At 43.3% G+C, this 144,179-nt stretch overlaps 1 protein-coding gene across 2 annotated transcripts; it reads right to left on the bottom strand.

The window, feature by feature from the left end:
• Nucleotides 1-85,623: 85,623 nt before the first annotated feature.
• On the bottom strand, nt 85,624-138,890 carry LOC147626886 (uncharacterized). Of its 2 annotated transcripts, XM_086815429.1 has the most exons (3): nt 138,670-138,890; nt 138,538-138,597; nt 85,624-87,536 (listed from the first exon to the last, which is right to left on the bottom strand). In XM_086815429.1, exons 1-3 carry the CDS (start codon nt 138,764-138,766, stop codon nt 86,743-86,745), a joined length of 951 nt encoding a protein of 316 aa, XP_086671555.1. In that variant the 5' UTR covers nt 138,767-138,890; the 3' UTR covers nt 85,624-86,742. The 2 variants fall into 2 exon arrangements, with proteins under 2 accessions (XP_086671555.1, XP_086671554.1); XM_086815428.1 differs by having other exon boundaries at nt 138,538-138,888.
• Between the last annotated feature and the right edge of the window lie 5,289 nt (nt 138,891-144,179).

The raw sequence follows: 144,179 nt of genomic DNA, 5'->3' as shown, positions 1-144,179 counted from the left end.
ATGGATGTACGAATGTGGATGTGTATGTGGAATAATGAATGCGAATGTGTATGTGAAATGATGTGATGTGATGATATGAATGAATCTGATGTGATTGGATGAGAATGGGTACATATATGAATTGAATGTGGAATAAGTAATGTGAACTGATGAGGGATCATGTGAAAGACGAGAGTTCATTATAGAAACTGTATTGTGACCTGTTTGTAAATGACTATTTTATGTCAAGAATGCTGGGGAAACATTTTGACCGTCTTGTGAATAAGGTCATGGAGACCTAACTGATAAAGTTGCAAAAGCTGACAGAGAGTCAACGGAGGACGTCTCGCATAGCAAGGTCGGTCGAGGTCTTGACTAGCCTCGGTTTGATTTAAATGGTGAGCTTCCGGTATGGTGAATGAGGGACCAAGGAAGCGGCCTATGAGTGAAGCACCAAGTGACCTGCGAAGGACCCTAGAGGGTGCTAACCATATGGTGCGCGGGCTCTGGGTCACCGAAGATACCCACACGTGCATCGTGGAAGATATTGGAACAAGGAGTAAGAGATGTTTTCTAAAATCGGGCATGGATTTGGTTGATTGACCTTGCTGGTCCTCAACGGATGAGTCCATGGCTCTTTTATATGGATCTGTTGGTTGATCTTGCTGATCTTTAACGGAGATTCCATCTTGATTTTTATAAGTGAATATATTGTCGGGTACTATGACCTAGGGACTATCAAAAAGGCCTCTGAGTAAGCAGGTGGTGAACGTTCTGGTTGCCAATGATGCCATAGATACTCCGATGAAGGAATGATTGGAAATTAAGATTCAACCAGATACTTTGAAAGATTATGATCGGTGACACTATGGTTTCACTAAATGATTGCTTTAAAGATAGCTGAATCTGGGAAAAAGGCAATTTCATATTGGGTGTGTAAGTGGTGTGACTGGCGTTAAATTTGCCTGAAAGTCTGGCAAAAATTACTTGATAAATTAAGTTAAGCTCTATGTTACGTGAATTTGTGATATGCAAAGTGGAAACATCATACGAGTAATAATGTAAAAGTTATAGGCAATTTACTCACATTTTTAGTGTACTTGTCCAAACTTGCGAGATAGGCCTATATACAATTTTTATGTCTAATCAAAAAGGGGCTTGCAATTATTGGATATTTGATTGGATTATAGTTTTAGTTACCCAACTTTACATGTGATGTTTCATTAAAAGACCTTGAAGTGAAACTCCTTGGCTAACTAGGAGAGAGTAGCTATTCAGGCTAAACCTAAGGACACCTACTAAACAAAACTAGATAACCTCATCTTGAAGCCACCCATATATATGTGTATTATAAATATAAATATTTTTTTATTTATACACATAAATACACATATAAATTTATAAATACACACACATACATACATATACATATATATATATATATATATATATGTATGTATTTATAAGTACAAATAAATTTTTATATACACACATACACATATAAATTTCTTTATGCATGTGCCTCTTACTTGGGGGGTTCACCTAAAAATATGTAAGTATAGTACATGAGTTTATCAAGAGGGGTATGTTAATTCAAAAAAGTTATAGAATTGCATTTATAGGAGGGGTTTTTTGAACCAATTTTAAAAAACAACCATAAGTTTATGAAGAAAAAGGGGGTCATCTTATTCATAAAAGTATGTAAGGGTACGGGGTTTTTTAAATACTACTTCAATGCACATGATACATAAAATTTCTTAGAGGTGGACCCTCCAAGGCCTCTTATTCATTATGTGAGAGTGAGAGAGAGAAGTGGAATATCTCTATGTTGGTGGTGACAACAAGGAAGAAGGCATTGGATCTTGGAGCTAGCAACCACTAGTGTAGCTTAGTAGATGTGATGAATCTCGAGCCGAGAGCAAGGTAAGACACCTATGATAGGTGCTATTCATTTCACTTCGCTTAGAACGGGAGATTTTTGGAGAATCTCTAAATGAGACATAACACACACACACACACACACACACACACACACACACACACACACACACACACACACACACACACACACACACACACACATGTACACATCTGCACATGCACTACTCTAAATGCACACTCTCTGTCACACACACACATCTGCACATGCACTACTCGCACACACTCTCTCACACACACACATACAACCATGCAAATATATATTATATATAATATTAAATTTTATTATATTTAGACACATGTACCTATACATACATATATGTGTATTTATAAATATAGAGAAATTTATATATACATATACATACACATATATGTATGTATAGAGAAATTTACATATACATAATAATACATACAAATATATATCATTTTAATTTATTAATTTTTAATTTAGATTAAATTTTAATGGATGGGGATACTTGATGAGCTGTGCTCACTCTTAAATAAAGCTCCTCCCCTTTCTCATCACATCCCCTTCTCTCTTTTATGTAGCCCAACACTTGGCCCTCTTCCCACTGTTCCCTCCCAAAACCTTACGCATATGACAAAAGTCTAGATAGATATACGATACACATATACATATAAATATATATGCAGACGTGTGTGTGTGTGTGTACATATATGCAGACATGTGTGTGTGTGTGTGTGTGTATACATATATATATGTATATATATATGTGTGTACACACACACACATATATATTTATATTTATATTTTATTAAATTCTCTCTCTCGAACATGTGGCTCCTCCCCTTTCCTGTGAGATCCCCCTCCGAGGGCGTCGGCGGTGGGGCAGAAGCAGCGTTGGCCTCCCGTGCGGGGCGGGGATCCACACTCGGGACCTCGCCCGCCCGCCGCGAATGTCTGGACGAGAGACTAGCCTGGGTGGTTCCTCCAAAACCGAGCCCGGAAAAACTCCCCTCGCTTGGAAGGCACACGGCGATTCTGCCATGGGAAAATCTTCTAACGGGGGAATTAATCTAACGAGTCAAAGTCTTAACTAGTTAATTTGATTTGAGCAAACTTGAAGTCACATGGTCAGATCGAGAAGAGACTTGCGCTTGGTCCATGGAATCACCACTTTTTTTCTCCTTTAATGACACTGAACAAGGTCTTCTCAGGACTTAATCTAACTAACGTAATTAATCGCATCTTCATTGTTTCGTAGGAATCCTCCGCCGATCCAGCCTAACTCGCCCATGGGTTAGCCAACCACTGTAGCCAACCACCCGACCACTGTATTGGAGGGATTCCTTTATAAAGATTTGATTATGTTTTGCCCGGGTACCGAGGAAAAGAGTTCCCAGGTCCCCCAGCCGGTGATTCATGCAAAAATTAAGGTAGGCATACCACGTGCAAAAATTAAGGTAGGTATACCAGATTCAGATCGAGACATGGACAAGTAGGTTTACTGTCCGTCCCTCTCGTAGTCTAACCAAATTCATTCGGTGCAGTTCTATCAAGGATTCCCTTCAAATAAACATCTATTTTTGGGTAAATACCAATTTAGTGATTTAACCAAATAAAATATCTAAAGATATTCTTTCTATCATAAACTTTCTCGACGTTAATTCCCTAGGTAGAATTATGGTGGAAATTCATCTTTTGACATTAAAAATTAATTCAAATCCGTATTTTTCTCATTTAATGAGTGCAATCCAAATATCATGGAAATTTCTCTTTTATCATAAATTAAATCTATCTAAAACTCCTCTTTAAATTAAATAAAAATATTCAATATTACAATATACCAAGAATTCTTCTTTTTCCATTTAAATGATTGAATTCCAAATATGATGGGAATTCCTTTTTGATCATTTAAATCATGGATAAAATAATTTTAACTAAAATTTCTCTTAAAAATTACATAAAATTATCCATAAATCCTAATATGCCAAGAATTCCACTTTTTCCATTTAAATGATTGAATTCCAAATATGATGGGAACTCCTCTTTTATCATTTAAATTTTTCCTATGCATAAAAATAAATTTAACTAAAATTTCTCTTTAAATTGAATAAAAATGTCCATTAATCCAAATATGACAAAAATTTCACTTTTTCCATTTAAATGATTGAATTCTACTTATGATGGAAATTCCTCTTTTATCATTTAAATATTTCATGCATAAATTTAACTAAATTTTCTCTTAAAAAATAAATAAAAATATCCATTAATTCTATTATACTAAGAATTCCACTTTTTTTATTTAAATGATTGAATTCCAATTATGTTGGAAATTCCTCTTTCATCATTTAAATTTTTCATACATAAAAATAATTTATCTATAATTCTTCTTTAATTTTAAATAAATATCCATTATTTCAATATTCCAATTTTTCTCTTTCTCCATTGGAGTACATGGATCTCCATTATCATGGGAATTTCTCTTTTATCATAAAAATGAAATTACTAGAAATTTCTCTTTTTTTCTAATTAACTATTTATGCATAAACATTAAAAATCAATTTTCCATGGATATGATGAGAATTATTCATTTAATATAGGATGACCAATCCTAGAATATGGTAGGAAGTCCTCTTTTCACATTATGCATAAAAATGATTTATGTGTTAATTTTTAAAACTTTTGCCATAGCTCTGCTATTACTGATAATTTTTAAAAATTTTGAAAGCATAAGGTTTAGTAATACAATATGATAGAATAACTATCATTTGGACCAATATCCAATTTATGGACTTGATTCCTAATTTTATCATAATCTAAGTAACATAAAAGCATTAAAAAGCCACTTCTTTGGCCTCTAGCTTGACTAGCATAGAGTTTGCTTTTAGATTTGAGAATTGCTTCATGAGAAGCATCATTTAAGCTCTTCTCTTTGCATTCTTGAGAGAGTCGGAGTTTCTAAGAAAGTACTTTGAGGGAAAGATCTTCCTTCATTTCCGAAAGCTTCCCGTCTCCAAATTCTGGTTGGCACCTTGGTGTCTCTTTGGAGGCGGAAGGTTGGAAGAACTTCCCGGTGTCTAGAAGCTCTTGAAGGATGAGGGAGCTGGCTTTGGCGGGACTTTTACGACAAAAGATTTGGCGAAGTCCTTCACCATTCTGACAGCCTCTACCATGGACATTGGCTTGGCATTCTTGACCAGTGTGTCTAAGGGTTCGTTCATTCCCCGAATGAACCTGGCCATAAGTTGCTCTTTGTCTACAGGTGATGAATACTTGAGTAGAAGAGCAAATGCCTGGTGATATTCTTCGATGGTTTTTCTCCCTTGATTTAGCTCTAAGAATTCATTCATTTTGGTTTCTAAAAACTCGGGGGGGGGGGGGGGACAAAATCTCTTCCTCAAATAGGTTTTAAGATCATTCCAGGATTGGGTATTCCTGTCCAAATGGTTAGTGTCACAATGGTTCCTCCATGCCACCCTGGCTGTTTCCACAATTTTCAGCTTGGCAAGAGCCATTTTGCTCCGCTCATTGTAGCATGTGACATCAAAATACTCTTCCATAGCTTCCACCCATTTCTCCACAGCCTCGCCCAGGTTCTCCCCTTCTCCTTTGATGAAGGGTCCTGGCTGAGTTTTGTGAAGAACCTTGCGAACGTCGGGGTCAAAGCTCTTCTTCTTCAAAGAGAGGGTCTCACTAATGGCCACGGTTTCCTCGCCTCATGATTCTGCCAAAAATGATATATTATTAAATTTTTATTTTGATATCATCCACGAGATCCTAAGACTTAAGAGGTTTGAAAATAATTTCTTAAACAAGATAAATGATCTTATTGGAGATCTATGAGATATGTCCGGTAACAGATTTTGCTTTATCAGTTCGTCCATAAACAATCACTTATACAACAGGAAATTTTTCTCCACAAAATATTTCTTTATTTATATAAAAGTTGCAATAAGTACATAGAGAAGCTCAGCTCTAGAAGTCAAAATCTCCTCGGGAGACGCATAAGATGACGGTACTAGGCTATAGACATGCCCTAATACAAATGTTTCCTTACTGCCAAGGGAGTTACTATCATCTCCTTAGGAATAAAGTGACTAAGGAGTCTGTAGATTTAGCAAGAAAGTCTAAAATTTTGAGGCCTTGAGTGATATAAAATAACACCATGTATATCTTTTAGCTTCATCAGAATCATGGTCAGTGAGAGATTCTGCCTCAGCATCACACGCTGGTCGCAAGAGGCATGGACATACTGCCCTCGTGCAAACCACTTGTGCTGCTGTCTCTCCACTTGGGTTAGGGAAATATAGATCCTCAAAATGGCCTGCGAGTTTGGCTTGGCTCGTATAGCGGAAGAGATGAGATGCTCGAAGGCGAACGCAGTCATGTCTTGTGACTGGGTGAGGTCGAGAACACTAGATAACTGTGGAACTTCCATCTATAAAAATAATTTCTTTGATTAAAAATTCTTCATTAATGAAGCTTTAAGGAATGAAAATACAGTATGTAAATGCTCTTTCTGAGTTTTTATTACAATTTTTTGATAAGAATTCATTTCTCCATATTAACTTTCAACAGGGCTCTGATACCAGCTGCTGCTGCTGTGAGATCCCCCACCAGCAGCGTTGGCCTCTCACGCAGGGCGGGGATCCACACTCCAGGCCTTGCCCGCGGATGTCTAGACGAGAGACTAGCCCGGGCGGTTCCTTCAAAACCGAGCCCAAAAAAAGTCCCCTCACCTGGAAGGCACGGGCGATTTCGCCATGGGAAAATCTTCTAACGGGGGAATTAATCTAATGGGTCAAAGTCTTAACTAGTTAAACTGATCTGATTGAACCACTTGAAGTCACATGGTCAGAGTCTTAACTAGTTAAACTGATCTGATTGAACCACTTGAAGTCACATGGTCAGATCAAGAAGAGACTTGTGCTTGGTCTATAGAATCACCGCTTTTTCCCTCCTTTAACAAGGCACAACTGCCGCTGGTCCCCTCCCACAGAACAAGGTCTTCTTAGGACTTAATCTAACTAACATAACTAATCGTATCTTAATTGTTTCACATGAATCCTCTGATCCAGCCTAACCGGCCCATGGGTTTGCCAACCAGCATAGGTAGGCCAACCACCCAACCACTGTATTGGAGGGATTCCTTTATAAATATTTGATTGTGTTTTGTCCCGGTATCAAGGAAAAGAGTTCCCAGGCCCCCTTTCATGTAAAATTTAAGGTAGGCATACCACATGCAAAAATTAAGGTAGGCATATCACATTCAGATCGAGAGATGGACAAGTAGGTTTACTGTCCGTCCCTCTTATAGTCTAACCAAATTCATTCAGTTTAGTTCTATCAAGGATTCCCTTCAGATAAACGTCTATTTTTGGGTAAATACTAATTTAGTGATTTAACCAAATAAAATATCTAAAGATATTCTTTCTATCACTTAATTTCTCGCCCTTAATTCCCTAGCTAGAATTATGGTGGAAATTTTGACATTAAAAATTAATTCAAATCCTTCTTTTTCTCATTTAATGAGTGCAATCCAAATATCAAGGGTCTTTTATCATAAATTAAATCTATCTAAAACTCCTCTTTAAATCAAATAAAAATATTTAATATTTCAATATACCAAGAATTCTTCTTTTTCCATTTAAATGATTGAATTCCAAATATGATGGGAATTCCTCTTTCATCATTTAAATCTATTCATGGATAAAATACTTTTAACTAAAATTTCTCTTAAAAATTACATAAAATTATCCATTAATCCTAATATGACAAGAATTCCACTTTTTCCATTTAAATGATTGAATTCCAAATATGATGGGAATTCCTCTTTTATCATTTAAATTTTTCCTATGCATAAAAATAAATTTAACTAAAATTTCTCTTAAAATTGAATAAAAATGTTCATTAATCCAAATATGACAAAAATTCCACTTTTTCCATTTAAATGATTGAATTCCAATTATGATGGAAATTCCTCTTTTATCATTTAAATATTTCATGCATAAATTTAACTAAATTTTCTCTTAAACAATAAATAAAAATATCCATTAATTTCATTATACTAAGAATTCCACTTTTTTCATTAAATGATTGAATTCCAATTATGTTGGAAATTCCTCTTTCATCATTTAAATTTTTCATACATAAAAATAATTTATCTATAATTCTTCTTTAATTTTAAATAAATATCCATTATTTCAATATTCTAATTTTTCTCTTTCTCCATTGGAATACATGGATCTCCATTATCATGGAAATTTTGAGGAAATCTCCAAAGAAGGTTGAAGAGAGAGAGAAGCTCCAATCTCTCCAATTTGTAGAGGATTTTTAGAGGATAGTAGAAAATATGCTTATTCTAATGTAATACTGGCATAGTCTAGTTCACAGATGAGAATACAAAAGAATGAGGGTCTATTTATAGGAGAAGTAGGCCACTAACTGAGTCCAACTAAGTTCTAGAATTTTCCAGCTTTAGTTTGGCTAGATTTGGACAAGATTTGGACCAGTTTGGCTCCCTTTTTTATTTGGTTTGATCCAAGAGAGAGGAGAGATAAAAATATCTTAATATTTTTTAGTTTAAAACTCCTTCACATGTGTGAAATAGGCGCCTCCTTGAAGGCTCCCCCTTTCCTTACCAAGGTGTCAAAATGGTATGATTACTCCAAAATATCTCATTGTTTTAGTAATATTTCATAATTTTTAACTAATAAATCTTGTACTCAGCCAACTCTTCATCTTATGTGGGCATTTACTCATTTTTGGGTATTTTCTTTTATTCATTGGATTTATCTCATCCCAACACTTGGATCAATCTTATTGGTCCATAGGAACCTTAATTGGACCATAATCCAAAATTTTTAAAAAATCTTGACCCTTAGGCCAAGGTCTTTTAAATCATTTTAAATTGATTCCTAATGCACCTTGGAAAATTTATTTTGATTTTTTATTTAAGAAAAATATATTTTTAATATTTTTAGAATTTATATATCTAAAAATATCTTAATATTTAATTACCACTCTCTAGAAATTTTTATCTCACTAGGAAAAACAAGAAAAAATAATATTTTCTTGTATTCAAAAACAGGGAGGAATGATTACACGGGATTGAAGTAAAGGCTTATTCATTATTCAGGCTGAGGAGGAATCTTACATTTCCCATCACACCCCCTTCTCTCTTTTACACCCTCTTTCAACTGGCACTCCCCTCCAAAAAACTTCCGCATATAGATAGATAGTGTAGATAGATATATTATACACCTATGCATATATAGGCACACACATATGTATACACACACACACACACACACACACACACACACACATATATATATATATATATATATGTATATATGTATGTATGTATGTATGTATGTATACATACATACATACATACATACATACATATATATATATGTGTGTGTGTGTGTGTGTGTATACATACATACACACACACACACACATATATATATACGTAAAGAAACACATACATATACATATATATATGTACACATACATATATACATACATACACATACATACATACATACATACACATTTATATATGTATGGATGTATGTATGTGTGTATGTATGTATACATATATATACATACATGCATACAAACATACATACGCACACATGCACTAATGTGAACACACACTCTCTCCCTCCAAATTCTCTCTCTCTCTCCTCTCTCTCTCTCTCTCTCTCTCCTCTCTCTCTCTCTCTCACACACACACACACACACATGCACGCACGCACGCACACACGCACATGCACGGGCGCGTTCATGTGCACACATCCTCTCTCTTCTCACACATAATCTTCCCCCCCCACACACACACCCTCTCTCTTCTCTCAGACATATTCTTCCCCACATATAAACTCTCTCTCTCTCTCTCTCTCTCTCTCTCACACACACACACACACACACATACACATGTAGATAAATTTATTTATATACACACATATAAAATTTTAATTTATTAAATTTTAAGGGGTGGGGATGCATGATGAGGTGTGCTCACTTTCAAATAAATGCATATTATATGTAATGTATCTCAATCCTAGATGTCTTTTTACTAGTGCATAGGTCTTCTATATCTCGAGATGACCAGAACTTGGATTATCGTGAATTTCTATAAGAATTTGGACATGAAAATTACCAATAGTTGGTACACGAAGTCTTCCTTTTTGTAGAGCAGCTACTCATTGTCAATGAAATAGTATCTATACTTCCCCCCCCCCATGAACTTTATCACCCCCAAGTGTACTAGTGTCAAATGTTTGTGAAGGGTCCACCCCTAAGCTCTCCATCTCGACACATAACCCGAGACTTGTCTAGTCGCTCTTGACTAGCACTCACTCCCCTTCCTGTAGAAACCTTGGTTGAATATAACCTTGGTTGAATATGAACCTTAAATGTAGCACCATACATATATTGTCACCACTTTTTTAGAGCATGAATAATAGCAAGTAACTCTCGCTCGTAATCTGAGTAGTTATGTTGCTTCTTGCTTTTTAAATGCAACAAGGAATCCCCTTTGCAATGCAACAAGGAATCCCCTTTGCAATAAACCATCCCAATGGCCTCCCCCACTAGCGTGTCTCCAAAACAAATGGTTCGTAAGGATCCATAATGCTCAATACTGGTGCCATCACGATGGCCATCTTAAGTTTCTCAAAACTTCTTCGTTGAGGATCTCCCCAAATAGTTTTATCCTTTGTCCTCAACTCATCAGTTAAGGGGACTACAATCTTTGCGTAGTCCTTTACATACTTTCGGTAGAACCCCAACATGCCTAGAAAAATCTGTAGTTTCTCAAGATTTCTAGGTTCAGGGCATCTAACAATGGCATCCATCTTGCCAGGATCCATCCACGCTGTTAAGATTCTAGAAATGGGATTGGTCATGGTGAAGGACATAGATTAAGCATAAGAATTAAGGTGGATTAAACCACACTAAGAACTCCATGACTAGAGAGAGAGGGAGATTGCACACTCAACACTATTCCCTTGTATTGCATATCACAATGAACCATACAATGATATAGGCTCTCTAGCCTTATCCCACTTTACACATCATCATCTATGTGGCAACTCCTTTTCCACTTCTTTTGGTCAACACTCACACACCATACAATATTACATGTGGCATTCCATCTCACCACAATATCTTGCAGTTCTAAGGTGCTTTCCCACATACACACATACACACAATATCTTGCACCTCTAGGGTGCTTTCCCACATACACAACACCGCAATTATATCTCTCAACACCCCCTCTTAATCAAGGTGTTCCACAACTCACCCATCATCCATCACCCATATCAACGTAGCATTGCACAAACGCGGTGTTGTGTGTATGTGGGAAAGCACCCTAGAGGTGCAAGATATTGTGTGTATGTGTGTATGTGGGAAAGCACCTTAGAAGTGCAAGATATTGTGGTGAGATGGAATGCCACATGTAATATTGTATGGTGTGTGAGTGTTGACCAAAAGAAGTGGAAAAGGAGTTGCCACATAGATGATGATGTGTAAAGTGGGATAAGGCTAGAGAGCCTATATCATTGTATGGTTCATTGTGATATGCAATACAAGGGAATAGTGTTGAGTGTGCAATCTCCCTCTCTCTCTAGTCATGGAGTTCTTAGTGTGGTTTAATCCACCTTAATTCTTATGCTTAATCTATGTCCTTCACCATGACCAATCCCATTTCTAGAATCTTAACATGGTATCAGAGCCAAATGGGCTCTTGGTCATGGGTGATTATTATGTATATTAGTTTGGTTGTGTGTTTCTTTGATTAAGCATTATTTTCAGCTTATTATGAAAAAAAAAATTATGCACACTCATATTATCATTTGGATTTGCATTTGTGATGAGGATTTGAGAGGAGATTTGCATTTGTGAGGATTTAAGAGGAGATTTGCAACAAGGAGGTTGCATAGAAGCTGCCCAAGAGAGTTGCAAATGGAGTTTTGCAACATGGAGAGCTTGCTCATCATCAAGGAAGCTGAAAATGGAGATTTCAGCATTATGAAGGCTATGGAGTCTTCATAAACAACAAAGAAGCTGCCAAAGAGACAATGGTCTCATGAAAGGTTGGTTTTGTGAAGTTTTGCCTCATTAATTTTTTGATTTGAGCATGGAAGAATGCTCAATGTAAAGAAGGGTTGCTGATTTTTGGGATGAGTGAATCCCATGGCTCTTGCAAGTTGGCAAAGAGCATTTGTAGAGGTGCATGCTTGTCTATGTGAGAGGGAAGCAATAACGGGATGATTTGCAGCTCATATTGGAGCATGTCATATGGCATGGCTCATGGAGTTGCTCACAAATAATGGGCAACATTGGTGGAAGCATTCAAATCTTTCACATAGTTGGCACCTGGTGGTTTCTCAATGGGGGAAACCCATGTTTGGAGAAGCACCCTTTGTGGCATACAACAATGCTTATGAGGAGCTTGATGGTGAGCTTGTGAATTGCCATACTAATGGCTAGGGAACCTTGGAAGAAGGTTCATTGTGTGGAGGCAAGTAGCTGCAAGAAGTAGCAACACAAAAAGGAGGAGGCTTTGGAGGCAAAATGTTGCAGGTATAAGAGGTTGCATATTCAGATGACTTGAAGAGGAGAATCAAGCAAGAAGGCTCTGTAAGAGCTGGTGCTGTTGCATGGAAAGAGACAGTGACAAATACGAGTGCTGCAAAATGAGGACGTTGATGATGGACATAGCCGAAGGAGACTGTACAGTAAGAAGAGTATCTAGAGGCAACAAGCAAGGAGCCCGAGAGAGTTCTGAAAGCACGAACGCCTTAAGTGCTAGCAACAACAAGAAAAGAGAGTCGCAGGAAGCATCACAAGCAGGAGAGAGAGAAGGACAACGATTCTGATGTAGATGCACCACAGGAATGGGAGAGACGAGAACGAAGCAATAGAGATGAACGGGATCAAAATGGTGAGAGAGCCAGAGATTGGGTCAAGGACAGAGATGAGCCCAAAGAGAAAAGAGAAAGATAGAGACGGTGATGACAACAGAAAACGAAGGAAATGGGATGATGAGCAGCCGGAGAGAGAAGCAGCCGACGTGAGGACCTAGAGGAAGAAGCACAGAGACAAAAAGCCTGGCGCAAAGAAAAGCAGAAAACTGACACGGGTCCCAAAGCTACAATGCAAGATGTTCAGCATAACATACGCAGCCTACAAGTCCAGACGTTTGGTCGCTCGGTAGTGGAGTGTGGTGTGAGAAAAGATAAGGTTTATTTTTTTAAAAAAAGCGATAATATGAAAAATTTATGGTGTAAAGAGGCCAATTTCAAGCCTTTGTTCACATGCAGTGTCTTGGGATAGTTTTGAAATATTTTTTTTTGGAATATTTCTCAGTGGCCTTGAAAAATTGGGCAAATGTCGACTTGTAAAACAAAGCCATGGATTTTTTACATTGGGTCCATTATCTAGCTTCGGCCAAAATGATTGTATTTTTTCACCCATGAATGAGAAGGGTAATCGTACCCGAGCTTGAAGCTCAAAACGAGGATTTTTTTTGTAATCACCCAATGGTATGAGGGTCGCCCTACCCGAGCTCACCTAGAAGCTTAAAATGGTTGTTGTGATGTGTGCATGAGCGATGCACGTGTGAGGTGCATACGCATGGGTTGGTTCCCACTTGAACTTCTATGTTCAAATCGGACTCAGTGGTTCCGCTGTGAGCGAGTTGGCTCAAAATGGACTAGGTGTCTAAGATGGTAGACACGCGCACACATGTTTGGATGATGGACACTCCAATGTATCATTGAGGGGGAGTGTTGAGAGGTAGCGGTTGCGTTTGTGCAATGCTACATTGATATGGGTGATGGATGATGGGTGAGTTGTGGAACACCTCGATTAAGAGGGGGTGTTGAGAGATATAATCGCGGTGTTGTGTGTATGTGGGAAAGCACCCTAGAGGTGCAAGATATTGTGTGTATGTGTGTATGCGGGAAAGCACCTTAGAAGTGCAAGATATTGTGGTGAGATGGAATGCCACATGTAATATTGTATGGTGTGTGAGTGTTGACCAAAAGAAGTGGAAAAGGAGTTGCCACATAGATGATGATGTGTAAAGTGGGATAAGGCTAGAGAGCCTATATCATTGTATGGTTCATTGTGATATGCAATACAAGGGAATAGTGTTGAGTGTGCAATCTCCCTCTCTCTCTAGTCATGGAGTTCTTAGTGTGGTTTAATCCACCTTAATTCTTATGCTTAATCTATGTCCTTCACCATGACCAATCCCATTTCTAGAATCTTAACACACGTACTATCGGTAGAACCCCGACATGCCTAGAAAAATCTATAGTTTCTCAAGATTTCTAAGTTTAGGGAATCTAACAATGGCATCCATCTTGCCACGATCCATCCACGTACTATATGCAGACAATATGGCCTAAATAGTGGATCTCCTTAGCAAAAACTTCACAATTGGATTCCTTCCCAAATAGCTTATTTTGATTGAACATTGAGTGCAAACGCTGAAAGTGTTATTCTTTTGACTTACTATATATTAGTATGTTGTCATGGAAAACTACTATAAATTTTTCAAAATATGGACGTAAAACCTTGTCCATCAACGTCATAAATGTTAGTGGAGCATTTGTCAAGCCGAATGACATGAACTCATAATGTCCAAAACGAGTCCTAAATGCGGTCTTGAGAATATCTTGTTCCCTTATTTTAACTTGGTGATACCACAATCTAAGATCAATCTTAGAAAAGTATGTTGCACCATTAAGTTGGTCAAACAACTCTTGTTAATGCGCAGCATTGGGTATTTATTTTTAATCATAATTTGATTAAGAGTATGGTATCCTATGCACATCTCATAGACCCATCTTTATTTTTTACCAAAATAATTGGTGATGCCTATGGTGAAGAACTCGGGCATAAACCCTTTCTTCGTATACTCGGCTCACTCTGCCATTCTTTTTTACCAAAATAATGGGTGATGTCCATGGTGAAGAACTCGGGCTAACTGCTATTCCACTTCCTTTACCTCAGAGTGACTTAACCCCTGTAAATAGGTTTGCTTATAGATTTTGACCCTGGTAGCACATCAATGCAATGGTTAAGCTCCCTAGACGGTGGAAACCCATCTTGGAGGTCATCAAGAAACACATCCCTAAACTCTTGCAATAAATCGCTCAAAGCAACTGCCTACTTTTGTTTTATTATCTTGGTTTGCTTATAGGTTTTGACCCTAGTAGCACATCAATGCCATGGTCAAGCTCCTTAGATGGTGGAACCCCATCTAGGAGGTCATCGAGAAACACATCCCTAAACTCTTGCAATAAATCACTCAAAGCAACCGCCTACTTTTGTTTTATTATCTCATTTTTAGCTTTGGTATTTACATTTTGTTCACAAGAAGACAAACTAGGTTTTGGAAAATAGTGGCCTCAACCACGGCCATTTATCACACAACTTGAATTAGTTTCAACTATGGAAATTTTATCAATCACATTTATTTCATGTATGGAAATAAATTGATGCAAGAGAGTACAAATATATACCTTATGTATATCATCGACGTTGATGGCACGACACAACTTTAGGGATGAAATCATGGATGTAGCTAGAACATCCTGCTCACCCTATAGCCTCACTGCTCTCCCCTCGTGTACAAACTCTAGGATATTGTCCTGGTAGCTATGATTCAAGGTAGGGCTGAGGATATAAAAGCACTCCCTACCTAGATAAGTATCAGCTTTGGCCAAGTGCATGACTTGAAAATCCAAACAAGCCTCATAGCCCTACATAGCTAAAGGTAACTCCAAGACCGTTGTGTCCCAAACAATTTTATCGTGACCATTAGCCAATGATACAGTGTACTTATGGTCTCTCTTAGTCTTTGCCCAATCACAACTTCTTAACTAATGCATAGTTAACAAAGTTTTGAGTGGCTCCATCATCAATCATGATGGTGACTTTACGACACCTAACTTGCCATACAAGCATACCAAATCATGTGGTCCCACTGATGGATACCACACCACCTAGGTAGCGTAGCAAGTGTGGGTACTATCCATATGCCTGGAGAGTTATCTCTTTGAACTCTATTGCTCTCCGGAACTAAGAGGTAACCATTGGTAGATAGGTTATAACCGAGAGGATTTACCATCCTTCTTGGCATCACTGGAACTACCTCTAACTCCCCAACTTTGGACATGCTACCTTGCTATGTCCAGCCTCAAAAAAGTTAAAGCATATATTTTCCTTTCTAGCTTTCTCATATTATTCCTTTTTAGTGGATTTAGATTGTTTTTTCACTAAAACATAGCACGGTTTCTTTGCCCAGTGATTGACTACTCTTTCCTCCTTTGCTGCTCACTCTGGCCCCCTGCCCTCTGTTGCCCCAAAAGAATTCTCTTAAAAATTGGGGCCCTCTTTACCCTCAATTGTCTTGCTGAGCCTGGATTTAGAGCGACGTGAAATATCGTCATAAATCTGTGCATACTTTATGGCCTCACCAAAATCTGTCAACTTCTTAGGCTCTATAAAATCCTCATAGTTTGGGTGTAAGCCTCTTATGAATCCGTGTAAAGTCTGGAATTCATCGATTTCTTTTAGTTTCATCACAATCTCATGGTAGTTGGAGATGTACTGTGTGAGGGAGATGCCAAGACCTTTGCAACTCGTTCACAAGAAAAACTCTTTCTGAAACATTGTTTCAAACTCTACCCAGGTCCTTGGAAGTCTTGCACTCTCAGCCAAACTCATTCACCATTTGTAATCCTTGTCAGTCAATGCGACAGGCTGGCCTCTATGGGCCTCACCTCCTTTGGTGTGCTCGCTTGAGGTTGTGGATATCCAACCACTTCTATAGATAGATGTTCACCTAGTCCTTGTTGCATTTTTCTCCTCTCCCCCAAAGCTCGGTGGCTTGAGGTCTTTGAGAATATTAGAAGTCATTGTAGATTGCTTCGTAGGCACTCCGGGCCGTGATCCTACTCGAGGCACTACATTCTTAGTAGGAGGAAAATGCACCCTCTTGTGTGGAGATCTCGGCACAACAACACTCCCAACAAGAGAAGCAGGACTAGCATCCAAATGGTCATAAATACTCCTAAGCATTGAAAAAATCTCGGTTTGGTTTCTCTCCAATGCGTTGGTCCTTGTAAACAATTAGGCTATGAACCTCCTCAAGATATCCATCTCGGCCTCTAACTCCACATCTGTGGGTCGCGTATCATCTGCATAGGTGTCCTTCATCATCAAGAAGATCGTCCTTGGAGTAATTCTTATTAGTTTCATCAGCCTGAAGGAGGGCTGATCGTCCACTAACTCCATGTTGTCCGTCGCGCTATGGATGGACCTATGGGGTCATCTACATACATGGAAACATTAGGAGCTATGTCAATGGAAAAATTCTTGGTTTCTTGCAAAGCCTGAAGGAGATTGTGTTATCTCAGACTGGTGGAGCGGTCATTGCCTGCTGATGAATACCATCAAGCTCAACCTAGGAGGCAGGTCCGACATGGAGGACAACATATGAGAAAACCCCCTAAGAGGAGGAGAGCTCTGGATAACCACCTAGCCATAGAGAGAATGAGGATAGGGATCCTCACCGCTAGACATATATAGTGGCATGCCTACTCACACATGTTTGACCGCTCATGGGGCTATGCCCGAGTGTCCTCTCCCCCCTAAACCCCAGCTCGCTCACCACCCACGCTCCAGTGGGTCTTGGAGGCCGGTCAAGCTCTACAAGCTATGTAACATTACACCCCCCTTAAGAAGAGTTTTCTTCCCTTCAGCCAAAACAAACTCCAAAAAGTTCTTAGTTAGTATACTTAAGCACTCCCATGAGGATGCCTCATCCTCATGATCTTTCCATTTCACAAGTGCCTCTTGGTACACAGTGTGCCTCATGTTTAATCTCTAAATCTAAGAATCCTCTCGGTTTCATGTGGAATAGATGGTGGTTCTATCAACTCCACCAAAACAATTGGAGAAACTACGTCCTCCTTAGGTCAACGGTTTTTCAGAGTCTACCTACATGAAAAACAAGACGAACTCGAGATCTCTCCGCCGGCAACTCAAGTTTTTATGCTAATCCACCAACCTTCTTAAGGATCTTAAAGTGAACGCAATATCTAGGTGAAAGTTTTTCACACTTTCCCATCTTTAAAGTCTCTGAGTTTGTAGGGACTTTCAAATATATCAAATCACCTTCTTCAAAGGCTACTTCTTTGTGACCCTTGTCTATATACGTCTTCACACAATCTTGTGCACTATCTATGCTATCTTTAAAGTCTCCAATAAAATCACCTTATTCGAAGGCTACTTCTCTATTGTGAGACCCCTATGCCCCCTCCACGCACCAGATTCCCGATTGCTAGCAGAAGTAGCTTCCTCTTGCACGGGGCAGGGTTTCCCACTCGGGGCCTCACCCTCGAATGTCCGGACACGAGACTAATCTGGTGGTCATTCTGAAACTGAAACCGGGAAAATTTCCCTTGCCCGAAAAACGGGGACGATTCCACCTTTTTGATTTTCTTAACGAATTTTCTAATGGGGTCAAGAGACTAAACTATCCTTCACCTTGATTAAACCAGATAGAAGGAAAACTATCACACTAACTTAATTTGAAAAAATCAACGCTTTTTTCCTAACCAAAATCAGGCACAGCCGTTGATCTACTCATTTGAGAAATTCTTCAGGTTTTTATTTAACTACTCGAATTCTAAGCGTATTCCTATTATTTCAATTTAATTATTAAAACTCCACTGATTCTAGCCTAACCCCATCCGGCCCATGGGTCAGCCAACCACCACCACCCAACCACTGGAATCGATAGAACCAGGCAATTACTCACCCACCCATAATTGAAAGCCTTTCTTAACTTTTGCTTTCGAATATAGATACGCGCACACTCCTCTTTAAAACTTTAACATATAAAATAATCCATTAACAAATGGTTACAGATGTCATAACTCAAAAATTCCATACAATCCCTTGTTTCTCAAAAAATAGTATCACTCTGGACTCTCCGTTTGAGACCAACTAGTCAGCAACAACGAGATCCAGTAATAACAGATTACAATAATCATTTCGTCCATCATACATATCTTCCATGACATACGCATAGGTGTCATAGGCACCGCAAGCCTATGCATCTCCTGGTCAGAACCCTCCAGGATCCTCCTTAGGTGTCCTCGCACTTCACTCAGGGACCGCTTCATCGGCCCTTGTCCATCGTACCAAAGGTGCACCATTTTTCAACCATACCGAGGCTAGTCAGGCTTTGCCGCGTGAGCCGTCCTTTGACCACTCCCCGTCACACAGTTGTTGCAAAACCAAACTTTCCTTAAAAAAACATATACCAAATGCTCCCTCCAGCATTCTGGCGTAAGACAGTCCTTTAAGAAAGTAGGGTTTCTATGCAAGTTTTCAGTTTGATTTTCTTTTGAATACAAGGAGTATTTCTTGAATCACTATCTCCAAAACTTCTTGATCGGAATTCTGAATTTCATACCAGAATTCCTTGAATTCTATAACCTTGATCCACATATCAATTCAAAGGGTCTCAAACTTAGTTTCAAATTTGGCGGGAATTTTGAGTGTATTTTTCTAAACTGGTCACACCTTCTTTCTTCGAAACTGACAAAAGAGTTTGGTCTTGGTCATAGTCTAATTCAAGGTTCGAGTCGGATAAGATTTTTTCGGAACTATCTTTCTCAAAAAGGTTTGATAATTCAGTTACTATTTTAGTGAATTTCTTTCTTTGAATATTCACTTAACTGATTTCTAAATTAGTTAGGAATTCCAATGAGGAATAAATTAATCATTTATCTGAGTATTTTGATCTCGATAGATTTTTTGAATTTTCTTTTTATAATCCGTGTGAATATAAAATGATAGAAATTTCTCTCTTAGAGTATTTAATTATTCATTTATCAATTACTCATAGAATTGAAAATAAGAATTTAAGAGAATTCTAATTTTGATATAAAAATTCTTTATGCATCTTTCTATGCATAAAAATTAATTTTAATAACAATAACACTTTTGTAATTAAAAAATTCCTTTATGCATCTTTCTATGCATAGAAATCAATTTTAATAAGAATAACACTTTTGTGATTAAAAAAATTCGTTTATGCATCTTTCTATGCATAGAAATCAATTTTAATAAGAATAACACTTTTGTAATAAAAAAATTCCTTTATGCATCTTTCTATGCATAGAAATCAATTTTAATAAGAATAACACTTTTGTAATAAAAAAATTCCTTTATGCATCTTTCTATGCATAGAAATCAATTTTAATAAGAATAACACTTTTGTAATAAAAAAATTCCTTTAAGCATCTTTCTATGCATCGAAATCAATTTTAATAATTAATATCAGTGATATCCATGCATATTCATAGATGAACATGTACATGGAGTAATTAAAATATTTCTTTTAGATGCAAAGATGGTGGGAATTACTCTCTTGGAATAACATAAAAATAAACTTTCTTTTTCACAAAATTGTGGAAAATTTTACCATAACCTCCTTTGTATGGCTGGCCATTTCTCATTTTTATCTTTCTTCACTTAACTTAATTAACCCAATTTAGAATTATAGAACTCTAATCTACGCAATTTTCTAAATTCAAGAGAGTAAACAATAAGAAGAGTTTAATTAATCACTTAGTTAATCTTTCTAGGATTAAGAAAGGTTGGAATGTAAAAAGAAGAGAAGGGGGTGGCCTTTTCATCAAAGGCATAGCATCTGAATTTAATTCAATCATTTGCAAAACATAAAAATCAAGAAAACCATAGATTTTTCATTAAAATTTGTAAACAAAATTAGAAAATTAGCTTACATGGAGCTTGTAAGCTCTCCTTTGGCTTGAGGGTTCTACTCTTGTTTGAAGCAATAGTGGCCACCAATTCACTTTGGAGAGGATTAGGCCAAAAACAATTGAATTATTAAAAAAAATTCAATGTAAATGGCTCAGGAGACGACAAGAGTAAAGTAACAGTGCATAAACACCATTGAGCTTTTACAAAGGGGAAGGCTTCTATTTATAGGAAAAAGTGAGCCTCTAACCAAGCAAATTGATTTTGGAATTCTCCAGATCAGTTTGGTCAATTTTTGACCATTTTGTGGTGAGTTCAGCTTACTTTTTGGATCTAGACTTGAACCAGGAGAGAGGAGAGATGAAAATATGTAATTTTATTGATGAAAAGTTGGGAGTAATGATGAGAAAAAGCTGCCTACTTCATGAGGGGAGATCCCCACACTGAGGTGTCAAAATTCAGTTTTTTTTAATTCTTTTCTTTGGTCCTTAGTCCACTCTTCATCTTATGTGAGCATTTACTCATTTTTGAGGGGGTTTTCTTTTATTCTTCAATTTATCTCCTCCCTACATTTGGATTAATCTCATTGGCCTGTCAAACCTTTGTTTGGACCTTAATCCAAAATTTTCTGAAAACAGGGGCTCTTAGGCTAAGGTCTTTTGTGCACATTATAATTTATTTCTAATGCACCTTAGGAATTTCTTTTTAAACTTCTGTTTCAAAGGAATTTATTTTAATAAGAAGAGACATTTTTCCATCCAAAGATATCTAAAAACTGAATTACCTTTCTCTAGAATATTTTCTCTCTCTAGGCCAAAACAGGTATAGAAATAATATCTTTTATTATTCTAAAAAGGGGATTGATTACAGGGGAAGAAACTAGACATCTTGAGGGGTTGGGGGGGAATCTTACATCCTCTCCCACTTGAAAAACGTGATATGTCCTCATGTCGCAAACTGGGGGTGATCCTGCATTAGTTTGGCTTCTTCTTTTGGGACGTACTCGAATGAAGACCATATCTGCTTCTTTGAATTTTGTGCCTGACCTCTTCTTATCTGCATACTGCTTCTATCTATCTTGGGCAACTTTTATATCCTTGCGTGCTGCTCCATGTCATCAAGCATCTGTCTGGACACCTTGACCCTAATCAATGGGTCAGACCAAGTTAATGGTGTTAGGCAGTCTTGTCCATACAAAGCTTTGAAAGGGCTCATCCCGATACTTTGACGTGATAAGAAGCATTGTAGGCGAATTTGACTAGGTACAGATAGCTTAGCCACTTCTTGGGTTCCCTGCCACACAGCATGACCAAAGTATATCTTTGATTACTTGGTTCACCCTTTCTGTTTGACCATCGGTCTCGAGGTGGTAAGCTGTGCTGAGATCCAAGAAAGTTCCTACTACTTTGAAGAATGCAGTCCAAAATCTTGACGTGAATTTGGGATCTCGATCACTTACTATTCTCTTAGGTAGGCCATGTAATCTGATGATTTCCTTGAGGAACATTCTAGCCACATCCACTGCAGTGTAGGTTTCTTTTACTGGAATTAGACATGCAACTTTGGTTAGTCTGTCAACTACCATGAAGATGGAGTTGTAACCTGATTGCACTGAAGGTAGTCCAGTAATAAAATCCATACTGATACATTCCCACTTCATCTGGGGGATGTCTACTTCCCAGGCATTTTTACTCTCTTGGCTTTGACTTTCTGACATATCAGGCATTGATGTACATGAGTAAGTACATCCTTTTTTAGTCTAGGCCAAAAGAAGCTTTTCTTTACAGACATGTAGGTCTTGATAAAACCTAGATGTCCTACTATAAGGCTATCATGGGCTTCATTCAAAATTTGACCCTTAGTTCCCTCATCATTGGGAATGCATAGCCTGCTATTATAATACATAATTCCTTCATCCAGGCTGTACCCTTGAACTCGTTTCAACTCCTGAGGAGTTTTGCTTTCCTGCATAAGTAGGGTAGTAGCAATAGGGCCAAAGAATCTATCCTGCATGATCTTCTCTCTTGCTTCATTAATCAATGGATTTGAGACCATTGTGATTGCAAGCAAGGAGGCTTTTCTGCTAAGGGCATCTTCTACCACATTTTTTTTGCCTAGGCGGTACTTGATTTCAAAATCAAATTTTTGCAGGGTCTGCATCCACCTTCTTTGGCACATGTTGAGATCCTTCTGAGTGAAGATCCACTTTAAGCTCTGATGATCTATCATCAAAGTGAATCTTTGACCCAATAGGTAATGTCTCCATAACTTCAGGGCATAGACTACTGAAAGTAGCTCCAGGTCATGGACAGCATAATTTCTCTCATGCGTTCTGAGTTTTCGGGATTCATAGGCCACTGCATGACCTTCCTACATGAGCGCACCTCCCAGGACAAAACCACTGGCATCAGTTATTACTACCTCAAAGGGTAGAGAGAAATTTGGCAACTTCAGAACGGGATTGGTTACCAAGGCGGTCTTCAGCTTATCATCAAAAGCACTCTGACACCTGGTAGACCATTGAAACGGGGTATTCTTCTTGAGAAGATTAGTTAGGGGGGAAGCTATGAGAGCATACTTAGGTATAAAGTTCTATACCAACCAGTTAATCCTCCCAAGAATCCCCTGACTTCTTTCACTGTCTTTGGTTTAGGCCAATCTATGACTGCTTGGACTTTTGCGAAATCTAGAGAAATTCCATCTTTGGATACCAAAAAGCCCAAGTATTCAACATGGTCGACAGAGAAAGTGCATTTGCTCTTTTTTGCAAAGAGTTGGTGCTTCCTTAGAATCTCAAGAACTTTACGGACATGAGCTTCATGGTCAGCTGCATTCTTTGAGTAAATCAAAATATCATAAAAGAAAACAAGAACAAAATCATCCAAGTATTCTCTGAGAATGTCCTGCATTAGGCGATTGAATTTAGCTGGGGCATTTGTCAATCCAAACGGCATGATCGTAAATTCATAGTGCCCATAGCGAGTATTGATGGCTATCTTCGGGATATCTTGATCATTAATCCTGATCTGGTAATACCCTAATTTGAGATCTATCTTTGTGAAGATCTAGGCTCCATTTAGCCTATCCAAAAGCTCATCAATTCTGGGGATAGGATACTTATTCTTAACTGTCAGCTGATTGAGACCTCTCTAATCCACACAAAGTCTTAACGTTCCATCCTTCTTTTTTTGAAAGAGAACTGGCGCTCCCTAAGGTGAAACACTGGGTACAGCTGCCTAAGCTGTTCCTTGAGTTTAATGGCTTCAGGGGCTGTCATTTTATACGTACGCTGGGCTACTGGTGGCTGAACTCCGGGGGTCAATTCTATCTCATGATCTACTTCCCGAATCGGAGGCTCTGCTGGGAATAAATCATCATACTCACTTAACCATTCTGGTTCTTTAGCCTTTAACTTTATGCATTAGGGGAAGGTTGAGGTCTATAGGGGCCCTTTAAGATGCCATGTGATTAAAAGGTTATTAAGGAAAAGGGCCAATCATGTGATGCCATGTATACAAAAATGTTGGGTGATTAAAGGTGGTCAAAAGATTCTCTAGAAGATGCCTTTTGTACTTTTCATTCCCAAAAAGTGCGGGGGGGGGGGGGGGGAGTTTTTAAAATTTCGGACATCCATAACTTCTACATATGAGCTCAAAATTTGTCGGAGATTAGAGATCCAGAATCTACTCGCTGAGCTCTTTCCATAGATATGTCACATGATATGGTTTTGCCCACTCAATTTTAAATTCAATTTTGGCGGGAAACTTTGAAATTCAAACTTCTAGCCATTTGAAGAATAAGAGGGTATCTAAAGTCAAAGAAACTTAACATTTTGACAAAAAGTCATTAAAATCATAATATGGTAGCTTAAAGGGCCCCTATAGACCTCAACCTTCCCCTAATGTCTATCGGATTCATTTTAATAACATAAATGAGCTGCTTCTTTCTAAATCCTTTCAGTAACCTAGAAGCTTTTACTAATTTCAGATCTGGGGATCTGGAAATTCCAGTTCCTTGAACTCTGTTCCCGTGAAGGTCACGGAAGGAAATGGTTCCATTGTGACAGTGAATTTCAGCTTGATTTTTGTGGAGCCAATCCATTCCAAGGATTCCGTCTCGAAAACTCCCAAAGGTAAGATTTTGAACTGGCAGTCAGTTACATTTTCATCTAGATTAAATTGAATACGATTTGTCTCATGGTGGTGAGTGAAAAGAATCTTCCCACTGGTCAATTCAACTTGCATAGGTTTTCGTGATTTCTATTCTTCTAAGAGACTAGCTTATGCAAGCATCTTGGGGAAATAAATAAATGAGTGCTTCCTGAATCAATCAAAAGCTTAAATGGCTTACCCTTATACTCAGCTAGAGTGTGGATGACAGAGAATTGATGATTTGGTCCTTGGTTTTCAATCGCGGCATAAATCTGACCTCTTTCCTCTTCCACTACTTCTGCTATCGTAACTGCTCTCTGGCTGTAGATTGGGGCAGAACTCTTTCTCTTTGGTTACCCCAGTTCTAGGAGGGATTTCTGAGATTACTCTGAACAGAGGCAAATGGTGAGCTAGAGTCCTCCTGGGATTGCCCTGATTTTGGCGAGAACAGTGATTTGACTGATACGAAGGGGCTGGTCTCTGCACTTTGGGTCCTTGACTTTCCTGTCTTCTTGACATGGCAGGATTTGGGCAGTCTTTAAGCTGGTGACCGAAACCCTGACACCCAAAACACCTGTTCTCACTACTAAGCTCATCCCTCTGAATCCTTGAAAGAGGTGGGGCTCCTGAGAAAGTGTTCTGAGGAGGGAAGGGTCTTTCTTCACTTCTGAATTTCCCAGCATCTTGATTTTGATTAGGGCCTTGCTGCCTCTTGGGGGTGGAAAGTTTGAAGCACTTCCCGAGGTTTGGAACCTTTTAAAGTTTGAGGTTGCAGGCTTCGGTGCGGGACCTTAACAACAAATGCTTTGGCAAAGCCCTTTGCCATTTTGACAGCTTCTGCCATTGAGACTGGTTTGGCATTTTTCACTAAAGTGTCCAATGGCTTGTTCATCCCTCAAATGAATCTGGCCAGTTGCTCTTCATCCAAAAGTGGAGAATATTTGAGGAGAAGGGCAAATGCCTGATGGTATTCTTCAATCGTCCAGCTATCCTGGTTCATTTTGGTTTCAAGGAAGCCCGGAGGACCGAACCTCTTCCTGAGGCAAGGCTCTTTAAGATCTGACAAGGTCTGGGTATTTCGATCGAGACGGTTTGTCTCGCAATGGTTCCTCCATGCGACCCTGGCCGTTTCCACAATTTTCAATCTAGCGAGGGCCATCTTGCTCTTCTCGTTATATACCAGTTACATCAAAATACTCTTCCATTGCCTCGATCCATTTTTCCACTACTTCTCCTAACTGTTCCCCTTCACCCTTGAAGGGACCAGGTTGGGATCGGTGCAGGGCTTTACGAACATCCGGATCTAACTCTTCATCATCGGTAAGAGGATTCGGCTGCCTACCACGGGGCCATGCACCTCATGATTCTGACAAAACGATATTTTTGTCAACTTAACTTTGTCATCAGATTTATGACTATTTAATTTTTTATATTTATTTCTTAAACAAATAAATATTCCATCATAATTCTTAATAACAAAATTCACTCTGATAATTTTATTAACCAATATTCACAACCACGAAAATAATTTGGAATCTTTTGCAAAACATCATTTATTATCAAAAGTTTTTGATATATACATAGAGCGTCTTGGCTCTAAAAGTCATCGCCTCAATCGCATACGCAAAAAAAGGTGATACTATGATGGAGACATGCTAGATATACACGATTCATCACTGATAATGGTGCTGTATTTCTTCTCCTAGGAATAAAGCGGCTAAGAAGTCTAAAAATATGGCAAGAAATTCTAAAATTTTGAGGTGAGTGATTACAGAGTTATACATAATGAACAACTCCTAGCCTTATCAAGATCATGGCTAGCGAGATATTCTGTCTGAGTTACTGTCATTGATTGGTATTGACGCGAATACTTCACCCTCCAGAGAACCACATATGTTGACGTTGCTCTACTAGATCAAGAAAGTATAGATCCTCAAAGTGACGAGTGAGTCTCACTCTTCTTCCTCGGGTTGTAGCGGAGTTGATGAGATTTTCGAAGGCAAAGGCAAAGGCAAAGGCAAAGGCAATCATATTCTGACTCAGGGAGAGTCCAGGAATGCTAGACAGATTTGGGGTATCCATCTAAAAATCCAGTTCAATTTATGAGTTTTCAATTTATGAAGTTCATTTCAAACATAATCTAAACAAGTGAAAACATTATTTCCCAGATTTACTTTAAAATTTTGGGCAATTTTTGCTGCTGTTTCGTAAGTTTACAACAACGCTCTAATACCAACTACTGTGAGACCCCTCTGCCCCCTCTGTGCATTGGATTCCCAGTTGCTAGTAGCAAATGAAAGTAGCTTCCTCTTGTGCGGGGCAGGGTTTCACTCGGGGCCTCGCCCTCAAGTTTCCGAACATGAGACTAATCTGGTGGTCATTCCGAAACCAAAATTGGGAAAATTTTCCTTGCCCAGAAAATGGGGACGATTCCACCTTTTTGATTTTCTTAACGAATTTTCTAACGGGATCAAGAGACTAAACTATCCTTCACCTGATTAGACCAGATAGAAGGAAAACTATCACTGACTTAATTTGAAGAAATCAACGCTTTTTTCCTAACCAAAATCAGGCCAGCCGTTGATCTACTCATTTGAGAAATTCTTCAAGTTTTTATTTAACTACTCGAATTCTAAGCGTATTCCTATTATTTCAATTTAATTATTAAAACTCCACTGATTCCAGCCTAACCCCATCCGGCCCCACCACCCAACCAGTGGAATCGGTAGAACCAAACAATTACTCACCCACCCATAATTGAAAGCCTTTCTAAACTTTTTCTTTTGAATATAGATATGCACACACTCCTCTTTAAAACTTTAACATATAAAATAATGCATTGACAAATAGTTATTGGTTACAGATGTCATAACTCAAAAATTCCATCCAGTCTCTTGTTTCTCAAAAAACAGTATCACTCTACTCTCCGTTGAGACCAAGTGGTCAGCAAAACGAGATCTAGTAACAGATTACAATAATCATTTCGTCCATCATACATATCTTCCACGACATACGCATGGGTGTCATAGGCATCGCGAGCCCGTGCATCTCCTGGTTAGAACCAGGATACTCCTTAGGTGTCCTGGCACTTCACTCAGGGACCACTTCGGCCCTTGCCCATCGTACCGTGCACCATTTTTCAACCATACCGAGGCTGGTTAAGACCTGGGCAGCAGGCTTTACCGCGTGAGCCGTCCTTTGAACACTCCCCGCCAGCTATTGCCACCAAACTTCCTGCCAGCTGTTGCAACCAAACTTCCCTTAGAAAAACATATACAAAATGCTCCCTCGAGCATTCTGGCATAAGACAGTCCTTTAAGAAAACAAGGTTTCTATGCAAGTTTTTAGTTTGATTTTCTTTTGAATACAAGGAGTATTTCTTGAATCAGTATCCCCCCCAAAACTTCTTGATCGAAATTTTAAATTTCATACTTGAATTTCTCAAATTCTATAACCTTGATCCACAAATCAATTCAAAGGGTCTCAAACTTAGTTTCAGATTTGGTGAGAATTTTGAGTGTATTTTTCTAAACTAGTCACACCTTTTCTCAAAACTGACGAAAGAGTTTGGTCTTGGTCATAGTCTGATTCAAGGTTCAAGTCAGATAAGATTTTTCGTGAACTATCTTTCTCGAAAAGGTTTGATAATTCAGTTACTATTTTACTGAATTTCTTTCTTTGAATATTCACTTAACTGATTTCTAAATTAGTTACGAATTCCAATGAGGAATAAATTAATCATTTATATGAATATTTCAATATCTCGATAGATTTATTGAATTTTCTTTTTATAATCCGTGTGAATATAAAACGATAGAAATTTCTCTCTTAGAGTATTTAATTATTCGTTTATCAATTACTCATAGAATTTAAGAGAATTCTAATTTTGATATAAAAATTCTTTATGCATATTTCTATACATAAAAATCAATTTTAATAATTATTAATATCAGTGATATCCATGCATATTCATAGGTGAATATGTACATGGAGTAATTAGAATATTTCTTTTAGATGCAAAAATGGTGGGAATTACTCTTTTGAAATAACATAAAAACAAACTTTCTTTTTCACAAAATCCTGAAACATTCTGCCATAACCTCCTTTATATGGCTGACCATTTCTCATTTTTATCTTTCTTCACTTAACTTAATTAACCCAATTTAGAATTTTAGAACTCTAATCTATACAATTTTTTTAATTCAAGAGAGTAAATAATTAGAAGAGTTTATTTAATCACTTAGCTAATCTTTCTAGGATTAAGAAAGGTTGGAATGTAAAAAAGAGAAGAAGGTGGCCTTTTCATCAAAGGCATAGCATTTGAATTTAATTCAATCATTTGCAAAACATAAAAATCAAGAAAACCATAGATTTTTCATTAAAATTCATAAACAAAGTTAGAAAATTAGCTTACATGGAGCTTGTAAGCTCTCCTTTGGCTTGAGGGATTGAGGGTTCTACTCTTGTTTGAAGCAATAGTGGCCACCAATTCCCTTTGGAGAGGATTAGGCCAAAAATAATTGAATTATTAAAAAATTTAATGTAGATGGCTTAGGACAGGAGTAGAGTAACAGTGCATAAACACCATTAAGCTTTTACAAAGGGGGAGGCTTCTATTTATAAGAAAAAGTGAGCCTCTAACCAAGTAAACTGATTCTAGAATTTTCTAGATCAGTTTGGTCAATTTTCCAGATCAGTTTGGTTAATTTTTGACCATTTTTGGGTTAGTTCAGCGTACTTTTTGGATCTAGATTTGAAACAGGAGAGATGAAAATATCTCATTTTATTGATCAGTTTGGTTAATTTTTGACCATTTTTGGGTTAGTTCAGCGTACTTTTTGGATCTAGATTTGAAACAGGAGAGATGAAAATATCTCATTTTATTGATTAAAAATTGGGGGTAATGATGAGAAAAAGGTGCCTACTTCATGAGGGGAGATCCCCACACTGAGATGTCAAAATTCAGTTTTTTTAAATTCTTTTCTTTGGTCCTTAGTCCACTCTTCATCTTATGTGAGCATTTACTCATTTTTGGGGGGTTTTTCTTTTATTCTTCAATTTATATCCTCCCTACATTTGGATTAATCTCATTGGCCTGCCAAACCTTTGTTTGGACCTTAATCCAAAATTTTCTAAAAACAGGGGCCCTTAGGCTAAGGTCTTTTGTGCACATTATAATTTATTTCTAATGCACCTTAGGAATTTCTTTTTAAACTTCTATTTTGGGTGAATTTATTTTAATAAGAAGAGATATTTTTCCATCCAAATATATCTAAAAATTGAATTATCTCTCTCTAGAATATTTTCTCTCTCTAAGTAGAAACAAGATCTTTTATTATTCTGAAAAGGGGATTGATTACAAGGGAAGAAACTAGACATCTTGAGGGGCTAGGGAGGAATCTTACATCTATGACCCTTGTTTGTATATGTCTTCACACGATCTTGTGCGCTACCTATGCGATCTATTGCTTCTTGCAGCATACCTTGCATGCCTTCAAGGAACTCCTTGTTGATAGAATACAACTTCTCCTTCTCTAGCCCTATGTCTATAGGATATCTTGGCTGGAAGCTATACATAAACATAAATGGACTAAATCTAGTTGCGGAATGTTTTGAACTATCGTAAGAAAACTCCAAATGCAGCAGGTACTCCTCCCAATTGCATTGGTTTTTATTGACATACGCACAAAGCATGTCCTTTAACAATTGGGTGACTCTTTGTGTCTAGCCATCAGATTGCAGATGATCAGCTGCACTCATACTCAAAGTAGTGTCCAAAATTTTTAATACTTCCCTCCAAAAGTTACTATCGAACTTCCTATCTCTATCACAGACGATATCTATGGGTAGGCCATATAGTTTGTAAAGATGTTTGATGAAGAACCTAGCTAACTCTCAGGTGTTTTCACCATCTTTTTAGTAGGTATAAACTTAACCATCTTGGATCTTATCACTTTTTATAAAAGGTCTATCAAGAAACACATCATACAAATTTGTGTGTCCAGTAAAGTTCATGATGATCACAAATGTATGGCAGTAGCAAAATGAGAAAACTTTCATCTTTAGGTTCTATAAAACTCCCATAGGCTGCATACCGTTAGCCATTTTGAATGAGGTTTGTTTGCTCTAAGGATGTTTTTCCCCATTTTTCCTAACATTGCTTTGTTACTTATTCAGGCTCCATTAAAGATCACAATCTTAGCTTGATAATCCTTATGCACACCACTGTAAGTGTTACATTCGTGCCATGAGTCTCTCAGAATACTTTCCCATTTGATTAACCGGAATTTGAACCAGTTCTAGCAGGTTGTCCCTTCCGTCAACCAATTCTAAGTCTTCCTCCATAGGCAAGGGTAATTCTTTGTAGTTATTGGCACTTGCATTCTACCTTCTACCTAATCTTTTAAATTAGTCCAAATTTGGGGGTTTCCTCTTAGCCAGGTTCCAATTGGCATTTTTATCTCTACAGAGAGAAACACTATTAGCCTAGCTCCATTAATATTGATTATCACATTAATCTTGATTAGTCCATGGATTAAATCTAACCCTAAAGTTTGTAGGTTTGCATGTTTATGTAGAATTTATAGATTTCGTCCAAATTTTGATACTCTCTTACTCTACCTGATTAGACCTTAATCAAGAAATTTCTAAGTGTAAAAAGTGATTAATCCATAAAGACACATAAAATACCCAAGAAAATGAAAATAATTATTTTTCTAAAATTAAACTTGGATTAACCAAAATGCAAAAAATGAGAAATTAAACTTTATTAATGATAAATTGAACTTAGATTACCCTAATGCACAAATCACAAAGATTGTAGAAATTGCAAGAAATGCAAAAATTGCAAGAAACACATCAATCATTCTTTGAACAAAAATAGATTACAATAAACTTCCATATATTAACCATTTCTAAACATATCTTCTCTTTCAACATAAGATAAGAGCAGGATTGCTGAAAAGAAGCTTTCACAAAGGCTTAGCAAGAGACTAAGGTCCCAGTAATGGAACCAAAAATGGAGGGCTTCACAACCACAAAACTCTAGGACTCCACTCTCAAAATTTGGAGAGCCATAGCTCCACTCGAACTCTATCTTCCAAGATAAACACTATACAAAAAATTAATTGTCTCTCACTTACCTCTCTCACTCTCTACAATTGAGGATTCAACCACCTTATTGATGGAGCACACAAGAGCTCCATGCCATCTTGCCACACACCAACAGAAGCTCAACCCTCCTCTCACACACAAACTTGAAAACTCACTCTCTCACACACATGCAAGAAAGCACACAAGAGCTGAAGGCAAGCAAGAAAGCACAAACTTGAAAACTCACTCTCTCACACACATGCAAGAAAGCACACAAGAACTGAAGGCAAGCAAGAAAGCATTAGCATAGTAGAATAGAGAAGAATAGCACTCTATTACATTATGCATAAGAGAACAAGAGATTTAGGTTACATTTTGGATTTTGTATGTAGCTACTAGGTTTCACACTCTCTGGCTAGCCAAGGCTAAAAAATATGTCCTTGGGTCTTCTAGGCACTTACATTCAAATCTCACATGAAATGCATCGAATGAGTGTTGGGTATTTCATTCCTAGAATATCTATCGGAAATAACCATTTGGAGTGCAAATTTCATGTCATTGATGCATGGGCAATCCTGTTGAGATATCGAGCTCATCTAGTGAGGCGGTGGACACTGATGACCCGCCTGGGGGATAGGCCCCACACTTACACCACTGGCATGGTTGGTGAGATCATGGGAGATATGCGGCCAGTGGGATGACAGGCTGTGTGACAGCCATTCTAGAGACTGGCATAGTTATAGCGCCAGCTCATTTAGTCGGGTTCACACTATAGAGAACCCGTGTATGTATTGGTTGAGTACCTTTCATATTGTGTGTACTCTTATTCTTGTATATGGTGTGTTGAGTGTTGAGTAGAGAAGAAGAAGATTTTCAGCCTCTCACCTTGTGTGTTCTCTATTAGGGTTTTGTGAGTGTGTGTGTGTGCTTGCAAGAGCTCAAGCTCTCCTCCCCCCTGCATCTTAGCCTGGTTCGTGCTAAGGGCTGAGCTGCAAGCAAAAGAACCACAGGAAGCGGTACGAGGGTAAGAGCTTCAACTACTCTTTCCTATTGTGTTGGTGACTACACCCTTGTCGGGAGCTCTACGGGAGGCACCGGCAAACGGTCTCTGATTGAGGAGCTTTCTTCGCGGGAGTAAAGCTATAGGGCAACTATACAATCCTTTGGACTTAAATTTTTGGGCCGAAAACACGTTTTGGGCGCGTCTGGACCTCCGTTTTTCAGAAAGCAGGCGATTTCGAGCACTGCGGGTAAGTCATCGATTCTCTGCAGAACTCTGTTTTAAGAACTGCAGGAAGACAGATTGACTGTGCAGACACTGTGGGTGCTGCAAAGAGGTCTACAGTTGCCATTGGGTGTATGTATGCACATTGAAGTCACTGGTTGTGACATTTGAGAGTACTACAGTACCGCTGTGTAGAAAATACTGTAGGTTGTGCAGAAAAACCAGAGTGCATGTTCTGGTGAAATTGTGTGTTTGACAAGATGTCTAATGATGGCATAACACAGATTGTGGCTGAGAAGCTGGATAAGAATAACTTCCATGCTTGGAGGTTCAGGTTAACGAATTTCCTGATGGGAAAAGGCTATTGGGACTACATAGAAGGTGAGCATGAAGAGGCACCGGAGATACCGGATATAAATCCGACTGCTGCAGATGTGAAAGAGTTTAAAGACTGGAACCAAGGAGCCAGGAAGGTTATGTATTGGCTTTCCATTAGTATACAGGACACCATGATTGGGCACATTCAGGATGCCAAGTCCCCCAAGGAGGCGTGGGACACCTTGGTAAAGCTTTATGAAACAAATACCAAGGCACGTAAGATACAGTTGAAGAATGAACTTCATACTGTGGAGAAAAAAAGCATGTTTGTGAATGACTATGCGCTGAAGATAAAGGGTATTGTGGAATCCCTTGCATCTATTGGTGTGTCAGTAGATGATGATGACAAGGTGGAAGTCTGTTTACGTGGTCTCGGGCCACAATACAAGGCGTTTAAGACGTCTATTCAGACTCGGGAAAACATTCCCAACTTTACAGATTTGGTGTCTATGCTGATTATCGAAGAGAAGAACTTGGGTGAAGACCAACAGTCTTCACAAAGCAAAAACAGTTTAGAGCAACAGGCCTTCTACACGAGTTCAGGAAGAGGACGAGGTAGAGGAGGCCGTGGACACGGTCAAGGAGGTGGCCGAACAGGTAATCAGAATTATGGCCAGCAGCAGCAGCAGCAACAACAATCCCAGAATCAACAACAACAACAACAACACGCAGGTGGAAGAGGCAAATTCAGAGGCAGGGGGAGTCAAAGAGGCCGTGGAAATTGGCAAAGGCAATATAATGATGCACGTGAATGCTATTATTATGGTAAGCCTAGACATGTGCAGTCAGAATGTTATAAGAAGCAGGCTGACATGCAAAATGGGAAAGTGCAGCAAAACAACTATGCATCCTCAAGCAGAAATAATGAGGATAATGAAAGGTTGTTTGTTATGCAGCATGTTGTGAATGCCATGTCTGAAAATGTTGATGCAGCACAAAAAGATAATGTATGGTATGTGGATTCAGGCGCTTCGAACCACATGACGAGTCATGGGGAGTGGTTCAAGGAGATGAAAAACCCGGAAAGACCAGGTTTTGTGGAAACAGGGGATGACACTGCTCATCCAATTGCCCACATTGGATGGAGATGTGCCATTGTCTATGCAGGATGGCAAAGTGAAGTACCTTGCAGATGTACTTCATGTACCGAACATAACAAAGAATCTGGTTTCAGTTGGCCAGATGATTGAGCAGGGTTTGCAGGTTCGGTTCAACCCTGATGGATGTTATGTTGAAGATTTTAAAGACAAGTGCAGGTTGGTTGCAAAAGGTAACAGAGTGGGCAGAATGTTTACGTTGGATGTAGACATGCCTGAGATGAGTGCTGCGATGTTTGCAAATGGTTCAGGAATTGTTGCAGACACAGACATATGGCATAAAAGAATTGGACATGTGAATGTGCAGAGATTGAAGTCTATGCAAACAAAAGGAATTGTGACAGGGCTGCCAAAATTTAAAGTGGAAGGTATGCATAAAATCTGTGAAACATGCCAATTTGGGAAGCAAACAAAGCATGTGTTTCCACGTAACAGATATGTGAGCAGAAATGCACTAGATGTTGTGCATTCAGATGTATGGGGTCCTACGAAGACCATATCTATGGGAGGCTGCAGGTATTATGTGACTTTCATTGATGACCACACAAGGAAAGTGTGGGTATATTTCATGAAGGAGAAGAGTGAGGTGTTTACTCACTTTCAGAATTTCAAAGTTTTGGTTGAAAAGCAAACAGGGAAATATGTAAAGTGCCTAAGGTCAGATGGAGGGGGAGAGTACTTCTCCAATGAGTTCTCTGAATATTTGAAGAAGAATGGTATTCGGAGACAGTATACATGCAGATACACTCCGCAGCAAAATGGAGTTGCTGAGCGGAAAAACAGGCACATTGCTGAGATTGCGCGAGCATTGATGGAAGAGAAGAATATGCCGCATTGCTATTGGGCTGAGGCTGTTTCTACAGCAGTATACATTATGAATGATGTAACTCCAGAGGAGAAGTTTACTGGCAGAAAACCAGATTTGTCTCATCTGAAAGTCTTTGGATGCATTGCATATGTGCATGTGCCAGATGAGCTGAGAACTAAGCTGGATCCGAAAGCTGAAAAATGTGTGTTTATTGGATATTCCCTTGAGCAAAAGGGATACAGGTGTTATAACCCTGCTACACGTGAGTTGAGGGTAAGCAGGGATGTTGTATTTGATGAGATGAGCAGCTGGTATGTTGCTGAAAAAGAAGCTGTTGGGGCTGATGTGAGTGGAAGTGTGGTTGCACAGAATGCAGGTCAGCAATCACAGTCTTTGAGTGGACCAGGAGAGTCCTCATCTAGTGGGTCTGTTGATAGACCATGGAGTGGCAGCCTGCGTCATAATACCAGTCCTGCAAATGTGATTACTACATCACGTAAAGGAAAAGAGAAAGTGGTTGAGCCCCTTGGTATGCCTGACATTTCTGCAGGGCATTCTCATGTTGATGGAGAGTCTAGTGGCTCAGATATGAGCCTTGATGAGGAGCTTGGGATCCCAGCTATGAGAACACCTGGTGTAAAGAAGGCTATGGAAGCCATGAATGAGAAGCTGCAAAGATCTGGGAGAGTGAGAAATCCTATGCAGAGATTTACCTATGATGGTTATGTGGCACATCACTATGCATATATGGCAAAGGTTGTGCAGGTTGTTGAGCCCACATGCATTGATGAGGCTGTTGGAAATATGTGTTGGGAGAAAGCTATGGACGAGGAGATGGATGCACTATATGGAAATGAGACTTGGGATTTAGTGCAATTGCCAGAAGGCAAGAAAGCCATTGGATGCAAGTGGGTGTACAAAGTTAAACATAACAGTGATGGAAGCATAAACAGGTACAAGGCTAGATTGGTAGCCAAAGGATATGCACAGACATATGGGATTGATTATGAGGAAACTTTCAGCCCAGTTGCCAAGATGGCAACGGTGAGAGTTGTGATAGCAATGGCTACATCAAAGCAATGGTCTTTACATCAGATGGATGTAAAGAATGCATTCTTGCATGGGGATTTGCAAGAAGAGGTGTATATGTTACAGCCACCTGGCTATGAGGATGTGGGTCACCCCGAGCATGTTTGCAGGTTGAAGAAAGCCTTGTATGGCTTAAAACAAGCACCAAGAGCATGGTCTGACAAGATTTCTGAATATCTTGTCACTATTGGCTTTCATGTAGCCAATGCAGATTTCTCATTGTATGTGAGACATGGTGATAGAGGAGTTGTGCTAGTTGTCATCTATGTAGATGACTTGATCATTATGGGGGACCATGATGCAGAGATCTTTGATGTAAAGATCCTGCTTAGACAGAAGTTCGAGATGAAGGATCTGGGGGAGCTCAGATATTTCTTGGGCATTGAGGTGATTAGGTCACCACATGGTATTGGATTACTGCAAAGACAGTATGGCTTGGACATGTTGTCCAAGTATGGTATGACAGGCTGTAAGCCTATTTCTGTGCCATTGGATCAGAATGGCAAGTTGAATGCAGATTCAGGAGAGATCTTGGAGGATCCTACTATGTACAGACGCATAGTAGGAAGTTTGATCTACATGACGATCACCAGAGACCAGATTTGAGCTATGCTATTGGGTTGGTGAGTCAGTTTATGCAGGTTCCACGGAAACCGCATTTGGATGCAGTGAGACGCATACTGAGGTATGTGAAGTCTACTTTGCATTGTGGACTATTCTATGAGACTGGGATAGAGATATGTGTACATGGGTACGCAAATGCTGATTGGGCTGGTAGTATCTCAGATAGACGATCTACCAGTGGTTTCATGTTTTCTTTGGGGAGTGCTGCTGTGACTTGGAGCAGCAAGAAGCAGCCTACGGTTGCTCTATCGAGTACAGAGGAGCTGCTATGGCAGCATGTGAGGTAGCTTGGTTGAGAAAGCTACTTGCAGATTTGGGTCTATCAGTGGATAGACAAGTTGTCATTTTCTGTGACAACATTAGCAGTATACAGTTGGCCAGGAACCCAGTCTTTCATGCTCATACGAAGCACATAGAGTTCCACTACCACTTTGTCAGAGAGAAGGTCTTGGCAAGAGATCTTGACCTTGTTTATGTCAGCATAAAGGATCAGGTAGCTGACATCTTCACCAAAGCATTGGGTACAGAAAAGCTCCGCAGATTCAGGGCTTCGCTTTGGTGTACATGAGATGGAGTTGAGCTCGAGGGTGAGTGTTGAGATATCGAGCTCATCTAGTGAGGCGGTGGACACTGATGACCCGCTTGGGGGATAGGCCCCACACTTACACCACTGGCATGGTTGGTGAGATCATGGGAGATATGCGGCCAGTGGGAGATATGCGGCCAGTGGGATGACAGGCTGTGTGACAGCCATTCTAGAGACTAGCATAGTTATAGCGCCAGCTCATTTAGTCGGGTTCACACTATAGAGAACCCGTGTATGTATTGGTTGATTGTGTGTACTCTTATTCTTGTATATGGTGTGTTGAGTGTTGAGTAGAGAAGAAGAAGATTTTCAGCCTCTCACCTTGTGTGTTCTCTATTAGGGTTTTGTGAGTGTGTGTGTGTGCTTGCAAGAGCTCAAGCTCTCCTCCCCCCTGCATCTTTTCAAATCCAAGGCCGAATTATTATTGGAAAAGATTAGATTGACACCACTTATTTGCCAAATCAATTGGCGTGGATTGATGCCACTCTCACTGCCAAATCAATTGGCATGAAGAAACGTCCACCATGGAAATCAATGGCAAAAAGGCCACTGTCCTTTTGTGTCCCCAAGAGGAAATCATCCACACACCCTCACCCTCGACTGCCCTTCCCCCCTCATGCCCCTCCTCATCACTAGTAGTATCCCCTATTCCCCCACTCCATGCCTCACCAAAGCCGGCGGTCGATCGGCCACTGTCGACACCATCCACCAATGACAATCAAGCCTCGTCGACATCGCCCCTCGACTCTACAACCTCGACCACCCACACTGCAAGCATCCCGACCTCATATCTTTATCAATCATGACAATCAATGGTGGTGTGCCCAAGAATCTTCTTGCCTCTCAAGGATTCTATGATGCCTACACATAACTATGGATCCCCTATATGAACATCTCTAAAACCCAAGTGAAAAAAGCCAACAAACGCCAACCTAAGATAAAGTTTTAATGTTGGCTAGTCCCTGACACCTGTTAGAGCACAAGGTTACTAAGAAGGAAACACTTGCCTCTAGCTACCCAAGCATGCTGCTTGTGCTCTTCCACCACAACAACTCTCCAACAAGCCACGACAAAAGGTCCCACAACCACAATTTTGGCAACCCCAAGCACAACGAAGCCATGGCAACGCTGGGTGCCTACCAACATGCTTCAAGCTCAAGGCTTCCATAAAGGCAACACACACCTGTGGCTCCCAAATCCACAATCCAAAACCTCTCCTCCATGTCGACAACCACCTCATAGCTCAAAGCCTCGTTGACAAAAAAGCTAAAATCCTCGACAACCATGGACCTTCATCACTCAGTAGCATTGGGTTCCCAAATGTCTCTTAGAAGCCCAAGGCTTCCATGATGGCAACTCCATTATTTGGCTCCAATGGCAACACCCTCAACAGTTTTCCCAAACCAGACCACCCAAGCATGTACCTATCTAATCGACAAAGATGGTTTGGCAACCAAACGAGCAAGCAAGTCCAATCCTCGACAAAATCCTAGGGACTTGCCCACATTGAAACCATGGGCACTCCGAAGCTCAATTAGCCCAACCCTTTCAACCCACTAAGCCTCATCCCTCCATGAAATTCCACCCTGCTGCTTGACTTCGTCACCAAACCAAGGGTCAATGCTACAAATAGCTAAACTTCTCCAACCACTCAAAGATAAACTCAAAGGTAAGCGCACAAATCTAGCCACATGGGCCACTTAGTACAAAACCCTCTTTAGGGGTGCTAACCAATACACATATCAAAAAAAGAAAGAGAGAGAGAGAGTCTCTAGGTGATCAGAACCACGTCGGGCACACCTTTTGCCTTTGACCAACATGCACAACACCTACAAATCTCACTGGGCTCTATCCTCTATGCACACACCGCATGAAGCCTCATCATCGATAGCCATCCAAGTCCATCTTTGGATGGGGGACCATGGTGGGCGCAAGCCTAGTCAATGGTACGACCCATCGCCAGGATCTTCTTAATCACCCCCGCTTCACCCTAATAAACGTGCTTCATGCCTAATTCATACTACCTAAAACTTCTTCTTCAACTCAATACCTATGGATCCTCTCCATCAACTACCACTCCTATCTAGACAAGATCCCAACACTTCAATGTGACAAAAGAAGACAACGCACCAAAAGAAAAGAAGAGAACACCGCAACTTGATGACTCAACATCCACGGGAGCCAAGACACCCATCACGGTGTCTTGGAAAAGATTCTAGAGCTTCATGAACATCGCCATCGATATACATCTTGGAGTGCAAGCAGTCTTCATACGTGTTGCCTCCTTGTCTCTCCGAAATTCCCCCCTTACCACTTGCTTACTAACCCCATTGTTTTACTAACTCCTCTTTAATCATACCACCTACCACTAGGATACTGGTCAAGTATTCCATGCTAATCTACTCATTCAAGCACTCTGACTCCTCTTATTAGGATGTCCCTCCACAAAGGCGATTTAAAAAACACAAAAAACATAATAAAGAGTACTACTAGGCACATCCAACAAAGCTAATTGATAAGAGCCCATCAGCCTAGCTGGATACTTAATTACCAATACTCCACTAACTTCTTTCCATCATAATAACTCCCCCACCCCCTCTCATTTCCTCTCTCTTGTAACTCTAATCTAGCATGTGAGGTGTGCTTAGGGCTAGGGTATCACTTGTTCCATCTCTCTCTCTCTCTCTCTCTCTCTCTCTCTCTCTCTCTCTCTCTCTCTCTCTCTCATGATTAGGCTAACCAACATGATCCTCTTCCATGGAGATCCCACACAATCTCTACGAGAGAGCTTGCATCACCCGTAGGATTAGAACAACCACCTTGGTGTGACAACGAGTGTGGGAGGACATCAGTGGAACGAGCGACTACGGTGGAGCTCTGGAGCCATGCTCAAGCTTGGCAGATAGGAAACTTCCCATGACACGTTAGGGTAGGGTTTCCTCAACAATGTTGCTGACATATTCCTCAAGCATAGGTAGTGTTGCTAACCCCCCACATGCACCACACACCCCCTCGACACACGTGAAAGTGGACACAAAAGAGAGTGTATGAAATGACACAGGCTAGTAGGCCTCCCATTATTCCCTTTAAGGGAACATAACACATCATAGTAGAGCTAAAACTCCACACATTATTAGTAACATCAGTGTCTTGCTGATGAGAGTAGTGCACAAACCATGGTTGTTACCACTCCGGTTACATGACCTTCATGCAGCTACTACGCCTTTTGTAACTCATCTTTTTGTAACCGCGCAATGTGCTAATTGTAAATGAGGAATGGGATGATCAAGATTATGACATGTGTAATGCCGCTCATGAAGATTTGATGTACATAGAGCTAGTAAAACTTGGAAGACTAGTTTTGGGCCCCCACTTGTAATTGGGCGGTCGTACATTGTAAATATGACCTCATGTATCATCTTATTGAGGAAAAAGAAAGACTCCTGGCAGCCCAAGAGTTAGTCTGTGAGTGCCAAGCTTAGTTGGAAGCCAATCCTCCTATGGCCTACCTTGAACCATACCCATTGGTCTTAAACCGGAGACCTACAGATGATGCTCAGGTATTGCAAGCTTCCAGATCGACCACTCGTGCAAGAGTTAATAGATGTAGAAGCCACCCCCCAGCAGGGAGACAGAGTGCGAAGCTTAGTTGGAAGCCAATCCTCCTATGGCCTACCTTGAACCATAGCCATTGGTCTCAAAGCAGAGACCTACAAATCAGGGAGACAGGGTGGCTGTATATCTTAGAAACTTTGGAAATGAACATCATAGGGGAGCAAACACCATGTTCACATCCCATACACTTCAAAAATCTTAATACAAAGCAGACCCAGCCTTCCTCAAAGGACAACCTTTGTTCCAAGAGACATTGCAGGTCTCTCTTCTTTCCTCTCATCATCTCTCAGGTCCAAATCCCTATCAGAACCTTGCTCCAAGAAGGTAGCCCAAGCCTATGGAACGACCTAAAAGAGTGGATGGAGGGACGTCTCAGAGTAGCATGTATGAAACCAAGGAGCCCGATAGCTCTGATGAATCCGAGGAGGAGGAATTTCATATACCACATAAGGTAAGAGGAACGGTTAAAGTTAATAAACTTGAGCAGTACTTTGAAGGCAATGAACTCAAGGCAACTTTACCAATAACCTTTGATGGCCTCCAAGTTACTACAATCTTGGATGGGGGAACCGGAATGAGAATTGACCTACTTGGATAAAACCCGATTGCTAGTTAAACTCACTGATGGAGCCACTGCTAGACCCATTGGTCTACTAAGGGATCTTATAATTAAGATTCTGGGGACCACCTACCGCTACACTTTTGTGGATGAATTTTGGACATTAGCTAGTTTCATATGATTGCATCCTCGACATACCCTTTATAAGAGAACCGAAGATTATCCATGACTAGGACACTGACCACATTTACATTTGAAGGAAAGATCTTACCTTCAAGATCAATCTACACATGTGGAAGGTAAACCCCATGAGTGGTAGACCATTTGGAGAGGACTTGGTTATAACTACATGAACTACTCAAGTCCATCTATGCCAAACATGCCATAAAATGCTAGAAGATGAAAGGGAAAGTGAGGATTGTGCACCGCTCCTAGAGCCGGAAGACTTTGATAAATGGATGCATATCCTCGCCACCCTGGATATCTTACCTTGATGCACTAGTACAAGGACAGATGGGCAAGAGCTTACATCATTATACATGCTTAGTTGAACATATCTGCCCAATGTAGCCTCCTAAGAGCTTGAACAGGCTATTAGAGCAAACCCATCAAGGAGTACATAGTCCCATAGAACTCACATGCCACAGGGATTCCCTAGGCCAAAAAGGTATGTCTTCCCAAACTACTCAAAAACCCATGTGGGTGCTGTGGAAGCACATGATCATTTCAATGAAATGTGGCAAAAAGAGTTTTCAAACAACTCTCTTCTAGTCCACACTACTGTCCCACAGCCAGTTGAACCCATTCAACTCAAACTAGTCCCTGAAAAGCTTTGCGAATCCATGTGCAAGGCACGCAACAAAAAGTTAGCACTCGCTACTAAAAAAGAAGCTAAGAAGCTAATGGATGAGGAAAGTGCTAAAGGAGAAGAGGCAAGACAAGTGCCTAAGCACTTTAAGTCCTTCCAAATGGCCGACTGATTTGTCCAATTAGATTTAGCTCAGAGGTCTGATAGTGGGCATGGGACCTCATATGACAGTCGAGAGCTAAGGTTAAGGAAGTAAACTTAGCAGGCTCGGGTGAAAACCTGAGGCTGATATTTATTGCAAAAAACCTTTCAAAGGAAGAAGAGACCAAGCTCATCACTCTATTGACTGAGTTCCAAGATTCCTTTGCTTGGAAGTACATAGACATGAAAGGAGTACCCCCAAAAGTAGTCTAGCATACCATTCCCATGGTTGATGTACCCCAAGAAGTAGTCCAGTATACCATTCCCATGGTTGATGTAGCCAAGTTGGTTAAATGACAAGCTTATCCCATGAACCTTAAGTACTCCAAGATGGTCCACAAAGAGATTGAAAAACTTATCCAATGGCGGATTCATTTATGAAATCGAGCATATTAAGTGGGTGTTGCCAATCGTGATAGTGCCCAAAAAGAATGGAAAAGTCAGAGTGTGTGTTGACCTCGAAAAGGTCAATGCTGCCACCATTAGGGACCACTAGTAGCTTATAGCTTCCTTGATGGATTTTCAAGATAAAACCAGGTGCTGATTGATCCCAAGGACCAACACAAAACGGTCTTTTACACTGAGTGGGGTACATATGCATATCGTGTAATGCCCTTTGGGTTGATCGATGCCCCCGAAACCTTCCAACGCCTCATGTGTAGTACGGCTTACAAGAAGGAATATCTTTGGAAGTTCCTTGAAGTCTTCATGGATGATCTCTATGTTAATTCCTCTTGGAAGGAGCACCTAGCATGTATGCGTAAAGTTCTAGAAAGATGTAGGTTATATTGCATCTCGTTGGACCCTCTCAAATGTCGATTTTGGGTTCGACACGGTGTGATCCTAGGACACATTGTCTCCAGGCAGGGAATTTCAACCGTCACAGCTAAGTGTGGCTTATTCTCGAGTTACCCCGCCCACAAACTTCAAAGGGGGTCCAACGCTTCATGGGACATGTTGGCTATTATCAGTGATTCATTTTCATGTACGCTGATATTGCTCGAACCCTTTATAGACTCCTTATTATTTTCGAGTGGACTTATGAATGCCAACAAGCTTACACCACACTCAAAAAAGCCTTGGCAAGCACTCCAATCCTCAGATCCCCCAACTGGGATCTCATCTTCCATGTCCACATTGATGCCTCAGAATTTGCTATAGGATGCGTGCTGGCCCACCAACCAAAACATAAAATGGACTTCCCCATTAGTTTTGCCAGCTTTGCCAGCTGCCAACTCAACGAAGTTGAGAGTAATTACATCACAACTGAGAGGGAGGGATTAGTGATTATTTACATGGTTAAGAAGTTTCACCATTATCTTTTGGTGACCAAGTTTGTTTTCTTCATAGACCATCGAGCCCTTTTGTACCTGGTAAATAAGCCCTATATGATAGGCATAATCACCATGTGGCTGCTTATCTTACTTGAGTTTGACTTCACCATTTATGGTAAGGAAAGGCTCTTAGTATGTTCTTGCGGACCACATGTCAAGGATCCCCAACGGTGAACAGCCAAAGGGAGTAGACAATGATTGACTAGATGCCACCCTATTCCAACTTTGCTTGATTCCTGAATGGGGCAAAGAAGTGGCTCACTTCTTAGCCAATGGCTTACTGGTTGATCCTCTCCTCAACAAGGACTGCGCCCGTCATTTAATAAAAAAAGCGATCCCTTCAACTTATCACGGGCCAACTTTACAAGCAGGGCAAAGACAAAATCCTAAGACAACATTTTTGGGAAGATGAGTATGTCTTCCTCCTTGAACAAGCTCACTCTGCCAGTGCTGTGGTGACACTTTGCAGCAGATATCACTGCTTGCAAGGTTCTCATAGCTGGGTTATTGTGGCCCACTCTAATGGTGGCTGACACTGATTATGTCAAACGATGTGATGAATGCCAACATGTAGCAATTCCTCATTTTTCAAGGATCCCATGCCTCTGAACCCCATTGTGTCTTTACAACTTATTTGAGAAATGGGGCATAGAATTCATAGGACCCATTAGTTCGGTAGCCAAATACACTCAAGCTTGATATATAATTGCTGCCACATATTATTGCACGAAGTGGATAGAAGCTCACGCAACCGACAAGGCTGACGCTCGATCAATGGCTAAATTCCTCTATGAATCAGTATGATCACACACTTTGGTTGCCCTCTCAAGCTTGTCAGCAACAACAATGGGACATATTTCATTAATGAGGTAATTAAATTTCTCTTACAAGAGTTCCTTGTCACCCACATGAAGTCCTCCTCATATTACCCGCACAAGTGAATGGCCAAGCTGAAAGCACAAACAAAATCTTGTGTGCCATTCTTACCAAAACCATGGAGGCCAACCGCAACAATTGGGGACAGAAGTTGCAAGTTGCACTTTGGGCTTATTGAACTTCATACAAGGCAACAACCAACACTACCCCTTTCAGTTTGACCTACGGTACTCAAGCACTCATGCCCATGGAGCTCTTAGTCCCTAGTCTACGTGTCACAGTGCATGAAAGACACACCAAAAACACCTTAAGTTGTCACTTATTTGAGCTTGAAAAGCTCAAGGAAATACACGTCTTTGCAGTCTACAACGTGATTGTAGAGAAGTTAAGGTGCAAAAAAACGTTTGTTGACAATCAGCTCAAGGATAAATAGATGAATGAGCGACACATGATCCTCTTATTCAGTACCAAAACACATAAGAAAAACCTCAATCTCGGGGGTTTAGGACCTTTCCTAGTCTCTGAGATAACACCACAAGGCGCTGTGCGCATTCAAACACTTGTGATGGTGGTGAGATGGCTGGTTACTTCAATGGTAGAAAACTTAAATGCTACTACGGACCTCTCACAGAGGCCACCTTAAAATCCATCCATGATAAAAAACAACAAAAGAAGGACCATGAGAGGATATGAAAAAAAATGAGCAAGAAGAGGCCAAGGCAAGGCAAGGCAAACCAAGCTTAGGCAAAAGCATATCATGGTCAACATGGCCCAAGTGGTCGACTTAGAAGAAGAACATTGGGAGGTAAAGCTAGCTCGGTTGTGGTTAGGAATGAACATCTTGACAAGCTTTTTCCAAAAAATTAGCTCTTGTTGATACAGGGGCTGGTTACAATTTGGTGTCACATGAAACTTGGTGTTCCCTTGGGGAAACCACACTAAAAATAACCTCTTCCACTGTCACAACAATTGCCTCACAGCATGTTCATTGCATTGGCACAGTTACACTCTTATTTCACATTGGAAATAATCCCTTGGATGGAAAGTTTTATGTGATGCCTATAGGAACAATGCGTGAAGATATCCTCCTAGGAAGAGGGTGGATGGGACATAACCGATGCCACATCGATTGGGATGCATGGACAATGACCCTACAATTGGCTTCGGGCCAAGTTACTATTCTCATGATAGATGAGGAGCCAATCCCCACTACTTTCCCAGGCCAAGCACTCCCCACTCCACTACCCACTATCATTCCATCACCTCACCCTTACCAATCCATCCCCCTGAAAAAGAGGCCGTTAATCATGCCAACCACACAAATGCCTCTAACTCCCACATCACCACCATGCATAGCAAAACCTCGTGCTCAGATTGCCATTCGCAATCTGGTGCCCCATCAACCCGCACTAACCTAACTAACAAAGCTAACAATGCTAACAAAAGTCCCCAACATTCATCATCTCACCTTTGGGTTTCTAAGAAGCTCCTCGCAGGACAAGGCTACTATGAAGGTGAATCACACTTGTGGATCCCTAAAATATCTCACTATCCCCCTCGTCCATAGGCATCCACCAATGCTTCTTCTCCCTCATGTCGGCAACCAACTTGCTAGCCTCAAGCCTACAGCAGGGTACATGATAGGTGCATGCCCAAAAAGCGCACTCCATGGAGTTCTACCCCCAAACCAAACCCTCAATGTCACCCTCCAAAATCAACTCTTCGGTGGATCCCGAAACCTCTTCTCCACGCCCAACACTTCTATGAGGACAATCCTCATATTTGGATCCGCAAATCTCCCCAACACAAACCTCCACCTCGTGTCACTCAGCCATCCCCTACCCTGAAATGGATGCCCAAGGCATCACCTGCCATAATGACTACTCAAGATAAAGTTAAGTAGAAACTCCAGATTGAAACCCCCATGTTACTACCTGATAGAGCTCCTTACAGATATACCATCAACGTCAGCAACCCCCCCCACCACTCATTGTTGTAAGGCTACCACCACTCATTGTTGTAAGGCTACCACCACACGGAACAACAATACCATCATCAACTCCATCAGCCTTAGGTACATCCTTGCCAACCGCTCCATGAGGAAAAATGTGGACTCATTCTTGGGCCCTCCAAGAAATGCCAAGTCATCATTCTATTACGAAAAGGGGGATCGTGGATAACTCTATCCATAGTATCTCAAAACTATATTATGTAACGTATCATTGAAAAGATCTTGATGAGAGGATTCTAACGCACCAATCTCCGACAAATTTTGAGTTTTTATGCTCAAGTTATGGCCTCCCCACCAAAAAGTAACCTCAAAAGTTCCGTGTAACGGAAGCCTCACCCTCATTTGTCCCTATGGAATATTCCCTAGAATCTCAAAGAGCTTAAAAGGCCCAAAAGTGAGTCCAAATTTTCCCTAATGCCAAATTCCTAAAGGAAGTAACTCCCAATACCTTGCCAACACCTATATAGAATCGACTCCTTGTCTTGGGGAATTGGGCTCGCGAGATGATCAATACAAAAACCGCAAAGGGGTGCTGGCAACATAGCCTTTGTGTACAAAACCTATTACAAGGTGCACAAAAAAAAAAAGAGAAGCCACAAGGGTTCTAACTTTCCCACACCTGCCGTTTGAAGTTTTCCATGGCTGTTCCTTCTTCAACAAGTTGCCACGCCTGTTCGATTTAAGCCCGCGGCTGTGCCATCCCCTTATCCAAGCCCATGGATGTTCCAAGTCTTCTGACGTTCCTTCTTGATTTTGTGAGCGAATGCTCGTTTTCTTACCCAGCCCAAAGACACACCCATTCGCTCATGTTTCCATGCCAATAAATCCCATGCCGATTCACTGAAATCCCATGCCCGTTCACTCTCACCGACTGAAAGATCCCTGCCCCCACCGCAGATCAAATTCGGGGGCGCTAGCAGCAGTGGAAGTAGCACTTCTTGCACAGGAGGGTAGAACCTCTCACTCAGGACCTCACCCATGTATATCCGAACAAGAGACTAATCCCTCGGTCCTTCCAAAACCAAACCCGGAAAAACTTCCCTCGCCCAGAAAGCACAAGAAAATCCTCTAGGAAAATTTATTCTAACATAGTCAAGAGTCTTAAATTACCCTTTTTCTTTCCAACCGAACCCGCAGATCACATGACCGGGTCAAGGGAGGAACTTGCACTTTTCCCCATTAAGAGGCACAGCCGTTGATTCTTTCCCATAGAACAAGGATCATCCGTAATTTACTTCAACTATAGTAACTTAATAGAATTGAGTCTTATTTTAGGGATCCATCAGTCCAGCCTAAACCCAAACCCATGGGTTAGCCAACCGCCCAACCACTATAGTGATAGGATCCATTTAGAAATTTGGTTATGTTTTACCCCAGGTACCAAGGAAAGGAGTTCCCAAGCCCCCTAGCCAGTACTTCAAGCAAACTTCAAGATAGTCACACCAATATGAAATTGCTTGTTTCACAGATTCAGCTATCTTTAAAACAATCTTTTAATGAAACCATAGTATCACGGATCATAATCCTCCAAAATATCTAGCTTGAATTCTAATTTCCAATTATTCCTTCATCGGTGTACCTATGGCATCATTGGCAACCAGAACGCTCACCATTTGTTCACTCAAGGGCCTTTTCAATAGTTCCTAGCTCATAGTACCCGAAAATATAATCACATAAGAAAATCTAGATGGACTCTCCGTTGAAGATTAGCAAGATCACCCAACAGATCCATATAAAAGAGCCATGGACTCATCCGTTGAGGACCACCAAGGCCAATCAACCGGATCCATGCCCGTGTTCAGAAACAACTCTAACTCCTTGTTCCATTTTCTTCCTCAACGCATGTGTGGGTATCTTCGGTGATCGAGAGCCGGAGCACCGTCTAGTCACCACCCTTTAGGCTCCTTCGCAGGCCACCTAGCACTTCACTCATATGCCGCTTCCTTGGTCCCTCATCCACTGTACTGGAAGCTCACCATTTAAATTGAACCGAGGCTAGTCAAGAACTTGGCCGACCTTGTTACGCAAGAGATCCTCCATTGACTCTCCGTCTCAACTGTTACAACTTTATCACTTAAGTCTCCATGACCTCATTCACAAGATGGCCAAAATGCTTCCCCAGCATTCTTGACATAAAACAATCATTTAAAAACAATCATTCTTGACATAAAACAATCATTTAAAAACACGTTTCATAAATACAGTTTCTAACAAACTCTCATCTTTCCACATTGTTCCACATCATTTCTCATTATTCCACATTCTTCTACATCAAATCACATTGCTTATTCCACATCCAGCCATATGTATTCTTATCGTCCTTCATCCATTCTCATCCAATCACATCATATTACATCTCATCACATCTATCCTCATCACATCATGTCACATCCATCCACATCATATTACATCTATCCTCATCACATCATGTCACATCCATCCACATCATATGTATTCTTATCGTCCTTCATCCAATCACATCATATTACATCTCATCACATCTATCCTCATCACATCATGTCACATCCATCCACATCATATTACATCTCATCCATTCTCATCCAATCACATCATATAACATCTCGTCACATCTATCCTCATCACATCATGTCACATCCATCCACATCACATCCCATCCATTCACATCTATCCAGGTCCACATCACATTACATCACATCTATCCATGTTACAACATATCCACATCACATCTCATCCATTCATATCACATCACATCCATCTACATTCATTCAGATCCACATCACATCCACATATCATCACATCAGGTTCACATCTATTTACATCACTTCACATCCATTCACATATACCCAGATCCACATCACATCACATATCATCTATCCACATCATATCTCATCCATTCATATCTAACCAGATCCACATCACATCTCATCCATTCACATCACATTCACATCTCACCACATCCATTCAGATATCATCACATCTCATCGCATCCATTCACATATCTCATCACATCCACTCACATCTCATCACATCCATTCACATCTCATCACATCCACTCACATCTCATCACATCACATTCATATCTCATCGCATCCATTCACATCTCATCACATCCACTCACATCTGATCGCATCAATTCACAACTCATCACTCATCACTCCCATTCACATCCATTTACATCCTATCACACCCATTCACATCTCATCACTCCCATTCACATCCATTTACATCCTATCACAACTCATCAATTCACAACTCATCACATCCATTCACATCCTATCACACCCATTCACATCCATTTACATCACTCCCATTCACATCCATTTACATCACATCACATTTATTCACATCTCATCACATCCATCCTCATCTTATCACATCTCGTTCGCATCCATCCACATCACATCACATCTCGTTCGCATCCATCCACATCACATCACATTCATTTCATCCACCTCACATCACATTCATTTCATCCACATTACATCACATCCACATCTATCCATATCACATCACATCCATTCATTCACATCACATCTCATCCATTCACATCTCATCACATTCATCCACATCCACCCATTCATTCACATTCACATCCATTTACATCAAATCACATCTCATCCACATCTCATCACATCCACTCACATCTCATCACATCACATTCACATCTTATCACATCACATTCACATATCATCTCATTACATCTCATCCATTTACATCCCATCACATCCATTTACATTCATTCATATCCATATCACATCCATTTACATTCATTCAGATCCACATCACATCCATCTACATCTATTCAGATCCACATCACATCTTATCACATCCACTTTTAGTACAGTTTCTCTACTTTTGATACTGATAGGACTTTTCTAAGTTCTACCAATTGCTTGACCTAGTTAATAGTACTTTTTCTCAATCCCATTAAATCTAAGTATCAGAGTGTTGTTGAAGGTTTAAAAATAGAAAATAAACCTTACTAAAATTGAATAGTAAAAACTCAGAAAGAGCATTTACGTATTGTATTTTCATTCCTTAAGCTTCATTAATGAGAACTAATTCTAAACTTCTGTTTACTCATTGGATCCTCGATCCTCCTAGAAATTCTAGATTCCCTTTTCTGAATAAGAATTATCCAAGTTTTCTCAATGGATATTTTCACATTCTTTCTTAAATTTCTCAATTAAGATATATTCAATATTCTTCTTTTTGAATAAAAGATTCACAGGATTTACAAAAATCAAGTCTACCCATATTTCTCAATAAAAATAATAATACTCAAAATTCTACTTTTGATAAATACTCATAATTTGAATTATGCCAAAAATTTCTCTTTTAACATTTAATTGTTTGGATCTCGAATATCATGGGAATTCCTCTTTTTGCATAAAAATAAATTTACCAAAAATTTCTCTTTTCTCTTAATTAAATATTTATGCATAAATAATAAAACATTATTTCCCATGAATATGATGAAAATCATTCTTTTTGCATAGGATGTCTAATCCTAGAATATGGTAGGAATTCCTCTTTTAGCATTATGCATAAAAATAAGATATGTATTATTTTTTAAAAAATTTACCATAGCTTCGCTCTACTATTACTGATAATTCTCAAATTTTTCTAAAATAATAGAAGCTTGTAATGAAAATATGATAGAAGTTCTTCTTTTAAGCTTAAAATCAAACTATGTATTCAAATCATAATTTTAACCATAATTATAAACATAATTATGATTATTCCACTAGATTAAGCTAATTTAGACATTCCTCTCTTTCCAATTTACTAGGATAATCCTTTTCTCATTTAGAATAAATTAAAGTAATTTTTATTTACTCATTAACAATCTAAAAAAGATTTACCATTATTTTCACTAATCCAAAATCATGAAAATATCAGTTCTTCTTCACTAGCTCATCAAGCCTAGAGTTAAGATTTGAATTAAGAGACTATCATTGAGAAGCATCCTTTTCCAAGAGATTTAGCCATAAAGATGGCTACTATTTTAGAGAGAGAGAGAGAGATTTAGCCATAAATATGGCTACTATTTTAGAGAGAGAGAGAGAGAGAGAGATTTACTTAAAGAAAGCATTACAATTAAGCATAAAGATTAACTTAATGCTAATTAAACATTAAGAATCTTAGGAAAAGCTTGATTTGAATAAAAACAACCATTTTGAAAGCTTCTCAAGCTTGAGAGGGGTTGAGAAGAAGAAAGTCATTGAAAAAGATAATTGAAAAAAAAAACCATAAAAATTAATCTTACCTCCAAGTTTGGCTTGATTCTTTAATTAGCAGTGAATCCCCCAACCAATCAATTGGTCCACCAAGAGGAGAAGAGCAACCTCAAGAGTTGATGGAGAGAGAGAGAGAGAGAGAAGCTCCAAGCTCCCAAGAGAGAGGAAAATTTAAGGAATAATAGAAATATGATTACTTTAAGATAATACTGGCATGGTATAGCTCCAATATGAAAATACAAAGGAATGAGGGTCTATTTATAGGTGAGGGAGGCCACTAACCAATTCCAACTGGTATCTAGAATTTTCCAACTTCAGTTTGACTCAATTTGGCTCCCTCTTTTATTTAGTTTGATCCAGGAGAGAGGAGAGATAAAAATATCACATTTTTTTTAATTAAAAAATCCAACCACACATGTGAAAAACGTGCCTAACTCAAAGGTCCCCCTCTCCTTATCAAGGTGTCAAAAATGCATCATTTCTCCCAAAATATCTCATTTTTTTAGTAATATCTCTTAACCTTGTACTCAGTCAACTCTTCATCTTATGTGAGCATTTACTCATTTTTGGGTATTTTCTTTTATTCTTTGGATTTATCTCATCCCAACACTTGGAGTAATCCAATTGGCCCATTGGAACCTTAATTGGACCATAATCTAAAAATTTCTAAAAATCTGGACCCTTAGGCTAAGGTCCCTTATACCATTTTCAATTCATTCCTAATGCACATTGGAAAGTTCATTTTGAACTTTTGTTTCAGGGGAATCCATTTTAGACACTAGGAGAATTTTTGTATCCAAAGATATCTTAATTTTAAATTATCTCTCTCTAGATATTTTCTCTCTCTAGACCAAAACAGGTTAAAACAAGATCTTTCTTCTATTACAGAGAGGGGAATGATTATAAGAATAGAAGGGGAGGTTCTTACACCTTTACACCTCAAAAGCAAGAGGGAGGAATCTTACATCCTACCCCACTTAAAAAACGCGAGATGTCCTCATCTCGTATAGTTGGAGGATAATCTCTTTCATCTTAAGATCCAACTGATTTTATGGGGTTCCTTATAGTCTAGTCAACCCTCATAGAATCCTAGGATAAAGATCCTTTCTACCAGAAGAACATACATAACTCATTACCAGAGAACAATTCATTCATATTCTTAACACAATAATGGTCCATTAGACCAAAAATTCCATCTGAACATTCCCCAACAGAAATTTCAGTCATGTAGGTTCTCAATTTGTCATTCCTTAATTAGGTCCACTGGGTCAAAGGACAAAACAGCAACAATCTGTCAACACAGTTCACAATCTCATAGTGATCTGCTAAAAGTCATAATTGTCTTCCAGTTACTAATATCATCATTGGGATTCTCTCCATTCATCCTCATTGTGGCTTTATTCTATTTATCTTATTTCAACCAGAATTCAGAAATCATCATCTCTCAATTAGAATCCAAATAAATTCATCAATTCTCAACCAGAATTCTAAAATCATATCAACCAGCATTCGAATTCATCATCTGGATAGCATTTTTGCTTATAATTTCAAGGTCTTAGATTTACTCGTATATATTGCCCGGTAAAGAGCTGCATGTATACCCACGGTATACACAGGTAATCACGGTCCTTGGAACTATAAGGTAAATACCATCATATCTAGGCCTCAAGCAAGTCAAGGATTCCACACAATTGCGGTACTTCCATCTAAAGACCCAATTTCCCATTTATGAATCTTCATTCTGAATATCAATACGTATGAATTTCATCACACAATTACAATCTTTTACTGGTACTTCATAAATTTTTGACATTTCTTGCTTTCTCGGTTGATCCACTATAGCCAATTTGTTCTAATACTAGCTTAAAATCCCTGCCCCCACCGTGCATCAAATTCGGGGGTGCTAGCAGGTGGAAGTAGCACTTCTTGTGCAGGGCAGAGCCTCTCACCTGGGACCTCGCCCACTGCGGATATCCGAACAAGAGACTAATCCCTCGATTCTTCCAAAACTGAACCCGGAAAAAACATCCCTCGCCCAGAAAGCACGGGCGAATCCTCCAGGAAACTTTATTCTAACGTAGTCAAGAGTTTTAAATTACCCTTTTTCTTTCCAACCGAACCCGCAAGTCACATGGCCGGTCAAGGGAGGAACTTGTTATTGAATCATAGAGACCAATGCTTTTTTCCATAGAACAAGGATTATCCGTGATTTACTTCAACTATCGCAACTTAAAATAATAGAATGTCTAATCCTAGAATATGGTAGGAAGTTCTATTTTAGTATTATGCATAAAAATAAGATATATATTATTTTCTGAAAAAATTTACCATAGCTTCGCTGCTATTACTAATAATTCTCAATTTTTCCTAAAAAGAAAAAAATCTTGTAATGAAAATATGATAGATTTTAACCATAATTATAAACATAATTATGATTATTCCACCAGATTAAGCTTTAGACATTCCTCTCTTTCCAATTTACTAGGATAATCCTTTGCTCATTTAGAATGAATTAAAGTAATTTTTATTTACTCATTAACAATCTAAAAAGGATTAACCATTATTTTCACTAATCCAAAATCATGAAAATATCAATTCTTATCCTCTAGCTCATCGAGCCTAGACTTTAGATTTGAATTAAGAGACTATCATTGAGAAGCATCCTTTTCCAAGAGATTTGGCCATAAAGATGGGTACTCTTTTAGAGAGAGAGATTTAGCCATAAAGATGGGTACTCTTTTAGAGAGAGAGATTTACTTAAAGAAAGCATTACAATTACGCATAAAGATTTAATTAATGCTAATTAAACATTAAAAATCTTATGGAAAACTTGATTTGAATAAAAACAACCATTTTGAAAGCTTCTCAAGCTTGAGAGGGATTGAGAAGAACAAAGTCATTGAGATAATTGAAAAAAAAAACCATAAAAATTAATCTTACCTCCAAGTTTGGCTTGATTCTTTAATTAGCAGTGAAGCCCCCAACCAATCAATTGGTCCACCAAGAGGAGAAGAGCAACTTGAAGAGTTGATGGAGAGAGAGAGAGAGAAGCTCCAGGCTCCCAAGAGAGAGGAAAATTTAAGGGATAATAGAAATATGATTATTTTAAGATACGGAGGGAAGGAAAAAATTGGTAGATTGGTCGCTGTCTCCATCGGGGCATCCACTTTCTTGTCCATGGTGCTGGATGAGGCAGCAGAGGGTGAAGGGGGAGATAAGGCTACCCTGGCTTCAGCATCGTCGAGCTGCTCTTGCAAAGAGTGGATAGTGGCCTTGGTGAGTTCCCAATGCTTCGCAAAATCGACCGCAAAGTCGATCGCGAGTGAGGAGACTTTCTACTGTCTAGGCCCGACTCATGGCTTCTTGATGTAGGCCTTCTATGATGGTAAGCTTGCAATGAGCTCTCTCAGTCGCTGCATAGGCTGTTGTGACTTGATTCTGCTTGAGCTCAGTGATGATGCGGGAAATTGCAGTGCCCAATGCTTTGTTTGATAATCAAACTTCTTATGGAGCTCCATAAACTAAAATTTTATTTAGTTTAAGTCTTCACACACAACAAGCTCGTGGGCCTTAGCTATGAACATCTCGCTGGGACATCTGCACCACCTTTTGCTGCCTGTAGACAGAGTCTATCATTTGGGTGATGAGCTCTCGTGCCATATGTGAGAAGCCAAGTGAAAAGTTTGGAACATCTCTGTGGGCCGCATGTATGCTCTCTGCATAAGCTTGATTGGAACTGAAACTATCCGAGTGTGCCCAATAGAGTCTCTGTGGTGTTGGGGGAGGAAGGGTCAGCCTCTACATATGATGGCATCTCTGGGGGTGGTGTTTCAAATAGGCTATGAGACCCCTACCCCCTCTGCGATGCCCCCTCCAAGAGCCCTGGCGGGGCGAAAGCAGCGTCAGCCTCTCTCGTGCAGGGCCTGTAGGGATCCACACTTGGGGCCTCGCCCACGGATATCTGGACACGAGACTAGCCCGACGGTTCCTCCGAAACTAAAACCGGAAAAACTTCCCTCGCTCGGAAGGCACGAGTGATTCCACTAGGAAAATCATCTAGAAAATCATCTAATGGGAGAATTGATCTAGTGAGTCAAGTCTTAACTAACCAAACTGATCCGACCGAACTCGAGAGTCACATGGTTAGATCAAGGAAGAGACTTGCACTTGGTCCATAGAATCACCACTTTTTTCCTCCTTTAGTAGTGAGGCACAGCTGTTGATTCCCTCCCACAGAACAAGGGTCTTCCTAGGACTTATTCTAACTAACGTAACTTAATCGTAACTATTTGTATCACAAAAATCCCCCGATCCAGCCTACCCCAACCGGCCCCCCAAGGGTTAGCCAACCACCCAACCACTGTCTTGGTGGGATTCCTTTATAAAATTTTGGTTCTGTTTTGCCCGAGTACTGAGGAAAAGAGTTCCCAGGCTCCCTACCCGGCGTTTCAAGCAAAATTCAAGGTAGTCATACCACTTACACACCTAATATGAAATTGCCATTTTAACAGATTTGTCTGTCTTTAAAATAATCTTTCAATGAAATCATAGTATTACTGATCATAATCCTCCAAAATATTGAGTCCATTGTTTTACAAAATATATCATCGTCTCGTCAAGACTCTCCGTTGAAGACTGGCTGGTCAACCAATGAGATCCAATATCAAAATTCAGTTCACAAAAGTTATTCTTTTCAGTTCATCCGTATCTTCCTCGACGTACGCATGGGTGTCCTAGCAACTGCGAGCCTATGCATCACCTAGTCAGAACCCTCTAGGATCCTACTTAGGTGTCCTAGCACTTCACTCAGGGACCGCTTCATCGGTTCTCGCCCATTGTACCAAACGTGCAACATTTTAACCATACCGAGGCTGGTCAAGATCTCGACAGGCTTTGCTGCCGCCGCGAGCGACGTCCCTCGACGACTCCTCGCCCACCAGCTGTTGCAACGAGTCTCTCCTTAGTTAATCACATACCAAATGCTTCCTCTAGCATTCTGGCGTAAAACAATCCTTTAAAAGAAAATAGAGGTTCTATGCAAGTAGAATTCCCAGTTGTTCGAGATTAGTTCCACAAAATCCTTTTTCCTTAATCCAAATTTTTTTTAATGAGAATCATTGATCTCTCATTAGGGTAATCTACCCTCATTTGACTGAATTTCCAACTAGATTCTTGGTGATTTCGGTTAAGGAAAAACTATGCCAATTCAACGGTAGTCTATTCTTTGTGTCAAGAATTGGAATTGGTCATGAGGTTTTGCTTGATTCAGATTCGAGAGATGGGCAAGTAGTTTACTGGCCGCCCCTCTCACAGTTGTGGTCTAACCAAAATTATTGGGTTTACTTCTAACTTTGATTCCTAAGGATTTTCTTCAAATAAAAATCTAACTGAAGGAAAATTCCAACTTTATGAATTTCATTCCTTCCTAACCATAAGGGATTAAGAAATGGTTCTATATGAGAATATTAGGTTTTTATAAAAATACTCTTCTTCTATTAATCTAATTTTGGGTAAATATCAATTTGGTGATTTATCCACCTAAAATATCTAAGAATATTCTTTCTACCAATTTAATTATTATCAACCCTAAGTTTCTAGGTGGAATTATGGTGAAAATTTCTCTTTTATCACCAAAATTTAATTTAAACCTTTCTCTACTTAAAATACCATAAAAATTCTTCTTTTAATTAAATACAAATATCTATTTTTTTGAATATGCTTAAAATCCCTCTTTTTGCATTGAAATTGATTAAATTCCAAATGTCATGGGAATTCCTCTTTTATCATTTAAAAAATTCTTCTGCATAAAATAAATTTACCTAAAATTTCTCTTTTTTAAATTAAATAAAATATCTATTATTTTAAATATGCCTCTTTTACTATTTAATTACCTGGATCTCAATAATCATGGAAATTCCTCTTTTTGCATAAAAATAAATTTATAAAAAGAAATGCTTCTATATGAGAATATTGGGTTTTTATAAAAATACTCTTCTTCCATTAATCTAATTTTGGGTAAATATCAATTTGGTGATTTATCCACTTAAAATATCTAAGAATATTCTTTCTACCAATTTATTTATTATCAACCCTAAGTTTCTAGGTGGAATTATGGTGAAAATTTCTCTTTTATCACCAAAATGTAATTTGAACCTTTCTCTACTTAAAATACCATAAAAATTCTTCTTTATTTAAATACAAATATCCATTTTTTAAATATTCTTAAAATCTCTCTTTTTGTATTTAATTGATTGAATTCCAAATGTCATGAAAATTTCTCTTTTATCATTTAAAAATTTCTTATGCATAGAATAAATTTATCTAAATTTTCTCTTTTTTAAATTAAATAAAATATCTATTATTTTAAATATGCCAAAAGTTCCTCTTTTACTATTTAATTACCTGGATCTCAATTATCATGGGAATTCCTCTTTTTGCATAAAAATAAATTTATAAAAATTTTCTCTTTTCTTTTATTAAAATATTTATGCATAAATACTAAAATTTATTTCACATGTATATGATGAAAATCATTCTTTTTGCATAGGATGTCCAATCCTAGAATATGGTAGGAATTCTTCTTTTAGCATTATGCATAAAAATAAGATATGTATTATTTTCTTATTCTCTAGCTTAACAAGCTTAGAGTTTGCTTTTGAATTAAGAATTTATCAATGAGAAGCATTCTTTTGCTAAAGAATTAGCCATAGGAATGACTATTCTTTTTGAGAGAGAGATATACATAAGAAAGCATTCTAATTAAGCATAAAGATTAACTTTTTCTTGATTACACATTAAAACTCTTAGGGAAAGCTTGATCTGAATTTAAAACAATCAATTAGAAAACTTCTCAGGCTTGAGAGGGGTTGAGAAGAGAAGTCATTTGAGAAAATTTAACAAAAAACCATAAAATTCATTCTTACCTCAAAGATTTGCTTGCTTCTTTTTCTAGGAGTGAAGCCCCCAACCAATCAATTGATTTAGCAAGTGGAGAAGAGAGCTCCAAGAGTTGTTGAAGACAGAGAGAAGCTCCAAGCTCCCCAAAAGTAGAGGATTTTTAAGGGATAATAAAAAATATGATTATTTTAATGTAATACTGCCATGGTATAGCTCACAAATGATAATATAGCCATGGTATAGCTCACAGTAGAGTAATTCCCATCGTTTGGCTCCCCTTTTGATCCAGGAGAGAGGAGAGATAAAAATATCACAATTTTTTTGAATTAAAAAACCCTTCCACACATGTGAAGGAGGTGCCTACCTCAAAGGTCCCCCTCTCCTTACCAAGGTGTCAAAAATTCATCATTTCTCCAAAATATCTCATTTTTTTAGTAATATATCTTAATTTTTAACTAATAAACCTTGTACTTAGTCAACTCTTCATCTTATGTGAGCATTTACTCAATTTTGGGTATTTTCTTTTATTCATTGGATTTTTCTCATCCCAACACTTGGATTAATCCTATTGGCCTATAGGAACCTTAGTTGGACCATAATCTAGAAATTTCTAAAAATCTAGACCCTTAGGCTAAGGTCCCTTATATCATTTTTTAATTGATTCCTAATGCACATTGGAGAATTTATTTTGAACTTCTGTTTCAAGGAAATATATTTTAGATATTAGGAGAATTTTTATATCTAAAAATATCTTGATATTGAAATTACCTCTCTCTAGAATTTTTCTTCTCTCTAGGCAAAACAAGGAAAAACGATATTTTCTTGCATTCTGAAATAGGGAATGATTACAAGGGATTGACGTAAAAGCTTTTTCATTATTCAGGCTGAGGAGGAATCTTATACAGGCTTTTGTTGAAAAAATCTTGTTTCCTCTTCCTCTTTGGCCTTCTTACTGGCTTCTGTAGGCTGCTTGCAACAACAAGCTCCTCTTCTATTGCTGTTGGGTTGGGGGGGCGTCAAAACCTATTTTGTGACATCTGGCGTATGATGGGGACTCTTCACTAGTGGTGGATTAGGAGAAGTGGATGGTGAGGGTAGAGAGAGGTCACAGCTATCTGGCCCACTTAGTTGGGTTGCCCTTGGCAATTCATCCCATCTGACCACATAATAAAGGACCCTGGTCAATAAGGTTGTAGCTGCTAGCTTTCCTTGGGGGTTCGAGCAAACTGCGTGTAGCTCTCTGAAGATATAGTCGGACCAATTCACCATCTAGCCCTGGTGGACTCTAGCCATTGTGTTTATACTACGGTGGTGGTTGAATATGTCGGTCCACCTGGTACTAAGTAGAAATTGCAAAACCCTTACAGGCACAACGAGATCCTCTTGTGCTATGTTCCCCCACTCAACTTTGTCCTTATTAGGGTTTCCCCCTATTTAGGCCTCTGGTGAGCTTTGTTGCATTGTTGAGGCAGACATATGGCTGGTCCATATGAGGAAGCGCCAAAGCATCGCACACCAGCTCCACGCTCAACTGCACCTTATGCCTCCGCGCTCTTCGATGTCCAATACCTCGCCTGTGTATTGATTGGCGTCGTAGGTCTCTGTGAAAAACAATACAGTGTAAAGGTCGAGGCCCCATGGTTCCAAAGTGGACAGTCTTTCCAAGCCGAGCTACTCAAGCTTTTGTACCATTGCATATCGAAAGCAATAGCTGTGTAATAGGGTTCGATGAAGTACAGGAGCTTATGCTCCACCTTATGATTTTTTTTCATAAGGGAATGGACAATGTGTCCATTGATCTGTTTCATCAAAACTTCTCCCAGGTGAGAGAACTAGGTCGTGTTCTTTGCATATTCTTCAAGGTTCCAATGGGCCAATTGGATTAATCCAAGTGTTGGGATGATGAGATAAATCCAAATAATAAAAGAAAATACCCAAAATTGAGTAAATGCTCACATAAGATGAAGAGTTGACTGAGGACAAGGTTTATTAGTTAAAATTAAGAGATGTTAATAAAAAAATTAGATATTTTGTGAGAAATGATGCATTTTTGACACCTTGGTAAGGAGAGGGGGACCTTTGAGGTAGGAGCCTTTTTCACATGTATGGTTGGGTTTTTTAATTCAAAAAAATGTGATATTTTTATCTCTCCTCTCTCCTGGATCAAACTAAATACAAAAGGGAGCCAAACTGGTCCAAATCTTGTCCAAATTGAGTCAAACTGAAGGTGGAAAATTTTGGAACCCAATTGGACTTGGTTAGTGGCCTCCCTCACCTATAAATAGACCCTCATTCCTTTGTATTTTCATATTGGAGCTATAACATACCCACCATAGGTTTTGTATGTGATGTTTGTAGGTGCAAGTGTTTTGACACTCCCCTTCCTAGAGCTTGTGCTAAGCTTGGAATATCAAGTTGTGGTGCAAGGGTAGGGGGTGGGAATAGATTCATGGTGGATAAAGAAGAGGGTACATGAATGTGCTCAAGGTATCTATCCACAATGGGGTGCATGTATGGAGGGGTCCAAACGGACTCTTAGAAGATCGTTTCGCCCTTTCGACCAAAACGTGTGGCATCGCGACCACATGTGAATGTACAACTAGGGCCCAAGTGCCACGAAAGAAATGGAGGCATTGGGGGCATGCATCCATGACTGAAAGGTGTCCATGGTGTGCGAGGAAGCTTAAAAAAGCTTTTAACAGTACGCGCGCGGGCCTGAAATAGGAGTTTTAGCTCACTTTTGCCTTGCACGTAAACACACACTTAAGGTTAAAAGTGGTCTTTTGAGGTGTTTCATGCGCGTAAAAAATGACCCTAGTGAGTCAGAGAGGTAGACCAAAAGCACCTCTAAAGATTAAGAATTTTATAAAAAATTAACTGGTTTGGTATGGTCGTACACTTACAAGCGTACGCCCATGGCTTTACTATGAAATGGTCAGCTTCAGTATGGAATGGTTGTGGTGGCAACAAGTGTGGAACAGTCGTGGTGGGTGGCAAATTTTTTAATTTCTTTTTAAAAAAGTTAGGTTTAGTGCGACCGTACGCTTACAATTATATGCTCGTGGCTTTAGTATAGAATTATCGTAAGCAAGTGTGGAATGGCTGTGGTGGCAAATTTTTATTTCTTATTTTTTTAATTCTTTTCAAAAAGTTTTGGATTTGGTAGTACGACTGTACGCTTACAAACATATGCCTATGACTTTAGTATGAAACGATCGTGGGGAGCAAGTGTGGAACAGCCGTAGCAAAAATTTTATTAAAAAAATGGTACGGCCATAAGCGTACGCCCATGGCTTTAGTATGGAACGGCCGCAGTAATGTTTTTTATTTCTTTTTAAATTTTTTTTTGGATTTGGTATGACTATATGCTTACAAGCGTATGCCCGTGGCTTTAGTATGGAATGACCGTGGCAAAAAAATTTATTTTTTTACATTTTTTATTGTTTTTTTTGGTTTGGTACAACCGTACACTTACAAGCGTACACCCGTGGCTTTAGGTTGGTACAGCCATGGCAAATGTGAAATGGTCGTGGCATTTTTTTATTTTTATTTTTGAAAAAAAAGTGTATAGTTGTACGCTTACAAGTGTACGCCCATGGCTTTAGGTTGGTATGACCATGGTAAATGTGGAATGGCCGTGGGTGGCAAGTTGGACTTTGAATTTGAATATAAAATTTAGAATTTAGAATTTCAATTTCAATTTGGAGGGAAGGGAGTAGGAGAAAGTAAGACCCCCTCATTAATGCACGTAGGTGGGAAAGGGCTAAAGTTAGAGGCTACCTCTAAATTAGTGGATTTCGACTAATTTAGAGATACTCTAACTTAACAATGGTTAATTTTCTTAATGTCACTATTAATCACTCTATACCATCTTCTTTGTCCTCTAATTACTCCTAATTGGCGAGGAGTTTAAGCATAGGGATTGGATAGGTGGATTAACAATATTTATGCTAATCCAAAGATGTGATTACCCCTAAATAATTTCACCAATTAGCTCTCTAATTAATCCACTCAAAAGAGGGATATTTAGACAAAAGAGACCAAATCAATGCTAATTCTTATTAATTAAGGCCTAATTTTTGGAGTGAACTAAACATAGATTTGGGTCAAGGCAAGTGTTTAGAACACTAATGCCACTCCAATTAGTCTAATTACAAGCAATTAGACTCGATTTTTTTAGTTTTTTGCTCTCTTTAAGTCCACTAATCACACGAACTAGTAGATTAGTGATAATTAGTGAAAATTAAGAGATAGTTTATGATTTTTTTATGTTTTTTAAGAGATTAGGGTTCTAGCTAACTATGCTAACCTACCTATGCAAAGGAATTAAGAAAAATAAAATAAAGTTAAGTTAAAAATAACAAAAAGAGCAAAAACCCTCTTGATTAGGCTCTCTAATCACCTAATTCTCAAGTTTTTTCACTTAAACAAGTGATAATCCTACTCTAAACACAAATCTATACATGAATCACAACAAAAACATCAATAAAAACCATGCAAAACATAAAAATAGATTGAAAAATAAAAAACCACATGCCAAAGAGCTTACCTGGCACCAGGCTATGGAGGCTCCGTCAAATTCGAATCAAAGATGACATAGATAAGTATTGGATTGGTGCTCCCCGACAGTAGTGCCAAAGATGTTAAGGAAACCCTACCCTGATGTGTCATGGGATGTTTCCTATCCGCCGAGCTCAAGTGTGGCTCCAAATCTCTATCGTAGCCACTCGTACTGTCATCCTCCCGAACTCGTTTTGTCACACCTAGGTGGTTTCTCTAATCCTACGGGTGATGCACGCTCTCTCACGAAGATCATGTGGAATCTCCACAGAACACAATCGCGTTGGTTAGCCTAATCATCACGAGAGAGAGAGAGAGAGAGAGAGAGAGAGAGAGAGAGAGAGAGAGAGAGAGAGAGAGAGAGAGAGAGAGAGAGAGAGGAAGCAAGAGGAAACAAGTGATTAGCAGTAATCACTCCCAAATCCTAACCTTAAGCACACCACACATGCTAGATTAGAGTTGCAAGAGAGGGAGAGCGAGAACACTCCACTTCTATTGCACAAATGGGAGAATAAGTTACAAACACGAGAAATTGGCTTTTATAGTTCCAAGCCTTTTCCCACTAGGCTACCCAGGAGTAAGTGACCCGGGGCACCCAAAACATAGTTACAAGGGCTTTTCTCTATGGTTTGGCCAACTTACCAAGATCCTCATGTCTATCTTTATGCTTGGGAGCGTCTTTAGGGCGTTTCCCTCATTAAATGATAGGATTTATAATATATAGTTCCGCCGCCCATTACATAAGTGTGCGGACATAGTTGTCGTAGGAATGTGTTAACCAATATGTGGTTAACAAACATTGAGGTAGTGCGATTGTGGCAATATGAGTATGTAGTGTGCTAGCTTGATGATGGGGGGAAATCCAAGAGGTTGCAACTCATGGAGAAACATACTCCACGTGCATTCTTCACTACACCTTTTAGAGAGAACATCTACCCTTATATACGACACTCCTTTTAGATAGAACATCTAACCTTATATATGACACACCTTTTAGAGAGAACATCTACTCTCATATACAACACATCCATTGTGCCAAGTGGCAAGACCTCTAGTTTCATGCATGCTTGGAGTAGTTTTCCACTCGTGTGGTTATCTTCTAAGAACTACACATTCTTGCCTGGCTAGGAGATACAATCTAAGTACTACTTTTTAGAGCAGGTATAATATCTTTGATTTTTATTTGATGCAATAGATAAATTGTGACCATTGTATTTAAGATAAAATTCTATTACATATTTAGGTAGTTATTTTTGTGCATATCGACTATCTTCATGCAAAGATACACTTGGATGGAGTTGCGAGCACCGTAGAAAGGCATGCATCATAATCAAGGATTACTATTTTCACATTAGGATAATCGCTCCTATGATGCACATTTTATACAGCATTGTTTCTCCCTTCATTAGTATTTATGAGGGTTTGTGGAGTCACATGGAATCAGCAGTGGCTTCAATCTAACGAATGTGGTGGTCAGTTCAAGTCTTATGTAGTACTATTGGCTATACATGTGGAGTCACATGGAATTAGCAGTGGCTTCAATCTAACGAATGTGGTGGTCAGTTCAAGTCTTATGTAGTACTATTGGCTATACATGTGGCACTCAGCAGAGACTGGCAAAGTGGTTATTTGGAGCTTTTTTTAGACTAGCCATGGGAAGGGGGAGCATTACGATGTTGGTGCATACATGAAGCATGCTTTATAGCGTCACCTGCTTCAACATGATGCGAAGAGGTTTAGAGTTGCAAAGTAGGTGGTGGAGTGGCATACAACATGACATCTTCTTCTCTCACGTGATGCAAGGGTGGTCAGGACATGTTTTTGGTGTGTGGATGGAAACATTGTGGATCTCTCACTGACATAGACAGTTCCACACACTTTGGGCTTCCACTCCATTCAAAGCACCTCTTGCATACATCAACCTCGCTATCTTCACGTGATGATTTACATGGTTCTATAAAGCATGTATAGATGGTGACTGGGGTGAGTGTGTCATGTCGAGATGATAGGAAGATCCTTGGTGTGAGCGGGTGATAACACTAGAGCATCCAATGCATGTTATACCTACTGCACATGATGTCAGTGCCATGTTTGCAATTGATTATGACAAGCTTACAAATTTATTAACCATGGATGATGTCTTTGCCATCATTGCCCGAGAAGTGGGTGGAATATTTTTTGTTAAGATGATCTATGTTAAAGAGCACTCTCACAAGGATGCATGTACACATGATGTTGGTGCCATGTTTCCAAATGACTCTGAGATGACCTTACACATTTATTGACCATGGATGATTTCTTTGTCATCATTTCCTCCAATGGCAATGAGGAGCAAGTAAACTACTATTTGTTAATATGCTCTATACCAAAGATCACTCTTAACGAGGATGTCATGGATGCTCATGGGGTTCAATTTCATTTAGTTACTATTTTCAATAGGTTCGCAGGCATAGGAGATACATTCATTTTTAGTAGTATAAGGTTGATCATGAGACCTATATCTTCTCTCATCTTGTGATTGCAATCAATCTTTGGCTTGATTGAGTTCTGATTTGTAAAAGTAGCATTTGACCTCTCTATCTTCATGTAGATGATAATGAGAGCATATTAGATGTTTTGAGAGCTAGAGAGGGTGTTGATAATTAGTTTACTATCATCTCTGAGTTGTACTTTGGCTTTGTAATATTGTATTCTTGGTGTCTCATTTTTTCCATCATAATTTTTCTTACCTATTTTATTAATGCATCATTTTCTCTATATTTATTTTGTGGCATTTGTTTCTCTATTTTCAAAGTGAGATGAAGTTTAGAATTATAAACATTTTACCATTTGGTTATAATGTACAGACTAGACGCCTACTTTTTCATGTGTCTAGCATGCACATTCCAACCATATGTGTTGTGAGACGGTAACCAAACTTTTTAAGTGTGTACATGTAGACCCCACCCTCACTCTTACAAATTGCAATCACTATCCTTATTTGGTTTAGAATGTGCAAGCCAAAGGCCTAATTTGTAGGGGTCTCTATTAGGCTAAGAGACAAATTAAAAAGCAAGTGTCATGCCCACACATTCAAAATAAATATGCTCCGATGGTGACCAAACTTTCTAAGTGTGTACTTGTAGACCTCACCACCCTCACTCTTGAAAAGTTTTGTCACCATCCAAGTTCAATTAGTTAGATTTTTAAGGCCAAAGGTAGGCCTAATTTTGAGGGGGCTCTCTAAGGCCAAGACACATTAAAAAGTAGGTGCGTTTCGCATGTACATTCTAAACAAATGTGCTTCGAATGGTGACCAAACTTTATAAGGGTGTACATATGGAGTCCACCCTAGCACTTGCAAAGTTTAGTCACCATCCGAGCATATTTGGTTATAATGTGTAGGCTAAAATCCAATTTCGAGGGGAGACTTTGAGGCTAAGATACATTAAAAGTAGGAATTTGGCCCACATTCCAACTTCTTCGATGGTAACCAAAGTTTAGCTTGCACATTTAGTGCTGTGTGCATGCTCTCCTCTAGAACAACCTGTACCTACTAGAACTCCACCTCATGAGAAATTAAAAGATGGATTATTTCTCATAATAGTTCAAACAAATAAATAGTTCAAATAGAAAAACCTTTGTTATAGATAGGTCAAACAGAAAAACCTTTGTTATAGATAGTTCAAATAGACAAACCTTTGTTATAGATGATTTTGAAGACTGTGTATCTCTTTGTAGATATATACTTAGAGGCTAAAGTAGAAACAAAATTTGTAGTTTATATAAAGATTTATTAAAGTGTATTTCATGGGCTTTGTCTTACCTCGTGAGATATTTTGAATCAAAGATGGCTACAAAGAGACAGTTTTGTGCAGAATTTAACCGTAGGACAAAGCTTCAAAGCGAGCTGCAAACTTTGTGTTGCCTTAGTTTTTTCTTGGCATCATCGGCTAGAGTAATATTTTGTGTCTAGTAACTCTCAATAGGTAATAGATCAAGAAAAACATAAGAAGGCATGATCTATAAAGATTCTTTAGATTCTTAATGCTAAGATTTGATCTTGTTCTTAGTTCTCTTGATTGGAAACCTTGAGCATAAGAATAGAATCTTATTTCAATGGAGATATTTGGATGAGAATTGGTGTCTCCTTTGATTGAGAGTGCGATCAGTTGAAAATAATGATTGATATGAGATTGTGAATTAGGATTGAGAGTGGGATTTATTGAGATTGAGAGGGATTGATTGAGAATGAGATTCATCATGATTGAAATGTAAGATTGATATGAGATTTTGAACTAGGAACGAGAGTGGGATTGATTGAGAATCAGATTCATTATAATTAATGGAGCATGATTGTGATTGTGAATCACTTGGTATAATGGATCGTGAAAACTTGGTATAATGGAGCATGATTGTGATTGTGAATCACTTGGTATGACTATTTTGTGATTATAAATGAGATTAAGATGCCACAATGGTATGGGATTCCGTGACTAATGATTTGGCATGATTATTTTTTGTGATTGTTGTGAATGAGATTGAGATAAGACCTCTCCCCCAAACACCTGGTAATATCTACAAATTTGTTTTAGTAACTACTCTTGGTAATATTCTATCATTTCTGAAATTTTGAGAAGTCTATATTTTGAATTTATGAATGTGAAAGATATGTGATGATTTAATGTTATTGATCTATTTTATTAAATATTAAGATTTATAATTTAGAGCCACACTGGACAAGTCCTTCTTCTACCTAAGAAGAGGTATGCCAAAAGGTGGTTTGTTTTAATTTTCATGGTGAGGAAATACATGTAGACCCTATCTTCTCCCCAAACCTTTTACCTTTATCTCAAACTCCTATATACAATGCCTCATCTAGTTAAGAAGATGGCCCCTAGGTTGTTTCTCAAAATGATTAATGGAATTGCAAGAGTTTACCTTATTGATTGAGGACACCACCATAGATATCTTAAAGGACTTGTTCACAAAGAAGGAGTATCAAGAAGAAGTAGCTTATGTGAATAAGTTAGAGAATATTCTTAATCTATAGACTATCTTATTCCCTGCATACATTCACTCTTCATTTTGATGGTGCATTTAGGAGAAGGATGGGAAAAGGGAGTGGTGGAATTGTAATATATGATCATGAAAGGCATGAAACATTGGCTAAGTATGTTGAGTTTTTAAAAGCTAAAACTAATATTAAAGTAATGTGGTGCATTGTTATCTGGTCTACAAAGATGTAAAGGTTTAGGAATTTGATAATTGATTATTAAAGGAGACTCTTTGCTGGTAGTCCAACCATTCTAGGGTGTTTGGAAATTTAAGAATTACATGTTGTTAAGAATCAAAACTTGCTACTTTTTAAAGATGGGATGCAAGAGCTAAGAGATTTTAAAAGACCCACCTAATACATATATCTAGGAAGAATAATATCATAACAAAAAAAATTATCAATAGTGCATGGAATGCGGATGTATTTGCTATAAATTTAGACAAAGGATTATCTTGGTGATGTATATGAATATGGTTCTCTCCCTAAAAAACTCGATGCACAAGGTAAGAAGAGGTTGGTTTTTAAAATATGTACTACTAAGAATTCAAATTATCAAAAAGGGTAGTTGGTTTCACAAAAAAGGCGAAAAATAATGCTTGCATTGCATGAAGGGATTGGTGGTGGTGGTAATTTTTCACATGAGGAAACAATGATAAGAATCTTTGCTACACGATATTTCTAGAGAGCACCTTACATAGAGGTGTTGTAATAGTGCAATACATGCCAACAATGCCAAATGTCTCTATGTATTGTAATAATGCAATACATGCCAACAATGCCAAATGTCTCTATGTATTGTAATAGTGCAAGACATGCCAACAATGCCAAATTTTTGGAATTAGAAAGCTGTTGAGTGGTCCATTACATCCAGTGTTACATATGGTCCATTTAAAAAGTGTAAGATATCCCAACAATGCAAAATGTTTGGATTTGAAAGAAAAGCTAATGGAAAATGTTTGGAGTGAGAAATCTAGATTATATCCAATGTTCATATGGTCCATTTAAAAGTGGAGTCTCAATTTTGTTGGCCCTATACCTCAAGAAGTATATCTTAGTATCTACAAATTATATCACCAAATGGGTAGAGGCAAGATTTACTCTGTGAGCCACTATGGTGAAATTTTTGTTTAAGTGTGTGTTCTACATTCCAAGGTCCTTTTGTTGCTAATCAAGGACCAAGTGTTTGAGGAGACAGCATCAAAGATCTCCTATTAGAGATAGATGGTTTATGGCTGTGGGAACTTCTTTAGGCATAGATGTTGATTGCGAGGTCTTGGCATCAAACTTCGTGAGGATGGGGTTGAAGGAGTAGAGGCTTTATCAAAGTTGGTTGTTGATGCAGATTGTAGGTCATTGTGTAGAGGGGCTTTTGTGGAAGAGGTTTGTATCCTTTTGTAATCAGCATCATAGATATCCATTAAAGTTGGATACGCTTCCTGGATACGCTTCCTGGAAGTATGGTATTGTCAACTTTTTATCGTTGACCATCATGATGACTCTATCGCTAACAAAGCACAGTGGTGCTTGTCCATCCCATGTGTTTTAAGAATATAGAAGAAATTTTATGGCTGCTCATTATGTACAAGGTACATGGCTTCAAAGAGGTCAATTTATAATGTGTTCTCTATATCTCATAAATCTTCAAACACGGGATTAAAACAGAATAGAGAGTGATAGCCCATAATGAGCCATCGAAGGTCAGAAAAAGCCCCGAAAAAGTACGAGAGATTAAAGAGAGAAAAAACAAGCCCCAATATTTTGATGCATATGATTAGAAAAAGGCCCCGACAAGCATTAGCTACAACGAGAAGTAACTAGAGCACATCTCAAAGGTTATAGGGCTTCTCATCTCGGCAACGGTGGTGCTAGCGCGGATGCTTCCATGTGTACTTTGTAACTCAATCCCTCACATTTTCTCCATGTGTTTATGCATAGCCTTGAACCATATGTGCTCAATTTTCTTTAATGAACGTGTATAGAAAGAAGCAACCAGACATGCCTATGCGTAAGATGAGTGCGACTATGCATGGAGAGGCACGGAACATCTACATTGTTTGCGAAGTTGGAGCGAGAAGGGCATCAAAATAATTGGTCCCATGTTGTCAACTATGTAAGTATAATGGTTTGTTAATTAAGTTTACAAGCATGTAACTTATGGTTTACCTATATTTATGCAAGGAGTTTTGGAAGAGGCTTGCAACAATATGCGAGGAAGGGGAAGGAGACAATGCTTCCATGCATACTTCATAAGTGAATCCCTCACATTTACTCCATGTGTTTATGCATAGCCTTATACCATATGTTTTCAATTTTCTTTCATGAACGTGTATAGAAGAAAGCAAAACTGAGCGTGCCTAACGCAAGATGAGTACGACTATGTCTGGAGGCACAAAACATCTGCATTGCACGAGAAATTGGAGCAAGAAGGGCATCAAATTTATTGGTCCCATGCTGTCATTACATGTGTCCTCATCAATAGGCTAATTTGTGGACTAAAATTTGAGCCTATTTTCAACCACAATGGGCTGATTTGTAACACCTTTTTGAGCATTAATTTACTTCACATATGGTTTCCCGTCATTGTATAGGCTTAGTAATGGTTTATACACAGTAAAGAATTTTTTCCATTATCTCCTTGTGGCGAACAAATTTATATTTTTTGTAGACCATCAGGCTTTGCTCTACCTTGTGAAAGCATAACAAGTGCATCCCAAGCATACTTCACAGTTTTACATAAGCGAATATGAGAAATAATGCTCCTTTTCACTAGAAGTGCCACTAACGCATGTGTATGTGCATCCCTACTATACCTCCTAGCTTGTTCCATTGTGGGAAGAAGTGTGGAGGTGGATGCCATAGTTACATCAATACTCATATCACATCTAAAGTACATGATATCACATCTAAAGTACATGTACTATGCTATTGTGCTAGCAAGACAATGTGTGTCTCAATGCCAATAACAACATTCCAAAGTCCTTTGGCAACCAATACATGACGCGGACCACAACGGGTAGTTCGTCCCGTTAAGCTTATCCCCAGTGGAAAGCATACCAAATACATCACTTCTTACCATTCTACCTAAAAATAAATAATCGCTGACACAGAATCCAAATATCCCAACTACTTGCAAGTATTCTCAATGCCTAATGCCTAAAAATAAATAATCGCTGACATAGAATCCAAATATCCCAACTACTTGTTGGCAGGTATTGTCAATGCCTAAGGCAACCGATATAACTGCCAGTAGATCATTGATGAGGATGGAAACCTACAAAGTGTATAAAAAATTTCAGAGTGTAGATTATGGAAATGATACTTAGTAGGAATGCAGAAATTAATGATAATGTCGACGATGTTATTAAGCTGAGCTCAAAGATGACAATGGCCCTTTCTTCACACCAAATGTTACATCTGTTGTTTTGTGAAGAATACCCAAAATTGAACGAAAATATTTCAAACTAACACTCCCCCGAGATGCATGTGGAAACTTTACAACCTACTCAACAAACGAGCCCCAAAACGCTCTAAAACACATGAAAACTTTGTTAACAATGTTAATAGAATACTATAGGGTATCCCTTCTCCACCTACGAGGAATGCTCAATATGAGACAATGAAAAGAGCAACTCGAGGGGAAGATGACAAGAGGGTGAAAGCCATTGTTGGATTAGAGATCAAAGTAACAGCACACACAAAGATGCAACAAGCAAGAAGAGATAGATGGAAGCACAATACTCAAAGTAGAAGAAATCAGTGCAGTATAAGTAAAGTGACATGATAAGGTCACTTACACACACTCATTACGCTCAGGGAAAAAACATCTTGAAAAGGAAAAAAGTACCCTGACCCATTATTAACCTACGTCTACACGTCACTACCATATAAATGACTACATTGTAAGGTTTTCATATAGACTATTAGCTATAAACATTTTTTAATAACGTTATGAAAACTTTAACTCGTAAGATTTAAGTGTTGACTAATTGATGAATTTTAAATGATGCTACTTTTCGGTTCCCATTATTTCATTGCGCGGCAACTTTTTGTAAGCTTAAAAAGTTACTAGTAAGAGACCCGCGCGATGCTGCGACATTGTTTGGAATGGCATATGTATCACGTTCAATTTATGTTTTTTTACACACACAGTAATTGTAATGGTATGTGTGTTCAAGAGCGCGAGTGTGAGCGAGCACGCTCACTCTTTGAAGCACTCTCCTGTTTTGACTGTTTTGCTCACTTGCACCTAGATTGCCAGGGTCGGGTGTACTCCTTTTTAGCCTTTTTTTTTTTTTTTACACATGCACCTCGCTCCTTCTCTTGAGAGAGAACACTTCATAGATATCTCTTTCTCTCTCTCGATTTTATTTGTCATCACCATGGATGTGGAGCTATTCATTTGGGCCATCTGCTAATATTTTTTTTAATAATACTGAAGTAAGTGATTTGTTTTATTGGACTGAGGGGCAAGAGGCAGTCATCACCATTGTATCAACATAGCTTTTTACTCATGCCTAGTAACGGTGCTGCCCAAAAACTGCTCAACAACTCTTCTACACAATATCACACGCGATACCAACTCACCACCAGGGTAATGCTACTTTTTTATTGTCAGCAAATGGTGCAACATCTTGGGTAGCAAATTAATGAACATGCGAGAAGACATAGTTTAGGTTCAAATAGTCTCAATGACATGTTTGAGTAATTGAGTTTCATGTAAGTGCTTGATGCTCTACTGCACCCATTAATAGAGATGATGAACTCGGAAGGGCATGTGCTACCCTAAGGCAGCAACCCATGCTCACAACAACCGGCCACCCTCTTGTGCTTGAACATAGGAAGCATTTTAATCTCTATCGCTATTTGAAAATATGAGGGACGGAGTGTGTGCATGAAGACTTGGCTTGCACATCTGATAGCCAATGTAGGCATGAACAGCAGCAGCCTTTCGCAAAGACATCTCTATGACAGGCATGGACTTTGTATTGGTAGAGGTGTAGGCATGTTGGTGAAAGAAGTGATGGCCCTCCACACAGCTGACTTGCCGACCGTGGCATTGGTGGGAAGGAGGGGCTCTTTGAAGAGCTCAACCTTGGGCTGCAGAGGTTTTGCAACCATTATGTAGGACAATCTCCCTCACACCTGCACATAGTGTCGTGTGCATGCTTGCCCATGTACATTCTCAGGGCTAATCCAGAAGGGGCAGCCAAGAAAAACGTCATTAGAGCTAGGACATGGAGCATAGGAGCTATTGGCAGTTGGTTGGATCTGGAGCATGGCTTGCAGGATGTGGAAGGCTCAGTCGTCTGCAAGTGGAGTCGGCTGTACCAGAAGTGGTCAGCTACAACAGGAGCTTCAATTCATGAAGAGGCGCAGCCCGACCAGCACTTATGGATGCCCAAGCCCAGTCGGCTGGTCCGACAGCAGTCGGCCAGCGTTTCAGTGATCCAGCATGCCTATAAAAGGGCCAGATTGCTCATTGTGTAATCCATTCATTCCTTTAGGGAGTGGATCCTTAGGGTCCTTAGTCTAGGACAGATTTTGGTGTTTATCACCCTTTTTATGAAGACAGCCTAGGGCTGTAGAAGAGTACCTTTTTATACTATATGAATATACTGAATTTCCAGCCATATCTCTCTCTCTTTACTCTCTCTTCATGTCTGCGTTTTGCATCAGCATGTTTCCAGTGGTGTTTAGGGCTGAAAGAAGACCCCGAGAGCTTCCGCGTGTTACATTGGTATCAGAGCATCAGGCTCAGCAAAGCTAAACACTGGTTCAATCCCATATGATGGTGTACAGGTCCAAGGTATAGGAAAGTACACGGATACGAAGCCCAAGGCAAGGAACATAAGATCAGGAAGAGCTCCCAGGAGGTTTGTTGGTGGTGTTCCACAAAGCCAGAGGGTATGGCAGTCCTGTGAGCCAGATAGGTTCTCGGGCAACGGTCCCAAGGGAGGAATATCTTCCAAGGGGTGATGTGAGAGTGCCAGGCTCATTTCTCAAGAATGAAGACCAAGACAGCGTTCAGAGTCAGGGCAAGAATGGATTGGGGACTAGATGGACCAGATGCATATATCTTATTCTGAGACAGAGTGGTTTTGGAGACCGGGCTGGGATTTCAGAGAAAAGGGTTGCCAGGGATGGATGGATGACAGAGGGACTTCGGGAAAGATTGGGATGATTACAGTCATCAAAGGAAAAAGTTGGAATCCTGTCATCAAGTTTAGCAAAGGGGGATGTCATGTGCATGCTTGCCCATGTACATTCTCAGGGCTAATCCAGAAGAGGCAACCAAGTAAAACGTCATTAGAGCCAGGACATGGAGCACAGAGTGCTATTGGCAGTTGGCTGGATCTGGAGCATGGCTTGGAGGATGTGGAAGACTCATTCGTCTATAAGTGGAGTCGGCTGTACCATACCAGAAGTGGTCGGCTGCAGCAGCAAGAGCTTCAATTCATGGAGAGGTGCAGCCCGACCAGCACTAATGGATGTCCAAGCCCAATCGGCTGGTCTGACAGCAGTAGGCCAACGTTTCAATGATCCAGCATGCCTATAAAAGGGCCAAATTGCTCATTGTGTAATCCATTCATTCCTTTAGGGAGTGGATCCTTAGGGTCCTTAGTCTAGGGCAGATTTTGGTGTTTATCACCCTTTTTATGAAGACAGCCTAGGGCTGTAGAAGAGTACCTTTTTGTACTATATAAATATACTAAATTTCCAGCCATATCTCTCTCTCTACTCTCTCTTCATGTCTGCGTTTTGCATCAGCATGTTTCCAGTGGTGTTTAGGGCTGAAAGAAGACCCCCAGAGCTTCCGCGTGTTACATTGGTATCAGAGCATCAAGCTCAGCAAAGCTAAACACTAATTCAGTCCCATATGATGGTGTACAGGTCCAAGGTACAGGAAAGTACACGGATATGAAGCCCAAGGCAAGGAACGCAAGATCAAGAAGAGCTCCCAGGAGGTTTGTTGGTGGTGTTCCACAAAGCCAGAGGGGATGGTAGTCCTCTGAGCCAGATAGGTTCTCGAGCAACGGTCCCAAGGGAGGAATATCCTCGAAGGGGTGATGTGAGAGTGCCAGACTCATTTCTCAGGAATGAAGACCAAGACAGCGTTCAGAGTCAGGGCAAGAATGGATTGGGGACTAGATGGAACAGATGCATATATCTTATTCTGAGACAAAGTGGTTTTGGAGACCAGGCCAGGTTTTCAGAGAAAAGGGTTGCCAGGGATGGATGGATGACAGAGGGACTTCGGGAAAGATTGGGATGATGACAGTTATCCAAGGAAACGGTTGGAATCCCGTCATCAAGTTTAGTAGAGAGGGATGTCATGTGCATGCTTGCCCATGTACATTCTCAGGGCTAATCCAGAAGGGGCAACCAAGAAAAACGTCATTAGAGCCAAGACATGGAGCACAGAGTGCTATTGGCACTTGGTTGGATCTAGAGCATGGCTTGGAGGATGTGGAAGGCTTAGTCGTCTACAAGTGGGGTCGGCTGTACCAGAAGGGGTCGGCTGTACCAGAAGTGGTCGGCTGCAAGCAGCAGGAGCTTCAATTCATGGAGAGGCGCAACCGGACCAGCACTTATGGATGTCCAAGCCCAGTCGGCTGGTCCAACAGCAGTCGGCCAACGTTTCAGTGATCCAGCGTGCCTATAAAAGGGCCAGATTGCTCATTGTGTAATCCATTCATTCCTTTACGGAGTGGATCCTTAGGGTCCTTAGTCTAGGACAGATTTTGGTGTTTATCACCCTTTTTATGAAGACAGTCTAGGGCTGTAGAAGAGTACCTTTTTGTACTTTATGAATATACTGAATTTCCAGCCATATCTCTCTCTCTACTCACTCTTCATGTCTGCGTTTTGCATCAGCATGTTTCCAGTGGTGTTTAGGGCTTCAAGAAGATCCCCCGAGCTTCTGCATGTTACATTGGTATCAGAGCATCAGGGTCAGCAAAGCTAAACACTGATTCAGTCCCATATGATGGTGTACAAGTCCAAGGTACAGGAAAGTACACGGATACGAAGCCCAAGGCAAGGAACGCAAGATCGGGAAGAGCTCCTAGAAGGTTTGTTGGTGGTGTTCCACAAAGCCAGAGGGGATGGCAGTCCTGTGAGCCAGATAGGTTCTCGGGCAACGGTCCCAAGGGAGGAATATCCTCCAAGGGGTGATGTGAGAGTGCCAGACTCATTTCTCAAGAATGAAGACCAAGACAGCGTTCAAAGTCAAGGCAAGAATAGATTAGGGACTAGATGGAACAGATGCATATATCTTATTCTGAGACAAAGTGGTTTTGGAGACCGGGTTGGGATTTCAGAGAAAAGGGTTGCCAGGGATGGATGGATGACAGAGGAACTTCGAGAAAGATTGGGATGATGACAGTCATCCAAGGAAAAGGTTGGAATCTCGTCATCAAGTTTAGCAGAGGGGGATGTCATGTGCATGCTTGCCCATGTACATTCTCAGGGCTAATCCAGAAGGGGCAGCCAAGAAAAACGTCATTAGAGCCATGACATGGAGCACAGAGTGCTGTTGGCAGTTGGTTGGATCTGGAGCATGGCTTGGAGGATATGGAAGGCTCAGTCGTCTACAAGTGGAGTCGGTTGTACCAGAAGTGGTCAGCTGCAGCAGGAGCTTCAATTCATGGAGAGGCGCAACCTGACCAGCACTTATGGATGTCCAAGCCCAATCGGCTGGTCCAACAGCAATCGGCCAGCGTTCCAGTGATCCAGCATGCGTATAAAAGGGCCAGATTGCTCATTGTGTAATCCATTCATTCCTTTAGGGAGTGGATTCTTAGGGTCCTTAGTCTAGGACAGATTTTGGTGTTTATCACCCTTTTTATGAAGACAGCCTAGGGCTTTAGAAGAGTACCTTTTTGTACTATATGAATATACTGAATTTCCAGCCATATCTCTGTCTCTCTCTACTCTCTCTTCATGTCTGCGTTTTGCATCAGCATGTTTCCAGTGGTGTTTAGGGCTGAAAGAAGACCCCAAGAGCTTCCGCGTGTTACACATAGCCAAAAGATCATAACGAAGGGGAAACCCCCCGTTGTCAACAACACACACACACACATTTCCCACAATATAGGGCCAACACCCACGCACACAAACACATGCGTTGTACTCGACATCAAGGCTAACGCACCACGCAATTCGTCCCATGTGCTACAGCTGCCATGAGTTGCAGGAATCTCTGCATGCGCAGGGACGCAACGCAAGAACACGACAAACCTCCAAAACACACTTAGGGTCTCAACACTATCCTACTCATGGGTTACCAGGCATGCTAACCATTGTAGTGAATGATTTCAACAGCGAGGTTGTGACGAGGAATTTTCTGATTCTAGAGAGCTTGCCGAGGATGAGGATGGAGTCTGGGAGGGCATCGAGGATGTGCAAGAGCAGGCCACCAAGGACGCCTGTGTCGAGAACTGTGAGGAGGAGGTCGCTGCCTTCAGACAGCATCTTGGCAGCCATAAGCCCTGCGAGCAGGAACAGGTTCCCAATCACCATGTCTGTTCAGGGGAGCACACCATAGGTCGCCTCACAAGAAGAAGAAACTAAGGAGGAGGAGGAGGAAGAAGGAGAAGGAGGAGGAGAAGAAGGAGAAGGAGACTTCATACACAGGGGAAGCTCTCGCTGGACCTGCATCTAACTCTGTGCAACGCATGAAACTGATTGCTCATAGGCACCGGGCTTCACCTGCGTGCCCTCCACCTCCCCCATCATCAATGGCGGAGGAGGTCATAGCCCTTGGCCTTACGCTGCAAACCCTTTCGTCAGCTTCGCCTTCCTCATCAATGGCGGAAGAGGCCATAGCCCTTGGCCTTACGCTACTTGCCTTGGACTTGGCATGTCTCGGAGCTTCTTCTCCCGCGCAGACGACAAAATCTCTCCTCCTGCAACGATTTCGTACAACAGACTCCTCCTCAGGCTTTGCCCCCAGACACTCCCAAAGCGGACATCTCCATCGTGCAGAAGGATTTGATTGAAGCAGCCAATTCTCTGAGCGACGGCATCCATTGCCTGGGTCCAGGAGACGACGGAAACTGTCCTTCGGCACGTGCTCAGGGAGCGTTTTGGTCTCCCAGAATACTCGTTCGAGATGGCTACTCAGCTGCTATATACCACCATTGGTGCGGTGCTAGCATGGCTTGTCATGCCAAGGGTTATCCGCATGATTCACAGGTACTCTGAGGATGGTTCCTACCTCTTGCTAAGACGCACGGAGAAGGTGTCCCTCGTTATAACATATGTAATAGATATTTAAAGTTTGTTTTTTTTTTAATCTCTTGTAAGCTTAAAAAGTTTCCTGCATCTCCAGCTAGCACTAGCACCACGTATGGTGCTGCGCGCGCCCACACACACAGTGTGTGTGTGAGAGTGTGAAATATTGCATTCTCACCAAACATGATGGTGTATCGCCAAAGGCATCATATGTTCCTTCGAGGATGGTATTTAGTATGTGTACTGTAACTCAAATGCTTTGGTGGCTAATATATAAGACATGTCTTGTGAATATAAAGATTGTTAGTATGCCTAATTTCAAAATGATCTCCTATGCTCTCAAAAGCAAATCATTGTTTAGGTGTCCACAAACTCCATTAGTTAAGCCGCCTCCTAGATTGTATTCTAATAAGTCACATAATACAAGAGTGATCAACAATCAATGCATGTGGACTTTTTATTAGACACCAGTGCTACATTTGAAGATAGAAAATCAGTTTCTTATCTAGTACAAGTGTTACTTTTTTAGATAGAAAAACTTGAGAAGTAAAAACCATTGAAGACTTTCATCTCAACATCCAAAATACTATGTTCTTAAAAGGTGCACATAAACCATAACATATCTTGTTCTGCAATACAATAAACTTCCTTAAAAAATTCCATGCCAAAAAGCCTCCCCTCTTCAAGGTTGAATTTTAGGAAATGTTTAAAGATATGTAGAGCATAAAGAGGGTAAACCAAGGCATGTATTCTAATACATGGGTGATGAATGCATGCACTATGGGTATGTGCACGTGCACATGCATGCATGTGTGCATGAACCTGAGAGAGAGAGAGAGAAAGAAAGAAAGAAAGAAAGATTTTACTAACGTCTTCCAAAAGACCGAACTCGGCCTATGAGACAAATCGGTGTACCTGTATGGGGTATCCTCTATCATCCCAACAAAATGAAAAAGTACTGAACTAAAAAGCGAAATCTGGGTGTGCAATAAGTACAATGAGTGGTGAAGGGGATGGAGCTCTACTACTAGGAGAATGCAAAGCTATATGCATGGAGTATACAATCATGATATGCAACCTAGCTAGCTCCATCTTGTACCATACTGGGGGTATAAAATGGTATACATCAATGAAGGGGGTGTCCACAGCTCCCTGAAGAACATACCAAGGTGTGCTCTGAAGCGAGCCAGTCGCTCCGCACCCTCTCTGTGAAACTGAGCTCTGATCTCTGTCATCTCTCTCTGGTATAGGCGTGGTGTCCGAAAGCCAGGTGTCCTCTGTCTCCTATGGGCTCTGAGTGTCTCTGCTCTCTGGAGAGTAATTCCCTACCGTGTAGGGGCTAGGAGTGGGATGGATCTCTGAAAAAATGTAGTAATCTGTGTTTGTCGTCCCCCCCTCTGGAGCTGTCTGAGCCTGTAATGATGTCTCTCTGTGGCGCTGTATGTCTAGAATGAATCTCCCCAGTATGCGCTGGTCTGCTACCTCAAAGATCTGGCGTAGGGAATGTGGCTCTCTGAATAAAATGGGGTCTCTCTCTCTCATGGCTGTATATGCTCTGCATCTACATACATAATGCTCCTCACTCTCCACCTCCTCTCTGCACAATCTGCATACCCTCTCCTCTCGAGGGATCCGTGCTGCTCTGCCAGTCTCAATCTCCAATCGGTGTGTAAGCTGACCAATAGCCACTCGGGAGCCATGGGGTAAAAAGCCCTCCATGTATCTAGGTCTCTCTATAAATCCATCATCAGTGATACTCATGAAGTGATCTCTGTAGTATAGCATCTTCGGTGGAAGAGGCTGTGTAGGCGATATCCATGTCTCTCGTGTATAGAGCTGCCATAGATCCTGTCTCAATACTCTGTTCCTCTCACTATGAGAGAGACGGATATGTGGTGCATCCCTGTCATACTGGAATGGTGGTAGATGATCCATGTCTAGGCCATGCTGTGAGAACCAATGTGTGACCTGTGCATACCATGATCCTCTGTCTCCTGCCTCAGCCAGCTGTCTAGATGCCTCAAAAGCTCTGTATGACAATCTGTCCTGTGGCATCTCTCTGAATCTATCTAGCAGGCATATAGTCTGGAATATGGCCTCTACCATCATAGGGGGCGCAGCAAACTCTGCTCGGATAATGTCATGAGGTACTGACGGTTTGCTGCGTATCATGCGTGCCATCATGAGGGCCTGTGGTCTCTCTATCTGTGTCCACCAATGGGTAGCAAGGCCTGGCCCATACCGTTGCTCCATACATCAATGCCGGTGTGACTAATGTGTCAAATAGCCACCCCTTCATCCGAGGCTCCTGAAAATGCGCCTGGTGGCACTGTCTCTCTAGCACAGCCAATGCTGCATATCCCCGTGTCAATCTAGCTCTTGCTGCTGAACCCATGGTGAAGCGTGTGGCTGCTGCAGAGAAGGTAACCCCTAGGTACACGTATGATGTCACCACCTCCACCTGGCGTCCTGCGAGAGTGAATGTCAGCTGACTCCTGCCCTGTCTCGATGTATGAAAGACCATAACCTTGGTTTTCCCAAGGTTCACAGTCAGACCCCTCTGTGTGCAGAAATCGAGTGCATGTAGATGCTGCTGTAGACCACCTGGAGACTCAGACACTAATACAATATCATCAGCATAATGCATAATATGTACTGAGGTACCTGCTAAATTAACCCCATCTCCGCCTCCCCGTGTAATGAAGTCAGCCACCTCATCAATGTATAACCCAAATAGCGTGGGGGAAAGTGGGCATCCTTGCTTCACACCAATGGTGCTAGCAATAGTCTCGGACATACCTCCTGGACATCTGACTCGCCCAAAAACCTGCTCATATAATGCATAGATGCCCCATGTCATATCTGTTGGTATGCCAAGAGATTGCAGGCACTGAAAGAGCCTCTCTCGTGGTACTGTGTCAAATGCCTTGCAGAAATCCACAAAGCAGCAATAGAGCTTTCTCTTCCTCACTTTGGCCTGATCAATCATACATCTCAAAGTGAATACATGGTCAGTGGTAGAGAAAGCTCTCCTGAAGCCTGCCTGCCCTGATGAGCGTAAACATGCTCGCTCGGCATATAAGCTAAGCTCTTGCTCCAACACTGCACCATAGAGTTTGGCCAGCACGTGGCCAACCATAACCGTCCTGTAGTTGCTCGGATCGAGCATATCCCCTGTTTTGTGAATCGGCACAATGGTGTGCATCGTCCACTCCGCAAGCAAACCCTCTGCTAGTGCCCTGTTAAACAGGTGTGCAAGAAGAGGAGCCAAAGAATCTACTGCATATATGAGATGCTCACCTTGCAGGACCGTATGGTCGGCGGCCCGTCCATGCTGTAGGCGGCAGATAGCTTCCTGTACCATCGAGTGGGTAAAGAAGCTAGCTGTGGTAGGTCGAGGCTCCTGTGGCTGAGGTATAGGTGGCTGCTGTGGGGCGTGGTATAGGCCCTCTGCATATGTGTGCCATGTCTGTGGGTTTGCAATAGGTGTCCGTGTCCGGGGCTCTCTGAAGTGCCGCCATGAGACACGGCTATCTCTACTCATGAAGAAATGAAAGATCTCTAGCTCCTGTATCTCTGCAAAGGCCCGCCTTTGGCGGCGAGTAAGTCTCATCTCTCTCCTCGACTCCTGCTCTGTGATGGCTCCCAAGGCTCTCTGTATGCCGAGCCATGAGTATAGGGCTCTGCACTCGTCAATCATACCATCTGTTCTGGGGCATAGTCCCAGATCTCGCAGGCTCTCCTGAGTGTACACGATGTGGGAAGCTCTGTACTACAGCCGTGTGTAGGAGTGATGCCAGCTGGGCTGTAATGGTATCCATAGGTGCCAGGGGATCCATGAGTAGGAGCCCATCCTCTACTCTGCCAGTGTATATGTCTACCATGTCATGTGTGAAGTAGAGGTTAGTCGGTATGTGGGGGGCTGGTGATACTGGTAATCCGGCTAGTGAAAATGCCAAGTATGTATGATCTGCCCCAATAGGACGAGGTGGAATGGAGAATGAGGTGACAAGCTGTGATGCCTCCAAAGACCCCATAATGTAGTCTACCACCGTGCCTCCGGTCCGTGTATGACCCCCATGTGGGAAGCATGTCAGCCCTCCCGATCCCGGCCACTGTAGCATCCCGTTATAAATAACGAGACGATGCCTGGCTCCCAACTCTAGTAAGTGGTCCCCATAATGTCCTCTGTCTCGTCCAGTGTCCTCTGATGCCCGACTAGCCCCTATCTCCTCTGGATCCACAGGGTGGAGGATCTCCATGTCATCACAGTCATACACCTCACACTGTCTGCTCTGTGTGTGGGCATTGAAGTCGCCCGTAAGAAATACTTCCCCTAGTGTAGAATAATGCATAATCTCCTCTGACAGACAAGTGTATGGCGAGGCTCCTGTCTCCTCCTCCTGTGGCATGTCCTCTGTAATGACATAGGAGAATCCTGATGGAGAAAAGTAACATAGAGCTATGTATATAACCCTGTCCTGTGAGAGCTGTAAGCTGATCCACATGTATCTGGCCTCTGGATCCTGTGCTACCACTCTCAGTCTCCCCTGTAGCTCCCGTCTGAATAGAACTGCTACTCCCCCTGATCCTCTCGAGGTACCCTGGCGTGTGGTCCTCCTGTATGCTGACTCCCACTGGAATCCCTCTACTCGAGGTAGCCCTCTCTTTGGGCTCTGATGTGTCTCTGTCAGAAGTATGATGTCTCTCCCCACCATAACATGCTCCAGTTGTCCAGGCTGCACCCATAGTGAACCATTACAGTTCCATACTGCCATGTGTATCTGTGTTAGTGGCCTAGTCTGTGTCCCATAGGCCCCAAACCGCTAATCCATGGGCCGGCCATCAATGATGACCCGACCATCTCGATAGAAGGCCTTCTTGCCTTCTCTCCTCGCGTGTAAGACTCGTGGCATGCAAGTTTTCCTATGCTCAAGCTGCATCCTCGTGAGATCATCATCCAAGAAAATAGGAGCTCCCTCTAAACCCCGTAGTATGACCCTCTTCCTCATGAAGGTGCTCGCTTGCATGTTGAGTCTTTCCCGGCTCTCCATGCTTTGGTGAAGGGAAGAGGGTGCTCTTCCTTGTAGCCGAGCTTCATGCATAGAAGCTGTCCATCTTTCTCGGGAGTGGAGTCGGGTGTCTCGGCTATACCTGTGACTCGAATGTTGAGGCGGCGGGCATGCCTCATCTTCTCCTCCTCAATGGTGGTGTGAATGATTTGGTGTTCTTCCCTTTGAGTCTCCTCCCTCACTTCTTTACGGATGTTCTTCTTCACCACCTCAACCCATCCTGACTGCTTGGCTTCGAGCTTTCCCTCCATGTCCTTTGTGATCTCCTTGGAGATCTCTTCTTTGATGGCCGTGAGAGTGTTGTCAATGATCTCCCCTTCTTCCTTCTCAGTATTCTTGATGGCTACCATTTCCACTTTCAATGCACTCACCTCCTCCTTGAGTGCCCTGTTCTCTTGTTCGAGGTTCGTGACCCGTGCTTCGAGAGCCATGATGTGCTGGTGTAGTTTGTTCTCCACCTCATTGAGGTTGGAATCGGATGTCTTCTTGTTCTCCTTGATAGTGCCTTCATTGCCGTCTCAAGGGCCTCGAGTTTCTCTTGGAGACTCGGGGCCATTCCTCCAGATCACTCTGCAGTCCTTCCCACAGGCAAGGAGGAGAGAGAGAGAGAGTTATGTTGCTGCCTTGGGGGCCTGAGCAAGGGTGAGTGGGAAAATACGGCCAGCCAGCGCAGCAAACAGAGAGAACAGAGAACAGTAGCGAACAGGGAGAAGGCGGCGGCGAGCCAGTGGGTGGGGTAGCAGGCGGGTAGCAGCAGCGCGATGGGAGCGGGCAGCGCGATGGGAGAGAGCAGTGCAGGCAGCACACAGGGCACAGGGCGGCTGTGTGAGCGGGCGGCGAACAGGGCGGCGGCGCACAGGGCGGCTGTGCAAGCGGGCGGTGAACAGGGAGGCAGCGAACAGGGGAAGGGAAGGCGGCGGCAGGGACCAGGGCAGGGAAGGGAAGGCGGCGGCGGCGGCGGCAGCGAACAGCGAGAGAGCGAGAGAGCGAGAGAGCGAGAGAGAGAGAGCCTCGCAATGCCATCCCATGATCATCCTGCACATAGAGTGCACACACAAAGGTATAAAACACGCAACGAAAGAAAAAGACAAGCCTACCTCTCAAACATAGGCTCTCTACCTTAAAGAGAACAATGCACGTCTTCTCTTTATTATAAGAAAGCCTTCTTTCAAAGTATAAGACTGCTCTCTCTCCTTGAATAAAGTTGTCCAACTGAATGCTTACTTGCAAAATAAGCGTGGACACGTTAAGATTCTCTATTCTCTGATAGGTCATGATAGCAGGCAGCCTATACAGCATATTCATGAGGCCTCCTTATGGGAGCATCAACAACTACATTTTTCTTCATGAGAGTTTATCCACCTCAGTTAACTTCTTTGAAAACGTTCTTTGCAAAGGACATACCACAAACTCTAAAAGTCTGTTTATTGTAAGTTCAAGAAAACTTTATTTGCATAAGGACATACCACAAACTCTAAAAGTCTCTGTTTATTGTAAATTCGACCACTACAGGTGTTCCCAGAAGTACAATGGACTATGCTACAATCAATCTTCTCACAATCATCACACTCAACCATGAAAGGCTCTATAAACTGTCATTGGTCCCAAGTTATGTGCTCTTTCAAGCATTGTTTGGAATTTGCACGAATCTTCTGTTACATCGAGTTTTGCAATACGCATGTGAACAGAGTGCCTTGGGCAGACGGTTCATCTAAAACCCTACTTTCGTCCCAGACTCACATGTAGACACCAGTAAACCACGAGCTTTGTGTCAGCATGGCTAACACAAAACGAGCTTTACAATGTATGGGGAGTGCTAGGAGCCTAGCTTTAGAACTGCATGCATCATTTCCTTTGACACCTAGTACCGACTGTAGCCTCAACACTAACTACAGATTTGTTGCATTACGAGTGCAAGCAGCAACTGGGCTTTCTAACACTTGCACAAACTGAACATAACGAACTTCAGTGCTTTTTTTTTTTCAAGCCAGATCAACTTTAAGACGTTTATAACACAACCCTCTCATACTTCTAGTTTTGAATCTCCACTTTGTTCTTAGCATAGTCATTGTGAGATGGACGTGGAGGTGACATGGAGTGAGTGTGACATGGGTAGAAGCAGGGGTGCAGGCGTAGGTATGGGCAGAGGTGCAAGCCTGGGCAGGTGGTGAGGTCTTATATCCCTGAACCTTTCATCAACCTTAAAAAAAAAAGAGTTCTGACCTACTATGCACTATGCATGCCTACATCAAGGGAAACACTGTTTCAAGAACATGGCATTAAAGGGCATTCTTGTGTAATGACAGGTGTACATAATCACGTATAAATGAAGAACTTCGCCCATATGGGAAATTGATCAAAGATTACTCACGGGATCTTTCCATATCAATGGGGCCTTACTTGCAAGCTGTCTGCTTTCACGCATGACAACTATGCATGCCTACATCAAGGGAAACACTGTTTCAAGAACATGGCATTAAAGGGCATTCTTGTGTAATGACAGGTGTACATAATCACGTATAAATGAAGAACTTCGCCCATATGGGAAATTGATCAAAGATTACTCACGGGATCTTTCCATATCAATGGGGCCTTACTTGCAAGCTGTCTGCTTTCACGCATGACAACTGAAGTTAGTCTGTGTAGTTCCACTGGTCGATAAATGTTCACATCCACACTCTTCTGCAACAGAAGAGTTTGTTTAGCTGGGACCACACTGGCCCACCAAAAATCACTTAACACACCAAAAATCAATGCCCAGTACTCCGCATTCCGGTCCACCCGAAAAATAGTGCTTCCATTCAGCGTCCACACAAATAGATCCAGCCAATCTCTATCCAAAATCTCCATTAGCCCTTGCACTTGAGGCATGTAGTAGTAAGGGACGGCTTCCCATGGCACACAAAACTCTGGCTTGCCTTTATTATGAGGGCACTTCACCTCCAGGATGCCGCGTTTCTCGTACACACCACATACACCTTCATCGATCAGGCCATCAGGAGATGCTCCCAGCCAGCCCTGCACATCATCTTCTTCCTTATAGATTTTGAAGCCCAAAAACTGCACGACATTTCCCGTTACTTCTTGATATCTTTGCACTGCAAAAGCTTCTCGACTGCTCCCCCATTCCGTGGCTGGGTTTCCAGCGAAGCGCTCCCTAAGACCAACTTTCTCTTCCCAGAGTTCAACTCGCCTGTCAATACCCCAAAACCCTAACGCTGTTGAGAAGGAGCTTGCAGTGAGCCGGCCTTGTCTCAGCTCATGCCAATAATCAGTCCCCTGCTTCACATCATACGCATTGATTTCATTTGATACAAGGGTGCCATTTTGCACAAGGGTAATGCTACCTTCAATCACAAGCAAGTCAACATCATTACACTACTGAGACTATAAAACCTGCACCAGATAAAAATCTGACCAAAGACCAAGCGTGCACAAAATCACGTATATGTGAGTGAACTTGGGTGTATTTCCTCTCTCTCTCTCTCTCTCTCTCTCTCTCTCTTCTGATTGCTAGAGAACAGGATTTGTCGATTTTATTCACTAGAGGTCGAGAGAGAGGAGCACTATCTTTGCAGATGCCCAATGTACTATTATGAGATACGAGGGAGATTTCATTGCCTCTTCAGGGAGGGATTTGGGCCATTGTCTCAGGTCATTGATTTCCCAGATCAACGATGCATGGGACTCTACCTGATTGAGCTACGCCGCCACAGAGACCAGCTATGCAGAGAGGCACACAGGCAGACCCCAGATGCCTCAGCGCACCGTGACGAGTTTCTTTCATCTGAGCCAGGACGGAGGCCCTCACCGAAGACCACAAGATAGCACTGACCCAGTTGCCCCTACTCGACAGACAAGGCAGCACAAGAGCCACCCCAGCTAAAAAGTCTCCCCCTAGAAAAAGGGATTCAGGTGCAGCGAGCTAGACTAGTCCGAGGAGATGCTCCACAACACAGCTTCAGCTGTGAGAGATCCTCCAAATATACAGGAGTGCCCATCCACATCCAGTGGATGTGGACAGCCTCTACACAGTCATAGATGTTGAGGAACCCCTTGGATCCCCTCACATTGTACCAGTGGCACTTACAGGGCTGTATTTCTTCTCTCAGCTCTAGTTGGGTTTTTTTTCCCATGTTTTTTCCCCATTATTTTGTCACTGCATGACACATTGTAAATAGAACTCTCTCTCTCTCTCTTTGTGGGGCTAGATACTTAGTTCTTTCTTTTCTTTTCCAGACAGTGTATCAGATGTCACATGGTTGTAACTTTGGTCTCATAGGTCACTTTGGCCTTTTGAAGACGTTAATATTTCATTTCATTTCTCTCTCTCTCTCTCTCTCTCTCTCTCTCTCTCTCTCTCTCTCACCTAGTGTTTCTCTGTTGTCTTACACCTATAACATCTGTGCGATGCCATCCCACAATCATACTGCATCCAAAAACTCCCCCACATGTACACATAGTTTGCACAAGGAACACCAAAGCCAAAGGAGTTGAAGCTATTAAAGCTCATCTCAGAAGGATCTAGAGCTACTTGGTCTATTTCTCGTGGAGGAGTGAAACCGAATAGACTTCGTTGGACACCCACACGCGTAAAAGCACAACTTAATATCACAATTTGAAATGGACAACTTAATAACAACTAAAGTTTGAAATGAAACGAAATGAAATAGATGGACACCAGCACTGGGGCCGGAACGGGCCGACCCCCCCCCCCTCAATATATGATATATTATTGGGAGTATTTAACAAATACAATGCTCCATGGGTTCAAAGAACCACATGATGTCCATGCACAAATGAATACAGTACCAAACAAAAGGCTCGCAGTAGATGTTGGAAGTAGAGTGACCACTTGAGTGGTCCAGTCTCTACGGTCCTATGCCTTCACTGGAATCCGCGGAGAGCACCCCACTGGTGTTCCAGGACCACGCACAAACAGGCGCTCCCGTACTAACGCCTGGCTCTCCCGATCTCGGCACCTTTGGACCGTGGTTCTCCAAAAGCTTGGACTACCCGGCACCGAACGGGTGTTAACGGTAGAGAGAGTCCTTTATCAGATTTACAACAAAGTCCTTTACTTAAATCTGAATTTACTTACTTGTAGCTTACAGATGGAAGACCGATACCCATGGTGTCTGTGTGCAGCTGCTTGAGAGGGACACCAAGGTGCAGCAACATGTCAAGGAGAAAGAGTAGTAGCTGCCTGGGGGAAGGTATAGCCTCCTGGAGAAAGGAGATGCCGCCCATGTAAAGGAGGCGCAACCGCCTGCTGGAGAGGACACAGTGGAGGAGCAGCCTGTATGGTCGCCTGGCTGCAGTGGAGAAGAGGCAGCCGTCTGCTGGAGGGGACAGCCACCTGCTGGAGGAGGCAGCGCAACCTGTGCAGCCTGTGTAGCCTGCTGATGATGGCACACAGCCGCCTGCAAAAGAGGCAGCGCAGCCTGTGCAGTATAGACACCGCCTGGTTATGCAGAAACGCAGGTTGAAGTGCAGCCGCCTGGGAGCAGAAGCGCAGGTTGCAGTACAGCCTGAAGTGGAGGGAGCGCACCAAAAACGTGTATGCTATTGGGGTGGTCGTGGTGCTTCTTTTGTAGAGGATGGAGAGGCTCCCCACGTTTGCATGGGGGCGGCCAGCTTCATGGTGGCAGGGTAGGTGACCATGCACCCACCCCCACAAAGGTTAAGTGTGGCTCCCCACCTTGGCCCCTATGTGGGTGCCCATAGTGAGTGCCACCATTTAAGTGAATGTGAATATACAACCTTATAAAACAAAAGGTTAGAATTAAAACTATTACACCAACAAGTGCAATACACTTACCACCTGTTCACATGCAACAAAACTCGTCAGAAGACAGAGCAAACTTCACGACTCACTGGCAGGCGTCCCCGCTCAGTAAGTGTATTGCGTCAAGCAGGCAAACACAAAAATACAAGTCATGCGAAAACAGTTTCAAACATGCAAAACATGAGTGCATGTGCAAATAGTATCATGGACATATCTCCCGTTCATGGAACAAGTACAAAATATCTGTCGGGCACAAAAATGGCACGACATAAAACATAAATCCTGGTCTTCCTATGGAGTGACAGTCCCATAGGTAAAACACAGTTCCAAGCACGAGCCTCCCTATGGAGTGACAGTCCCATAGGCAAGACACGGCACGAATACTGGCTCTTCCATGGCATGACAATCCCATGGATAAAACACAGGCCAGATCATACACGGGTGGCACCAGTCTGGCTCCCGTCCATACGACACCATCCTGCTAACACATGGGTGGCACCAGTCTGGCTCCCGTCCATGTCAAGCAAAAATACTGGCCTCTTCACATGAGACACCGGCCTCGCCTCAAGTGAATGAGACACAAAACTGGAGATGGACCAAATGGTCGCCCAATTGGTGACATCCCCCCGGGCTTCTAAAGAGTTGTCCTCAACTGAAAAGCCTCAAGATATGCTTGCAACAACTGTGGGTAGTCAACAAAATAATCCTCATTTACCCACTTTGCATCAATAGGCAAATAATTTTTGAACTTATCTCCTGGAAAGCTTTCTTGCAGGTAGCTTTCTCTCCTTGTGAAAAACAATCTGTTCTAGCTGGAGGATCTCCTCAAGCTCATCAATCTCGAGCGGATCTTCTGTGACAGGCTCGTCAGGATCTGGCCCCACATATTTCCGAAAAAGACTCACATGAAATGCATTATGAATCTTCCAATGACTAGGTAAAGCAAGCCTGTATGACACTTCATTGATCTTTTGAATCACCTTGAAGGGTCCATAATAGCGAGGAGAAAGCTTAGGATATGATCCTTCTCGTCCTTGCCTCTTCTAGCCTAGCCTTCTCAAATTTCAGCAAAACCCAATCATTCTTTGACTTGCATGTCCCTTCTATGCTTGTCAGCAGTCATTTTATGCTTATCTTGTGACCTTGCAATGGCTGTCCGCACCTGAGCAAAAGCTACATCCAAATCACGAACATATTCATCACCTGCAAAAATCTCATCCTTTGTACGAAGGATGGGTGGTAATACCACTCTGCCATAAATAATCTCAAATGGAGCCTTTCCCGTGGAAGAATGGATTGTATTGTTGTAGGCAAACTCAACAAGTGGAAGATACTTCTCCCATGCAGTCTTTTGATCTGCTGTCATGTGCACAGTGGGTATCTACCGTGTGCTATACGCATGCAAGACTAGTTTCGAGGCTTGGGGAAGCTTGGAACTAGGCAGGCTGATTGACGAGCTGAGTTAGGGATATACTAACGGGCAGGCACCCAAGTATGGACGGGCGGGCGGCCAAGTGTGGACGCCCGATGACCGGCCAAGAGCCTATAAAAGGGTGGCCAAGGTTAGTTATTGTATTATAGAGAGTCTCGCGAGTTTGTGAGAGCTCGCGAGTTTGTGAGAGCTCTATGGTCTTGGAGCCTGGATCTAGTGCAGACGTGCACCTGCTTTATGCAGCCGAGGCCGGCAGCAATCTCGAGGCCCGCGAGGGCAGCTTCGTGGCGGTATGGGACGTCACGAGGAGGAGATTGGTCGGTACGTCAACCTAGTTAGCTCAGCTCGTGGCTCGGTGGGGACAGCCAAGACTGTGGGCTCGCCCACGGCTGTCATGGTTGGGAGGTGAGTCAGGCCTGCACCCCCTTGCTTGTTGTTTGTTCGTTTGTTTGCAGGATTCGAGTTCGAACCAAGATCGATCACGAGGGGATCCGTGGGGATTTGACAGTGGTATCAGAGCATACCTCGTGAACGAGCAAGTCGGTAAGTAGAGAAGAAGAGGTCGAAGAACAGTATGTGTTAAAAAAGCTTGCTGTTTTTTCTGTGCATACTGCAGTTTTCAGATTTTGTATGTGTTTTTCCTTCATCAAAGAACCCCATGTTGATGATGGGAGATGGTAGTTTTAATAAGGTTGATTGCTTTGAAAAGAAGAGGCCTTGTGTGCAATCGCATAACTTGCAGGGAGAGAAAACAGAGAAAAAAAACAGAAAAAGCATGATGCTTTTCGTAGCTTTTTGGTGCATGAGAGAGAGAGCGAGAGAAGTGCTTGATTGCCGTTGAAAGATTGGCAACTGGCCGAATATTGCTGACGTGTGTGTCGTGTGTGTCATAGGCGTGGGGGCTGCTCACAGCTACAGGCGGCCACGCCTGCTAGGCATGCGGCCAGGCCTGCGTAGCCAGCCCAAGCCAGCGCCCAGGCCACGCAAGACCAACGCACAGGCCAGGCAAGGTGAGCGCCAAGGCCACGTGGCCCTGTGGCCAGGCGTAGGCGCAGCCTACGTGAGCGCACAAGCGCTGGCCGGAACCAAGCAGGATACGCCAGCGGGTACACGCGTGGGTTGGCGCAAGCGTAAACCTGCACCCGGCGGCAGCAGCATGGTCGACGTCAGCGCTGGCGACGGCATCTCCACCGGCGGGCAAATCCAGGGGGAGAGAAGGAAAAAAAAACTAAGGAAAGCTTTCGTTTTTTTTTTTTTAGCTTTCAGTTTTTTGGAGTTTAAAATTTTTTTTTTTTTAAGTTTTAAGAGAACTCCCCTCTCCAAGGGTTCCAAAGGTGTTTATTTTTTTTAAAGAAAAAGCGAATATATATATCCATATATATATATATATTAAAATATATATATATATATTTATTTATTTATTCAAGAAAAAAAAAAGAAAAAAAACACAAAAGCTAAAGTAAAAGCTAAGCCTAGCTTTTCGAGATTTTTTTTTTGGCTTTTGGGAAACCTTTATAAACCCCTCTAGTGGGCTTCTTGCCACACATCTCTCAAGTTCTCGAGTTCTCAAGTTTTCAAGCTCTCAAGCTCTCAAGTTCGCTCGCACTTTCATTGTGCAAAGATCGAATTTTCTCTCCGCGTACCCTCTTCACGATGTCGACCCAAGAATCAGAGTTGGAGCCCCTCGTGGAACGCGAAGGCTTGCCAGCTACGGAAGGAACCGATGCCGATCTTTTTGACGAGTTTGTGTCAAAATCAAATTTCCAAGAGTTCAAAGTAGCTCTCGAAGCTTCTTCGTCGGAACGTCAGGCACAAATCGCAGCCCAGATGCAGGCTTTGCAGAACTCCATCGCTCTCTTGACCACTACCCTCTCTACTTTCTCGGGAATGGATACCCTGGCTTCTGCTTTAGGCCCCAATATTACTCCGGAACCGTTCGGGGGCGAGCAAAAGCAGAGAACCAAGAAGATCGTGGACACTTGGCTACACAAGTGGCAAGTTCACGTTCAGTTTCATCCATATGATGATGGAAAGAAGATACAGTTAGCAGCAGGTTTCCTGTCCGGCAAAGAGCCTATAAAAGGGTGGCCAAGGTTAGTTATTGTATTATAGAGAGTCTCGCGAGTTTGTGAGAGCCTATAAAAGGGTGGCCAAGGTTAGTTATTGTATTATAGAGAGTCTCGCGAGTTTGTGAGAGCTCTATGGTCTTGGAGCCTGGATCTAGTGCAGACGTGCACCTGCTTTATGCAGTCGAGGCCGGCAGCAATCTCGAGGCCTACGAGGGCAGCTTCGTGGCGGTATGGAACGTCACGAGGAGGAGATTGGTCGGTACGTCAACCTAGTTAGCTCAGCTCGTGGCTCGGTGGGGACAGCCAAGACTGGGGGCTCGCCCACGACTGTCATGGTTGGGAGGTGAGTCAGGCCTGCACCCCCTTGCTTGTTGTTTGTTCGTTTGTTTGCAGGATTCGAGTTCGAACCAAGATCGATCACGAGGGGATCCGTGGGGATTTGACATCTGCCACATAACACTTCAACAAATCCAACACGGCTGAATTTACAGCTTCACTTTGGCCATCCGTTTGGGGATGATAAGCTGATGAAAACTCAAGTTTAGTACCCATGTTATCAAATAAAGCCCTCCAAAAGAGGCTTGTAGTCCTGGGATCTCTATTCCCAACAATGGATTTAGGCATACCATGATGCTTGAAAATATTAGCAAGAAAAAGCTTTACCATGTGATCAACTTTAATGGTTTTCAAACTAGAATGCTTGGGATCCCAATTGTGTTTTTGCTTGGAGCAGTGATAATTGTTGAACAACTGCGAGATCTGCTCCTGCGAGCTCCGCCTCCTCCCCCCTCCCGCTGCTTCTCGCCGTCGCGCCCCCCCCCTCTCCCCCCCGCCTGTCCCCCGCCTTCTCCTCCGCCCTCTCCCCCGCCCCCCTCCTCGCATCCTTCGTCGCCATCTCTCCCCCGCCTTCTTCCTCGCATCCTCCCCCGCCATCTCCCCCCCGCCTTCTTCCCCGCATCCTCCCCCGCCTCCTTCCTCGCATCCTCCCCCGCCATCTCTCACCCCCCCGCCTTCTCCTCCTCCGCCTCCTTCCTCGTTTCCTCCCCCGCCACCCCCCCCCCCCCGCCTCCTTCCTCGCTTCCTTCCCCCGCCATCTCCTCCCCCGCCATCTCTACCCCCCCCCCCCCCCCCCCCCGCCTGCTCCTCCGCCTCGCTTCTCTCCCCCGCCATCTCTACACCCCCCGCCTTCTCCCCCGCTGCGCGGCTCTTCCCCCCCGCCTTCTCCCTCACCTCCCCTTCCGTCTCGCCCCTCCCTCCACCGCTAGCTCCCCCGCCTCAGCTCCCCCCTCCCCCCCCCCCGCTCCGCCCCCGCTATCCTCTAACCTTCCGCCTCTCCGTTTCCTCGTAGGGTTGTGTCCCTCCCGTTGGTGACCCCGGTTTCTGGCCTTTTCCCTCTGGAGGACTCCATGGAAGCCGCTCCGACTACCCCTGCCGATTCCGGTCTCCGTCTGGAGTTCACAGCTGCAGATCATCAGTTGTTTGTTTCCACAGTATCCGCTCTTGAGGCCTCCTCCTTGGTCTGCAAGATAGTGGGTAGCCGTCCGATGCAGAGAGAGCTTCGCGACCTTCTGCAAGGCAGCCTCGTTGGCGTGCCTGCCAAGATCGTCAGCGTCGATTTTTTGGGACGTGGCTACTACCAGGTGGATTTTGAGTCCCCCCAGGCAGCTCAGATGGTGCTGGCTCGGAGCCCCATTGCCCTCCGCTCATCCCGGGTGTTCCTGGCGCGATGGACTCACGGTTTCGACTCCGCTTCTGACCCGCTAGCAGGCGCGACAGGTTTCCCCATCACTATCTCCTTTCCTAGACTCCGCAGGGAGTACTTGCCCCTCTAGTCATCCATTTGCAAGGCGTTCGGACAGGTGGTGGAGACGCCTCAGACAGCGGCTTCAGTGATAGCTCGGGCAGCAGGACTCCCGGCCATTCGTGTTGTGGTTCCGTCACCGGAGTCCCTCCCGAAGACGATCCTCCTCCCTTGTCTTTCTGGAGGACATCTAATACAGCGCGTGGAGTATTCGGGCCTCCCCGGCCAGTGCTACATCTGTCGGGAGATGGGCCACCTCGCACGCGCCTGTCCCCGCAAGGGGGTTCATCCTTCACGCTCTACCGCCTCTGGACCCCCTTCAGGAGACCCGAGGGGTGGCCATCCACCTCAGAGACCGGACATCCCTGGCTCGTCTCAGCAGGCGCCATCATCTGACGAGCAGGCCCCGGCGGAGGATGCCGCGCAGACCCAGGAGGCTGGCGGATGGTAGGAGGTTCGCCGGCGGAAACGCCCGGCCCGCAGGGACCGTCTCGCAGACGCCAGCAGGCAGCACAGGTTGGCGGACAGGCGACTCCGGCTGGCGTCCAGGCACCTACCCGCACTTATGCTCCAGTCAAGGATAGGCGGCCAGCAGGTCCCACCCCGATGGACGAGGATTCAGACTCAGTGCCCGTTGAGGCCGCCGGTGGAGCCCCCCACGTGGAGACCCCGCTCCCGCCTCCCCCCGCGGGGGGCCCTGCCCCCTCCATGGAGCAGATTCCTGAGGATCCCGGGCCGCACTCTGCGACCCCCGGCTCCTCTTCCCCTCTCTCGGAGAGCACTCCTTCCACCCCCCCCCCTCCCCCCCAGCCCCCCCCCTCCCGCCTCCCCCGGCGGCCCCCCCTGACACCTATCCTCCGGCAGATACCTCTCCATCCTCTCCTCGCTCTCCCCCCTCCTCTCCGCGAGCCACCATCCCTCCCTCGGCCTCTCCAGGATACTCCGCCAGACCACCCACTGCCCCGGGGCAGCGCAGCTGGGTAGGCCAGAGTTCAGTCCAGCGGCTGTTCCACCGCCACTCCGGGCCGGTGGAGATGGCGATCCTAGCTTCGCCCGCCACAGAGTTCTCTCCAGCCTCCCCTGGGGGGCCCCCGCGAGTGATGGGGCTCCCAGTGGATTACGGTTTTTTCAGGTGTCTCCAGCTGGATGCTGGCCCGTTCGACACTGGTCGCGCCCTTGCGAGTTTGCGTGGTGTGCCATCCCTCTCGTTCTCCTTCAGTGGTGAGCAGCATGGTGGCCTTCTCCTTTCCTCTCAGTGTTGCCCCAGACACAGCATGGGATTGTAACTCTGTAGAGGAAGTTTTGCGTGATCAGATACTGGAGTTTTCTCACCACTTCAGTGACTTGGGGCTCACGGACCTATTGCAGACCCGATTACACTCAGCCCGCATGAGCTTGTTTGGTATAGGAGATTGGCGGGCGGATCCGGTCCACACCTCAGTTGAGGCGGTGCTATTGATTCTCCTCCATGCCGCCCCGAGGGTGCAGCCTACCTTTAGATACATATATGCAGAGGATTGGTCTCACGCCTATGCCCTGGACAGGGCGAAGGCGGAGTGGGGCTGGACACAGAGACAGGTCACCCTCTTTTTGGAGAGACTCCGCACCCGGACAGACAGTGACTATTCTCCCTCCAAGCCGGCGCCCAAGACTCACAGAGTGGAGGGCAGATCATCCGGGCCGGCTGAGAGGGGTGAGCCAGTGGCGGCTGCTTCACTTGCCATAGCTCATCCATGAGGATCCTCTCATGGAACATCCAGGGTCTTGGTGGACATCGCTGCTACATTGGTCGGGGCAGACTTCGCCAGGAGATCCAGAGGGCTCTCGTTGGAGGACCCATAGATATCCTTTTCATCCAGGAACACCACCTTTCTGCCGGGCGTACCCGCACCTGCGGGAAGATCTTGCCAGGCAGGAGTCACACTTTTTGGTCACCGGCATATGGCTCCCAGGGGAACCAGGGTGGAGTATGCATCTCAGTCAGCGAGCAGCTTCTATCAGAGGTTGTGGATTCTGGCACTCTGGTCCAGAGTCGAGCGCAGTGGATCATCCTACGGGTTGGGGAAGACCGCATTGGCTTCCTCAACTTCTACGCCCCTAATGGGGCGACCGGGAGAGCCAAGTTCTGGAGCACCATTAGGCAGTCCCTCCCCATGGCAGACCATTGGTGCCTAGGGGGGGATTGCAACATGCTGGAGGATGCAGAGGACAGGATGGGGGGCAGCCAGGAGACCATTCATGGGCCGGAGCTCGCTGCCTGGGAGGAACTAGTGTTGCAGGTGAGAGGCAAGGATCCGTGGACTCTCGCGGAGTTTGGCAGGTTGCAGGGGAGTTTATCTTTCTCGCGCTCGGATAGACGGGCCACGGGAGTTAACCTCTCCGCATCAACAGGTTTTACATTGATGAGTGGGCTTGTGATAGAGGTGGCACTGTGGGCATACTTGCAAGCTCCTCGTTTTCAGACCACTTTCCAGTGCTTCTCCAGCACTACAGGCCTCCAGTTTGGCTCTCCTCACCTCCCGCATGTACTACTAGGTAGCCCCCCCCCAGAGAGCGGCCAGCCACAGGGGTAGAGCTCAGGTGTTCACTGTGTTTATTATCCCTCCTTGTGCGGTGAGCTTTGTAGCCTTATGGCGTTTTCTCATTAACTAATAGAAGGACCGTTTTTCAAAAAAAAAAAAAACTTTAATGGTTTTCTTCACGGGCAAGAAATGAGCTTGCTTGCTAAACCTGTCCACAATGGTCCAAATAGCATCATTCCCATGCTGGGATCTAGGCAAGTCCATAATAAAATCCATAGTAATACTTCCCCAAGGTTGCGAGGGAATAGGCAATGGCTGAAGCAAACCTGGAGGTTTTTGCCTGTCAAATTTCACCTTTTGGCAAGTAATACATGCACGTACATAAGCCTCAATGTCTTTACGCATGCTTGGCCAAAAGAAATCTCTCTCAATCATGCGTGCAGTGGGCATGATACCTCTATGTCCAGCATAAGGTGGAGCATGACATTCCTCGATAACCTTTGGACGCAAATCCTTCACGACACATAGGCAATTATCCTTCATAAGATAACCCTTGTTGATAACATAAGAGGCATGTGAATGACCAGCCATCAAATCAGTCCATGTATGGCAAAAATCAGCATCCAAATGATACAAATCTCGCATAGCAGATAAGTCGCCATGAGAGGCCAGTGAGACTGCAGCTACATAAGGCCTCCTGGATAATGCATCTGCCACCACATTTTTCTTTCCCGGAGTATGCACAATCTGAAAATGAAACATGGAAAGAAAGTTTACCATTCTCATCTGCTTCTCCGAAAGCTTTGTTTGAGATAGAAAGTATCTCAAGCTTTGATGATCTGTCTTTACTACAAATTCAGTCCCAAGAAGATAATGTTTCCATATCTTTAAGGCATGAATTACAGCCAGGAGCTCTTTCTCATAGATATCCATATGAAGCTCAGCATCATGCAAACGACGGCTCTCGTATGCAACTGCATGCCCTTCTTGATTTAGGACAGCTCCTGACAGCTCCTATACAATCGCCACAAGCATCACATTGGACTACGAATGACTTGTGCAAGTCAGAAACAATCAATACGGGACCACATATGATAGCATGCTTGAGCTGCAAGAAAGCATCCTGTTCTTTTGAAGTCCATTTGAAAGTGGTTTTCTTCTTTGTGAGATCATGTAGAGGGATGGCTATCATAGCAAAATATGAAACGCCTATAATATGAACATAATCCCAGAAAACTACGTACTTGATGTACGTTTTGCAATTCTGGCCAATTCCGAATGGTCTCTATCTTTGCAGGATCCATTGTAACTCCATCCTTGGATACAATGTGTTCCAAATAATGTATCTCTGAAAGGAAGAACTCACTTTTCTTGGCATTAATGAAAAGTTTATGCTTCCGCAACTCTTCGAACACTGTGACCAAATGAGTTCTGTGTTCCTGCTCATTCTTGGAGAAAACCAAGATATCATCAAAGAATACTCCTGTGAATTTGCGATGGGGTCGGAATATCCTATCCATCATACGATTAAACGTGGCAGGAGCATTGGTGAGACTAAAAGGCATTACAAGCTTGTTTAAAGCTCTATAGTCCACACACATGCGGAATGAGCCGTCTTTCTTTTGAACAAGAAGTACAGGAGAGCAATAAGGTGAGGAACTGGTCTGAACCAAACCTTTCTCTAAAAGCTCATTTACCTGCTTCATGATCTCTTCTTGTTGTGCAGCACTCACTCGGTATGCGGGTTTGTTAGGGGGAGAATTACCTGGCACAAGATCTATGCGATGATCTTCGGGCCTTTGGGGAGGTAATTCACCTGGCAATGCATCAGCAAAACAGTCGTTGAATACATGAAGAAAATTCAGCCTATCATTAGTCATAGTATCCACATTTTGATGACTTGGTACAATGCTTTCACGAACAAAAACCAAGTACGCAGAAAGACTCTTTTTCATTACTTTATTAATTTGGATGTAAGATACAAGTGGGATGGAGTCCCCTTCTTCGCCAGCATCAATGAAATGCATGCGGCCTCTATGTATAAAAGAAATCATGTTGGTCTTGTACTCTTTGCGGGGCTCAAGCCTATGATGCCATGGCTTGCCCAACAATACATCACATCCATTTAATGGTGCAGCTAAGAAATGTTGATTATCAAGGTAGCCCTGGATATGTATGCGCAACTTCCCTATCAGCGGGGTAACCTGCACCTCTTTACCAACAAATGCAGCTTCGGCTTCAATCTGAGGTCCCATGTTCTCAACCTCAATACCCAGGGCAGCTGCCGTTTGTATGGAGATGAAGTTATCGGTTGCACAGTCATCAGACATGAATAAGGCGCCCTGATCCTTGATTTGTCCCCAAGCCTTGCATACCATCCGCTCTTTTGGATCATGATTTGTGTTCCCCTGCACATCGGGAACTGCATGTACATTAGCCTTGGTGTGCTTGTCCTCGTGCTTTGGTTTGCGGTCAGGGCATTGTCGAAACATGTGCTCTTTGCTACCACAAGAAAAACATTTTCCGTCCTTGGCATATTGCTCTCTTTGCTCCGGGGTCAAGCCAAATTTGTTCTTCTTTGGGCCCTGATCTTTAGATGAGGTATTTTCAGCTTTACCACCCTTGTGGGTCTCCCGGAAGTTCTTTTTAGGTGGCTGTCCACGCACATTTGGGACAGCCTTGTCTTTCCCCTTTGAACCGCCTTAATCCTACTTAATTTTGAGCACCAGTTGCTCCGTAGCAAGAGCAGAGACTGTGAGCTGTTGCAAAGTATGTTTCGGGTGCAATTCAATGCCCGAACGATAAGCTGGTTGCAATCCGGAGCGAAACTTCCTCTTTCTTTCATCCTCAGTGATTTGCATAAAAGGAGTTACCTCTAGCAAAACTTTCCAAAATTGTTTACATATTGTTGCACACTTTCATTATCTCTTTGCTCAAGTCTATCCCACTTTTGGGTGAGAGTTTGCTCCGCATTTGGTGGCAAAAACTGAGCATAGAATCTGTCCTTAAATTCCTTCCAGGTGCAAATGGGGTCCTTGGTGATCTTTTCAGTGATCCACCAATGAGCAGTTGTTCCTTTCAAAAACATGCTAGCATGGCGTACTTTTGACTTCTCAGTGAAGTCCTCATCGCTAAAAGCAATGTCAAACTGTGCCACAAATGCTAACACTTTGGAAGCATCATGCTCTCCATGAAAAACATCAAACTTAATAGACTTGTCACCTGCTTTAAATTCCTTGAGCTTTCTGGCATGAGGCTCATGGTCTTCTCTTTTTCTTTTCCCCTTATCCAACGAGGCAGCCCTATTTGCATGGGCTCCATGGACCATCATGGAAGTTTCATGAAGCACGGTGGCATGTGCTCCACGAACTTGAGAATCAGATGCATGTGACTTTCCTGCATAAGGCAATGTCTCTCCATGAGAACTCTCAGAAGACAAAGCTCTTTTTTAGTAGCAGACCTGTCACCCCTACCATGGGATACATGTCTTGAATGCATGTGACCTTCATGCCCTCCATGAGCACTAGCATACATATACCTGTCAGGCTTTGTGTCTTGTGGAGAAGATGCATGACGACGACAGATGACTGTCACCTCTTCCTTTTGCATAAAAGACCTCAACCTTTGAGATGCGGGATCTCCATGCTTCAAGCGAGGTGGATTTCTGAATTTCAGCTCTCCGTCTTCCCCCTCTTTGATGTCACCTTTGCGGAGGAGGTAAGAAAGTGCCAACTCTCTTGGCTTCTTGCCCACTTCCCGTGCCATGGACTCAAAGTCACATCTACCATTGCATTGGCTTTCCTTGCTTCAATGGCACTTTGCACATGGGGATCTTCATGCAAAAATTTCAGGTCTTGCTCTTGTGCCTACAAAAGCTTTCTCATATGCTCCACTTTAGCCCTCATTGCATCAGGCTCTTCTTCTAGCATGATTGTCTTTCCTCGAGACAATTGTCGCTTTGAATCACTATCATTTACCCTTTCAAGGGGCTTGTGCCTTCCTCGTAGAGCATCAGAACCACGCGAGGCACTTGATGGGCCCCTCGAATTAGGTACTTCCAAAGGGTTGCCTTGGCTGTCCATTGTGTTAAGTGTGCTAGAAGCGGGGTGTCCAATACACAGGTTCGTTTCCCCACTAAGAAGAGGGAAAGAACCGTTCTCTGATACCAATGAAACCGATCCCGTCAAGTGGAAATAGACTCCGTTGGACACCCACACGCGTAAAAGCACAACTTAATATCACAATTTGAAATGGACCACTTAATAACCACTGAAGTTTGAAATGAAATGAAATGAAATAGATGGACACCAGCACTGGGGCCGGAACGGGCCGACCCCCCCTCAATATATGATATATTATTGGGAGTATTTAACAAATACAATGCTCCATGGGTTCAAAGAACCAGGTGATGTCCATGTACAAATGAATACAGCACCAAACAAAAGGCTCGAAGTAGATGTTCGAAGTAGAGTGACCACTTGAGTGGTCGAGTCTCTATGGTCCTATGCCTTCGCTGGAATCCACGGAGAGCGCCCCACTGGTGTTCCAGGACCACGCACAAACAGGCGCTCCCGTACTAACGCTTGGCTCTCCCGATCTCGGCACCTTTGGACCGTGGTTCTCCAAACGCTTGGACTACCCGGCACCGAACGGGTGTTAACGGTAGAGAGAGTCCTTTATCAGATTTACAACAAAGTTCTTTACTTAAATCTGAATTTACTTACTTGTAGCTTGCAGATGGAAGACCGATACCCATGGTGTCTGTGTGCAGCTGCTTGAGAGGGACACCAAGGTGCAACAGCATGTCGAGGAGAAAGAGGAGTAGCTGCCTGGGGGAAGGTATAGCCTCCTGGAGAAAGGAGATGCCGCCCATGTAAAGGAGGCGCAACCGCCTGCTGGAGAGGACACACAGTGGAGGAGCAGCCTGTATGGTCGCCTGGCTGCAGTGGAGAAGAGGCAGCCGTCTGCTGGAGGGGACAGCCACCTGCTGGAGGAGGCAGCGCAGCCTGTGCAGCCTGTGTAGCCTGCTGATGATGGCACACAGCCGCCTGCAAAAGAGGCAGCGCAGCCTGTGCAGTAGACACCGCCTGGTTATGCAGAAGTGCAGGTTGAAGTGCAGCCGCCTGGGAGCAGAAGCGCAGGTTGCAGTGCAGCCTGAAGTGGAGGGAGCGCATCAAAAACGTGTATGCTATTGGCGTGGTCGTGGTGCTTCTTTTGTAGAGGATGGAGAGAAGTAAACAACCACAGCTGGCCGGCTCCCCACGTTTGCATGGGGGCGGCCAGCTTCATGGTGGTGTGGGTAGGTGACCATGCACCCACCCCCACAAAGGTTAAGTGTGGCTCCCCACCTTGGCCCCTATGTGGGTGCCCATAGTGGGTGCCCACTTTTAAGTGAATGTGAATATACAACCTTATAAAACAAAAGGTTAGAATTAAAACTATTACACCAACAAGTGCAATACACTTACCACCTGTTCACATGCAACAAAACTCGTCAGAAGACAGAGCAAACTTCACGACTCACTGGCAGGCGTCCCCGCTCAGTAAGTGACACGTCAAGCAGGCAAACACAAAAATACAAGTCATGCGAAAACAGTTTCAAACATGCAAAACATGAGTGCATGTGCAAATAGTATCATGGACATATCTCCCGTTCATGGAACAAGTACAAAATATCTGTCGGGCACAAAAATGGCACGACATAAAACATAAATCCTGGTCTTCCTATGGAGTGACAATCCCATAGGTAAAACACAGTTCCAGGCACAAGCCTCCCTATGGAGTGACAGTCCCTAGGCAAGACACGGCACGAATACTGGCTCTTCCATGGCGTGACAATCCCATGGATAGAACACAGTCCAGATCATACATGGGTGGCACCAGTCTGGCTCCCGTCCATACGACACCATCCTGCTAACACGGGTGGCACCAGTCTGGCTCCCGTCCATGTCAAGCAAAAATACTGGCCTCTTCACATGAGACACCGGCCTGGCCTCAAGTGAACGAGACACAAAACTGATACGACACAAGGAATTGAGACCAAAGTAATGGAAGAGTGCCATGCTCCTCCCTATAGGGGACATAGACACCTTGACTACACTTCAAGCTTTGGAGAGCTACCTTTTAATGGCCTAGTATGAGAAAGACATTGAGCTTTATGATTCGAGAATGTTTGCTTTGTCAAAAGGTCAGGTTTAATCGACAAACACTAGCAGAACTGTTGCACCCATTGAATGTTCTATGGGAGAGGTATGTCATTGGTTGGACCTTTCAGATCATTGGAGCATATATAATTCCTTCTATGACAGTTTATGGAAACCATGTATAGGAGGAGCTTGTATTGAAGGGGTGGAATAACCAGAACAGATTCAGTTTCATTTTGTGAGAAAAAGAGGAAAGACAGTGGTCAGAAAGTTGCTCTTGGAATTCAAGAATTATTCGCTATTGGATACGAAATGGATGCAAGAGGAGTACTTCTAGGACTATCCTGACATACTTCGAGCTTATGAGCAAGTGGTTAGTCCAGATATATTTGAAGTAAAGATATGAACATCTTGCGATCAAGACAGATTCAAGAGGGAGAGATTGAGCCTCTAGCCCTCTCCACTTTATATATATTGGACTGGAATTGATCATTATGCCGCTTATAATGGTTATTTGGACATGCTTTAGTGGGTGGAAATGATGCCCGATAGCCCAAGAAGCGAGATTTGCATATGAGAGGCAACGATGCCAGATGACCCATTGGACGGCAACGATGCCAGATATATTGGACTTCGCAGTCAAGCGGTCATTACGACCAGATGGCCCAGATGACTGTATTGAATTTCGCAACCGCGCGATCATTGCAACCAAATGGCCAAGATGACTGTATTGGACTTTGCAATCGGGCAGTCATTGCGACCAAATGACCCAGATGACTATTGGATTTCACAGTCGGACGGTCATTGCGACCAAATGACCCAGATGGCCTAGATGACTATTGGATTTCGCACTCGAGCAGTCATTGCGACCAAATGGTCCAAATGACTGTATTGGACTTCGCACTCGGGCGGTCATTGTTGCTACCAGATGGCCTAGATGACTGTATTGGACTTCGCAGTCGAGCGGTCATTGCGACCAAATGGCCCAAATGACTGTATTTAACTTCGCAGTCCGGCGGTCATTGCGACCAAATGGCCCAAATGACTGTATTGGACTTCACAATCGGGCGGTCATTGCGACTAGATGGCCCAGATGACTATATTGGACTACACAGTCGGGCGGTCAATGTGACCCATATGACTATTGATGAACTCTAGGGGGCAATCCTAGTCACCAGATGGCCTTGAGGATAGTCTGAGCGGCTTCCTCCGGAACCAAATGGCTCAGCACGGTTTCGATGAAACCAGACAGGACAATCCATGAACGAGAGGATCATTACTTGTGCACTGCATACTGATGTATGTTTGAATTTCTCTGACTTTGTGTGCTGTTTTTGATGTGTGTGTTAGCAATCATCTCCTGTTTGTATATTTACACTAGGGCCTCTATTGTGGGTGTGCCCGCCCGATTTAGGTGTTTTCTCATTTTTTCCCACTCTCCATATTTTTCCCTATTTTTACCAGGTGTGGGAGGAGGTCTTGTGCCTCTTGGCTAATCCAGACACTGGCTGACTGGTTCTACTGCTCCCCGACTTTTCCTGTGTGCTGGCCGACTGGAGTTGCAGCAGGTCGTGGACATTTATGTGGCTGCCGGCTGTCTTTTCTATTGGCCGACTGGCTGATAGGGGCCATATAAAATGGCCCCTTGCCCCCACACACTTTGTATTCTGATCTCGGGATTCTCTTGTGTATATAGCAGAGTTACACGCCTCTCTCTCTCCCTCTCTATTGCTGTGTTTTTCTGCAGTGCACTTGCTCTTGTGTTTTCAAATCTTGTCTTCATCTCCGCTGCATATTCTGACATGGTATCAGAGCTCTCGGCTCTTGGAAGATCTTGGGAACTGTGTGAGCAAGAGGGCGGCTGTTTTATTGCTGATTGGAGGACTGTTTTGGGCCATACAGGAAGAGGAGAAGCAAGCGGAAGGCGGGCTGATTTGCTGGATAGCCACTTGCAGGTTTAGTTCCTCATTTTTTCCCACCCACCCTCCCTTTTCAGTTACACCCCTGCAATGGCAGATTTACTTGAGATGGCTAAGAAGCACGTGAAGATCCCGACACTCCCCATGTTCCCAGTGGACCGTCAGTTGGACGGGAACAACTACGGCATATGGAAGGTAATGATGGAATCTATTTTGGAGTCTTACTACGACCTTGCTGATTTCATTGTTGTTGGGGTTCCACGGCCGGAGTTAGAGGAAGGGGAGTTAGCCTCGATTCCGAAGGAACGTGAGGCCCAGGCACAGTTATGGGATCATGTCAATGCCAGAGTCCGTTCTTTCAATTTCCTCAATTGCACACCACAGGTAATCAATCATATCAAGCATATGACGCTGGCCAGAGGTATATGGCAGCATTTGGCTTCTCTCTACAACAGGGTATTGCCCATGAAGAGGATCTCCTTGGAAGTTCACATGCGGGTGATGAGACCTGAAAAGTCGTCGACGATGCAGGAGCACATCAACAAGTTGCAGGCTCTTTAGCAGGAAGTTCTCCAGGCCAAGAAAGAGATCGTCGGAGGATATGGCCATAATGTTGCTGTCACATTTTCCCTCTCAGTACTCAGCATTTTACTCTTCGTTGATTACCAAGGACAGGCTTAGCACCATCACGTGGGAGGAGCTTGTGCCCATGGTCTTGGACCAGGAGAGGAAAGATTCTCGAACCCTCCACAGGGCGAAGGTTCGGAGGACTTAACTGGCCAACGGTCGAAAGGCCGTAACAACAAGAGCAAAGGGAAGGCTTCATCGGAGAAGTCTTTTGAGAAGAAGCCCGACTTAGACCGCAAGAAACTTAATGCAGAGAGGACCTGTAATGATTGTGGCGAGAAAGGCCACTATTGGAGGCAATGTCCTACGCGGAGCACCGAGAAGGGTGTAGAATCCTCAGCAGCAACCGTGAAGACTCCAGCTTTTCGTGCACAGAGGAGGTTGGAGGACTCTCCGCTACAGATACTCGGGAGTGCATTCTAGACAGTGGTGCGTCCAGGCACATGACTCCTCCCCATTCGGCTTTACAGGATCTTTGTAGGTATTCTGGTCACATCCTTACTGGGGAACATCCACTATCCCAGTTCATAGTAAGGGCAGGTTGGAGATAGTTCCCGAAGGCAGAGGGGGGAAGCATTCCTCCCAAGTGTTGTATGTTTCATCACTTGGTTTTCATCTGACATCAGGTTTGCAAGACTGGCATACGAGTGGAGTTTAATGAGCATTTTGTTGCTCTCCGGGACAAAGCAACAGGCCAGGTAATTTGGGAAGGCGGAGTGGAGAATGGAGTTTACAAACTTTCAGCACTCACTCTCCCAGGTCCTCAGTTTTGTGATGAGTGGCAGTCTAGTAATGGCCACTTAAGTGTGGATACGCTGCAGGTGCAGGCTTTCCGGGACCAGATGGTGGATGGCTTGCCAAATGATGGCAGCAGTTGGTAGGAACTTTCCAATACAGATGTTGGTAGTTCTTTTGTTCGTCAATCAAAGGAAACTTTACAGGTAACCTATGCTCTGATGTCTCGTAGAATTCTAGATAGAGAAACTCTTGTAGTTGAGGAAGCTCTTTCCACGGGGACCTATTGGAAAGCCAAGCAGGTGGCAGTTGATTACTTGTAGGAGGAGGTGGATGTTGCACATTCTCTAGGCTTTGTGGTTCCGAATTCAGAGGGGGTGGTTTACAGGTTTTCGAAGGCCTTGAGTGGTCTTCAGCAGCCTTGGCATCCCACCGTAACAGTTGCTGATCCTCGTAAGCAGTATAATGCCTCCTTGACTCGGAAGTAGAATGGTTCATTGATTTGGTTGAGGCATGCCGCATACCAGATTGGACGGGAGCTTCCTGATGAGGCTGTTGAGCTCATGTTTGCAGAGGACTCTTTGGGAGGCAGGATTGCGTATCTTGTGGTTTCTGCAGCATGCGAAGGATCTTGGACTCTTTTACACAGGAGGGGGATTGATGGTGGAGTCAGACTCCAAGGATGGAGTGACTCAGATTGGGGAGGAGAGCCAGACACGAGGACCTTGACATTAGGCTACAATTTTTCCCTTGGCTCAGGAGCGGTTTCATGGAGCAATAAGAGGCAACCAACTATTGCCTTGTCGTCGACAGAGGCAGAGTACCGGGCTGCTTGTGGTGCTACTTACGAGGTGCTGAGGCTGCAGAGGTTACTTGGCGGGATTGGGTTTCCACTGATGGAACCCACGGTCATCCAGAGGCGTTTTGTTCGTGAAAAGATCGTTGCTGATGACATCTTGCTAGAGTTCTGCTCGACAGAGGACAGTGCGGTGGACTTCTTCACGAAGTCTCTATCTCAGGCTATGCTCCAGCGGCACTCCAGCTCATTGGGATTGGTTCCACATCCAGGAGCTGAGAGGGGGTGTTAGCAGTCATCTCCTATCTGTATTTTTTTACCAGGGCCTCTGTTGTGGGTGTGCCTGCCCGATTTAGGTGTTTTCTCATTTTTCCCCACTCTCCATATTTTTTCCTATTTTTACCAAGTGTGGGAGGCTGTCCAGTGCCTCTTGGCTGATCCAAACACTGGCCGATTGGTTCTACTGCTCCCCGACTTTTCCTGTGTGTTAGCCGACTGAGAGTAGCTTGAAGGGAGAGAGTTAGGGTTTCATGTGGGAGACACACACAGAGAAGAAGGGAGAGAGAGAGAGAGACATGTGGGGATAAGTCAACTCACAGTATGAGTGTGTGACTCCCCTATCACACATGTATATTTGCACTAGTACACATAGTGCACTTAGTACATTAAAAGTACTAAGTGTACTATGTACTATAAAACTTATGGGCTTGTACACACTACAAGGGTGGGCATAATGCCTTTACTCCAACAACCTCCCACTTAAAGGCAAAGTGCCCTTAAATGAAGGAAAAGAAAAAATCAGCATGTACATGATAATATACAAGGCCATATCAAGGCTGAAACTGGCCTCATCCAATGCCCATCAAGTGTCTGCAATGAGCAAATCGCTCTGGAGGCAAACTCTTTGTCAACAGATCAGCCGGGTTGTCATCCGTATGAATCTTGACAAGCTGAATCAGCTTGTTCTCTATCACCTCTCTGATGAAGTGATACTTCACATCCACATGCTTCGTCTTTGCATGAAAGACAGGGTTCTTTGCCAACTGGATGGCACTCTGACTGTCACAATGCAACAATGGAATATCCCCTGTATAACCCAGATCAACCACTAATCGAGATAGCCATAATGCCTCCTTGCAAGCCTCTGTGGCTGCAATATACTCGGCCTCTGTAGTAGATAGCGCAGTGCACTTCTACATCCTGGATATCCATGACACAGCACCTCCTGTGAATGTAAACACATAACCGGTAGTAGACTTCCGGTTATCTGGATGACCGGCATAATCCGAATCCGTGTAACCATGCACTAATGCATCCTGTTTGCCAAAGCAGATGCACATATCCTATGTGCCCTTCAGGTATCTCATGACACCTTTCACTGCTTCCCAATGCTTCTTGCCAGGGTTGGCCATGTATCTAGTAACCACTCCCACTGCAAATGCAATGTCCGGCCTGGTAGCAACCATGGCATACATGAGACTGCCACAAGCTGAAGCATACGGAATCTTGGCCATATCAGCCCTCTCACTATCCGACTGTGGGCTATCCATAGCACTGAGTTTCACATATGGAGGCAAAGGAGTACAACTCTTCTTCCCCCCATCCGACTGTGGGCTATCCATAGCACTGAGTTTCACATATGGAGGCAAAGGAGTACTACTCTTCTTCCCCCCATCCATATTGAACCTCTGCAAAACTTTGCCAATGTATTCCTTCTGAGACAAATACAACACATGCTGATTTCTGTCCCGAAGTATCCACATACCCAAAATGTGATTTGCATCACCCAAATCCTTCATATTAAAGGTCTGATGCAGCCTCTTCCATCTCTTTACGAGATTTCCCGGCAATCAACATATCATCAACATACAAGATGAGGATCAATAGACTGCCATCCAAAGCTTTCTTGGTGTATAAGCAGTGATCCATGTCACTCCTCCTGAAATCCTGGGATTTCGTGAATGTATCAAATTTATGATACCATTCCCTTGGTGCCTGTTTGAGCCCGTAAAGACTCTCTTTCAGCTTGCATCCAAGCTTCTCCTTTCCATTCACTGCATAACCCTCTGGCTGTTGCATATATATCTCCTCATGGAGATCACCGTGAAGAAAAGCAGTCTTCACATCCATCTGAATCAAATCCAAATCATCATGAGCAACCAAAGCTAATACAGCTCTAAGTGTGGTCATTTTGACCACCGGAGAGAAGATCTCATCAAAGTCCACACCATATTCCTGCTTGAAGCCCTTAGCCACTAACCTGGCTTTGTATCTTGGCTTTGCATCAGGTGCAACTTTGAGCCTGTAAACCCACTTGCATGGCAAAACCTTCTTGCCTTTAGGAAAGTGCACCAACTTCCATGTTCCATTTTTGTGCAAAGAATCCATCTCTGACTTCATAGCACGCTCCCAAAGAGCCTTGTCTGCCCTCTCTAAAGTCTCTTTATAACAAGAGGGCTCCCCACAGTCAGTGTGAGCATCAAGTAGTCAACCCCTGGAACAAACCTGTCAGGGGGTCTGGAGGGTCTTGTGTGGACCTCCGTACCCAATGACCATCATTTGCAGGTTGCTGTCCAGCCTGCATATCACCTATTGGTGGCTCCTGTTCCATGCCATAAGGTTGAAAGATCATGCCCGGTATCTCCTCTAACTGTGGGATATCCATAGGGATATCTTCTGCCATCTCTGGCTGTCCATTTGGACCATTTTCAGCACCATTTAAGGGCTGGTTTTGTTGCTGTAATGGCTGATTTACAGCCCTTGGTTGTTGTCCATGATGTCCATCATCATCAAAGATGACTCTGCCAGGCTCCTGTTGCCTTGTAGGCTCCTTATACATGCATGTTTCATCAAAAATGACATCATTGCTGCGTATAATCTTTCTATTCACTGGATCCCAAAGTCTATACCCCATTTCACCTCTGTCACCATATCCTAGGAATATGCATTTGTGAGACTTAGGATCAAGTTTGGTGCGTATTTCCCTGCGTATGTGCACGTACGCAATGCAACCAAACACTCTCAAGTGCTTGTAGGACGGAGACTTCCCTGTCCATACTTCCTCTGGCACTTTCCCACCAAGCCTCGTGTTAGGTGACCTGTTTATAAGATGAACGGCTGTCATAACAGCTTCAGCCCAAAAACCATGAGGTAACGCAGCATGTGACAACATAGAACGGACCTTCTCCTGAATGGTCCTATTCATCCTCTCTGCTATCCCGTTCTGTGGAGGATCATAAGGAGCAGAGAGCTCCCTCTTGATGCCTTTAGCATCACAAAAGTCCTGAAACTGTTTGGATATACACTCTCCACCATTGTCGGAACGCAAAGCCTTCAGTGTTTTGCCAGTTTGATTCTCAACATGAGCAACAAACTTCTCAAACACTGAGAATGTATCACTCTTCAAACGAAGAGGATAAACCCACACCTTGCGTGTGGCATCATCAATAGAAGACAAAATATTTTGCCCCTCCCAAAGAAAACTGAGGCATCTCACATACATCTGTATGCACAAGCTCTAACTGAGCATCTTTCTGTCCAAGAGCTTTCTTGTGGGGGCACTGGAGTTGCCTGCCATGTATACAATGCTCACAAAACTGAAAACTTAAGAACTTTAGTGAAGGCAAGTAACCAAAACGAGACAATTGCTCCATTCCTTTGACACTCGTGTGTCCCAACCGGCTATGCCACATAGAGATTTCCGGCAGCTCGGTTGCATTTACATTAGCATGGTGACAAACATTAGTATGCATCAAGTAAAGAGTGTCCACCTTAGAGCCTCTGGCAACAACCAGTGAGCCCTTACTAATCTTCCACTTTCCACTACCAAATGTGGTAACATAACCAGCATCATCAAGCTGTCCAGTAGAAAACAGGTTCTTCTTGATCTCAGGCACATGCCTGACATCATGGAGCATAAGCTGTGAGCCATCTGAAAATACAAGCCTCACATCACCTCTGCCAAGAATCTGGCATGCATGGTTGTCACCCAAATAAACTACTCCTTCATTGCCAGCAGTATACCTGACAAACAAGTCTCTGCAACCTGTGACATGAAAGGAGGCACCTGAATCAATGATCCATGAGTACATACCATGAACATCTCCTACATGGAGTGAATGGGCATCAAGTGAAGACATGAATAGGACTTCATCCTCACTGTCACCTGCATGTGACACATTGACTTCTTCAATCTTGACTCCACTTTTGCTCTTTGGCTTTGCATCTTTGGCTTCATCTTTGTCTTTGTCTTTTCCTTTGCCCTTTTCCTTTTGATCATTCTTCCATTTGTAGCATTGCTTTTTGAGATGTCCCTTTTTGCCACAATAATGGCATTCCAAGTCCTTTTTGGAGCGGGACTTGCTCCTTCCCCATTCTTGGCTTTTACCCCTTTGCTGGGATCTCCCACGTGCATTCATTGCATTGGACTTTCCAACAGAGTTGTTCTTCCTGTTCATCTCCTCTTGAAGGAGAGCACCCTCCACATCTGCATATGACAGCATAGCATTTGAATTGCTAGTGGCTGTCCTGAATGTGTCCCAACTCTCTGGCAAAGTGCATAAGAGAAAGGTGGCTTTGAACTCATCATCCATTGCCAACTTTTGATTGATGACCTGGCTAACAACACCATTAAACTCATTTAGATGGGCTGTCATAGACGCCCCTTCCTTCATTTGAAGACCTCTGAGTTTCTTCAACCAATACACTTTGCTTGAGGTACTTCGCTAGGCATACAACTCCTGCAATCTTTGCCACATTCCCCAAGCTGTCTTCTCTTCACGTATGCTGAAAAGTAAAGAGTCTGACACAGACAACATGATGGTGGATCTTGCCAGCTCATCCATATCTTCCCATTCTTCAGCAGTAAGAGAAGCGGGCATTACACCCCTTTCTTTGATGGGCTTGTGCTGCTTCTTCTGGAGCAACACATTATAGCATTGGGTTTACCAAATGTCATAATTATGTGAGCCTTCAAGCTTTTTGATGTGAAGCAATGAAGAGCTCTCACCTGTGGTTGCCATAGCAATATGCAACCTTTGACACAGTCAATGCCTGACTCCCTGCAAGATGTGCAAACACTGCACCAAAGCATACAAAATGCTCATAGTTGTTCTCCCAAAGTTTATCTCCCACTGCGGAAGCACGAATGCAACTCTTCTCCCACTGCGGAAGCACGAATGCAACTCTTCTCCCACTGAATGTGATAAAATCACCAAAATCTGGTTGCTGCAGACTTACGACAGCACCTTAGATGTGCTCTGTTCCCCTTCCAAAATACTGTACAACAGTACTAAGTGCTCACCAATGATGTACCAAATCTGTACCGGCAAGTACAGCAGCTGAAAATGAGCCTTTTCCTCACTCAAATCATTGTACAGCCATGCCAAAACTTGTACAAAGTTGTACCAAATCTGTACCAACAAGTACAGTAGCAATAAATGCTCTCCTGGCTGTCCAAATGAGTGAAAATCAGACCTTGACAGTCCTCACCACTGCATACAACAGTCCCGGACAGAAATTGAGCAAAAGCCCCTTGACTACAAGTGGATTTCTGAGGGTTCAAGGCATAAAAGTCTTCCCTGCTGCTTTGCCAAGCTCAACAAGCACAAAAATCTTGAAAAGCCCCTTGATTCAAGATCAATTTCTGATCATGAATGGTACATTAATGCACATGAAGGCATCCAGAGTCTTCACAATGCTTCCCCCTGGCCACATATACATCCAACACATAAAAGGCCCTTGATTTAATGGCACATTGAGTGCTTGACAGGCATCAACACATTGCCCAAAGCATCAAATGCCAGTGCCTGCATGCAAATCAACCCAATTGGCACAAAAGCCCTTTGATTTGCACTCCAATTTCCTGCAATTTAGCCCCGAATGTGAGATTGCTCACATCATACAGCATGTATGAATGCCCAATGGCACAATTACATCAAAAGCCCCAAATGTTGACACCCAATTTCCTGCAAATTGACCCGGAATGTGACCAATGTCACCCAATGTTGCCAATTTTGCTCAAAATCTGAGCCATTTGGACCTGTACATGCTCAATTGATGATAATGGACATGCAAAATCCCAAAATTGAAGCAAATACCTCTGAAAATTTTTGATTTCTGTTGCAATGGCAGGAAATTGATGTTGGACACAGGTGCGCCATCATGGACAGTCTAAGAAGAAGTCGTCAGAGGGCAACGAAGCAGGAGCTCCTCCAAACACGAGAGAACTCCCTCAGCGATTTTGTCAGAGATGTAGAGCTGCTGTGTAACTCTGGGATCGGAAGGCAATGTCAGTTGCATGGTTCCAGCACCGAGTGGCCGCGACTGTGATCTGCAGGCAACGGATGCATCGAGGAGCAATCCACGCAGACTCTTAGGCCTTGGAGAGGGGCGGCCCGTATAGCTTGGCGGAGAGACATGAGGACCGACGTGTCGGATTCTGAATCGCCTCTGCGCAAGGGAAGCTCCAGCTGGCGAACACTTGATTGGGCAAGGGCGGCAAGAGGTGAACTGCTTTTACGTTTCCGCCTGAGTGTGCATACCCGCCTGCCTGCATGCGCATATCCGCCCACCTGCCTGCGAGACTGGTTCAACGCAGGGACACACAGTCGCTGCCCAACCCAGGGACACACAGTCACTGCCCAACGCAGGGACACACACTGGTTTCAACGCAGGGACACACAATCGCTGCCCACTGCACACAGACTGCGCCTTACTCACACGCAACCTCTCTCATGGGACTGCTGCGCCAGACCATGCGTTGACTCTACACCTGACGACACACAAGGCTACAAGGGTACTACTGGAAGACGCCAGTCCTGCTGTCTCAAGACCACACACAGTGCTCTGATACCAGTTGAAGGGAGAGAGTTAGGGTTTCATGTGGGAGACACACAGAGAAGAAGGGAGAGAGAGAGAGAGAGAGAGACATGTGGGGATAAGTCAACTCACAATATGAGTGTGTGACTCCCCTATCACACATGTATATTTGCACTAGTACACATAGTGCACTTAGTACATTAAAAGTACTAAGTATACTATGTGCTATAAAACTTATGGGCTTGTACACACTACCAAGGGTGGGCATAATGCCTTTACCCCAACATAGCTGGCCGACTGGAGTTGCAGCAGGCCGTGGACATTTATGTGTTGTCGGTTGTCTTTTCTACTGGCCGACTGGCTGATAGGGGCCATATCAAATGGCCCCTTGCCCCCCCACACTTTGTATTCTAATCTCGGGATTTTCTCTTGTGTATATAGCACAGTTACACGCCTCTCTCTCTCTCTCCCTCTCTATTGCTGTGTTTTTCTGCAGTGCACTTGCTCTTGTGTTTTCAGATCTTGTCTTCGTGTCCGCTGCATATTCTGACAGTGTGGGCAATGCTTGGATTTATGGCATGTGATAGTCTCCTGGGCTCCAGACTACCTAGCCAATACCTGGAGCATAGTCACAGGGGACGGCGGGGACGGTGCCTAGGAACGCGGGGACGCCGACACGGGACGGCGCAGGGACGGGGACGGACGGACGTCCCCTGACTAGCGTTTCAAACCGGGGACGGCGCAGGGGACGGCGCAGGGACGGGGGACGGCTGTCGGGGACGGCCTGTGCGGGGACGGCAGATAGCCGTTGCGCCTGCGCCCGTTTCTGGCCGTTGCGCCTGCCTGCCCCGCGTGCCTGCCACTGTAGCCGTTTATGGCTGTTGGGCTTGGGCTCTACTAGCCGTTTATGGCTGTTGGGCCTTGGCCCTCTCTCTCTCTTGCCTATCTATATAAGAGCCCACCTCTACAAGGCTACAAGCTGCCACACACAAGTTCATTGCTCATTGCTCAAGCTTCTTGAATCTTCTCAAGTTCTCTCGAGTCTCTTCCAACTTCCAAGTTCCAAGCTCTAGGGCCTAGGCTCTCACCTCTCCCTCAAGCCTCTTGAGTCTTGACTCTTCCAACTTCCAAGCCTCTAGGCTCTCTCTCTCTCTCTCTCTCTCTCTCTCTCTCTCTCTCATTCCTCAAGGCTCTCTCTCTCTCTCTCTCTCTCTCTCTCTCTCTCTCTCTCTCTCACTTCTCAAGGCTCAAGAGTCAAGCGGCAAGCCATCTTCAACCATGGCATCCTCCTCACGTGCCGGGGCTTCTCGTAGAAGGACAACGGGATGGACATGGTGGGAGGAGGTAAACTACACCACATCCGTTCCTGGAGGCGGTTCTCGGCCATGGGTATGCAAGCTTTGCCCGTACCGGCGAACGGGTGGCGCCGACAAAGTGCGAGCCCACCTCTTGCATGAGAGTGGGCATGAGGTGAGGTTTTGCACGAATGTCACGCCCGAGAAGAGACGGGAACTTCTTGACAAGCTTAGCGTCTACGAAGCGGTCGAAGCGACAAGAAGGACACCACGAGTGGCCGTGGATCCCGCGACGATGGGGAGAGGAACTCAAGCCTCTACCATGGAGTCATGTGGTGGATCGGGATCATGCACACCATCACCTTCGCCATCAAGTCAGAATGTTACTCCATCCACGACACCGGCACCCTCCATCTCCACGGCCTCTCAATCATTACGTGGCCCACAGCGACAATCTACACTTGGGGAGAATTGGAACCCCAAGTTGAAGGAGGAGGTGGATATGGCGGTGGCCCGCTTCTTCTTCCACGACCACATTGCCTTTCAAGCGGCTAGGTAAGTGCAATCGATCATTGCCAATTCATCATTCATGTTTTCATCATCCTATAGTCTCCTTCTCATTAGTAAATTACTTTCTTGAATAGGTCGGAATACTTCAAGGTAATGGTTAAGAAGATTGGGGAGTATGGCTCAACCTATACGCCCCCCTCATCCGAGAGCTTGCGCACTACATTGCTCGACAAGGAGAAGCGCATTGTAGAGCAAGCGGCCGACAACACAAAGCGGCAATGGGAGAGGAACGGAGTCTCCCTCATTGTGGATGGATGGAGTGACACCCGCAAGAGGAGTATTCACGGCATGGTTGCATATTCCCGTGGAGAGATGTACTTCATCTCATCTCATGATGCATCCGGCACTGGAAAGAGCGCGGATGTGCTTGCGGCGGAGTGGGCTACCACCATGGAGATCGTTGGCCCCGAGCATGTAGTGGGCTTTGTTGCGGATGGGGAGCCTTCCAATAGGGCGGCGGGAGCTATTCTCCAAGGTATGTATGGACATGTCACGGTGTCCTTTTGTATGGCTCATTGCCTAAACAACCTCCTCAAGGACATCGGGGCATTACCATGGATCAGCCCGCTCATTGAGGAGGCCAACACCATGGTCTCCTTTGTCCTCAACCACCAAAGACTTCGGCATGAGTTCAACAAGAGGTCCTGTCTCTCTCTTCTCAAATATTCCGACACCCGGTTCGCCTACAACTTTCTCATGTTGGGCCGGTTGAAGGATTGTAGTGGTGCTTTGAGGGGGCTTTTCCTTAGCGACGAGTTTGTCGCCATGCAAGAGTCCCATACAAACACTGGCCAAGAGTGTAGGCTATGGGCGGATGACGCCTCTTGGTGGGAGCGTGTGAAGACCACAGATGCTATGGTGAGGCCCATAGTCCACCTGTTGAGGATTGTAGACGCTATGCAGCCATGCATAGGCAAGGTCTACGAGGCCATGGATCGCATGATAGAGAAGTTGAAAGACATCGTGCCTGACGAAGACAGATACGAGGAGATCCATGCCTTGTGTCTAGGAAGGTGGAATTCCTACTACTCTCCATTGCATGCAGCAGCTTATGTGGTGGACCCAGAATTCCAAGGCAACAAGCAGGAGAGCGACCGGGAGGTGAGCGCTGGATGGAGGATCATCTTGGATCGTCTTGTGCCTGATGCATCGGTTAGGCGCAAGATCAGGGACCAGCTTTCGATGTACAGGTCGTTTCATGGCTCCTATGGCTGTCATGATGCACAGGTTGACCGCTCCAAAGTTGGTGCTGCTCTATGGTGGGAGGACTTTGGTTCAGATGGACCGGAGCTGCAGCAGCTTGCCATCCGCATACTTAGCCAGGCCGTCAGCTCCTCTTGCTTGGAGCAACTTTGGAGTACCTACAGCCACATTGCCTCTAGGAAGAGGAACCGACTCGGGGTAGAGCGTGCCAATGACCTTGTCTTCGTCAGCGCGAACTTGCGAATGCTTTACAAGAGCATGACCAAGAAGGCAGATTCCTTCACCGAGTGGGAGATGAGTCAACAAGAAGAGCAACGGGAGGATGAGGTGCAGGAGCAGCATGCCAGTGAGGATGAGACTGAGGATGAGCTTGATGCTTCTTTGGCAGCCGCACAAGCTACCCATGACCATGAGGCGAGCACTTCACGTGGATGATCATTCATGGATCATGATTCATGGGCCTTACTACTTAGCTCTAGCCTCTAGCCTCTAGTCTTCAGCACTTTTTTGTCATTGACTCATTTGAGTCCGTCCTTGTATTTTGCCTCCTTAAGGCTCCTGAGTCCTGACTCTTGAGTCATGACTCATTTTGTATCTACTTAATTATTAATATGACTCAAAATCTTAGCATGTTAGTGTAAATTTGTGCTCATTTTGATGTGCTTCCAAAGTAGAATAAGTGCAGAGTAGAAAATTTAAAAAAAAAGTATTTTTTGAGTGCCGTTCCCTCCCCCGTCCCCGTTCCCTACTTATGGTCGTCCCCCGTCCCGTCCCCGTCCCCGTCCCCCGTCACCGTCCCCCGTCCCTTGTGACTATGACCTGGAGTACCCAATAGACGCGAATGATGCATACTTGTTTGTTGACTAGCTTGTGTCTAGTTTTTGCAGAAGGTGAGTATGCATTTATTTTATCTAACACGTTTGACAGGCCATGACAAAGTACCATCAAGAACAAAGCCATTGGTTAAAGAAAAGGCATTGAGATGTTGCCAGATAAGTAGATGGCAAAAGGGAAAAGCAAAAGCATGAAGGCTTTTTGGCAAAAAGCAAGATCTCTTACAAGTATAAAAAGGATTGGACTTCTCTTGTAGTACCATGAACAAGATCATTGAAGATTGAAGAAGCCTCATCGAGAGCTTGAAGATCATCAAGGACAAGACATGAAGATCATTGAACAAGGCTAGGGATTTTACTTCATCGTCAACATCAAGGGGGTGGCCACCATCGTAGAAGGGAGAAGCTCATCGCCATCTTCATCATCAAGAAACGTGGAGTCTCTTCTACCGCCACCAACCTCCTATCATTTATGCACCGCTTTGAACTGCTGCTGCAGCCCCGTGTCGCAACCAGATCCGCCTCCAACTCCTGGCCGTACTGTGCAACCACCTGTGCTTCTGCGTAGTCACCTCAGCCGCCAGCGCTGCCCTGCCTCAGCCACTTAAGTGCTGCTGCTGTTGTTTGCGCCACCAGCCAACCTTCAGTGCCGCCAGACAGCAGTACCACGAGTCCTTTGTGCCAACAGTGGCTGTGCGCTGACCAGCGTTGCTGCCTTCAGATGCCAGCCACCTTCACAGCCAGAGCAGCCACCAATCATCTCCGCCATCGGCAGAAACCAATGCAGCCACTTGGCCATTGTCTTTACCCCCTGCTGCTCTTACCTATCGTGCGCTGCCATCTGAACCCCTGTTGCCTGAATCTTTTGTGCGTCGCCATCTGAAGCTCTGCTGCTTGGACGTGCTGCTTTTGTGCCATCTGGCTGTACCATACAGCCATCAACATTGCCTGCTCTCAGCACCGTCTACGCCTACCACAGCTTCGTACCACCTGGTGGCTGCCATATAGACTTGTCTTGGTGCATCCATCTCTGTGCGAGCTTTCTTGTGGGTTGTCTCTATTCCGGATTGGACAACAGAATTTACAGTTTGGTCAACAAATACTTCATCAACTATACACATCTCCTCTATACCTCGTGTACAAGCTTGGAGTTATTTGGAATTTGGACATATAGCTTGGGCATGGAACTTGGACATGAACAAGGAACTTGGACATGAGCTTGGAATTTGGAACTTGGATTTGAACTTGGACTTGGATTTGGATCTGGATATTGGATTTGGTACTAGCCTGGTGAGAGATTCTTGTGGGTCATCCCCGTGGTGTGCTCAGCATCAGAGATCTCGTACCTCGACATCAACATCGACTTGGATATCCTACATCGGCATATCTCTTTGTTTTGTATTCATTGATTGTATTGATCTTGGCCAACGTGCCCGTGGATTGTTCCTAAATAAATTCCTGAAAGGGGGCAAGGCCTGTTCCCTGCTCAGTGTGGTGTATTGTGCAAGATCCCTATACCCTTCTCTCTCTCCCCTCTCTCTCTATATCTTTATCTCTTGGACACGTGGTTGAGTCTGTCATCACTGCACGCCCCGCTGGGCTTACAAAGCCACCCCCGAACTCAAGAACGAGAGACATGCACCCCTATAGCATGACGCTTTCAGATACTAGACCACCTCGCAATCAGACCACCACCACCACTTGCGTCGCATACCACAAGTGATATGAGCCCACAAAGCTCGGCAACATAGCCCAAGACTGTCACATGCACTCTGCACTGTAGTGCATGGTGACAAGAGGGCTCATCATCAGTGCATCATTGTACAACAATAGGACCCTTTAGGATATGATTTTGTTGTATGCCGTGACCCCATTGTAAGCCGCAATCCGGGACATGTCAGGCACGAGCTACGTAGGTCTTTCCTCGGCCATAGAGTGTCGGTCAGTCAAGTCCGTCAACCCACTTGAAGAGAATCATTCATGCATATAGAAGTCAGTTAGAAGCCTTTGGGTTTGCATTAGAAAGCATTCATGGCCTTGCATATGCACAGTAGACAGCCATAGCCATTCCAAGTATTTATCATTGCATAAAGCCTAAGCTAGCAACCATATGACCAGTCGGGTGTTTGGCTTATCTACAGTCCCAAAGTCAATCCTACAATCATTCTCTTCAAAGAAATAAAGCAAATACTCCTAGCAATAGGAGGGGGCCCTTCAGTAGGTAATTTGGGACCCAATAAGGTGTACAGATCTCTCTCTCTCTCTCTCTCTCTCTCTCTCTCTCATCTCTTAAAGTTTGAAGTGATAAAGTGGATTGATAAAGACTCACGAAACTCAAGATGCAGAAGGCCGTGTGAGACTGTGTGAGACAGGATCCTTTCATCTACACATAATTCCGCTACATGTTAAACTGGTATCAGATTCAGCTAGCCCACACACCGCATCCTAGTGTGAGAGCATCCTTGGACCAGCTTCAATAAAATGTCTACAGAGGAGAGTACACATCATCAGGAAAACGTCTCCCTCAAAGGAGACGATACTCTTCCACCACCAACAAATACCATAGCTCTATTGAGAGCTCAGAACCAACTTCTCATGGAGCATCTCCAAATCTTGGAGGCCACCACAGTAAAACCCACTCCACCAACTACCCCTGACTTCATCTCTCTTTTCTGTCAAATGGAACAACAAAGACGAGAAGATGAGGCCAAACAACGGGAAGAAAAAGCTGAAGCAGAAGCAAGAAAGCAACAAGAAAAAGCAGACAAATGCAACTATGAGGAAGCTCAACGCAGGCTTGAAGAAGACTGGCGTTAGGCTGACCTCGCAGCTCGGGAGCACCAACGAGAGCTCAATCATGAGCGAATGTTACTCAAACACAAGCAGGAAAGGGAGGCCATGCATCCGCAGTTTCAACATACCCTCACTTCATTCTCTTCGCCCATAGGTGCAACCAGCCAAACTCTCGCAACATCAACAACCGTCATCCGGAATCAACCAAACTTTAGTATGATGGTAAGTGTAATCATTCAGCTGAAAATCAATTTATTCATCAATTTCGTGCATATTTTCCTTTGGCTAAGCTGATAGATCCGCAAGATAAAGTCCACGTAGTGGCTCCCCGCCTTACAAGTGAGGCAGTCACTTGGTGGCAACATTGGTCTAGTTTACATACGAACCCGACCACAAGTGTCACAGCTTTTCACTGGGACACCTTCATCCATGACCTAAAGACCAGATTTCTCTCCCCACTATATGACCAACCTGGCAAGTGAGTTTCTATGGACTCAAACAGAACGAGTCGCCCGTACATCAGTTTTCCGGTGAGGTTATCACTTTAGCACAACAATTAGGGTTATATGAGCATGCCAAGATGGATCAATTCATTCATAGATTGGATCCTAACATTTGGTTCACAGTTCGTAACTTTGAACCCAGTACCTATGATAGGGCTTTGACTCTCGCTTAAAATGAAGAAATGAAGATAAACAGAGGCAAGCCAAAACAACCACAGTCTAGTACCAAAACCCAGCCAGGGAAGGGTACTCCGTCTTCTAAAGACGCTAAGGCGAACAATAGTTCCAGCTCTAGTTCAGGGGGTAAGGTGTGACATGCAGCGGAAGTCTTTGTATTGGAAGATTCTGTCACACAAATGCTCACACCGTCTTCTGTATCCTGAGTTTCGTGAGTTTAGCAATCCACTTTAATTACTTCAAACTTTAAAGAGATATGAGAGAGATACATGAGAACTGTACACCAGATTGGGTCTCGAATTACCCACTGAAAGGCCCCCTATCCCGATAACGAGATAGTATTTGCTTTATTTCTTTAGAGAGAATGACTGTGGACTGTAGATAAGCCAAACGCAAGATCTCGGAGGATCGGAGAGTGGCTGATCTGTACACTGCTGTAGAAACACCTCGATGACTTGATCTCGAGCCTATGCACTCTTCCCAAGGGCATGAGAAAGGGCTGCACACCTGAGGCTGAGAGAAGAAGAAGGTGGACTGTTCTACACTATGTTAGAATGCTGAAAACACTTATGAATGCTGTGTTACCTTCACCAGATGACTGCTGCATGTATGGATGATGCACAGAAGGCTGGACACTGATGCAAACAGCAGATTCAGGGCTGGAAACTGCTGTAGACTGAACCTTCAGGGCTGGAAACTGCTGTGGACAGAAACGTTGAAGTGTAGGGGTGCTGAGGAACTGAAACACAGACCTGTAGGGCTGCTGTACTGCAAAACGCAGGTGCTCTGAAGCTGCTGGACAGAAACGCTGAGGTCCTGAGGCTACTGGACAGAAACGCATGCATGTACTGCTGAATTGGAGACTGTAGAGGACTGAATCAGGGCTGCTTTGGTGTTGAAACAGGCTGATTGGAGGCTGATAGCAAGCTGAAAGAAGAGGGAGATGTACTCGGGTGCTGCTGGAGGTGTAGAAGGACGTGTTGCTGCTGCCTCCAAGAGTTGGAGACGCTCCATGAGTAGCTGGTTCTAAGCTCTAAGAAGAGCTATGGTGTCTGTTGTAGGCGGAGGAACAAGGTCTCCTTCGGGGGAGACGTCTTCCGGCTGATGAGTACTCTCTCTTGTAGACATGATGCTGAAGTCGGTGGTCATGCCGGAACGCAATCTAACCATCCAAGGATGCCCCCATGCTAGGATACGGTGTGTGTGGACTATCTGAATCTGATACCAATGTGATATGCAGCGGAAGTCTTTGTATTGGAAGATCCTGTCACACAAATGCTCACACCGTCTTCTGTATCCTGAGTTTCGTGAGTTTAGCAATCCACTTTAATTACTTCAAACTTTAAAGAGATATGAGAGAGATACATGAGAACTGTACACCAGATTGGGTCCCGAATTACCCACTGAAAGGCCTCCTATCCCGATAACGAGATAGTATTTGCTTTATTTCTTTAGAGAGAATGACTGTGGACTATAGATAAGCCAAACGCAAGATCTCGGAGGATCGGAGAGTGGCTGATCTGTACACTGCTGTAGAAACACCTCGATGACTTGATCTCGAGCCTATGCACTCTTCCCAAGGGCATGAGGAAGGGCTGCACACCTGAGGCTGAGAGAAGAAGAAGGTGGACAGTTCTACACTATGTTAGAATGCTGAAAACACTTATGAATGCTGTGTTACCTTCACCAGATGACTGCTGCATGTATGGATGATGCACAGAAGGCTGGACACTGATGCAAACAGCAAATTCAGGGCTGGAAACTGCCGTAGACTGAACCTTCAGGGCTGGAAACTGCTGTGGACAGAAACGCTGAAGTGTAGGGGTGTTGAGGAACTGAAACGCAGACCTGTAGGGCTGCTGAACTGCAAAACGCAGGTGCTCTGAAGCTGCTGGACAGAAACGCTGAGGTCCTGAGGCTGCTGGACAGAAACGCATGCATGTACTGCTGAATTGGAGACTGTAGAGGACTGAATCAGGGCTGCTTTGGTGCTGAAACAGGCTGATTGGAGGCTGATAGCAGGCTGAAAGAAGAGGGAGATGTAGTCGGGTGCTGCTGGAGGTGTAGAAGGACGTGTTGCTGCTGCCTCCAAGAGTTGGAGACGCTCCATGAGTAGCTGGTTCTAAGCTCTAAGAAGAGCTATGGTGTCTCTTTGTAGGCGGAAGAACAAGGTCTCCTTCGGGGGAGACGTCTTCCGGCTGATGAGTACTCTCTCTTGTAGACATGATGCTGAAGTCGGTGGTCATGCCGGAACGCAATCTAACCATCCAAGGATGCCCCCACGCTAGGATACGGTGTGTGTGGACTATCTGAATCTGATACCAATGTGATATGCAGCGGAAGTCTTTGTATTGGAAGATCCTGTCACACAAATGCTCACACCGTCTTCTGTATCCTGAGTTTCGTGAGTTTAGCAATCCACTTTAATTACTTCAAACTTTAAAGAGATATGAGAAAGATACATGAGAACTGTACACCAGATTGGGTCTCGAATTACCCACTGAAAGGCCCCCTATCCCGATAACGAGATAGTATTTGCTTTATTTCTTTAGAGAGAATGACTGTGGACTGGAGATAAGCCAAACGCAAGATCTCGGAGGATCGGAGAGTGGCTGATCTGTACACTGCTGTAGAAACACCTCGATGACTTGATCTCGAGCCTACGCACTCTTCCCAAGGGCATGAGGAAGGGCTGCACACCTGAGGCTGAGAGAAGAAGAAGGTGGACTGTTCTACACTATGTTAGAATGCTGAAAACACTTATGAATGCTGTGTTACCTTCACCAGATGACTGCTGCATGTATGGATGATGCACAGTAGGCTGGACACTGATGCAAACAGCAGATTCAGGGCTGGAAACTGCTGTAGACTGAACCTTCAAGGCTGGAAACTGCTGTGGACAGAAACGCTGAAGTGTAGGGGTGCTGAGGAACTGAAACACAGACCTGTAGGGCTGCTGAACTGCAAAACGCAGGTGCTCTGAAGCTGCTGGACAGAAACACTGAGGTCCTGAGGCTGCTGGACAGAAACGCATGCATGTACTGCTAAATTGGAGACTGTAGAGGTCTGAATCAGGGCTGCTTTGGTGTTGAAACAGGCTGATTGGAGGCTGATAGCAAGCTGAAAGAAGAGGGAGATGTAGTCGGGTGCTGCTGGAGGTGTAGAAGGACGTGTTGCTGCTGCCTCCAAGAGTTGGAGACGCTCCATGAGTAGCTGGTTCTAAGCTCTAAGAAGAGCTATGGTGTCTGTTGTAGGCGGAAGAACAAGGTCTCCTTCGGGGGAGACGTCTTCCGGCTGATGAGTACTCTCTCTTGTAGACATGATGCTGAAGTCGGTGGTCATGCCGGAACGCAATCTAACCATCCAAGGATGCCCCCACGCTAGGATACGGTGTGTGTGGACTATCTGAATCTGATACCAATGTGATATGCAGCGGAAGTCTTTGTATTGGAAGATCCTGTCACACAAATGCTCACACCGTCTTCTGTATCCTGAGTTTCGTGAGTTTAGCAATCCACTTTAATTACTTCAAACTTTAAAGAGATATGAGAGAGATACATGAGAACTGTACACCAGATTGGGTCCCGAATTACCCACTGAAAGGCCCCCTATCCCGATAACGAGATAGTATTTGCTTTATTTCTTTAGAGAGAATGACTGTGGACTGTAGATAAGCCAAACGCAAGATCTCGGAGGATCGGAGAGTGGCTGATCTGTACACTGCTGTAGAAACACCTCGATGACTTGATCTCGAGCCTATGCACTCTTCCCAAGGGCATGAGGAAGGGCTGCACACCTGAGGCTGAGAGAAGAAGAAGGTGGACTGTTCTACACTATGTTAGAATGCTGAAAACACTTATGAATGCTGTGTTACCTTCACCAGATGACTGCTGCATGTATGGATGATGCACAGAAGGCTGGACACTGATGCAAACAGCAGATTCAGGGCTGGAAACTGCTGTAGACTGAACCTTCAGGGCTGGAAACTGCTGTGGACAGAAACGCTGAAGTGTAGGGGTGCTGAGGAACTGAAACGCAGACCTGTAGGGCTGCTGAACTGCAAAACGCAGGTGCTCTGAAGCTGCTGGACAGAAACGCTGAGGTCCTGAGGCTGCTGGACAGAAACGCATGCATGTACTGCTGAATTGGAGACTGTAGAGGACTGAATCAGGGCTGCTTTGGTGCTGAAACAGGCTGATTGGAGGCTGATAGCAGGCGCCTAGGGCTGACTGAAGCTATGGTTTCTCAAGGGGCTGGAGAAGCAAGCTTATGGGCTCTAGGGCTGGATTAGTCTTGGGCTGAAAGCAAGGAGGAGGAGAGCTCTTAGCACAATGAAGACTGAATGAGAAAAGAGGCTCTATGCTAGCCTATTTATACTAATTGGAGGTTGGTCATTTAATAAAGTTAATATTTATAAATGCCCAATAATGCAAATCATGCTAAATAAATACTAATAAATATGGAAAAAATACTAGATAAATCCCAGTAAATTCCCTAAGGCTTTGGGGATGTTCTAAATGATGCACAGGCATATGTATGCATATTATGCAAGATGCAGAGTGCTTTTTGATGCAAACCCTAAGGCTTCTACTGACTCTACATGCAAGAATGATTCTCTCCAAGTGGGTTAAGGGACTTGACTGACTGTTTGACCCACTAAGGCTGAGGAATGACCTACGTAGCTCGTGCCTGACTTATCCTGGACTGAGGATGTACAATGGGGTCACGGCGTACGACAAATATCATGCTATTGGGTTCTAAAACTGTACAACTGTTGCACTTCTGATGATGAGCCATCTTGTCACCATGCACTGAGTGCAAAGTGCATGTGACATAAGGAATCCAAGCCTAAGAAAACCCCCGAGGAAAAGGCTAAAGCAAGCATTACTGGAAGTTATCTTCCTCAAGAGGAGCAAAGAAACTACCAAACGGAGAACCGTTGTTTCTTATGTCATACATTGGGGCATGAAAAGAAGGATTGTCAGAAAAGGCAAGTGGAGCAAGCCTCCAAGCAACCTTCTTCCACAGTCGTCGCCACCACAGCATCTCTTGCTCCTCCAACACCACCTACCTACACCAACGCAGTTCAACTCTTACCTTCTATGCATCCTATGCCATCCATGGTATTTGATGCTAAGCAGGAGGCTGAAGCTACACAAAAAAGCCTGATCTGAGCTTATGGCTCTGCCAAGGACCGCCAATTTGTTGTCCTTTTTGACATGGGTAGTTTTGAGGACGCCCTCTCTCCCTATTTCGCTAACAAAATGAGTCGTACTTTAGTGCCCTATCATGTGGATGTGGGTGGGTTTATACATGGTCTCCGCACCCACATATCATTAATGATGGGTTGGACATATTATTGTTTATACATGGTCTCCGCACCCACATATCTCAAAAGGCACAACAGTTTTCTTTTCAAGTTCAAAAGGCCTTATTCTAGCAAGATTTCATTGTCTCGCCTCCTTTGGGGTGTGACATGATCTTAGGAATCCAATGGTTTCGCCAGTATGACCCATTCCCCATTGGAGACAGGACACTTTTACTACCTGTAAAGGTTTTCTTGAGCCTGTCATGATTCGTGGGGATAGGAGCATTCTTGGTATTCCTTTGATTTCTCATCTCGAGGCCCGGTGAGCTATCCGCAAGGAAGCGGAAGGAGCATTGATTTATGTTCGTGCTCACACTACTTCTACCTCATCAATAGTGGCTGTCTCATCTTCATCTTCAGTCCCTCAGTTGGTAAACCTCCTGTCTCGACATCAAGACATTATGCTTAGGAAGGATCTCCCACCTCCTCGTCCTGAGGATCATCATATCGATTTGCTCCGAACCTCCTAGCAAGTTTCTCTATCGTCTTTCCAAGACTTTAGAGGGCGAGCTAGAAAAACAGTTATCTGAGCTCCTCTGAGCCGGTTTCGTTCGGCCATCTTCCTCCCCATTTGTTGGACCCATCTTATTTGTCCAAAAGAAGGACATGTCTACACGTCTTTGTGTAGATTACACGGCATTAAACAAACTCACCGTTAAGAAAAAATTTCCTATCCCCAAGATTAAGTACGTTTTGGAGTGTTTAGACGGTGCAAAATTTTTCACTAAAATATATCTCAAAAGTCGTTACCATCAGGTCCGCATTTTTTAAGCTGACATTCCAAAGACAACTTTTCGAATAGAGCGTGGCCACTACGAGTCCGTAGTCATGCCGTTTGGGCTTACCAACGCACCGACAACCTTCAATAAAAGAATGTCCAGGATTTTCGCGGTGCTCATTGGTAAGTGTGTTCTCATATTTCTTGATGACATACTGTCACCATTTGGTCCCTTCACCAGTCTTTCACACTGAGCATAGCCAAGGTGTGAACAGGGATTTTCCACAGAAGAAAGCTGAAGCATTCATAGACAAAGTTTAGCCTGAAAGATGGCAATACAGCATGTCCAGCATGGGATTTTATTCATTAAATTGACTTATCATGTTTATAAGTGAGTGTTTTCACACATCATTAATTAAGGGCTAGACATATTATTATTTTGGGCATGGACCATAGTTACCGCGGAACGGGAACGTTCCGGGAACGTCGGATGCTAGAACAGGAGCGGGAACGGAAACGGGAGCAGATCGGGAACGTCGGGGAACGCCACGTCATATGACATGTCAGCCAAGGGGAAGGGACCAGGGTGGAGTGGTAGGGAGAGCACTCAGGCATAGCAAGCTCAGCAAATGAGGAAAAAAACAGGCAGCAGGCTCAGCAAATGAGCAAAAAAACAGACGCAGCAGCAAAAGGACCCGCCGCTGCCGCCGCCGCGCAGACGCACACAAGCCGGAACGCCCGGAACGGGCGTTCCGCCCTACGTTCCGGCGTTCCGAGTGCCGTTCCGGCACGTTCCGCTTCTAGACCACGTTCCGCGTTCCGGGCACGCGGCATGCTCCAGACCGGCGTTCCAACGTTCCAGGAAGGCGGAACGCCGTTCCGCGGTAACTATGGCATGGACAGGTGGACAAAAGGAGGTGCCTACTTGTAACTTGGCCAACAAGCTTGGGAAAAGCACAAAAGTTGATATTTTGGGCTGCCAAAAACATACTCCATCCAAGCAAAAGGAGCCAAAGAGCTGTACATAAAGCCCAAGAATCACTGAACCAGTAATAACTATGTAGATGCGCCAAACCATCGTATATGTACAAATCCTCGAGCAAAGATATGCCATAAACTTTGTTCGTAGTCCTTAGACGTATCCGTTAAGAAAAACCATATAAAGTAGGCTATTCAACCATAATGTTTACTTGAAACAGTTCAAGGCAAACAAACAACACACAATTCTCCTTGTACATGCATACAAGGGTTAAGTGTCCAAAAACACTTTAAATTGCAAAAAAGCAGCGACTTTGCAAAACTCAAAGTATACTTAGCTTTTCTTGCCAAAGCCAAAAGAAATATCTCTGCAGCATACGCATAAGATATCTTGAGATAAGGCTCAATATAGCTTGCTCATAAGCTTGCTTTATAATCCACAATAATCTATATGGAAAAAGTGCTGACCACGAGCACATATAACCAACTCCATATTCCGAGGATAAAGTCTGTGAATCCATAAATCCTTAGAACAAGCTCAATAGAAAAACTCATGACTGCTTCCATAAGCTCAATAGAAAAACTGTTGTTCAATGTAGTCCCCACTTCTGATCTTTTCTCTTTCTCATTGTTGGAAGGAAGCCTCTTGCTTCCGAGAAAGCCTTTGCTCTGATACCACTATCACAAGTCAGTAGGGGAATACCCGGAACAATAATAATAATAGACCAGCCCTTCATTCATGATGTGTGAAAACACTGACTTATAAACATGATAAGTCACTTTGATGAATAACTCATGTTGCACATGCTGTATTGCCATCTTTTAGGCTAAACTTTGCAAGTGAATGCTTCAGCTTTCTTCTGTGGAAAATCCCCATTCACACCTTGGCTATGCTCAGTGTGTGAAAGACTGGTGAAGGGACCAAATGGTGACACATACTTATCTTTTCAACCACCACTGCAGTACCGTATAAGAAAGATGTGGAGAAAGTCTTGCAACTTTTGTGAGATAATGGACGCTACATCAATGCCAAAAAGTCTATCTTCGGTGTTACAAAGGTTCAATACTTGGGCTATATCACCGGTTCCTCCGGGATTCAATTGGACCCCACAAAAGTTCAAGAGATCTTGGATTGAGACATTCCTAAGACTGCCCAAGAGATCTGTTCATTTGTGGGTCTTTGCCAAGCCTACAGTACACATGTTCACCAGTTTTCCAACCTTGCAGCACCTCTCGCCGACTTGCTCAAGGGGGTGAAAACACGTCGACAAAAAGTCACAGTTACAAGCAAGGCACTCGATGCATTCCGTGCACTCCAGAAAGTAGCCTCAAGAGTACCTGTTCTAAATTTAGCATCTTGGGATGAACCTTTCAAGGTCATTACCAATGCCAACAATGTAGCCATTGGCACTATAGACCCGTGGCCTACTACAGTCGAAAGTTGAATGTTGCCAAAAGGAATTATTCGGTTTATGACAAAGACCCTTTGGGTGTGATCACAGCACTCAAACATTGGAAGCCTTTTCTTTATGGACAAGTTCTCACAATCAAAACAGACCACCAAGCACTTAAGTGGCTCCAGGCGATGCCAAATGCCCAGTGGAGTGATCAGCAAGCCAGATGGAGACAGATTGTAATATGCGGAAGCTTCGGAGAAGAATCGGTAACTTCAATACTCAGAATTCAGCACTCTTTTCGCCACGGAAAATTAATGCACAAACTGAAAGGAGATGTGCACAAAATAGAGAGAGGGAGAGGGAGAGATGGAGAGGACACAATATTGGGTCCCAATTACCCTTTGTAGGGCCCCCACCACGGATGGTGTATTTGCTTTATTAGAATGATGAGAAAACTGAAAGAAAATACAGCAATCTTGGACCTTTTCTTGGCTGGGAATACCCTGCTCTTGACCTGAATCCTTCACCCCTTTGCTTAGCACCCTCTTAGCTTTGTCTAGCCTCTTATGCTTGAGCTCTTGGTGGAGAATGAGATGAATGAATGGGATTATGGGCCATCCTATTTATACTAGCTCAACTACAGCAGTAGGCCAATGCTACTGCAGTCGGCTAGCATTAAATGCTCCCACGACCAGAAATTCAGCAATAAATGCTGAATTAAATCCCAAAAAATGTTGCTTTTTCCCTAACAGACTGAAAGTGATGCGCCTGATTCTAAAGGGCTGGGCACAGCTTTTGCAAACCTCAAGAGGGCTGGGCAGCCTGTATGGGCTGCCCCATACCTGCCCTTCAGCCATGCAAAGGCTGTTTTCTCCTGAATTTTGCCTTTAGATTGCCCTAGGGCTGTCCTACAGCCCCTCCATGGCTGGTGGGTTCAGCCTGGGCCTTCGTGGCCCTCATGGGGGGGGTTCACCACCATTCCCATGCCCACACTCAGATCCGGGGTAGCCCTATGGGCTGGCCCCTTGTCCTAACCACTATCTACTCAGCGATCTGGCATCCGGTACCATACCAGATACACAGAAGCACTGACATCATTCTAGAGGGAGACTCACAGCACGGACCGGCACTGTTTCATGTGCAGGACAGTGCACACCTGACCTTGGACTCATGTGCAGGACAATGCACACCTGACCTCGGACGACTGAGATGGATCCCTGGCTGACTCGTCCCGGACTGGGCTCACATGGGACCAGTTCACCATCCCAGGTCTTGCACCTTCTGTACAGAAATGTCTACATGGCATCCAAGTGCGGGATGCACGTGACATCCCCTTCTGCTTAACTTGACGGAAGCTGCATAGCCTCCAAATAATCCGTCAATAACGCCGGATAGTCTTCGAAAAACTCTTTGTCGAGCCATACCGCTTCATGAGTTTCTCGGTCCTGAAACTTCGTGACGAACTGTCGTAGTCTTCGGCCGGCGACATGCTTGAAACGGTGCAAAAGGATCTGTTCTGGAACCATAACTTTGCTTCATCCACAATGTCTGGTTCCGCTCTAAAGGGGGTGGACCTGCATATGGCTTTAACCAACTGACATGAAATACATCGTGCATAGTCCAACTCGGAGGTAGCTTTAATTGCATAGACACCTCATTAATCTTTTTCCTGATGGGAAAAGGTCCGAAGCTCCTGAAAGACAACTTTGGGCATCGCTTGCCCACCTGCTTCAATCTTTGCTTCATAATCCGAAGATAAACCCAATCCCCTTCCGAAAACTTCATATCCCTTCGGTCTTTATTGGCCTGTCGAGTGTAGGTCTCTTGCGCTTTAGCCAATCTGTCCTTTACTGACTCTAAAATCTCCTGGTAAGACTCCGTCACTCTGTTCGCCTCCGGTACTGAAGACGAAGTCCTGGTTAACGACGACTGGAAAGGTCTTCCAAACACTGCCTCATATGGAGTCGTGCCAATAGCTGGAGAAAAAGAGTCATTCAAAACATCTTGAACTAAAGGCAAATACGATTCCCACTTACCTTGCTGATCGTGGACATAACACTTCAGCACATCAGAGGCCAGCTGGTTGTATATCTCTATCTGGCCGTCTGTCTATGGGTGGAATGCACTGGAAAAATTCAACTTAGTACCAAAATTATCAAACAATGCCCTCCAAAAATGACTGGTAAACTTGGCATCTCGGTTTGACACTATGGTTCTAGGAATTCCGCCAATCGGGTACCAATGCCGAATGAACAACTGGGCAACATCCTCGGCGGTCACATTGGCCCTGCAAGAAATAAGCATAACAAATTTGCTAAACCTATCAACAATAGTTAAGCACTGTTACGCTTACTCGGACTGGGAGGCAGATTCGTGACAAAGTCCATGGAAATGTCTTGGAAAGGACCCTTAGGAATTGCCAAGGGCTGTAACAACCCTATCTTCTTTCCACAAGGAGCTTTCACCTTCTGACAAATATCACAGTGTTGTACATATGTAAACACATCACGCCTCATCTTTGGCCAATAGTATTGCCATTCTAATTTCTCCAGAGTCGAATTCATGCCCCTATGACCACCTGTAATGGCGTCATGGGCATCATGGAGAAGAGCTGCCCGGAATGACTTCATGACACATAGTCAGCCTTTGTAGAAAAGCCAACCATCGCGTATCAGAAAATGGCATGGTCCTGTGGCATCCAATGCCTGTTCCCACTGTGTACCGAATTCCTCGAAATCCGCGTACGTGTGCTTCATGTCCTCTAGTCCTATACCAACAAGATCAATTCTAGTGGTCTGAATCGTACACACTTGTCCCTTCCTGCTCAAAGCGTCGGCCACTGGATTGGCCTTTCCTAGAAGGTACTCAATCATACCACCGAATTGCTGGAATATCTGACTCCAGCGGTGTTGTCGATCACTCCACTGTGCACTTGGCATTGTCTGAATCCAGCGTAATGCCTGATGGTCAGTGCGAACCTCGAAGTCACGGCCATACAGAAAATGTTTCCAATGTTTCAAGGCCTGTATTACTGCTAGGAGTTCACAATCATAAACTGAGTAGTTCTTCTCGGACAATCACTTGACTCCATGAAAGATCAGTTCTAATTCTACCACAATTCCACTACTCATGATGTATTATTTCTAGTCTCATGAGTCCATTTTGGCGCCCAAAACAAAAGTAGAACTCTCTCTCTCTCTCTCTCTCTCTCCCCACACACACACATACAAACACATGCGCACTCTTTCACAATATAGCATACATACTCCAACTCTTGGCAGAGGCAACTTAACCATGTGGCCACAACTCCAGCTACATTTCCAATGAAATTAAATACACCCCATAGACACTCTGGTTAACTTCAACAGATATTGAAGGTATGGTCTTATGCAATCACACCTCCAGCTATATGTTGGAGGAACTCGGATACAGCCGCTAAACATGCCATCTTACCATAATCATTTTCTACAAATATTAAAGAGGAAGCCGGAAGCAGGTACAGATGGTCAATGGAGGTCAAGTGGATGCTGTCCAGATGTGTGCATTTGGAGGTGGACAGGAGCAGCCAGGTTTGAAGCCGCTTTAGATGTCTGTAGGCAGCCTGAAGAGCCCAAAACAGCCTGCCCAAGTGACCCAATGTCAAGGCTGAGCTGTGGGCCTACGAATACTTCAAAAGGATGTAACAGGGCCCTTTACTAGGCAGACCAGCAGTCCCCCTGGTCCGACCAACCAGAAGGGGGGAAACCAAATATGCAGAAATCAGGAGGGCCTAGTGCCAACCAGCAGCAGATGCCACTGAGTGAGTTGTGAGTTTAACATTCTGACTCCTGAGTCCTCATGCAAGGACGTGGATAAACCACCCTAAGGAAACCTGGCCATAATAGTAGAAGTTGTCAGAATACGCAGCGGAGATGATGACCAGATCTGGGAACACGAGCAAAACGCAGTGCAGAAAATCACAGCACAAGAGAGAGAGAGAGAGAGAGGCGTGTAACTCTGCTCTATATACACAAGAAGATCCCGAGTATGATACAAAAATGACAAGGGAGCTGGGGGCCATTTTATATGGCCCCCCATCAGCAGTCGGCCTGCTGTGGGGCAGCCGACAGGACACAAAACACCTCCACGACTGAAAATCCACAGTCGGCCAGCAGCAGAGTGGGTCGGCCAGCATCAGGGAAGTCCACGACTCATGTAGTGCAGTCGGCCACTTCCAGAATCTCCACAGATGCAGTCGGCCAGGTTCAAGGTCCTCCTGCCACTACTAGACTGCCTCCCATGCCACAGAAAAATAGGGAAAAATGGGGGAAAAATACGGAGTGGGGAAAAATGAGAAAACACCTCATAAGGGCGAGCACACCCACAACAAAGGCCCTGGTGTATAAAAATAGACAGGAGATGACTTCTAACACCCCCTCTCAGCTCCTGGCTGTGAAACCAACCACAGGGAGCTGGGGTGCCGCCTGAGCAAATCCTGAGATAGCGACTTCGTGAAGAGGTCCACCGTACTGTCCTCTGTCGAACAGAACTCTAGCAAGATGTCATCAGCAACGATCTGTTCATGAACAAAGTGCCTCTGGATGACCATGGATTCCTCCAGTGGAATCCCAAACCTGCAATGCAACCTCTGCATCCTCACCACCTCACAAGCAACATCACAAGCAGCCCGGTACTCTGCCTGTGTCCTCGACAAGGCAAAAGATGACTGCCTCTTACTACTCCAAAAAATTGCTCCTGGGCCTGAAGTAGATCTCCTCGTGTCCTGATCTCCTCCCTAAACTGAGTCACTCCAACCATGGAGTTAGACTCCATCCAACAATCCCCCTCCTGTGTACAAGAGTCCATGATCCTTCGCGTGCCGCAGAAACCACAAGAAACGCAATCCTGCCTCCCAAAGAGTCATTTGCAACCATGAGCTCAACTGCCTCATCAGGAAGCTCCCGTCCAATCTGGTATCCATCAGCCAGATCAATGAACCATTCTGCTTCTGAGTCAAAGAGGCATCAAACTGCTCGCAAGGATCAACACCTGTGATGGTGCAGAAACAAGTCCTGGAAACCTGTTGAAGACTACGCAAGGCCTTCTGAAACCTGTCAACCACCCCCTCTGAATCCGGAACCACAAAGCCTGGAGTATGCACCTCCTTCTGCAAGTAATCAACTGCCACCTGCCTGGCTTTCCGAAAGGTCCCCATGGAAAGAACATCCTCAGAGTATCCGTTGCGGAGAGTCCTCCAATCTCCTCCCTGCCTGTAAACCGGAACGGGAAGGAGTCATGTGCCTGGAAGCACCACTATCTAGAATCCACTCCCGAGTATCCGTTGCGGAGAGTCCTCCAATCTCCTCCCTGCCTGAAGAAAATGAAACATTGGTGTCCACCACCTCCAGGTGCACAAAAGCCGGAGTCTTCATGATTGCTGCTGAGGAATCTTCACCCTTCTCGGTCTTCCGCTTGGGACACTGCCTCCAATAGTGGCCTTTCTCGCCACAATCATTACAGGTCCTCTCTGCCTTTAGTTTCTCGCGGTCAGTAACGGACTTCTTCTCAGAGGACTTCTCCAACGAAGCCTTCCCTTTGCCCGTGTTACGGCCTTTCGACCGTTGGCCGGTTAAGGCCTCCGAACCTCCACCCTGAGAAGGGTTCGTGAATCGTTCTTCCTGGTCCAGGACCATGGGCACAAGCTCCTCCCACGTGATGGTGCTGAGCCTGCCACTGGTAATCAAAGACGAGTAAAATGCTGAGTACTGAGAGAGCAAGTGTGACAGCAACGTTATGGCCATGTCCTCTGACAATATCTCCTTCCCACCCTGAAGAACTTCCTGCTGAAGAGCCTGTAGCTTGTTAATATGCTCCCGCATCGTCGACGACTTTGCAGGGCTCATAACCGCATCTGTACTTCCAAGGAAATCCTCTTCATGGGCGATACCCTGTTGTAAAGAGAGGCCAAATGCTGCCATATACCTCTGGCCAGCGTCATATGCTTTACATGATTGATTACCTGTGGTGTGCAATTGAGAAAGATAAACGAACGGACCCTGGCGTTGACACGATCCCACATCTGTGTCTGAGCCTCCCGGTCCTTTCGGATCGACGGTAACTCCCCTTCCTCTACTTCCGGCCGTGGAACCCCAACAACGACGAAATCAGCGAGGTCGTAAGACTCCAGAGCAGATTCCATCATAACCTTCCGTATGCCGTAGTTGTTCCCGTCCAACTGACGGTCCACCGGGAACGTGGGGAGTGTCGGGATCTTCACATGCCTCTCGGCCATCTCAAACAGATCTGCCATTGCGGGGATGTACTCTGAAAAGGGTGGGTAGGTGGGAACAAAGAAGAACTAGCACTTGCAAGTGGCTGTCCAGCAAATCAGCCCGCCGTTCTCTTGCTTCTCCTCTTCCCGAACAGTCCCAAACAGTCCACCAAACAGCAACACAACAGTCCCCCTCTTGCTCACACAAATCCCAAGAACTATCTAGAGCCTAGGCTCTGATACCATGTCAGAATACGTAGCGGAGATGATGACCAGATCTGGGAACACAAGAGCAAAACGCAGTGCAGAAAATCACAGCACAAGAGAGAGAGAGATAGAGGCGTGTAACTCTGCTCTATATACACAAGAAGATCCCGAGTATGATACAAAAATGACAAGGGAGCTGGGGGCCATTTTATATGGCCCCCCATCAGCAGTCGGCTTGCTGTAGGGCAGCCTACAGGACACAAAACACCTCCACGATTGAAAATCCACAGTCGGCCAGCAGAGCAGCAGAGTGGGTCGGCCAGCATCAAGGTAGTCCACGACTCATGCAGTGCAGTCGGCCACTTCCAAAATCTCCATAGATGCAGTCGGCCAGGTTCAAGGTCCTCTTGCCACTACTAGACTGCCTCCCATGCCACAGAAAAATAGGGAAAAATGAAAGAAAAATACGGAGAGTGGGGAAAAATGAGAAAACACCTCATAAGGGCGGGCACACCCACAAGAAAAACCCTGGTGTATAAAAATAGACAGGAGATGACTTCTAACAGAAGTAATAGGGGAAAGAGTAAGAAAGCATTTTACAAGCTTCCATGAGTCTTCTTGGCAAGCCAGACCTGTCAAAAATGAACAAAATTAATGTTCAGAGATAGCAGAGGGTTGGTGGAAGTTTTCCTGCAGGGGTGTGACCCAGAAAACACATACCTTGGGGGAACCCCTATCAATATAGAAACTGGGGTGAAAGGAGGAAGAAGGAAACTGTTATCAACGGCTGCATTTTTCCGTTTGCTCCCTAGGTTAAGATCTAGTCAGAGGGGTATCAATCTCAAATATATAGCTTCCAAAAACAACCCCATGAAATCAAGGCCCCATTTTTGAAATGGTTCAAGTGCTAAGGTGGGTATGATGGCATCCTATCCTTTGGTGGAGCAGACATTTAGATACTCCAACTAGCTAACTGGCTGGATTTGCATCACACACGGTAAGCATGCTTCGAACCTCAATCTGGTGTGCACCATACATAGCAAACATATAAGGTACCCATGCTATGAAGCTAAAATTCCTTTATTTGTATAAAAATGAGGAAATACAGATTAAGAAGCGGCATGCTAGGCCACCATGATCATCATCACCACTGTAATCATGTCGATGTCATCATCGTCAACAATCCATACATCAACCATCAGACATCAAGCATCACCATCACCATCAATCAACATAAGCATCAACATGAACATCTCCTCTACCACCCATTAAACATCACATCATCAATTCCCATCACTCGATCAAATCACAGGCTGTGGCTACGGTTCAAAAACCTACACAATTTTCCCTGTTGAAGCAAGAGAAACCATGGGAAACAGAAAATAAGAGAGAGGAAGCTTCTTACCAGGGTTGCGAACAGAAGGACGGTCCACCTGCAGAGTAGCTATACAGTTTTGGCCCAACCCTAGGGTGCAAAATCGCGCAGAGGAGGAGTGTAGCGCGAACAAAAGAGTAGCTATGCAGTTTCGGGATAAACCTAGGGTGCACAATCGCGCTGCCGTCGCTTGTGAGAGGATGACGCGAGAGGCGGAGTGTAGCTTGAAGACACTGCTACAGCTGCAGTGAAGGAGCATGGTTGGTGTTGATTAGGACGGGGACTACAGAAAGGGTAACGGGGGAATCTTTTCCCCCTCAACTATGTATTGTGGGGAATCTTTTCTCCCCTCCTTTGAAGCTATCAAAGCCCTTCATACTTTCTATTGCACCCGCACATTGCCGACCAGGTTCCAAGAAAAGAACTATTCTCTCTTTACAACCATCTCTCTCTCTCACACACACACATGCACATGCACATGCACATGGCCCTCTCCCTCTCTCTCTCATATACACACACTCTCAAATGTTTAAACTCTCTCTCTCTCTCACACACACTCTCAAATGTTGAAACTCTCTCTCTCTCTCTCTCACACACACACACATGCACACACTCCCTCTCTTTTCTTACACTCTCCCACACATAGAAGCGCTCTTTCTCTCTCTCTCTCTCTCTCTCTCTCTCTCTCTCTCACACATGCACATGCACACCCTCTTTCTCTCACATATACATGCACACACTCTCAAATGTCAAAACTCTCTCTCTCTCTCTCTCTCTCTCTCTCTCTCTCTCTTACACACACACACACACACGCATGTATACACATGCACATGTACTAATGCAAACACACACTCTTTTCCCCCACACACTCTCATACATAGACTTCCATGTCTCTATCTTTGTCTCTCTCTGTGTTTCTCTCTCTCTCTCTCTCTCTCTCTCTCTCTCTCTCTCTCCATTCACACACACACACACACACGTACACACCAACACTATCTCTCTTCTCACACACACTCTTCCACATAGAAACTCTCTCTCTCTCTCTCTCTCTCTCTCTCTCTCTCTCTCTCTCTTACATTCATGCACACACATAAACATACTTCTTTCTCATGCACAGGTACACTCTCTCTCTCTCTCTCTCTCTCTCTCTCTCTCTCTCTCTCTCTCACTCTCACGCTCACGCACCCACATGTAAATATATATTATCTATAATATTATGTTTTATTATATTTAGAGACGTATACCTATATATACATGTGTATTTATAAAATAAATAAACACATATACATATATATTTTTAATTAATATTAAATTTTAATACGTGCGGATGCACGATGAGGTGTGTTCACTCTTAAATACATGGGGATGCACAATGAGGTGTGTTCACTCTTAAATACGTGTATCTTATATACAATGTCTTTTGTCTTCTCTTTTGCATACATATGTGTGTGCACATACACACGTATGTGTGATTGTGTACTGTCTTCACGTGTGCATGTGTCGTGCAAGTGTCTTGATTGTGTGTGTGTTAGTGTGTATTTGTTGTGTGTGTGTACATGATGTGTATGTTTTTATTTATGTGTATCCATAGCGAGTGTCTACATGTACGTGTTTGTGAGCATGTGAATATACTCATGTGTATATCTATGTGTGTGCACCAGCAGGTGCATATGTGTATGTGTGTGTGCATGTCCATGTGCACACACATGTACTTGTGTATGTGAGTGTATTTATGTGTGTATATGCAAGCTTGAGTATGTGTGCAAGTGTGCATATCTCTATGTGTTGCACATGTGTCCATACGTGTGTGTGTGTATGTGTGTTTGTATGTGTGTGTGCACGTATCATGTGCTTGTGTCTGTGAGTGCATAAACATACATGTGTGTGCGTCAACATACATATAAATCTATTTATATATACATGCTTACATACCTATAGATACATATACATACATAATATGTGTGTGTGTGTGTGTGTGTGTGTGTGTGTGTATATAGTCTCTCTCTTACACATGCACATAATATATATGTGTGTGTGTATGAATATTCTCTCTCTTACACATGCACATAATATAATTTTAGAAGATATGTATGTGTGTGTGTGTGTGTGTGTGTGTGTGTGGAGGAGGGGGGAAGGGTGGGCAATTTGCTCTCTAATGTATTTTATATATATATATATATATATATAAGAAACTCAATGAGTAAATGGTTTGGGGGTATACGTCTCTAAATATAATAAAACATGTGGAAAAGAAACCCCCAAACACTTGTCTTCTCTTCTCCTTTCTCCTTTTAAAAAATTATCCCTTTCCTTTCTCCTTTTAAAAAATTATCCCTCTCCTTTCTCCACGTAAAGGGGTGGGGTTCTTCCTTTATCTTGTAATAGACTAGTGTTGCAACCTGTCTTTGACGAGTAGGAAGCATTTTGCATTTTCAAGGAAGCATTTTCCATGTAGTTTTAGGCCAAAGAAATATGCGTAAAATCACCCTTCCTTCCTTTTTAGAAGCTAGGCACATCGAGTTACACACAAACACGCATAAAGATGTATATATGTATGTACGTATGTATGTACATGTACGTGTAATCTATTGAAATCGTACATGTTACAATTGGAAGATATGTGTATGTGTGTGTTCGCCTATGAATGCATGTGTGCATGTCACATACACACATGTAAATATGTGTGTGTATGTGCACGCACCCATAATATCCATAGATATTATTCACACTCATACATATATGTATACATTGTCCTCCCTCAACTTGCCAACCTTATATATAAACACGTCATGATTGCTATATATATCCATATAGAAGCTTCTAAAGCACCAAACTTGGCATATAAATATACATCTAGCATTACAAACCCATAAAATGATGACAATCTTAACACACCTGAACACGGCTTTAAAACAATCTTCGGACAATTGGATTATCTCTCCTTGGTAGCCTATACCCGGCACCTCCATCCGGCAAAATGTATGCCAGAAAAAAACATTAGCATTGAAGATATAGTTCTCATTGAAAAAAAAGTAGGATAAGGATAAAAGCTTACAAAACTCATTTGGTGGATCAATATTTGAGGCGAATGGCATTTGAACAGTCTTGTAAACAGCAAATCAAAAAGTTCTATATTGTCCAGTGCCTATGCACCAAAAATCTAACTTATCACGCTTTTCATAATCCATAAACATTACACGTACATGAAGTTCATTTGCAACCTTCTGCAATCGTAGATTGTAAATTCCAAGGAGCCCAAAGCTCTCGTTGCGTAATTGTCTCGACCATACAAACCTAACAATAATCTGGGTTCTAAAAAGTAAAGATATTCCCTGTTGCAAAAAGAATGTTTCAATAAAAATATAAATTAATCAAACAAAACACAAAAGCTACATCAAAAAGAAGTTTCTATATATACCGTAAAACACCAGTGCTCTCTAACAGTTCGATAATAAGAGATGTTGCTTGTCCTTCCCAAAATGGAGGGTCTATAATTCAGCCAATGAATATTAAATAGATCTTGGAAAACAATAATACCTATATTATAGCAAACGTCCAAAAAAATTTACCTTCAATATCTTATCCATCACCATAAACGAACAAAAATGATCTCCTTGCCACATCCATCTTCAGCAATATACCCCTAATATCAAATATATCTCTCTCTCTCTCTCTCTCTCTCTCTCTATATATATATATATATATATATATATATATATATACACACACACACACACACACACACACACACACACATATGGCTATGTGTGTGTGTGTGTGTGTGTGTGTGTGTGTGTGCTCAGTAGCTTGAGCCAAGCAACGAATAATATAATGGCACTGTATATAAAAGCAATCCAAAAGCAAACAAAGACTGCACTTACACATCTTCGGAAACATTCTCCATTCAAATGCTTACTTCATTGTACAAAGATATGTATAAATGTAGTCTCTAACATTTGCAAGTTGCCATTTACATTTACATTCTTCGGCATGCCATTTGCAAAACCTCCTTGTAGATAACATTGGTTGTGAAGACTTCATTTGCAAAACCTCCTTGTAGATAACATTGGTTGTGAAGACTTCATTTGAACCTCTTGTGCCGCTTTCATATTCCACAATAAGCTTTATACACACTTTCACTGCATCGGATGATCTAACACGTGACATAGCAACGTACAGTTATCCATGTGTGAATACTTGTGTGGCCAGATAAAGTCCCAATACACTCAATGTTTGTCCTTGTTGGGACTTATTTATTGATATACCAAAAGCTAACCTGACAGGAAATTGCCTCCTTCTCATGTCAAAAGGTAATTAAAGCATAGTAGGCATAAATGTTATCCTGGGAATAAAGACTCTGTCTCTAATGTTTGTACCTTAATGATTTCTGCTTCTATCACCTTTGAGTTGAATTGCTTGCATATCAATCTGGTACAATTACAAAGTCCCCGTCGAGGGTGCGGAGCAAAATGATAGGGGCATTAATCTTTACAAGTAAGCGGTGAGGAGGTTAACCACCACCTAAGTTCAAACTGTTCAAGTACTCAATTGGATATAGTATTGTGTCATTCTCGCAAGAAACAATAGAATCTACATTGAGGTATTATCTTTCAAGACCAGGCAATAAACTCAAGGCTAGTTCATTGATCTCATCAACCTCTAAATTTCGTGGTGCAAGAATAGCATGGTCTTTGAAAAAGAAGCATGCATAATCCTCAACTCTCTAAAGATCTTTGTATACCCATTCTACCAAACTCAAAATAGAGTTGCCATGGATCAACATTTACGGTGGAATTACCACTTTGCCTTCATTGTTTGACTAACCTATAGTGCCATCCCCAATTTGTAATGTCCATTTGATAAATTCATGTTCTATACGATTATAAGCACTCTGTCTAACCCGCATGTTTTGGGTGAGCTTTAAAACACTCACATATCTCCAAATATGTGACCGGCATAACGTTGCATCAACAATGTCCTTGCGCGATCCCTTTGTTGGCACAATCGGTAAGATTTGCCTGAAGTCACCACCAAAGAGCATAACTTTTCCATCGAACACTGTATCACTTTACATAATGTCCTTGAATGTCCTGTCCAGTGCTTCATATGCGTACCTATGCATCATTGGAGCCTCGTCCCAAATGATCAACCTTGCAAGCTTCAACACCTCGGCCAATGGGCTATTAGCTTTGATTCCACATGTGCTAGAAGCATTGAGTACCAATGGGATTTTGAAACGTGAGTGAGCTATATGACCATTTGATAGTAAGAATGAGGCTATTCCTCCAAACGATACACATGCCAAGGCAATGTGTTTCTCTCCATGCAATCGAGATAACAAGGCATTGTAAAGATAAGTTTTCCCTGATCCACTTGGTCCATCAAGGAAAAAAACACCAACCTGGTTCAAAGAAACAGCTCTAAGGATAGTATCAAATGCTCTTGATTGACAACTATTAAGACTCCTTTCCATGGAAACAGACAAATCAGCTTGCTGAACAGAATCAAACATCATCTCTTCCATGGAAACAGACAAATCAGCTTGCTGAACAGAATCAAACATCATCTCTTCCATCAACAAACCATTGTTGACAATGGAAACACTTGATCTATCTCTGGAATAGGCAACCCTTCAATATCAGGTAACCGCTTTCCGTACTGGTGTAAGAGAT

This window comes from Cibotium barometz, chromosome 21, assembly GCF_041138505.1.
Source record: "Cibotium barometz isolate CiBa-2024 chromosome 21, ASM4113850v1, whole genome shotgun sequence".
In the NCBI taxonomy this organism is placed as follows: domain Eukaryota; kingdom Viridiplantae; phylum Streptophyta; class Polypodiopsida; order Cyatheales; family Cibotiaceae; genus Cibotium; species Cibotium barometz.
The sequence above is the reverse complement of the archived record's forward strand: the minus strand, read 5'-3'. Positions and strand labels throughout refer to the sequence as shown.

What these genes read in the sequence shown, in the direction of transcription:
- LOC147626886 (XM_086815428.1), bottom strand. Translation starts at nt 138,766, where the DNA reads ATGCTCCTTCACTGCAGCTGTAGCAGTGTCTTCAAGCTACACTCCGCC. An exon ending in TCCTTCTGTTCGCAACCCTG is followed by an intron (nt 87,537 to 138,537) that starts GTAAGAAGCTTC and finishes TTGTGATTGAAG; the next exon opens with GTAGCATTACCCTTGTGCAA.